Genomic DNA, 114732 nt, shown 5'->3' on the forward strand with positions numbered 1-114732 from the left:
TCACAGCAAGATCCTTTTTGATCCACCTCCTAGAGAAATGGAATTAAAAACAAAAATAAACAAATGGGACCTAATGAAACTTAAAAGCTTTTGCACAGTAAACGAAACCATAAACAAGACGAAAAGACAGCCCTCAGAATGGGAGAAAATATTTGCAAATGAAGCAACTGACAAAGCATTAATCTCCAAAACATACAAGCAACTCATGCAGCTCAATATCAAAAAAATAAACAACCCAATCCAAAAATGGGGAGAAGACCTAAATAAACATTTCTCCGAAGAAGATATACAGAGTGCCAACAAACACATGAAAGAATGCTCAACATCAGTAATCATTAGAGAAATGCAAATCAAAACTACAATGAGATATCATCTCACACCGGTCAGAATGGCCATCATCAAAAAATCTACAAACAATAAATGCTGGAGAGGGTGTGGAGAAAAAGGAACCCTCTTGCCCTGTTGGTGGGAATGTAAATTGATACAGCCACTATGGAGAACAGTACAGAGGTTCCTTAGAAAACTAAAAATAGAACTACCATACCACCCAGCAATCCCACTACTGGGCATATACCCAGAGAAAACCATAATTCGAAAAGAGTCATGTACCAAAATGTGCATTGCAACTCTGTTTACAATAGCCAGGACATGGAAGCAACCTAAGTGTCCATTGACAGATGACTGGATAAAGAAGATGTGGCACGTATATACAATGGAATATTACTCAGCCATAAAAAGAAAAGAAATGGGGTTATTTGTAGTAAGGTGGTTGGACCTAGAGTCTGTCATACAGAGTGAAGTAAGTCAGAAAGAGAAAAACAAATACTGTATGCTAACACATATATATGGAATCTAAAAAAAGAAAAAAATATGATCAGAAGAACCTAGGGGCAAGACAGGAATAAAGACACAGACCTACTAGAGAATGGACTTGAGGATATAGGGAGGGGGAAGGGTGAGATGTGACAGGGTGAGAGAGTGGCATGGACATATATACACTACCAAATGTTAAATAGATAGCTAGTGGGAAGCAGCCACATAGTACAGGGAGATCAGCTCGGTGCTTTGTGACCACCTAGAGGGGTGGGATAGGGAGGGTGGGAGGGAGGGAGATACAAGAGGGAAGAGATATGGGGACATGTATATGTATAACTGATTCACTGTGTTATAAAGCAGAAACTAACACACCATTGTAAAGCAATTTTACTCTAATAAAGATGTTTAAAAAAAAAGATAGCTATGAAGATCATGTAGCAATTTGGACAAATGTTTATGATAAAAGTTAAATAAACAAAGCAGGATGCAAAGTAAAAATAAAAATCAATAGACTGGATATTTTTATTATTATTTTTTAAAATTTATTTTATTGAAGAATAGTTGATTTACAATGTTATGTTAGTTTCTGCTGTACAGCAAAGTGATTCAGTTATACATATATATATATTCTTTTTCATATTCTTTTCCATTATGGTTTATTACAGGATATTGAGTATAGTTCCCTGTACTATACAGTAGGACCTTGTTTTTATCCATTCTATATATAATAGTTTTCATCTGCTAACCCCAAACACCCAATCCACCCTTCCCCGACCCCTCTCCCCTTTGACAACCACAAGTCTGTTCTCTATGTCTGTGAGTCTGCTTGTGTTTCATAGATAAGTTCATTTGTGTCATATTTTAGATTCCACATACACATGATATCATATGATGTTTGTCTTTCTCTGTCTGATTTACTTCACTTAGTGTGATAATCTCTAGGTCCATCCATGTTGCTGCAAATGGCATTATTTCATTCTTTTTTACGGCTGAATAGTATTCCATTGTATATATATCCACCACATCTTCTTTATCCATTCATCTGTCGATGGGCATTTAGGCTGTTTTCATATCTTGGCTACTGTAAATACTGACTATGGATTTTACTAAATCTTTCTTGTTGTTGTTGTTATTGTTATTGCTGTTGTTGGCTGTGCCGCAAGGCTTGCGGGATCTCAGTTTCCTGACCAGGGATTGAACCCGGGCCTCCGCAGTGAAAACCTGGACTCTTAACCACTAGGCCACCAGGGAACTACCCTGACTATGGATTTTAATCATACCTGCAAACTGTCTTCACAGTAGCACCCATATTAGGGTTTGGCTGAGTAACTGGAGACTGTAGCATAGCCAAATTGACGCATAAAACTGATGGTCACAAGTATGATGGTATTATGGGTAGGTACAAAAAAAAAACATCTTTGTTCTTAGAAGATACATGTTGAAATATTTAAGCTGAAGTATCATGATGTCTGCAATTTATGCTCACTTAGTTTACAAAATATACATATGGAGAGAACAAATGGCAAAAGGTTAATACTTGTGCAATGTAGATGGAGGGTATATGAGGGTTCACTGTCTTATTCTTTCAATTTTTCTATTTGCCTGAAAGTTTTCATAGTAAAATTCATGAATTAAAGTGGCCCCGATCTCCTGCCTGGCACAGTGTCTGCTGGCTCATAACATACACTCAGCAAGTGTTGCACGAATTAAATTGGATAAATGGCAGCATTTCACTCACAGCCAAAGTTGTCAGCAAGATAATGTGGCCAGGGTTCTAATAATAAGAATCTTCTCCTCATCTTCCTCTATCCTTGTTCAGACAATTCCACTGATAAATAACCAATAGCTCAGGCATTTCTTGAGGTGAGTGGAGGCTGCGGGATGTAGCAGAGGAAATACTAAGATAGGAGCCAGGAATTCTGTGTTATAACAGCAAGCTGTGTGACTTTGGGCAAATTGCTTACCTATTCTGAACCTAATTCCTCATCTGAAAATGGGGATTATTATTCCTGCTTTTTTCAGGATTGTTCTGAGGAAGAAGTTCAATAACAACTGTGAAAATGCCCTGTAAGCACGAGCGCTGCAGAATGGTCCTCCCACTCACTGTTGCATGCAGGATCTAGACCCATGTCTTATCACATTTAACATCTCTGGCTTGGGAAGAGCCTTACAATGGATGGTGCATCATAGTTTAATTGGCAACATTTTTTTCTTTCTTAATGGTATTTAAAATAATAGTGGCATCTTTTTTTTTAAAATAAATGTGTTTATTTATTTATTTATTTTTGGCTGTGTTGGGTCCTCATTGCTGTGTGCAGGCTTTCTTTTAGTTGTGGTGAGTGGGGCTGCTCTTCATTGTGGTGCGTGGGCTTCTCTTGTTGCGGAGCATGGGCTCTAGGCATGCAGGCTTCAGTAGTTGTGGCTCGCGGGCTCTAGAGCACAGGCTCAGTAGTTGTGGCGCATGGGCTTTGTTGCTCTGCAGCATGTGGGATCTTCTCAGACCAGGACTCGAACCCGTGTCCCCTGCATTGGCAGGGGGATTCTTAACCATTGCACCACCAGGGAAGCCCCAGTGATGGCATCTTAGATTTGATGAAATACTTACCATGGCTGAGTGGTCTTGGGCAATGACTTATACCCTTCAAACCTCATCTTTTTCCTCTTTGCTTTGGGGACTAAAGTACTTTTATGGTTGTTATGAAGATTAAATAAGACTGAGTGCAAAGAACTCAGTAAGTGTTCAGTAAATAGCAGTACAACATAGTATTACACAGATATAAGTTATTATTACTTAGTACAGAACATATGCAGTCTCTAAAGATCCTGCCCGTAGAACCCAACTTGGCCACCCAAGTTTCGAAGAAGAAGAGAAATACAACCATATCAAGTTTTCTTTGGAAAAAATGACCCCAAATGAAATCTAGACGATTGCTTTGAGGGTTAGTTCTAAAGAAGCAGATCTGAAAACAAGGTGTCAGCGTAGCAAACTCTTTTTACTTTCAGTTCCTACTGGCTGGATGCTGGCACTATTTTCACAGCCACACTTCTGGGGACTCCCTTAGACTCTTAGGCTAGGACCTGGGGTAGTGCAATTTCTGTGCGCACAGAAGTTTTTTTTTTGAAGGCCTTCTCTCTTCCAAGATTATAATATAGTCTCCTTTATTTTCTTCCATTTCTGTACACAGAAGTTTTGAGAATGTTGAGATCAGCCCTACCCTGGGCGAGCTGCACTGCAGGCTTCCCTCAATAAAACTCCCAGGGGTTTCTCCCCCCACTGCTGTAGCCATGAGCTGAGGCTTCTGGTGTCCAGCAACCGGGGTTGGCAAACACATTACCTGCAGGAAAGGATTTTATTTTTGTTGACCTGCAGTGTGAGCATTTAATGTGCACGATCCCTCCTGCAGACAGAAGCCTGTGAATCGTGCCAGCTGAGGCAGCCTGTGTTAAGTGCTTCCAACCAAAAGGCACAATCAAATCCCGTGGCAAAGGCTCCAGTCTTACCTTCTCAAACAGTGTCCCTTGCATAGTTTGGCAAGCAACTGGCCATTAGGATTTCAACATATGAATTTGAGGGGGGGACACATTTAGATCATAGCAGTGGGTGTACCTCAATTTATTTAACCAGTTTCCTATTTTTTTTTTAAGTTTTTTTTTTTTTTTGATGTGGACCATTTTTAAAATCTTTATTGAATTTGTTACAGTATTGCTTTTGTTTTATGTTTTGGTTTTTTGGCTGCGCGGCATGTGGGATCTTAGCTCCCCAACCAGGGATCAAACCCACACCCCCTGTATTGGAAGGCGAAGTCTTAACCACTGGACCGCCAGGGAAGTCCCACTAGTTCCCTATTGATGGATGCTACTGTTTGGCAGTTGTTGTTTTTTTTTTTTTAATTTTTCGCGATCGAATACATCCTAAGTGATACACTGGTCAGTAAAGGGCAGAGGGTGAGGGGGAAGCCCTAGGAAACCACCTTAGCGGTAGAATGAATTTCACCAGGCACACACATTGCATAGCTTTGGGTGATCTTGGTTCTAATTGATAGATTTAACTGCAGTGGGCTGGACGTGAGGCGAAGCAAAGTACCGGAAGCATAAAAGGAAACCAGGCCTTATTGTTGATCCTTAGAATCTGATGACAAGGAATGAGTTAACATGATGCCCTGTTAACAGGCATTTTAATTCTTTCTCATAACGAAGAGTCCTGAATTCCTGAAAAGGGCACCAGATACAGAGTGAGGGGATTGGGATCTAACCCTGCAGAGCATCAGATTCCTCGGAGAAAAGTGCTGTGGTCTCTACTGCTTCAGGACCAGACCCCCAAGGGAACAAGATACTGAGTGGGACTTTTCCTTGGCCTGGGAATTGATGGCCAGAGCCAAAGCTGAAAACAGAGGATTCTACAGAGAAAGGTATCAAGGAGCCTCTAAAAATTGGGGCCAATCACCGGCCCACCTCAGCCATCGCCCCTGTGCTGCTCCCTATCTATAAGCCAAAGACAGCTTGCAGGGGGTAGGAGTGAGGGTGAGAGGTGGGGAGCCAGAGGAGAAAGTGAAGTGTTGGAGTTGTGAGCCATCAATTTATGGGGGTGGGAGGGTGTTGTGGTTATTTCTATGCAATTTTTATTTATTTTATTTATTTATGTATTTATTTTTGGCTGTGTTGGGTCTTCGTTTCTGTGCGAGGGCTTTCTCTAGTTGCGGCGAGCGGGGGTCACCCTTCATCGCGGTGCGCGGGCCTCTCACTATCGCGGCCTCTCTTGTTGTGGAGCACAGGCTCCAGACGTGCAGGCTCAGTAGTTGTGGCTCACGGGCCTAGTTGCTCCGCGGCATGTGGGATCTTCCCAGACCAGGGCTCAAACCCGTGTCCCCTGCATTGGCAGGCAGATTCTCAACCACTGCACCACCAGGGAAGCCCTGCATGGGCTTTTTAATAACTTTTGATAACCAGAAAGCTAGATCTGCCCAAGATGTCATGCTAGCCAGTAGGGAAAGAAGAGTCAACATTTGACAGTTGGGGTTCAGTGAAGAAAAAAGAAAAACAACAGTTATTTCATGTTTGTGTTACTAGCAAGGGCAGGCTCTTCAATAAACCAGTTATATTTCTTCATACAAGGGCTGGGACTCCAAGGAGAGAAGGAAGAATCTTAAAAAGACTAAGTCACAGCAGCTATCTTTGCTTAAGTGCCACTTGCAACACCCCAAGAATGAGCGTTTTCCCTCTAGGGCCACACTTGCCATAGTTATGTGTGGTTATCTGTGTAGTTGAATAGCGTGGAGGTCCACTTCTAGCTGAGTTAGAGGAAAGGATTTTCAATTTAGCAGTCCTCAGGTAAACTTCTTAAACGGTTGTTTTTCTGGAGTGACCCACAACTGAGCCTCAAACTTGCCTGGAAGGAGGCATTTGAAGATTACCTATCACCCACCTGCAATAGCACCCTGACCTCATATTCCATTCCTGCAACCGTTCCATGGGAGGCAGTGGAACAAGGCGGGTAGCAGGGCGGACAATCCCACGTTCTAATCCTAGTTTATCACTTCCAGGTGTGTGACCTTGAGCAGGTTTCTGAACCTTTTAATCCAACATACCTAGTCCAGGTAGGCAAAGCACAACCTTTTCTTGGTGGATTTTGGGCACTCTTCAGTATTTGGGGTGGTGGGGTCACGTTATGTGAACTGCTGCAACCCCACTCTTGAGTTTCAAGGAAAAGAGGTCTCAGGCTGACTTCTGCTACACACAGACATTTACTAGCAAGTAGGTACGAAACATGCATAGTCCCTGTTAGTAAGCTTGATGGAATCCCAGCTATTGATTCCCCATAGTGCTCTTTGCATAAAAGTCACCTCTGAGGCAAATGCAGCCATATATATATATATATATATATATTTTAACATCTTTATTGGAGTGTAATTGCTTTACAATGGTGTGTTAGTTTCTGCTTTATAACAAAGTGAATCAGCTATACATATACATATATCCCCATATCTCCTCCCTCTTGCGTCTCCCTCCCACCCTCCCTATCCCACCCCTCTAGGTGGTCACAAAGCACCGAGCTGATCTCCCCGTGCTATGTGGCTGCTTCCCACTAGCTATCTATTTTACATTTCGTAATGTATATATGTCCATGCCACTCAAACTTCGTCCCAGCTTCCCCTTCCCCTTCCCCGTGTCAAGTCCATTCTCTACCTCTGCATCTTTATTCCTGTCCTGCCCCTGGGTCCTTCAGAACCATCTTTTTCTTTGGATTCCATATATATGTGTTAGCATACCATATTTGTTTTTCTCTTTCTGACTTACTTCACTTTGTATGACAGACTCTAGGTCCATCCACCTCACTACAAATAACTCAATTTCATTTCTTTTTATGGCTGAGGAATATTCCATTGTATATATGTGCCACATCTTCTTTATCCATTCATCTGTCACACCGGTCAGAATGGCCATCATCAAAAAAATCTCCAAACAATAAATGCTGGAGAGGGTGTGGAGAAAAGGGAACCCTCTTGCACTGTTGGTGGGAATGTAAATTGATACAGCCACTATGGAGAACAGTATGGAGGTTCCTTAAAAAACTAAAAATAGAATTACCGTATGACTCAGCAATCCCACTACTGGGCATATACCCTGAGAAAACCATAATGCAGCTATATTTTAGTGGCAGGATTCTGTGGGCTATTTTGTTGGAGTCAACAATCCTCTGGAATCAGCAGGTGCACACCAGACCTTTTACAAGGGTTGATCAGCCTTGGGGGTCATTGATAAGGGTTAAGTTTCTTATGTACCATTGATGCCAGTGGGTTCTTTAAATTATGTTATTCATCCATATATGTTGAACAAGCTGTTAACTTTACCAGTGGAAAGTCATGTTTAATATCCATTAGGCTAATGAAAAAACTTCAAGTGCTGGTGAGAGATAAAAATACCTGAGGAGCTTATAGCAGCTCCCTCTGGAGTGGAGCCTTTTGATTAAATGCCAGCACACCACCCCTGGAGTGTATATTCCTGATTAGGGCATGACTGTCACACGGGTGTAGCCCAAATCAACTAATACATATATTTATAGCACACTGTTTATGTTGAAATATTTTAAAGCAAACTACAGATGACATGAGACCTCTCACACCCTGGCTTCCTCTTCTGCAAAATGAGGGTAATAATACCTACCTCACATGGTTGTCAGCAGACTGTTAAATTATGAGAAAGCTTACTATAGTGCCTGGTAAATAGTAGCGGCTCAGAAAGTGTTAGCTGATACTGTTATTTTTGGCTTAGATACACCCAAGCAAACTTTTTAAAGAAATGATGTACCCATTGAACACTTCGAAGTTGACATCTAAAATTTTTCGTTACAGAGTTTTATAATAGCAAAGGATTTAATTTCTGGCATGTAGTAATTATTAACATTTTAAATTAAAACTGATGTATCAATCCTTTAAATATATCCAACAGAATCTAAATACATCGATTGGGTGCCAGCTATCCCTATTTTAAAAACACATGAACAAGCTTTTCTTTCTTGTAAAAGCTCTGCTGTGATATTTAAAGTAGAACATTTTATTTCTTTACTTTTTCTCCTTGAACTTGCATTTCCATTTCACTTACCCTACAGAATTTTATTCTAACATAATATACTTGTATGCTTGAAAGGCTTTTATTGATCACGCTATTGTATTTTCTGCAACAAATATGTGTATGTTAAAAAAGGTTTGTAATTATTTCCTGTTACCTCAAGGCTCCAAATGTTAAAAACATTTAGCTTGGGTTGTCATTATAGTTATTTTTTTGTGTAGAGTTGATCAGAATAACATAAATGTATGATACATTTTGATAAGCATGTGCCAAAGAAAAAGTAAGCTTGTATTAGAAATAAACTTAATAAAATGATTTTTTCAACTAATTCATGTATCTGGATGAATACTGTTTATTGCTAGAATGAGACAAGAGTGGGGGAGAGCAAGAACAAGCTGGAACCCACAAAGGCAGGCTGAAACCTTTCCCATTTTCCCAAATACTTTCCCACTTTTATTTTTATTGATATGAGAAATGAGGACATTTATTCATGTATATAGGAAGTTGGGCATGGAAGGACTCTTGCTCCAGCAATGACATTTAATTCTTTGAACTCTGTATATTTTAAGGGATATTATAACAACCCCTGAGAATTTACTTGTAAAGTAGATTATGAAAGCAGTGACGTTGTTGTTTAGATCACGTGGACCTGGGAGAACTGATTTATCCATCCCACCTGGGCAAGGAACCACAATTAGCCGAGGTGTTTGCTGAGGGCAACAGTAAAGGTCAGAACTAAAAACTCATGCTCAGTTGAAAGAATCTAACAGGGTATTTCTTTCTTATTTTGATATATATCAACCAAATAGTTTTGGTTTTCTTCCCTTATTATCCTTTTATCACATTTTAAAATGTGTCAATAGTATTTAACTTTATCTCTCAGTAGGTAAGTTACAGGATAGCAAAAGGGGCGTATGAGTCAGCTAGAAGAATGAATAGCACCCAAGAACAAAAAAAAGGGACTTGGCGTCTCCTCTTGGGGAAAGGATTAGTGGGATTTTGATTGAGCTGTGCTTCAGCTCATTGGCAAGAGGCGGCAGCTGGGTCTACTTTAGCTTTTCTGACTCCTGGGTGGGGATGTGTGTTCAGCTACGTGAAGAAAGGCCCTGGCTTCTGCAGGACGCCATTAAGGTCAGAGGCAACAAGAGCTGACAGAGGTTTTGGTCTGCCTTTGTGGGTTCCAGCTTTTTCTTGCTCTCCCCGACTCTACATCCATCTTCTCTTCTTGATTGCCTGTCGATCATCAGTCAGGAAGACAAACCCTTACTGTGATAGTTAATTTTATGTGTCCATTTAGCTCAGCTAAGGGATGCCCAGATAGCTGGGAAAATATTATTTCCCCGGGGGTGGGGAGTGGGAAGTCTGTGGCTTCTGGAAGAGACCAGCATTCGAACGGGTGAACTGAGTAAAGCAGCCCGCCCTCCTCTGTGCGCGTGGGCACCGTCCAATCCACTGAGGGCCTGAATAAAACACAAAGGTGGCAGAAGGGCGAATTCACTCTCTCTTTGCCTGAGCTGAGACATTCATGTTCTCCTGCCCTGGTAATTTGGTACTCCTGGTTCTCAGGTTTTTGGACTTAGATTAGGATTTACACCATTAGCCCTTGATTCTCAGGCCTTTGGACTCAGGCTAGATTATACCACCGGATTTCCTGGTTCTCCAGTTTGCTGACGGCAGTTGTGGGACTGATTTCTCAGCCTCCATAACTGCATGAGAAATTCCTATAATAAATCTCCTTTTATCTATATGTAGAGCTGTCTATATATCTATATCTACATCTATCCTATTGGTTCTGTTTCTCTGGAGAATCCTAATACATTTACAGAGACTACTTACCCAGTTCCCCAAATTGCATGGGGTCTAGTTCCTGTAACAAACCCCATATTAGTGGTTCTGTTTCTTTGATAGAACCCTGACTGATATAGTAAGTTATAAAAATACATTGAAATCAATATGCCATTTAAAAAAATTTACAGTAATGCAATGCAATTTGTGGCTCACATTGTAAGTTATTTTGTTGTTGAAGCCAGTATGTAGTTTGATAAAGACAGGGTATTTCTCCTGTAATTAAGTGTGGGAGCACATAGGAACCATGGTGTTCTGTCTTAGAGAATAATTATAGTGGAATTTAGCATAATAATCTGAAATAACTTTGATAATTTTTTTGGACACTATAAGCAAACTTTTCTGACTTATTTTATGAAAGAGAGAGGTAAATAACACTAAAAACTAATTGGTCCAACAGCCAGCATATATTTTTTTTTATTAATAAGAGATTTAAAATATTGAACATTTTATGAAAAATAAATTAGATTTTACTCTAATTAAAATAAATGTTTCATGATATATAATAAAATATACTTTAAGTAGACTGTTAACAATATACACTGAATCTGAGAAAATGTTACCCATAAATTAATTCCAATGTGTCCTGAAAAACTGACAAATCTAGAAAATATGCTTGTTATATTTAAAAGAATCAGCGTCACTAATCACTACTGTTTTGGCTGCTCAAAGTTGCTTTTCTTTCCAGCTAATGGCAAATTCTAGGCATGAGTATTGAGAAAAGCAGAAAATATTTGCTTGTGTTTAAATACATGAAAGAAAGTTATTTTTAGCATTCAGGATTTCTAATCGATGCTCTCTTTGCTTTGCTGTCATGAAATTCTCCCTTGGATGATTCATCCTCTGAAAGTATGCTGAAAAAAAGTGGACAAAAAATATGAACAAAGAGTCCACAGAAAAAGAGCTGCAAATTGCTTCTAGTCATCAGGGAGAATGTTTAGTTTTATCCCAAATAAGAGAAATGCAAGGTAAAATTGCACCAAGAGAAACAGCTCATGGAGAAGTGAGGAGGACAGACCTGGGGTGTGCGTTGGGTTAGTAGGTGATAGAGATTAATATATGCAATTCAGAGCTGGGGATTCAGGGAAGAGGGAGGAACACTGGCCTCAAAGTGGCAGCAATGTGTAAAGAGGACCCCTCCCTCCTCCGAGTGTTAGTGATGCGGGGGAGAAAGCAGCCAACTCTTAAGATGGCTAAAGACAAAACTAAAGACAAGAAAAAACGAAAAATAAAAACCAATCTGCCAAGATGTAAAATTGACAAAAAATTTTAAAGTTTGACAATTCTGTTGACAAAACTGTGGGAACAGAAACTTTTTTAAATTTTTTACATCTTTATTGGAGTATAATTGTTTTACAATGTTATGTTAGTTTCTGCTTTATAACAAAATGAATCAGTATATGCATACATATATCCTCATATCCCCTCCCTCTTTTTTTTTTTTTAGTTCTCTCCACATGGTGGAATTTAAGGTGACTTTTAAGTCTCTATTTGTTTTTTGTTGTTATTGTTGTTTTTAATTTTTGAATTTCATTTTATTTATTTTTTTATACAGCAGGTTCTTATTAGTCATCAATTTTATACACATCAGTGTATACATGTCAGTCCCAATCGCCCAATTCAGCACACCACCATCCCCAACCCCCGCGGTTTTCCCCCCTTGGTGTCCATACGTTTGTTCTCTACATCTGTGTCTCAACTTCTGCCCTGCAAACTGGTTCATCTGTACCATTTTTCTAGGTTCCACATACATGTGTTAATATACGATATTTGTTTTTCTCTTTCTGACTTACTTCACTCTGTATGACAGTCTCTAGATCCATCCACGTCTCTACAAATGACCCAATTTCGTTCCTTTTTATGGCTGAGTAATATTCCATTGTATATATGGACCACATCTTCTTTATCCATTCATCTGTTGATGGGCATTTATGTTGCTTCCATGACTTGGCTATTGTAAATAGTGCAGCAATGAACATTGGGGTGCATGTGTCTTTTTGTTTTGTTTTTTTTTTTGTTTTGTTTTCCACACACACACACTGTATTTTATTTTTACAAGAGATAAATAGACTGACACCAAGCATTGTACATGGATGACCACAACAAAAGCAACAATGATTGCAATTACCAAACATGAAACATACTCATACTATGTCATAATATTGACATTCAGTCCAGTAATCCTCCACTGTAACAGCTCCTTTACTTTGCAGTGAAAATTGATTTGTATATTCTTTGCCTCTGAGTCCTTGTGGGATTTTTTTTTTTTTTAATTCAGACAGAAAGTCACAAAAATTATACTCATCCTCATCAGTTCACTCAGTCCCATGTAATTAATTTTTTTTCATCTTGATCTTTTGTTAGCACTTTTATGAGTTCATCAGTTTTTCATTAGAGTTCTGAAAATGCTTATTCATTCAGTTCAGCAGTACAGTCAGTTACCAGAAACCTGTACTTGTCAGAGTCTTTTCCATGAATTTCTTGAAGATGAAACCCTTTTATAGGAACATATTTGCAAAATCATCAGAGTACACCCAGAACTGTCTGTAAATGACCAAAGACTTAAAAATGACCATGGTTAAAGATTTGATGAAAGTTCATAATAATGCAGTTGACAAGAAAATTAGTTATTTCTGAGATATACATTTTAAAGTAATAACTAGGATTATTACTTATAACATTATACCAGAACATATAAGATTTTTAGAAGTTTCCTGTAATGTCTGAAACATTTATATTAACATATTTCCATACATATTTCCATACAAATACAAGATTTTTAGAAATTTCATGTAATGTCTGAAACATTTATATTAACATATTTCCATACATATTTCCATACAAATACAAATATAAGATTTTTAGAAATTTCATGTAATGTCTGAAACATTTATATTAACATATTTCCATACAAATAACCCAATGAAAATTTAGTATTAGTTGTTTTGTTTGTTTTTTTATACTGCAGGTTCTTATTAGGCATCAGTTTTATACACATCAGTGTATACATGTCAATCCCAATCGCCCAATTCAGCACACCACCATCCCCACCTCACCGCAGTTTTCCCCCCTTGGTGTCCATATGTCCATTCTCTACATCTGTGTCTCAACTTCTGCCCTGCAAACTGGCTCATCTGTACCATTTTTCTAGGTTCCACATACATGCATTAATATACGATATTTGTTTTTCTCTTTCTGACTTACTTCACTCTGTATGACAGTCTCTAGATCTATCCACGTCTCAACAAATGACTCAATTTCATTCCTTTTTATGGCTGAGTAATATTCCATTGTATATATGTACCACAACTTCTTTATCCATTCGTCTGTTGATGGGCATTTAGGTTGCTTCCATGACCTGGCTATTGTAAATAGTGCTGCAATGAACATTCGGGTGCATGTGTCTTTTTGAATTACGGTTTTCTCTGGGTATATGCCCAGTAGTGGGATTGCTGGGTCATATGGTAATTCTATTTTTAGTTTTTTAAGGAACCTCCATATTGTTCTCCATAGTGGCTGTATCAATTTACATTCCCACCAACAGTGCAAGAGGGTTCCCTTTTCTCCACACCCTCTCCAGCATTTGTTGTTTGTAGATTTTCTGATGATGCCCATTCTAACAGGAGTGAGGTGATACCTCATTGTAGTTTTGATTTGCATTTCTCTAATAATTAGTGATGTTGAGCATCTTTTCATGTGCTTTGTGGCCGTCTGTATGTCTTCTTTGGAGAAATGTCTATTTAGGTCTTCTGCCCATTTTTGGATTGGGGTGTTTGTTTCTTTGATATTGAGCTGAATGAGCTGTTTATATATTTTGGAGATTAATCCTTTGTCCGTTGATTCATTTGCAAATATTTTCTCCCATTCTGAGGGTTGTCTTTTTGTCTTGTTTATGGTTTCCTTTGCTGTGCAAAAGCTTTGAAGTTTCATTAGGTCCCACTTGTTTATGTTTGTTTTTATTTCCATTACTCTAGGAGGTGGATCAAAAAAGATCTTGCTGTGATTTATGTCAAAGAGTGTTCTTCCTATGTTTTCCTCTAAGAGTTTTATAGTGTCCAGTCTTATATTTAGGTCTCTAATCCATTTTGAGTTTATTTTTGTGTATGGTGTTAGGGAGTATTCTAATTTCATTCTTTTACATGTAGCTGTCCAGTTTTCCCAGCACCACTTATTGAAGAGACTGTCTTTTCTCCATTGTAGATCCTTGATTCCTTTGTCATAGATTAGTTGACCATAGGTGCATGGGTTTATCTCTGGGCTTTCTATCCTGTTCCATTGATCTATGTTTCTGTTTTTGTGCCAGTACCATACTGTCTTGATTACTGTAGCCTTATAGTATAGTCTGAAGTCAGGGAGTCTGATTCCTCCAGCTCCGTTTTTTTCCCTCAAGACTGCTTTGGCTATTCGGGGTCTTTTGTGTCTCCATACAAATTTTAAGATATTTTGTTCTAGTTCTGTAAAAAATGCCATTGGTAATTTGATAGGGATTGCATTGAATCTGTAGATTGCTTTGGGTAGTATAGTCATTTTCACAATGTTGATTCTTCCAATCCAAGAACATGGTATATCCCTCCATCTGTCGATATCATCCTTAATTTCTTTCAGTGGTGTCTTATAGTTTTCTGCATACAGGTCTTTTGTCTCCCTAGATAGGCTTATTCCTAGGTATTTTATTTTTTCTGTTGCAGTGGTAAATGGGAGTTTTTCCTTAATTTCTCTTTCAGATTTTTCATCATTAGTGTATAAGAATGGAAGAGATTTCTGTGCATTAATTTTGTATCCTGCAACTTTACCAAATTCATTGATTAGCTCTAGTAGTTTTCTGGTGGCATCTTTAGGATTCTCTGTATATAGTATATGTCATCTGTAAACAGTGACAGTTTTACTTCTTCTTTTCCAATTTGTATTACTTTCATTTCTTTTTCTTCTCTGATTGCTGTGGCTAGGACTTCCAGAACTATGTTGAATAATAGTGGTGAGAGTGGACATCCTTGTCTTGTTCCTGATCTTAGAGGAAATGCTTTCAGTTTTTCACCCTTGAGAATGACGTTTGCTGTGGGTTTGTCGTATATGGTCTTTATTATGTTGAGGTAGGTTCCCTCTATGCCCACTTTCTGGAGAGTTTTTATCATAAATGGGTGTTGAATTTTGTCAAAAGCTTTTTCTGCATCTATTGAGATGATCATATGGTTTTTATTCTTCAATTTGTTAATATGGTGTATCACATTGATTGATTTGCATATATTGAAGAATCCTTGCATCCCTGGGATAAATCCCATTTGATCATAGTGTATGATCCTTTTAATGTGCTGTTGGATTCTGTTTGCTAGTATTTTGTTGAGGATTTTTGCATCTATATTCATCAGTGATATTGGTCTGTAATTTTCTTTTTTTGTAGTATCTTTGTCTGGTTTTGGTATCAGGGTGATGGTGGCCTCATAGAATGAGTGTGGGAGTGTTCCTTCCTCTGCAATTTTTTGGAAGAGTTTGAGAAGGATGGGTGTTAACTTTTCTCTAAATGTTTGTTAGAATTCACCTGTGAAGCCATCTGGTCCTGGACTTTTGTTTGTTGGAAGATTTTAAATCACATTTTCAATTTCATTACTTGTGATTGGTCTGTTCATATTTTCTATTTCTTCCTGGTTCAGTCTTGGAAGGTTATACCTTTCTAAGAATTTGTCCATTTCTTCCTGTTTCTTCATTTTATTGCATAAAGTTGCTTGTAGTAGTCTCTTAGGATGCTTTGTATTTCTGCGGTGTCTGTTGTAACATCTCCCTTTTCATTTCTAATTTTATTGATTTGAGTCCTCTCCCTCTTTTTCTTGATGAGTCTGGCTAATGGTTTATCAATTTTGTTTATCTTCTCAAAGAACCAGCTTTTAGTTTTATTGATCTTTGCTACTGTTTTCTTTGTTTCTATTTCATTTATTTCTGCTCTGATCTTTATGATTTCTTTCCTTCTGCGAACTTTGAGTTTTGTTTATTCTCCTTTCTCTAGTTCCTTTAGGTGTAAGGTTATATTGTTTATTTGAGATGTTTCTTGTTTCTTGAGGTAGGCTTGTATAGCTATAAATTTCCCTCTTAGAACTGCTTTTGCTGCATTCCTTAGGTTTTGGATCATCGTGTTTTCATTGTCATTTGTCTCTAGGTATTTTTTGATTTCCTCTTTGATGTCTTCAGTGATCTCTTGGTTATTTAGTAAAGTATTGTTTAGCCTCCATGTGTTTGTGTTTTTTACGTTTTTTTCCCTGTAATTCATTTCTTTTTTTTTTTTAATTTTATTTATTTATTTATTTATTTATTTTTGGCTGTGTTGGGTCTTCGTTTCTGTGCGTGGGCTTTCTCTAGTTGTGGCAAGCGGGGGCCACTCTTCATTGCGGTGTGCGGGCCTCTCACTGTCACGGCCTCTCTTGTTTCAGAGCACAAGCTGCAGACGTGCAGGCTCAGTAGTTGTGGCTCATGGGCCTAGTTGCTCCGCGGCTTGTGGGATCTTCCCAGACCAGGGCTCGAACCCATGTCCCCTGCATTGGCAGGCAGATTCTCAACCACTGCGCCACCAGGGAAGCCCCTTGTAATTAATTTCTAATCTCATAGCGTTGTGGTCAGAAAAGATGCTTAATGTGATTTCAATTTTCTTAAATTTACTGAGGCTTGATTTGTGACCCAGGATGTGATCTATCCTGGAGAATGTTCCGCACGCACTTGAGAAGAAAGTGTAATCTGCTTTTTTTGGATGGAATGTCCTATAAATATCAATTAAATCTATCTGGTCTATTGTGTCATTTAAAGCTTCTGTTTCCTTATTTATTTTCATTTTGGATGATCTGTCCATTGGTGTAAGTGAGGTGTTAAAGTCCCTCACTATTATTGTGTTCCTGTCGATTTGTTCTTTTATAGGTGTTAGCAGTTGCCTTATGTACTGAGGTGCTCCTATGTTGGGTGCATATATATTTATAATTGTTATATCTTCTTCTTGGATTGATCCCTTGATCATTATGTAGTGTCCTTCCTCGTCTCTTGTAACATTCTTTATTTTAAAGTCTATTTTATCTGATATGAGTATAGCTACTCCAGCTTTCTTTTGATTTCCATTTGCATGGAATATCTTTTTCCATCCACTCACTTTCAGTCTGTATGTGTCCCTAGGTCTGAAGTGGGTCTCTTGTAGACAGCATATATATGGGTCTTGTTTTTGTATCCATTCAGCGAGCCTGTGTCTTTTGCTTGGAGCATTTAATGCATTCACGTTTAAGGTAATTATCGATATGTATGTTCCTATGACCACTTTCTTAATTGTTTTGGGTTTGTTTTTTAGGTCCATTTCTTCTCTTGTGTTTCCCAGTTAGAGAAGTTCCTTTAGCATTTGTTGTAGAGCTGGTTTGGTGGTACTGATTTCTCTTAGCCTTTGCTTGTCTGTAAAGCTTTTGAATTCTCCATCGAATCTGAATGAGATCCTTGCCGGGTAGAGTAATCTTGGTTGTAGGTTCTTCCCTTTCATCACTTTAAGTATATCATGCCACTCCCTTCTGGCTTGAAGAGTTTCTGCTGAGAAATCAGCTGTTAACCTTATGGGAGTTCCCTTGTATGTTATTTGTCGTTTTTCCCTTGCTGCTTTCAATAATTTTTCTTTGTCTTTAATTTTTGCCAATTTGATTACTATGTGTCTCGGTGTGTTTCTCCTTGGGTTTATCCTGTAAGGGACTCGCTGCGCTTCCTGGAGTTGGGTGGCTATTTCGTTTCCCATGTTAGGGAAGTTTTTGACTATAATTTCTTCAGATATTTTCTCTGGTACTTTCTATCTATCTCTCTTCTCCTTCTGGGACCCCTATAATGCGAATGTTGTTGCATTTAATATTGTCCCAGAGGTCTCTTAGGCTGTCTTCATTTGTTTTCATTCTTTTTTCTTTGTTCTTTTCCGCAGCAGTGAATTCCACCATTCTGTCTTCCAGGTCACTTATCCGTTCTTCTGCCTCAGTTATTCTGCTATTGATTCCTTCTAGTGTAGTTTTCATTTCATTTATGGTATTGTTCATCTCTGTTTGTTTATTCTTTAATTCTTCTAGGTCTTTGTTAAACATTTCTTGCATATTCTCAATCTTTGCCTCCATTCTTTTTCCGAGGTCCTGGATCATCTTCACTATCATTATTCTGAATTCTTTTTCTGGAAGGTTGCCTATCTCCACTTCATTTAGTTGTTTTTCTGGGGTTTTATCTTGTTCCTTCATCTGTACATAGCCCTCTTCCTTTTCATCTTGTCTATCTTTCTGTGAATGTGGTTTTTGTTCCACAGGCTGCAGGATTGTAGTTCTTGCTTCTGCTGTCTGCCCTCTGGTGGATGAGGCTATCTAAGAGGCTTGTGTAAGTTTCCTGATGGGAGGGACTGGTGGTGGGTAGAGCTGACTGTTGCTCTGGTAGGCAGAGTTCAGTAAAACTTTAATCTGCTTGACTGTTGATGGGTGGGGCTGGGTTCCCTCCCTTTTGGTTGTTTGGCCTGAGGCAACCCACACTGGAGCCTACCTGGGCTCTTTTGTGGGGCTAATGGCAGACTCTGGGAGGACTCACGCCAAGGAGTACTTCCCTGAACTTCTGCTGCCAGTGTCCTTGTCCCCACGGTGAGCCACAGCCACCCCCACCTCTGCCAGAGACCCTCCAGTCTCCGCTGGGGTCACTTCTCCTTCTCCTGGGTCCCGATGCGCACACTACTTTGTGTGTGCCCTCCAAGAGTGGAGTCTCTGTTTACCCCAGTCCTGTCGAAGTCCTGCAATCAATTCCCACTAGGCTTCAAAGTCTCTTTCTCTAGGAATTCCTCCTCCCTTTGCTGGAACCCCAGGTTGGGAAGCCTAATGTGGGGCTCAGAAATTTCACTCCAGTGGGTGGACTTCTGTGGTCTAAGTGTTCTCCAGTCTGTGAGTCACCCACCCAGCAGATATGGGATTTGATTTTACTGTGATTGTTCCCCTCCTACCATCCCACTGTGGCTTCTCCTTTGTCTTTGGATGTGGCGTATCTTTTTTGGTGAGTTCCAGTGTCTTCCTATGGATGATTGTCCAGCAGCTAGTTGTGATTCTGGTGTTCTCACAAGAGGGAGTGAGAGCACATCCTTCTACTCTGCCATCTTGGTTCCTCTCCCTCCCATCCCTCTTGAACCTCCCTCCCACCCTCCCTATCCCACCCCTCTAGGTCATCGCAAAGCACCAAGCTGATCTCCCTGTGATATGCAGCAGCTTCCCACTAGCTATCTATTTTACATTTGGTAGTATATATATGTCAATGCTACTCTCTCACTTTGTACCACCTTCCCCCTACCACCCTGTGTCCTCAAGTCCATTCTCTACGTCTGTGTCTTTATTCCTGTCCTGCCACTAGGTTCAACATTACCATTTTTTTTTTAGATTCCATATATATGTGTTAGCATACGGTATTTGTTTTTCTCTTTCTGACTTACTTCACTTTGTATGACAGACTCTAGGTCCATCTGCCTCACTACAAATAACTCCGTTTCATTCCTTTTTATGGCTGAGTAATATTCCATTATATATATGTGCCACATCTTCTTTATCCATTCATCTGTCAGTGGACATTTAGGTTGTTTTCATGTCCTGGCTGTTGTAAACAGTGCTGCCTTGAACACTGTGGTACATGTCTCTTTTTGAATTATGGTTTTCTCAGGGTATATGCCCAGTAGTGGGATTGCTGGGTCATATGGTAGTTCCAATTTTAGTTTTTTAAGGAACCTCCATATTGTTCTCCATAGTGGCTGTATCAATTTACATTCCCACCAACAGTGTGAGAGGGTTCCCTTTTCTCCACACCCTCTCCAGCATTTATTGTTTGTAGATTTTTTGATGATGGCCATTCTGACCAGTGTGAGGTGATACCTCATTGTAGTTTTGATTTGCAATTCTCTAATGGTTAGTGATTTTGAGCATCTTTTCATGTGTTTGTTGGCAATCTGTATGTCTTCTTTGGAGAAATGTCTGTTTAGGTCTTCCACCCATTTTTGGATTGGGTTGTTTGTTTTTTTAATTTTGAGCTGCATGAGCTGTTTACATATTTTGGAGATTAATCCTTTGTCTGTTGATTCGTTTGCAAATATTTTCTCCCATTCTGAGGGTTGTCTTTTCGTCTTGTTTATGGTGTACTTTGCTGTGCAAAAGCTTTTAAGTTTCATTAGGTCCCATTTGTTTATTTTTATTTCCATTACTCTAGGAGGTGGGTCATAAAGGATCTTGCTGTGATTTATGTCGTAGAGTGTTCTGCCTATGTTTTCCTCTAAGAGCTTTATAGTGTCTGGCCTTACATTTAAGTCTTTAATACGTTATGAGTTTATTTTTGCGTATGGTGTTAGGAAATGTTCTAATTTCATTCTTTTACATGTAGCTGTCCATTTTCCCCAGCATCACTTATTGAAGAGGCTGTGTTTTCTCCCTTGTATATTCTTGCCTCCTTTGTCAAAGATAAGGTGACCATATGTGTGTGGGTTTATCTCTGGGCTTTCTATCCTGTTCCATTTAATCTATATTTCTGTTTTTGTGCCAGTACCATACTGTCTTGATTACTGTAGCTTTGTAGTGTAGTCTGAAGTCAGCGAGCCTGATTCCTCCAGCTCCGTTTATCTGTCTCAATATTGCTTTGGCTATTCGGGGTCTTTTGTGTTTCCATACAAATTGTGAAATTTTTTGTTCTAGTTCTGTGAAAAATGCCATTCGTAATTCCTAAAGATGCCTCCAGAAAACTACTAGAGCTAATCAAAGAATTTGGTAAAGTAGTAGGGTACAAAATTAATGCACAGAAATCTCCTGCATTCCTATACACTAACAATGAAAAATCAGAAAGAGAAATTAAGGAAACACTCCCATTTACCACTGCAACAAAAAGAATAAAATACCTAGGAATAAACCTACCTAAGGAGGCAAAAGACCTCTATGCAGAAAACTATAAGGCACTGATGAAATAAATCAAAGATGATACAAACTGATGGAGAGATATACCATGTTCTGGGATTGGAAGAATCAACATTGTGAAAATGACTATACTACCCAAAGCAGAAACTGTTTTGTATTGCTGGGAGGAGTGTAAAACTGTATAACCCCTATGGAGGGGATTTGATGAAAGCTAGCAGTATTACATATGCATTTACCTAATATCCCAGAAATTCATTTTAAAGATTCACTGGCAAAAATATACGAAGACTCTTCTCATCGTAGCACCAAACTCAAAATGCAAATGGAAAGAATTCAAAAGTCAACAAATAAAGGACTAATTGACTAACTATGGTACTCACCCAGTGGAATACTAGATAGCTATAAAAAGAAGGGACTTCTATAGGACAAACAGTCCATTTCTTTCAATAAGGGTCAGGAATAAAAAAAAAGATAATTGGAAACTGTTTTAGGTTAAAATAGATTGAATGAAGTCAAAGGCAAAGTACGAATTTTGTTTGGATCCTAATTCCAACTAATCAACTGGAAAAAAGACATTTTTGAGATAATTAGGAAAATTTAAATATGGCATAGGTAGTAAATGATATTAAGGGGTCATTATTTTTGTTAGGTGTGATAATGACATTGTGGTTATATTTAGAGAGAGGTATAGAAAGATGTATCTGCTGAGATATGTACAGAAATAGCTATGGATAATATGATTTATAAGGTATAGTGTTTGCTTTAAAATATCCCTTCCCCACTACTAATAAAGTGTGTGTGTTTGTGTGTATGTCTGTGTATGTGTGTGTAGGGAAAGAAATGAAACAAGGGTGGAAAGATGCCTATTTTCGTTGAGGTTGGGTGATGGGTACTTGGTTTATCACACTATTCTCTATTTTTGTATATGTTTGAAAATTTCCATAATAAAAAGTTAAATATTTTCAAATTCAAAGAAAAGGGATAGAGCCTTTTTAAATAAAAATGATTTTTCCCACCCTCTACTTGACTATGTATTTTAATTCACAACATCCCAACACAAGCCAAACTACTCAGTTGCATTTCACAATTATAGTTCTATTTGACAGAATCCCTAATCCATTGGCTTTCACTGTTCTGCATTTCGTGCACCCCAACAGCAGCTGGCCCGCTTAAAGGTTGAGCTCCGCCTTTAACCTTAGAGGTGTATAAGACAGAGAAAGGCAGGATGAGTTATGGGTTCCTGATTGATTAATTAACAAAGAGAGAGGTCTTTATACCCTGGGGCAATGCAACCCTAAGATTCGGAATAGGTGAGGGTTAGTGTGGGAGGGGATTATTGTGATGCAGCCCCCTCTCCTAGGTGGATCGGTTTTAGCAGAGTACCTAAGGAAGCATAGGGTCTAGAAATCCGGTACCTTAAAATAATCCCTGCTCTAGTTTCTCTGGGAAGGTCTTTGTTTATCTGCAGAGGTGCAGGCTCTCGTGTGAACACTGCTCATCTACAGCTTGGCGTGGGTCCTCAGCATCCCCTGATGTCCTGTTCTCTGGCCAGGTCTCAGTGCAGGGTGGCAGTTCGTGCCCTGTACAAAGGAGCCAGAGTGCAAGAGTAGGGAGGAAGTCCAGCCCCAGGCTCGCCAAGCTTGCAGCCTGGCAAGGAAGGGCCTTCAGATACCTCATCTTCTGGGGAGTTTTCTGTAACTTGTGCAGAGGTGGCATCTGTGCTAGTGGAGACCCAGGCGCTGGGTGCCCATCCTTAACATTCTCCTGGTTCCATCGTCTTCCCAGTATCAGGGCTTTAGGCCTCAATGGTAGGAACCCCGTATCATCTGCATTTTGGGGTTTCAGTGGCTTTGTGTTGATTGTAGAAGTGGGGGGGTCTTTCTTATATCATCTATTCAGTCATGTTCAGAGGGCAGCAGATCTTGGAGTCTCAGGGAAACGCAGACTGTAAAGTAATCTTCATCGTATCCTCCCTTTTCTCCTTTAAACTCTTAACTCCCTCACTGCAAAATCAGATGCTTTCAGCCTCTTGAAAATTGTACACGGATCCTTTTAACAATTTAGATATACAATGCTTGCTACAGAAATATTTTTAGAATAGCATTTGCCTGATTATAAAAATTATACGTGTTCATCATAAAAAAAAACTTGGAAATTTTTTGAATGAAGACAAAAAATTCTACCGTTCGGAATAAGTATTAACGTTTTCTAATTATCTACTTTTCATACGTAGATGTCTATGTAGCTCTACTTGACAATACTAGGAATGACCTGTATTAGCAGTTTTACATCTTGCTTTTGTCATTAAGTCTTTAAACAATTTGTTAAAAAATAATTAAAGAGTGTACTAGGAAAGGCACTGTGCTGGGCTGTAGGGTATACAATGTGTGTGTGTGTGTGTGTGTGTGTGTGTGTGTGTGTGTGTGTGTGTGGACTCATATATGCATGATTATATTTTCCAGCTTGTTCCCCAAAGTAAAGAGGCAATAGATGTTATCTCTGCCCTCCCAGACTTTCCAATCTAGTAGAAGAAATAATACATGTACATAATTAACTTCAATACAGTGGCAGCATATAATAAATCATGAATTCCTCAGAGATAACTTGGAGATGGGATGAATCTACACATGCGTATTCGGGGCATTTTCCTGTTCTAGTAGCTGACATTGAAGAACTATAACAATAGTCTTGGAGCTTCCCCCCCCCCCCCCCCCCCCCGCCCCCATCTGTGAATGAACAATTTCTGCTTTTCAAATGTAGAAATCATTGAAACGTTTGGTATGCTCATGACAAAGGGTTGTTGGGATCAATGGAATTTGTCTCATATTCATTGTTCCCCGCCTCTGAAAGGTCATTCTACCAACACTCTGTTTTGTCAGAGGCAGCTAGAGTCCTGGGGAGCTCTGCCACCTGTCTCTGGAATGTTTTGAAGGTGAGGAATAGATGAGACATTCAAAGAATGAGAAGAGGTTTTGCTCCTCCCTCCTTGGTGTGCTATGGGAAAACACTAATTTGGAGTAATTAGAGCTAAGTAATGGAGAAGGCATAATGGGACATTAGCCATGCATATGACACAACAGGAGATTGCCCCTGCTAATGAGGAGAGAAGACCCAGTCTCCAGTAATTCAGAGACTGCACAGTGAAGTCCCATCTGAAAAGTGAGACTTCCAGGTAGGAGGGGACTGAGAGATCAGAAGTGAGCCTATGATGGGTGAATGTACCCTTTACAGAGGCAGAGAATTCCCAGTGTGTCTCCAGGTGTGTTTCATGTAATTTTCTCTTGCTTCAATGTCTGATCACCATTACTTATAAAAGGGATAATCCAAAGACCAAGGGGTCATCTATGCCTTTGTAGCTGAGGCTCTGCAGACTTAACTGGTTACCCTTCCAGAAAATGGAGGTGGTATTTCTAGTGCTTTTTATTGTCTTTCCTGGGAAGCTCTCAGGATTTTGGTGAATTTGCTTACACTCATACTCATGGAAAAATCCCATTAAATCTTGCTTCAGGGTGATTTGATTTTATTTGGGAAAGAAAGCTCTCCCCTCACCTTCCAGCAAGGATTTGCATATGTTATTTATTCCCCCTTTGTGCAGATATGCAGATATTTTATAGGAAACTGTGCAGACCTTATTTGGCATTCTTTATTTAAGGAAAAGAATCACTGTTTGCTGGCACTCACCATTCCTGCAGGGAGGAAAGTCATTACATGACAGGAGCTGGGCCATCCAATACCAGGTGGAGAAATTTCAGAGAAAGCCGCCACCGGAGTGCACTGCTCCCAGGGCGCTGTTCAGAGCGCGAATACGCTTGGGTCGTCTGAGGGATGTAAACAGCCGGGCCAGCTTCGGAGTATTTTTTGGATATGCTTGCATGGAAAAATCAGACTAAGAAAGTAAGTCAGGTTCCACCTTGAGAAACGCTTCAGTGAATTTATCCCTGACTGCAAGGGAGCCCCCTGTAATGACTTAACCCCATTCAGGTGGAAAATGATATTCTTGGTCATCTGACCATGGAAATTTTTCTTAGCAAGACAGGAAGTGGAAATTTAGTTTGTTATCGAATAATAGTGGCAAAAGCAATAAAAGTCTTCCTCTGAGACAGGGACAAGGCAGTGAGGCTCTGCCAGAAGGCATGCTGAATTGTCATTACCAGGGTGGTCATCTGTATTTGGTCCACCCATTTTCTCAGTCTACAGTTCACAAAAAATATTTGCCTAGGGGGTGCGATGTGTGGAGTAAATGCTTTTCTTTGTGCAGAGCCAAGGTTCATTTAGAAAGGAGGACTGACCCCTGGTGACCTCTGTGTCCCTCTGCCGTCAAACTGAGCTCTTGGGAGGCAGAAATCTTCCTGACCGAGTGAACTTCCTGCTTAAAATCCCTTAGGCTTCCGGATGATACCCACACTCTTTGATGATCTGGTCACGGGCTATCCCTTTAGCCTCTTCTCTGATAAGTCTTCACTCTGCTCTCTGGGTGCCAGTCATACCTACTTCTTTCTTTTTTTAAATCTAATATTTACAGAGCCTGTTCTGTACTACAAGTCGAACACAGTGCTAAGGATTTTTACATGGGTTAGCTCATGCAGTCCTGATGGCAACTCTACGAGGTCGGCACACAGAGGTTAAGTGACTCACCTAAGGTCCAGCAGTTAATAAGTGCTAAAGCAGGATTTGAATCTGAGCAGTTTGACCACCGAGCCCATTCCCGTCACTGCTGGGCTCCACCGCCTTCTCCCCTGAAGGCACCACGCTCTCTCGCCTCACTGTCTTTGTTTATGCTGTTCTTTTTGTTCTTCTTCCTCATGGATTCCTTTCCTTGTTTAGAAATCATATGGACGTCACCTCCTTCAGGAAGCCCTCTCACACGCACTCTCCCAGCACCTGTACTTAATTGTCATAGCCCTTGTCACACTTGTGTGTGTGTGTGTGTGTGTGATATTTTTTATAGTCTCCCTTGTCACTAGGCCAACAGCTTCTTTTAGGTAAGAATGACATCTTTGATCTCCACAGTCCTACTCTGAGTTCCCAGAACTTAGGAAGTCCTAAGTATATAGTAAGACAGTCAATACAGTTTTTTTTCTTTTAGGCAATGAATGCGTGATGTGTACCTTTTTCTCACCAAACAGTCTGGATATAAGGGTCCAGGGCGGGGGTAGCAGCACTAGGGTGAAGGGTCCCAGTGTCCTATCTTTTTGATTCACTGTCCTGAAGGTGCTGCTTTCGTCCATGTGGGCCTAGATGGACCATCTCCACAGTGTCCACCCACATTCAAACCAGTGGGAAGGGTGAAGGGAATGACGGCGCCCTCACTCTTTCCCTTTAAGGACCCAACTTGGTATTTGCACTCCTGGCTTCTGCTCACATACCATTGGCTGGAACTGAGTTACCTGGCTGCATCTCGCTGCAAGGGGGCCTGGGAAATGTATTCTGGGAGGCCATCTGCCCAGATAAAAACTATTAGTATAACTGTATTACTGTAGAAGGAGGGAAATGAAGATTTGGGGATAACTATCAATTTCTGCCACAGTGAACAAGAATTTAAAAACCACCGGAGAGTCTATCTTGGGCATGTTAAGTTAAAACAGCAGGTGGAGTGTTGAATTTTTAGTTTACTAAATAGTAATTTATTTTATAGAGTCTAAAGCCTTTAATAATTTTCTGGCTGGAATCATTTGTCAGTGAACATAGTATTAATGAATCAATTTAGTGGAACCATGGAGGAGTGGCCTATCGGGGAAGGTTTCCTGGTGGAGGAGCATCCGATCTGATATTTGAGGCATGTGTAGGAGTTAAGCCAGCTGATGACCAACCCACGTCTCCAGGTCCAGAGGCTGCAGTGGTGACCAGCTATGCCTGGGCCACCCCCAGCTTCACGCTTGCCCCTCAGACTTCTTGCCTTCTGTTCTGGGCCCTCCCTGTTGACACCGATGCATGGGAAGTTGTAAAACCTCCACACATACACAACCGGAAATGCAGGGCAGAAAACACCCCCTGGAATAAACCTTCAACCTGAGAGGAGGGCTGCTAGATACATTTTTTTCCCCTTTCTCACCCAGCTGAACAGTCCTGAGGCACATTTTAAATGGCTTCTCAGGATTTCCCCGGCGGTCCAGTGATTAAGACTCTGTGCTTCCAATGCAGGGGGCACCGGTTCGATACCTGGTCGGGGAACTAAGATCCCACATGCTACATGGCGTGGCAAAAAAAAAAAAAAAAAAAAACGCTTCTCAGAGGAGTGGCAGGAGGTCAAGCTTCTAGTGCCTTCCATGCATCTCACCCTCGCGTGGCACTCCTCCTTCCCTGCCTCCCTCCCCGTGTCCCTCGCTCCTGCTCCGTGGAGTTTCCACCCCTAAATAAAGGAGAAGCATGGAAGCCTTCACCTCTCAGGCTCTGCTTGCTGGAGAACGCCTTGTTTCCTCAAATCGCATTTCCCATTCCGTCAGCAGCATAAATCCATTCTCCTCTGTGCTATCTCTGTGAAAGGGGTTAGCTGCACAATAACCATCCACATGAGTACCCACCCCAACTTGCCCTGAAGGAGAGTGTAACTTCTGCAAAGACTCAGAGGCACAGGACATTTTCAGAAAGCCATTCAACCACACATTTCAATTTAGATCTCATTGATCCCATGTTAGCATGGAGAGAGAGAGTTATTAAAGACTGCGGTTGAGTGGTTCCTGCCCTGACCTCTGTCTCTCACAGAAGAGCTGTCATTGGCATGGGGTCGGGGTGGGGGGGGAAGGCAGGGGGCGTGCAGCTGCCGGCATCAGCGTCCCTCACAGCTTTCAGGAGTGGAGACAGATTTCTCTAGAGTCAAACTAATGTTAGGATGGAAGTCCCTCTCCCCTACCCCATACCCACAAAAAAATCTCCCACAGAGACTCAGCAAGGCACAAGAGTCTCACCTCGACTGTGGAGTCCCTACTTTTTAAAAAAGTCGCTTTAATTTTTATTTTTTATTGAAGTATTGTTGATTTACAATGCTGTGTTAGTTTCAGGTGTACAGCAAAGTGATTCAGTCATATGTATATATATATATGTATATATACACACACATACACAAACATACAGTAGGTCCTTAGAGTTCCTACTTTACATAAAACCCAGAGGAAATCTTATAAAGTTTCACCCGTTGACCAATCTTGTTTTTGCCTTTTATTTGTTTAATTGTGAGAATATGATGTTAAAGAAATTGAAGAAAAAAGATCAAAGATCAGCCACAGTCCCTCTCACTGAAAACAGTGGCAGGGAGCAGCTGGGGTAGGAGGTCTTCATGGGGTCGTCTGCATCCAGGGGCCTGCGGATCTTGATTGTGATTGTGCTTCTCTTCCATGTCCTGGTGAGGCTGGTGACAGCCCATCACCTTCGCGAGCCCCCCAGTCGGCCCCAGCAGGGCCCCCGCGCTGCCATTCTCCCCTGTGCCTGGAGTGGAGCGGATCCTGGCAAGGTCTGAACTGGAGGGTACAATCCAGGTGGTTCCCTTATTAGCCCTACAGGGGCAAGCCTCTGGGTGTGGAGGCATCTTCCTGCCCCTGGGAAGAACTTGAATGTTTTTGATACAACAGCAAAACCCATGGGCTTGCGATTTACTTTTCTTATAGAATCGTAAAAAATAAAGTGTAAAGAGAATCATCCGCAATTCCCTCATCTCCTGATAATCATTCTTACTATCTGAATATATTTTCTCGTATATGTACATTTAAAATGTTCTCTGCTTATCAGGTGATTGCTTGAGCATCCATGCTACCTTGTTAACAAGAAGCCCAGAATCTCCCCCTGGAATTCTGTTCTATAGGATGCCCCACTCCCCATGCTTATTTGTTGAAAAACTCCAGGACGTTACTTGGGATAGAGCAGCTTAGTCCTGTTTCCAGATGCCAGGTGTGAGTACCCCCAGAAAATGTGATCATTCCTCTCCCACTCATTGCATCATAGAATTGCTCTTGAAGACCGATTCTGTGCTATTGGACAGATGACCTTGGTACTCTCTGAAGCATTACAGAGGTGCTTCACATGTTAGCTTCAAGGTCAGAGTCATGGAGTTCCAAATCATGAAACAGCTGAGGAATGGCACAGCTGGGAAGCAGCCCATCCCAAGGCCTTTGTGTTGAGTCTGGACCAACTCTAAAGTCCCCCCAGTATTCATAGCAGCACTATTTACAATAGCCAAGACATGGAAGCACCCTAAGTGTCCATCGACAGAGGAATGGATGAAGAAGTTATGGTATATATACACAATGGAATACTCAGCCATAAAAAAGAATGAAATAATGCCATTTGTAGCAACACGAATGAACCTAGAGATTATCATACTAAGTGAAGTAAGTCAGACAAAGACAAGTATCATATGATATTGCTTATATTTGGGATCTAAAAAAATGATACAAATGAGCTTATTTACAAAACAGAAACAGACCCACAGACATAGAAAGCAAACATGGCTACCAAAGGGGAAAGGTAGGGGGGAGGGATAAATTAGGAGTTTGGGATTAAAATATATACACTACTATATGTAAAATAGATAAATATCAAGGACCTACTGTGTAGCACAGGGAATTTTACTCGATATCTTGTAATTTATAATAGAAAAGAATCTAAAAAAGTATATATATTGATATATGTATATATATATATATATGACTGAATCACTTTGCCGTATACCTGAAATGAATACAACATTGTAAATCAACTATATTTCAATAAAAATTAAAAAAAAATAAACTACCCCCTTTTCCTAAGGATAATTTTGTATCATGGCGTCATTGCCCTTTGCTGATAGTACTGGATCTTGCTTAGGATCACACCATGATTCTCCTAACAAGTTTCCCTAACTTGAATTTCAGTAAACAGGGGTGGGGCATTACAGTACCTTCTTTTTTTTTTTTTTTTTTTAATTATTTTATTTTAATTTATTTTTGGCTGTGTTGGGTCTTCGTTGCTGTGCGCGGGCTTTCTCTAGTTGTGGCCAGCGGGGGCCACTCTTCGTTGCGGTGCCCAGGCTTCACTGCGGTGGCTTCCCTTGTTGTGGAGCACGGGCTCCAGGCATGCAGGCTTCAGGAACTGTGGCCCGCAGGCTCCAGAGCGCAAGTTCAACAGTTGTGGCGCACGGGCCCAGTTGCTCCGCGGCATGTGGGATCCTCCTGGACCAGGGCTCGAACCCGCGTCCCATGCATTGGCAGGCAGACTCCTAACCGCTGCACCACCAGGGAAGCCCTACAGTACCTTCTTATCCAGAAGGAGCCTGGGCACTTGATGCTCATGGATCTACCCATCCACACAATTCTCCAGTCCTCCCTACTAGGGGGAGGGGAGCTTTTGCTAAGCTCCATGAAAGGTAGAGACCAATCACATCCTTCTCTCCAGGGTCATGGCTGGCCACCACCTACACTTCTATAATTAACAGGACTCCTCAAGCAGTGGTATATTGGTCAGTGTTTAACCGGCAGATCTCTGAAAAGATAAAAAGCCCTGAGTTTTCGTTTGCCAATTTTTGTGACGGAAATACTCGTACCAATTTCAACCTATCCAGGTGATGCCACAGGACTTGGAGTTGGGTGTTGATGCACACACTTGGCACTCTCTGCCCTGGGAGTCCAGCTGCAGGACACCACTGCCTCACGTGACTGGGCAGGACAGAGATCTGCTCTGAGTGCATCTTTCGTCTTTGCCTACGGAGAACTGCTAGAAGCATTTTCTAAGTAAGTGCATAAGTAACTAAAGTACACCACATTCTATACTTAAAAACTGAGATCATACCAAACAGTATATTCTTTTAACATTGAAATAAGGCTTCTGGTATCTAGTTGTTTTTTGTACTTATCAAATATCTTAGAGGAGGTTGATTATTTTGTTTAATTATCAGGTTTAAAAAACTGTGCCCATCACTCGAAGCACCTCCTTCCTCCCTCCCACTGCCCGTAACTTAGTAGGGCCCCTAGTGCAGAGAACACCCCCTTCTGGGGCAGCTCCCTCCACCACGTTTCCCTTGTTTTCTGGGGATTTTGCCCATGGCCTTAAACATACATTGTGGTAAGATGTGATTTAGTTAAAATAGGAAAACCTTATAGGATCTGTGTATTGATTCAACATATTTTTATTCAGAACTGATGGGTTGCCAGGCACTGTTTTTAAGTGCTGAGATTTATCAGTGGACAAAACAGACAAAATTCCTGTCCTCATGGAGCTAACATCCTAGCGAGGAGAGGCAGACAATGAATGAATGAATGAATGAATGAATCAGTGCAGGCAACAAGGACCAATGGCTTGCTGGGGCAGAATTCACTTTTTGCTGGAGGAAACAGGAGTCCTGGCACCTTTCAGAAAGATTCCAAAAGTTGGTTAACCTGCTGTGGACTCTTGAAGGGCACTGTTTGAGGTCAGGGAGATGGTAGAACAGCATTCGGCTTTGAAGTCTCCCTTTCTATCAACCCTCAAGACTCAGACTCAATGATTTGAGAGCAGTACCAGGGACCCTGGTCTAAGGGCCCTGGGAAAAGATGGGCTGGCCCCCCTCCCCTGTGCCCCCCTCCCTCTTACCCAGTGAGCCTTGAACTAATTAGCGAGCAGAGGGAGGGGTGGGGGAAGGAGTCCTGGAGGAAACCAGAAGCTCCCAGTCCTGGCCTTGGAGGTCACTAGATATAACACGTTGGGCAGCTTGCTTACCTTCTCTGAATCCACTTCCTCACCTGGAAAACAGGTTACTAAGTCCAACTTCAAGATCGTTGTGAAGCTTACAATAGCAGCTGATACATGGGAAAGCATATTGCAAACCTAATGCAATTTAAATGCCATCTATTTCATATCCTTTTGATTATGAGCTAAAAATATAGTGACAGAGGTGAGTTAGGCTGGAAATTGGTCATGTGCTTTCTTTGTGATTCTCTCTCTTGCTATGTAAACAGCATTTCCAATACAATACTAGATTGTGAAGCTATTTTCAAGTAGGGATTTAAAGCAGAGATTGAAGAAGCATGGATGGTACCCAGTGGGAGTGTGAGACTTCTGACTAAGTGTGGACCTCCTCTGTTGTAGCAGAGGGCTCTTGGGATTTGACCTAATTGGAAGGTTGCAGCGGGTGCTTCCTTGTTCCTGGATGCTGGAAGGGAGGGATGAGAGGTTCCCATGGTGTGGGACTCGGGTGGAGGTGAGATGTGTGGGCTGACAGAATGTTCAGGTGCAGGAGTGTTGGGGGAAAGACCCAGTCAATGTGGACAGTGGCTGTTTCACACATCTCAACCTTCCTGCCGTCTTGCATTAAATTCCATTCTGTGGAGTTTAAGGGAAAGCCATTTCCTGCAGTTGTAAGTTGCACATACAAGGTGACCCTTGTTGTAACTTAATAACAAACTTAATTTGGGGTCATTATTTGCCTGATACCACAATGCTACTATCATTTCATAGGCAGCTCGGCATGCTCTAAAAACATCAAATTTATGTCAAGGCATTTGCATGAATGAAACGGTCACTTTTAAAATTTGGTAATAGCAATTGTCAGAATGTGGACCTAAGTCAGTGTTAGGAAATATTATCTATAGTCTTCAATACCATGTCTTTAAAGTACATGGACACATTGTGTTTAAAAATGTACGCGAAGTTCTTAACTATTAAACTTCCACTAAAGCGTGAAGCATTTTTTTTCTTTCCTTGATTGTTTCACTATTGTCTGAAGGAGCCTAAAGTAGTTAATGTAACTGCTGTCATCCTAATAATTTTGGAAACAGATTGTGGGTTGTAGTTATTTAAAAATGAGAAAATTGGAGCTCAAGAAGGGAATGCTATTTTCTTCTGGTGCAAAATATCAAGGCAGACTAATTATAAGAAATCAGCTTTTCTGACTAAACAGGTATCTGTTATGTCTTTTCCATAAAACATGTGCACAATTACTGGGCTGTACTGTTCTTTTTCTTCTCAGTTTAGCTCTCTGGGCAGCTTGTCCCTTACCAGTCTGTCTTGAGACCTCTGGAGGTTCTTCCTCTCTCCCTCCCTCCTTCTCACCCTCCCTTCCTCCCTTCCTCCCTTCCTTCCTTCCTCCCTTCCTCCCTTCCTCCCTCCCTTCCTCCCTTCCTCCCTCCCTTCCTTCCTCCCTTCCTTCCTTCCTTCCTCCCTTCCTCCTTCCCTCCCTTCCTTCCTTCCTCCCTCCCTCCCTTCCTTCCTTCCTCCCTCCCTCCCTTCCTTCCTCCCTCCCTCCCTCCCTTCCTCCCTCCCTTCCTTCCTCTCTTCCTTCCTTCCTCCCTCCCTTCCTCCCTTCCTTCCTTCCTCCCTTCCTCCCTTCCTCCCTCCCTTCCTTCCTTCCTCCCTCCCTTCCTCCGTTCCTTCCTCCCTCCCTTCCTTCCTTCCTCCCTCCCTCCTTCCCTCTCTTCCTTCCTCCCTCCCTCCCTCCCTTCCTTCCTTCCTTCCTCCCTCCCTCCCTTCCTCCCTCCCTCCCTCCCTTCCTCCCTTCCTTCCTTCCTCTCTTCCTTCCTTCCTCCCTTCCTTCCTCCCTCCCTCCCTTCCTTCCTCCCTCCCTCCCTCCCTTCCTTCCTTCCTTCCTCCCTCCCTCCCTCCCTCCCTTTCTTCCTCCCTCCCTCCCTCCCTCCCTTCCTTCCTCCCTCCCTCCCTCCCTCCCTTCCTTCCTCCCTCCCTCCCTCCCTCCCTTTCTTCCTCCCTCCCTCCCTCCCTCCCTCCCTTCCTCCCTTCCTTCCTTCCTCTCTTCCTTCCTTCCTCCCTTCCTTCCTCCCTCCCTCCCTTCCTTCCTTCCTCCCTCCCTCCCTCCCTTCCTTCCCTCTCTTCCTCCCTCCCTCCCTCCCTCCCTTTCTTCCTCCCTCCCTCCCTCCCTCCCTTCCTTCCTCCCTCCCTCCCTCCCTTCCTCCCTCCCTCCCTTCCTTCCTTCCTTCCTCCCTCCCTCCCTTCCTCCCTTCCTCCCTCCCTTCCTCCCTCCCTTTCTTCCTCCCTCCCTCCCTTCCTCCCTTCCTCCCTCCCTTCCTCCCTCCCTTTCTTCCTTCCTCCCTCCCTCCCTCCCTCCCTCCCTCCCTTCCTTCCTCCCTCCCTCCCTCCCTTCCTCCCTCCCTTCCTTCCTTCCTCCCTCCCTTCCTTCCTCCCTCCCTCCCTTCCTTCCCTCCTTCCTCTCTCCCTCCCTTCCTTCCTTCCTCCCTCCCTCCCTCCCTCCCTCCCTTCCTCCCTTCCTCCCTCCCTCCCTCCCTCCCTTCCTTCCTTCTTCCCTCCCTCCCTCTCACACTCATCAGCATCAGCCCTGCTTCACTCCCTATTCTTTTCATCAGTAAAGGGAACTTGATTGATCTTGATTAGATCACCAAAAGATACCTTTTTATCAACATCAAATGACTGATTAAATGTATCTCTCAGACCAATAAATCACTTATAAGGCAGTGTGTGAGAAGGAGGTACTGAGAAGAATAGAAGGGACTGATGGCTTTAAGAGTTATTGACTCACAGACATGGAAAACAAATTTATGGTTACCAGAGCGTTAGCAGGGGGTGAGAGAGGTAAATTAGGAGCTGGGGATGAACATATACACACTACTATGTATAAAATAGATAAATGACAAGGACCTACGGTATAGCACAGGGAACTATATTCAGTGTCTTATAATAACCTATAATGGAAAAGAATCTGAAAAAGTGTGTGTGTATATATGTATATGGGAAGAAAGTAGAAAAAAACCCAGCCTGGGTATGGCCTGTACATTGGAATGGCAGTTGTTCACACAAATTTCTTCGGTTGTTCCCGGGAAGGGGTAGCACTTTGAGGGGCAGAGCAAGGAGATCCGTCACACCTTACATAGTTGGATCTCTTAAATTCTTGGACAATGATTTCATCCTTTCCATTATGCTAGCAGCTGCAACCTGAGTATGCAGGGCAACGTGACCTAGATCATTCCAAGGAGCAAAGTATTTTCTATGGTGTACTGTTCCTTTTTTGAAATGGGAAATCTCATTCTATGGAAAAGACTCCAAATTGGTTTTTCATTTTACACGCTAATAGCCGGGGCAGCTACAAACGGCTTTAAGCAGTGATTACAGCTCTGTGCGTGCAGCAACTTTCTGCCTTTTGATTACCCTGGAAATTCAGGCTCTGGAGTATATCTGATGTTACTCTGAGCTGGACTCACCATTCGGAAAGGGCTCATAGGGTGCATGCTTGCCCTCACCTCACCCGTGACCTGGTACTGATAGCGCTCTGAGACTGTCCTGTGAACTGCCCACCAGCCAGGGGCTATTTTACTTTCTATGGTGACAGTTGAGTTCACTTAGCCAGCTCATTTGCACAGCTCTTTCCTCCCCGATGGCTTTAAATTGCTCAGTTAGTGAATCTGTCTTACTTTTAAGCAGCAATCAAGCGGGTTGCTCACCTTCTACTTTCATTTTGCCCGTCAGGGCTGCTCTGTCTTTCTGCCTGGTCAAGTCTGATTAGTTCTTGCACATTGTGGCTTCTTGGGCTGCTGCCGAGGGGTCACCTGTGTGTTCCCTGCAGCACATCTCTCGTGGATGGTGGTCAGCCATTCAGAAACCCAGGGGAGAAAGAGGAAGAGAGCAGTGAAGCTGGGGTCCTCTGGGAGAGAAAAGGGCCATTTGCATTGCTGCTCCCCTCCTCGTGGGGCTATAATCTCATGCAAAACAAAAGGTAATTAGAGGTGAAGGGGCTTAATCAAGTAGGGGAGGGTCTGATTGCAGCGTGTGAAATAGGCCAAAGTACCAGTTTCTTTTTAGGGAACAGTGTTGGTTATGTTAGGGAGCAGGGGATGGTGATGAAATTTTCACCCTCTCCCTCCACCGTAAACAGTCATGCCTCTCAAAACACGTTGGTCAGAGGCAAAGACTTTTTGTCTTTGCAAATCTATCAGATCCTTATTATTTTACTATGGCTCCTTTCAGACAAATGGTGTTAGTATCCCTTATAAATAGCGATTTTTTTACAAACAGCTTTATTGAGATATAATTTACATTCCATAAAGTTTATCTGTTTACATGTTCTTTAGTGTATGTACAGAGTGTGTATTCAACGCTATGATCTAATTTTAGAACATTTTCATCATCCAGAAAAGAAACCTTGTACCCTTTAGCAGTCACTCTCTACCCATCCTCCCTGCCTACCCTCTCCTCCCAGCCCTAGGCAACCACTACTCTACTTTCTGCCTCTATGGATTTGTCTTTTCTGGTCATTTTATATAAATGGAATCATATAGTATGTGGTCTTTTGTGACTAACTTCTTTCACTTTGCATAATTTTTTGAAGTTCATCTATGTTATAGTCAACTGTGACGTGGTCATCTATGTAGGCCATTCCTTTTTATGGCTGAATAATATTCCATGGTATGGATATACAATATGTTGTTTATTTATCAGTTGATGGACCTTTGGGTTGTTTCTACTTTTTGACTATTATAAATAGTCATTTATAATATAATGCTGATATAAACATTGGCATGAAAGTTTTTGTGTGGACATAGGCTTTTGTTTTTCTGGGGTACATATCTAGGAGTGAATTGCCGGCTAATGTGGTAACTTCATGCTTAACATTTTGAGGAACTACCAAACTGGTTTCCAAAGTGGCTGTACCATTTTACCTTTCCACCAGCAATGAAGCAATCAGCATCCTTACCAACACTTGTCTTTTTGATTACAGCCATCCTAGTGGGTGTGAAGTAATATTTCTTAGGGTGTTAATTTGCATGTCCCTAATGGATAATGATGTTGAAGATCTTTTTGTGTGCTTATTTAGCCATTTGTAGATCTTCTTTGGAGAAATCTCTATTCAAATCACTTGCACATTTCAAACTGAATTATTATTGAGTTATACAAGTTCTTTACATATTCTGGGTACAAGTTTCTTATCAGATGCATGATTCTCAAATATTTTCTCCCAGTCTGTGGTGGTCTCTTCTTGACGGTGTTCTTTGAAGAACAAATGTCTTTAATTTTGAGAGGTTCAGCTTATCAATCTTTTCTTTTACTGCTCGTGCTTTTGGTATTGTATTTAAAATACCATGGCCTAATACAAAATCTCAGATTTATTCCTATGTTTTCTTCTAAGAGTCCTGTAGTTTCAACTTTTACATTTAAATCTATGACGCACTTTGAGTTAAATTTTGTGTATTGTGTGAGATAAGGGTCCAACTTCATCTGTTGCATGTGAATATCTAGTTATCCCACCACCATTATTGAAAAGACTGTTCTTTCTCCCATTTAATTGTTTTGTCCTCTTTGTCAAAAATCAATTGACCATGAAGTTTAGGGTTTATTTCTGGACTCATAATTCCCTTCCATTGATCTATATGTCTATCCTCAAACGTCCTAGTTCAGAAAAATCTTTTTATTAATTATAATATGCATATAGAAAAGAGCATACATTTAAATGTATAATTCTGATTAATTTTTGCAAGTGAACACAGCTGTGTCGCCAGTACTCAGACTTTGAAATATAATATTACTAGCACCCCACAACCCTCTTGTATGCCTTCTATTCACTAGTCCCACAGGTTACCACTCTCCTGACCTTATCACCGCAGATTAGTTCTGTCTATTTTTGAACTATATATAAATGGAACTGTGTAGCGCATAGTATTTCCTGTCTGGCTTCTTTCCTTCAACATTATGTTTATGAGCTCCATCCATGTTGTTTCATGTAGCAATAGTTCATTAGTAACTAATATGCGTTTTTGATATGGCATTATAAAATACGACCACATTTAATGATCTACATAATTCAACAAAGCAATATTTTCCAAATGACTGGTGCATGGGAAAGATGCGTTGAAAGTGCAAGATACACCAATGAATTTTAATATAACAGAGTTTGAAAAGCTCGTTGATATGGTTTCACTTTCTGCATTGCAACTAACCGTTCAGAAATACTATTTGTAGAGTTCTGGTGTAGTATCAAAGAAGAAGAGCCACAGAGCTATTACATTTCTCCTTTGTTTTCCAGCTAAATATCTATGTGAGGCTAGATTTTCTTCATGTATTTCAGCCTAAAAGTGTATCACAACAGATTGAAATAAGAGGCAGATATGAGAATATATAGCCATCTCATGTTAAGCTGGCCATGAAAGAGATTTACAGAAATGTAATAAAGTAATGCCACTGCTTCCTTTGGAAAATATAGTTGTCTTTCATAAGATAGGTTAACATGTAATAGGTTTATTATTGTTATTTTAAATGAATGAATAGATAAATATTTAAACAGATTTTCAGCTTTAATTTCTAACAGGATAAATATTAACAGAATAACCCTGATAAACAAAAGGTTTTTGGGGTCATTGATCATTTTCAGAGGATAAAGGGGTCCTGAGACCAAAAAGTTTGAGAACCACTGGGCTAGTGGGTAGTTAGGCATTCAACGCGTAAGCATACAAATAAGTATGTAATTATTAACCACCACAGTGAGTGTATAAGGGAGAACAAGGTGCTAAGAGAGACAAACCAGGGAGAGCTATTAGATGGGGGGTAGTGTCAGAGAAGGCCCATCTGAGGAAGTGGTTTTTAAGCAGAGATCTGAAGAGTGAGATAGGGGTGAACATCGTTGTTGGCAGAGGGAGCAGGATGGGCAAAGGTCCTCAGGTGGGGGTGAGTTTGGCTTGGCTGGAGCGTGGTGATGAGGGGGGCATGAGATGAATCAGAAGTTAAATCCCACAGGCTCTTGGAGATCATGTTAAGATTTTGGCATTTTGTCCAAAGTCCATAAACATGACTCTACTGTATAATATGATCAGATTCAAAGTTTTAAAAGATAACTGTTGTGTTGAAAACGGTTAGAAGTGGACAAGAGAGAAGGGGAGCGGAGCATCTGGGCAGCTCTTTTCATAGTCCAGTGGTGTCTGCGCCAGGAAGGCGGCAATGCAAATGGAAGTAGTTGAGAGCTAACATTTATACTCCTTGCTGCACCTCCTCCGCACCCCTCCCCCCTCCCCGCCATTGGAGCTGAAGACAGAGGGAGACTCCAAGGAGGGCAGTACTACCCGCCGTGCTTGGTGACACCAGTTCTAAGTATCACAGAAGTTAAATATCCGTCGCATCAATTTTATAATTATTTGCTAAGTTTTGTGTGTGTGATTGAATTGACCACATTTACTTAATTATTTTTGATGAGATTGAAAAAGTCACTCTCATAGCACCACCTTGTGGACAGTAGTGAGAAGTTTTAAAAATTGGGTTTAATAACTGGAGGAAAAAAAAAAAAAAAAAAAGACACACCAAGTTCTCCAGAAAGTTTACCAATTATCAGCCACCCCAAGTCCTTCTTGGAAAGAGAGGGGATATGAACACATTCAGCAGAATTAATTTCCGGCTCTCCTGAAACTGACTGGCTGCATTTATTCGAAGTCCATTCTCTCTGGTTGAGTTTTGACATAAAAGAGTCACTGACTGAAAATACCTTTTATTTAGATGTCATTTGAAGGCCACCTCCTATATCTCTGGCTGCTCCTTCTCTGTCTCTTTTCCAGGCTCATCAGAACTTGCCTGAACACTAACAGTGGAACTCCTCGGGGCTCAGATTCAGGCCCAGTTCTCTTCTTACGTCATACTCTCCTCAGGCAAATTTATTCCCGACCATCATGTTTCTCGCCACTGGTACCTCCCAGATGTACTTGTGTGGTGCAAACCTCTCCTCTGAGGTCCAGATCTTTATTTCTAACCCACTGTTCTGCCTCTGCATGTGAAGGCTTCACATCCAAGACTGAACTTGGGATTTCCTCCCCTCCAAAACTGCTGTTCTTTTAGTGTTTTTATTTTTTTTTTTTATTTTTATTTTTTTTAAATTTATTTATTTAATTAATTTATTTATTTATTTTTGGCTGTGCTGGGTCTTCGGTTCGTGCTAGGGCTTTCTCTAGTTGCGGCAAGTGGGGGCCACTCTTCATCGCGGTGCGGGTACCGCTCTTCATCGCAGTGCGCGGGCCTTTCACTATCGCGGCCCCTCCCGTTGCGGGGCACAGGCTCCAGACGCGCAGGCTCAGCAGCTGTGGCTCACGGGCCCAGCCGCTCCGTGGCATGTGGGATCTTCCCAGACCAGGGCTCGAACCCGTGTCTCCTGCATTAGCAGGCAGATTCTCAACCACTGCGCCACCAGGGAAGCCCCTTTTAGTGTTTTTAAATTCAGTGAAGACACAAACTTCCAACCAACTTTCAAACCAGAAACTTAGAAGCTATTCCTGATGCCTCCTTCTCCGTCATCTCCCCTCCGCCTCAGCAATCAATCTCTTGGCCTTGTCTGCTTTACCCACCACGTAGTTTCTCCTGAGCGGCCCACTTTGGTCTACCTTTATTGCCACCACTCTGCTCTGGTCATTTCTTGTCTAGACCCCTGCTGTAGCCTTCTAACTAGTCTCCGTGTCCACTGTGGGCTCTCTAATCCATTCTCCACACTGAGGCATTTTCTCAAAATGCACATCTTCTCAGGCCACTGCAAACCTTCCAAGGCTGCCCACGCCTCCTAGTCTACAGTGCCCTGTGGTGGGTCCTCCCCTGCCCCTCCAGCTGCTTCTCAGTCACGCTCCACCCCGCGCTCTGCACGGCAGACCCACTGCCTCTCTGTTCCTCAAGCGTGTCCACTGCAGGAACTGGCACCTGCTCTCCCCTCTGCCCCTCCCCTGCTTATCTCCACTCAGCCTTCCTACCTCAGCTTAGCCGTCTGTTCCTCGGAGATGCCTTTTCCTGAACTTCCAGCCTTTATTATAAGCTATTACACGTCAGAAATACCTTCCCTCTGAACACTTATCTCAGTTTCCAAGTTTATACTCACTAAAGTGGTTTCTTGATGAATGTCTTTGCTTCAAAAGAGCTCCAGAGAGAAGAGGGCCCATGGCTCATTTTGCTCACTCTGTCTCTCCAGCACCCAGCCAAGTGTCTGGCACATAGGTGATGTTTAAAAAGCTCCCTGAGTGAATGAGTGAACTGTTGTGTCTCTGAGGCCCTGACGAGGCAATTACAACAGCCCACAGTGAATATCCATAGTTTGTGTTACCTACTTATAAATAAAATCAGGTCCAGGTGTGATGGAAGGTTGAACATAACCTGCAGATGCCAAACCTGGCCAGGGAAACTCAGGCCCGCCTGCCCCCCGGCCTGGTCCCGCCTGGTCTTGTGACATTGGTGAGTGTACCCTTGACAAAAATGATACATGCATCTTCGCTAAGAACAAACAGTGATTTTTTTTTTTAATGGAAATGCTTATTTCACCTTGAGGATTATGTGTGGATCTTTTTTTTTTTTTTAAGTATTTGTTTTTATTTATTTATTTATGGCTGTGTTGGGTCTTTGTTTCTGTGCGAGGGCTTTCTCTAGTTGCGGCAAGCGGGGGCCACTCTTCATCACGGTGCACGGGCCTCTCACTATCGCGGCCTCTCTCATTGCGGAGCACAGGCTCCAGACACGCAGGCTCAGTAGTTGTGGCTCACGAGCCTAGTTGCTCCGCGGCATGTGGGATCCTCCCAGACCAGGGCTCGAACCCGTGTCCCCTGCATTGGCAGACAGATTCTCAACCGCTGCGCCACCAGGGAAGCCCACAAACAATGATTTTGAGGGACATACCAAAAGTATTTGCCGTCTCCTCAGGGGCATGGTCTCACTAAAAACACATTCAGTTTAGGTAACTGTTCAGAAAAATTATTATCTCTATCTGCATGCAAATAGCTTTCTCCTGCTTTATGTTTTAGAAGCTGACAGGACAATTAAAGTCATTTATCTCAAAACACAGAAAGTTCAAAGGTGAACTGCCAGTCCTAGGAAATTTCTAGCTACTTTTTTTTTCTTTTCTAGCTACTTTTAAATAACATGTTTCCACGTTACAAAAAAAATCAAACATTATTGGGTGCCGTGTTCATAAATTGAAATAAACACTCATTTTCACTGGATATTGACATACAAAGTGATGAATGCCTTTCTATGTCAAAATTATTATACAACTATATATAAAACATGTTCTTAATCTTTCCTCTATTATTTTACTTATTAATACATTTGTTCCAGGAATAATTTAAGACATTATAACAGCACACAAAATACAGCAAAATAACATAAATTATAAATCAATTAAGAATTCAAAAGAAAAATAGGGTAGGATAGAAAATAGATTCAGAAATGAGGCCAATTAAAAAATGCGTTTTGAAAGGACTAATATACTGCCAGGCAGCACTGCTGGTTGTCTACACAACAGTCATCCTGCCCTTCTTCCTTCTACAGAGCCCTGATTATGTTCTGATATCGAGTATCCTGTGCTCAGTCCCGGAGGATGAACCATGGTTGATCTAAGAGAGTCATGGGCCCCTATCTGGACCATTCCTGTTAGAAAGGAATGTCCTTACTGTGTGAGACTCTTTTAGTGAGATCTCTTACTTGTGGCTGGGAGGTTTCTGACCGATGCACTTGCTATGGTTCTCATTAGGCTCTAAGCTTTCCAGCAGTCCACACCAAAAGGGAGATTTAGTTAGAAATAAGTCAGTGTCTGTAAAACAAAAACAGGTTTGCACCTCAGGAAAAGCACAATATTGCTAAGACTAAGAAATATGCTGAGGGTCTGTAGGGATCCACTCACTTGTCCAATGTATTTAAAATCCCGAATGAAAGCATCAATGGTAAGGATACTGTAATCAGCAATCCAAGCCATATTGCCTTTTTCTTTTGACATAATTTATTATTCACCTTGAAGTTTCATTTACTATATGCTTCTCAAGTTGAAACATTATTCTCTGAGCCAAAAGAAAATGCATTTAACAAATTAATTTGGACAACGGGTGCAGACAAGTTGTTCTTTGCAAATGAACCTTTGGCTTATGAATACAAAGCCCTAATTCTATGAGTCAGTAGACCAGTGGGGTGGGTAGGAAAAAGGTCTAGATGGTCCCCATGTGCTTCTTTTAGAAAGAATATGTGTCTTGCTCTGTGTATTTCTACAGGAAAAGTGTAAGCATTCAGCAGGACAGGGAAAGATCATATTCTAAAAAGAATTGTTTTCCCCCTTGAACAATGACATAAGAAGACTTGTTTTTTGTATATAATTTTATTTTGTCTAGGAATCAGACTTCTTTCTCAGTTTATCTGTTTGTCCGTCTATGTATTTATATCCAGCTTATAGGGAAACGAAGCAAACATAGCACTGATAGAAAGAATCTCTCCTTCTGTGTGCTCTCCTTGATGGCTTGAACTCCCAGCCAGCTGCAATAGCCAGCCTACCAGGAATAGACCCCACTTCAAGCCCATTTACTATTTTAATGACAAGAACTTGCTAATGTGGGCACTCAAAATGTAACCTTGGAAGGGAATGCTCTTCATACCAGGAAATCTTTGAGAAGGCTTGAGTTCTTGCCATAACTAAAAATCTGATGATGTATTACTGATGACTTCATCCCCAAATGAAAGCTAGCTCCCTGCTTCCATAATCCCCGGGGAGAATCACCCCGAGAAGAGAGGAATTTGGAGAGGACGAGAAGGAAAGAGACTTCAGTTTCTCTTTTGAATAAAAATGAAGGCACCGGTCTAGGTGAGTATAGAGGACACACGTTCCAGGTGCTGCAATAAGTGGCCTGTATGTCTCCTACAGCACTGATGTAGCAACTGCAGAGAGTTCACAGAGGACCAAAGAAAGAACAGACCGCTCACGGGGGGCGGGGTTTGGTGGGGCTTCGGCATGAGGAATGTAGATGTGAAATGGTCTCTCCCCCAGTTAGGCTTTGTATCCCAGCGGTGCTGACACTTCAGACGTCATTGCACATCCTGGCTTTCTCTTTAGAAAAGGGGAACAGTTCCATTCCAGTTGATGGTGGCCTCTCTCCACTTGCTTCTGATTGCCATCTCCACTGGAGAAAACCGTCTTCCTGGCCTGTGTTCATCTTCATGTCGGACTCTTTCCCAGTGATGGGAGTGAGTATCTATCGGGGGGAACAGCCAGCATTTAGACCCCAGCCTATGTATACCATTTTGGAGGAAGCCAGGAAGGAAGGAATGTAGGATGGGTGGGCAGGAGTTGGGCTCAGCAAGCTGTGTTCCTAGAACTGGGTAAGCAGAGGGGGATTCTAGTAGATGATGGTATTCAGACTCGCCCCATACAAAACACGACCATCATAACCTGGGTTGTTGTAGAGTTTGGAAACGGAATATTGATGACATGTAATGGCATGGTCCAGCACCAGATGGGACACGTAGAGCCGGGTGTAGGTCACCGGATGTTGTCAGGAAAAACAAGAAAAGAGAGAGCTTACCACTTCTCAATGCTTCTAAGAGTACCTTTGCATTTTGGGGTGAAGGGCAAAGTATTCTCATGAGGTAGTCAAGAACTGAGTTCCAGGCCCAGGTTGGTCTCAAATGACATTGAGACCAACTTGAGAGGGTACTTAAGGGTACTTAATATCTCTCAGCCTCATTTACTCAATTAGGAATCATTTTTTGGCCACTTCAGTTTCCTCTACGTAAAATAAATATCATAGTATCTACCTCAGCTGACTGTTGGGAGAATTTAATGGGATAATGTACGTAAAGTTTTCAACACAGTGCCCGGAACAGAATGCTTGCCATGCATGTGAGCTAATAAAAACAAAAAACGATGCTTTCCTCGAAGAAGAGAGTAAAGTAGAAACGATAATATATTTTAAGGAATGTATTGTCAGTGTCCCACTAAATGAAATGGGCTCATGTATATCTCTATATCTACATAGATATTTCTCATAATTAAAGAAAAAGAATTAGGAGTTACACAGATAAAGCAGTCACTAAGATACTTCTCCAAATTTAGTCATAATGATGAAAAGTTGCTTAACACCAGACCTGTGATACTAAATGCAAAGAGTCAGACATCAAATCAACAAGGCTCCATCTATGGTGCCGAGGTACCAGATACAGCCTCCCAGTCTCACCATGGTTTTTCCCTTGTCCAAAAGGCTAATGTTTGAAGACATCTTAAGATTGGTCTTTTTTCCTCATGTGTTTAAAAAAATATGGTGGGAATTGAAATGGATTGTGTGGTCGCCCTTGGACCAGAACCTCTAAGGTTTGCTGGGACTGTGCCTTCGTTATCGTTGCTTTCCTAGTGGCTGGCACGGTGGTTGCGTCTTAGTAGACCTCAAAAATGCTTTTTGAACTAATCTGAACACAAATGCCCTCTCAGTTTTGTTACTATGTCCCGGGATGATTGATCATCTGATGTTTGTTCTTGGGATAGAATAGACCAATTGGAACCCCCCCGCCCCTATCCCTTTGTTTTTCTAGTTCTTTCCTTGGGCATTACATGCCTTGTGCTCACAGATAGAAGACCCCAGGGAAGACTTTTTTGGAAATCTGACTCTCAACCTTTTGTTTTTTCTCTTACCTACAAGTTGTTGGTTCCTCTGTGCTACTTCTAGACCCCCTACCCTTATTTAAAGCAGGTTTAGAATTCCCACGTTACAATGCTTAGGTTAGGCCCGTGGAATCGATGCCTAGGTTTCATTTCAGAGATCACACTTCTACACCTTCCTGCAGAGCTAGCATGAGCTGTGAACCGGCGGTAGCTGCATCTCTCTGAGCACATTAAAGCTCAGGGCACTTGGGATCTGGAATGCTCACCTACGGTAAGGTGCGCAGGCTTGTTCTGTGCGGGCTGGCCACTGTAGAAGTACAGATCAAAGAGGCGCTCCACTTTCCAGTCTGATAACAGCTGCCTGTTTGTGCTAAAAAGGACGCTGTAATTTCCGTTGATGTTGCACAGCCAAATAGGTAACTTAGGAGTCTTCAGCATGCTGCCCACCTGCAAGGGGAGAGGGGGATGCAGATGCACATAGAGATCTGGCCACACTGTGAAAGATGCTGATATGGCATCAGGATCAAAAAGCAGCTTGGAGGCTTGGCGTTGTCGGGGAGCTGTGCAGGGCGCAGTGTGTGAAGGAAGATTTCAAATGAAAGCTTCATCATGAATGAATTTACATTTATGAATGGCGTGGTGGTGATGCTGCAGTTTTTCTCTGCATGGATTGTATTTTATAACATTTTGGGGATGGGCTCACGGAGGAGGTGGGACCACCTCAGTTCAGTTTGGAAAGGAGGTGGAGAATAAATAGATAAACTGAAATAGAAATGTAGGGGTGGAACAGGAGAACGTCAAGTGGTCTTTGTTGTTGACTAGTGTATTTACCCCCGTTCCCAAGGTAGGACAGTATTTCATTCAGCAGGTGGTCATTCTGGCAGCACTAACCATTTAGAATATAGGAAAAAGAGACTATTTAGAATATGGAAACAGTGAATATTTTGAATACAGAAAAAAGCTTCTGGGAAATAAGGGGGACGCACACACCCTCACACTCACACAGATATACATATATCTGCGTGTTAACGTGTAGATCAATTGTGAAGAGGTACTTAGAGCTGAGTGTACTAGTTTAATATTACCTATAATGTGAAGTTCACTGTTTTAAGCAGCTTGTTATCTGGTTTTTCCAGGCAACTGTCACTTCAGCCTTGAATTTTCAAGGTAGTGCATTAGATTCACAAAAACACCACTCTGGGAGGTGCCGTAATAAAGGGTCCTACACACTGCAGTAGCCCCTGAGGGTATCTCGATATTACAGTGTATTTTTCTCAATGATGTCTCCCATTTTGTTTGAAGAGGCAGGGAAGCACATTTTTTTAAAATGCCATTGAAACTCTTAATGTTAAAAAAAAATTCTTTTTTTCTACTTAAAGAGACAAACATGAGCTACATGGAAACCCCCATCATTTTCACACGATGCCAGGGAGAGCTCTGGACCCTCAGCCCTGGCACGTCTTCCCATAACAAAAGGATTCAGTTCTGTTTCTTTTCTTCTCAGTCCTTCAAGTTGTCCTGTGTGCTCAGGAGCAAATTCTTTTGTGTGGAAAATCCATCTTTGAGAAAATGATCATGTGTTTTGTAAACCCAAGTACTAAAGGCTAATAACTTGACATTTTGATTTCTCAATAGTTCTATTCAAATCTCTTCCTTTTTCTAGAGTTTAAATTCTTCAGTTGTGGGTGAGTGGGTGAATCAGAGGTGCTTTTGTCTTTAAGCTTTTCTCTTCAGCTACTGGAGAAAAATTATATTACTGTGTTTAAAAGAAATGACCTCAGTTTTAGTTGACAGTTGGAAAAAGGGGTGCAAGCCCAGCACCCCAGTCTGGATATGCTCATAGTGGGTGCAGGAGTTGCTCGTCTGCCACACCAGCACTGGCCCCTCTGGGCTGAGTATAACATGAACCTCTCACACAACAAACGTGGGGCAAGTCGCCCACTGGCTACGTCGGAAATAAAACACAGAGAATGTGCCACTGAAGCAGCGCCATGTGTTTACGTTCCAGGAGCCACCCCCAAGTTCCAAAGAACACTGTCACCATTCATTAGTTACAAAATAAGCTCTTTCTTTCTCAGGCCTTCTTGCGATGGTACCTCCTGTACTAAGGTTATGTGTAATCAAAATATGATCCACGTGACTTGGGATTGTTAAGGTTGGAACACATGGATAAACCAATTAGGAAACTGAGGGCTGTTTGTAATAAAAAGCCACTCCATTTGAACTTCAGGTCGATGTTCTGGCTGATTTTAAACCAAAGAAATTTCCTGTAAATTATGTGTGGGTGGATGTAATAGACTGTATGATATTGTTTCATGGAATCTTTGTAACGTAGGCAAAATTCAACAGGCGCTCAGATTCATACTCCGCAAAGGGCTGACACCACACTGTTGTGATTTTATGCAACAATGCAATGGGTTTCTTTCCTGAACTCAAAGCTACTCAAGATTTTATTAAAGTAGGAGGAAAATGAAGTGGTCATAAATATAACAATCTCCAGCACCCAAAGTGACCAGCCACAGACCCCACACTAAGCAGGCAAAGTCCCGCTTGTCTTGAGAGACTCTGGTCAAGAGGAAAATGTCTGTCACAGCACTTTGGGTTTTAACTCCAAGGGGTGAGCCTTCGGATTACAGCTGAGAACATACCTGGTTTAAAGGGAGTCCCACAAAACCAAAACTGAGCACCTCCCAATGGAACCCAGCCAAATATCATGCCCCTTTCATTCCTCTGAGCACCATGTAATCTGTTTGACTGGAATCTTCTGTTAAGAATTTGTATTGTGGGTTCAAGATGGTGGAGTAGAGGGATGTGCGTTTACTCCTCTTGCAAGAGCATGGGAATCACAACTAAATGCTGAAAAGTCATCAACAGGAAGACACTGGAACGCACCAAAAAAGATACCCCACATCCAAAGACAAAGGAGAAGCCACAATGAGATGGTAGGAGGGGCACAATCACAATAAAAACAAATCCCATAACTGCTGGGTGGGTGACTCACAAACTGGAGAACACTTACACCACAGAAGTCCACCCACTGGAGGGAAGGTTCTGAGCCCCACGTCAGGCTTCCCAACCTGGGGGTCCGGTAACAGGAGGAGGAATTCCTAGAGAATCAAACTTTGAAGGCTAGTGGGATTTGATTGCAGGCCTTCGACAGGACTGGGGGGAAACAGAGACTCCACTCTTGGAGGGCACACACAAAGTCGTGTGTGCATCGGGACTCAGCGGAAGGACCAGTGACCCCCATAGGAGACTGAACCAGACCTACCTGCTAGTGTTGGAGGGTCGCCTGCAGAGGTGGGGGGGGGTGGCTGTGGCTCACCGAGGGGACAAGGACACTGACAGCAGAAGTTCTGGGAAGTACTCCTTGGCGTGAGCCCTCCCACAGTCTGCCATTAGCCCCACCAAAGAGCCAGGTAGGCTCCAGAATTGGGTCGCCTCAGACCAAAAAACCAACAGGGAGGGAACTCAGCCCCACACATCAGAAAGCTTGCACAAGCCTCTTAGATAACCTCATCACCAAAGGGCAGACAGCAGAAGAAAGAAGAACTACAATCCTGCAGCCTGTGGAACAAAAACCACATTCACAGAAGGATAGACAAGATGAAAAGGCGGAGGGCTATGTACCAGATGAAGGAACAAGATAAAACCCCAGAAAAACAACTGAATGAAGTGGAGATAGGCAACCTTCCAGAAAAAGAATTCAGAATAATGATAGTGAAGATGATCCAGGACCTCGGAAAAAGAATGGAGGCAAAGATCGAGAAGATGCAAGAAATGTTTAACAGAGACCTAGAAGAATTAAAGAACAAACACCTAGAAGAATTAAAGAACAAATGAACAGAGATGAACAATACAATAACTGAAATTAAAAATACGCTAGAAAGAATCAATAGCAGAATAACTGAGGCAAAAGAATGGAAAAGTGACCTGGAAGACAGAATGGTGGAATCCACTGCTGCAGAACAGAATAAAGAAAAGAGAATGAAAAGAAATGAAGACAGCCTAAGAGACCTCTGGGACAACATTAAACACAACAACATTTGCATTATAGGGGTCCCAGAAGGAGAAGAGAGAGAGAAAGGACCCCAGAAAATATTTGAAGAGATTATAGTTGAAAACTTCCCTAACATGGGAAAAGAAATAGCCACTCTAGTCCAGGAAGCGCAGACAGTCCCAGGCAGGATAAACCCAAGGAGAAACACGCCGAGACACAGAGTAATCAAATTGACAAAAATTAAAGACAAAGAAAAATTATTGAAGGCAGCAAGGGAAAAATGACAAATAACATACAAGGGAACTCCCATAAGGTTAACAGCTGATTTCTAGGCAGAAACTCTACAAGCCAGAAGCGAGTGGCATGATATATTTAAAGTGATGAAAGGGAAGAACCTACAACCAAGATTACTCTACCTGGCAAGGATCTCATTCAGATTCGACGGAGAAGTCAAAAGCTTTACAGACAAGCAAAAGCTAAGAGAATTCAGCACCACCAAAAAAGCTCTACAACAAATGCTAAAGGAACTTCTCTAAGTGGGAAATGCAAGAGAAGAAAAGGACCTACAAAAACAAACCCATAACAATTAAGAAAACAGCAATAGGAACATACATATAGATAATTACCTTGAATGTGAATGGAATAAATGCTCCAGTCAAAAGACACAGGCTGGCTGAATGGATACAAAAACAAGACCCATATATATGCTGTCTACAAGAGACCCACTTCAGACCTAGGGACACATACAGACTGAAAGTGAGGGGATGGAAAAAGATATTCCATGCAAATGGAAATCAAAAGAAAGTTGGAGTAGCAATACTCATATCAGATAAAATAGACTTTAAAATAAAGAATGTTACAAGAGACAAGGAAGGACACTTCATAATGATCAAGGGATCAATCCAAGAAAAAGATATAACAATTATAAATATATATGCACCCAACACAGGAGTGCCTCAATACATAAGGCAACTGCTAACAGCTATAAAAGAGGAAATCGACAGTAACACAATAATAGTGGGGGACTTTAACACCTCATTTACACCAATGGAAAGATCATCCAAGCAGAAAATTAATAAGGAAACACAAGTTTTAAATGACACAATAGACCAGATAGATTTAATTGATATTTATAGGACATTCCATCCAAAAACAGCAGATTACACTTTCTTCTCAAGTGTACATGGAACATTCTCCAGGATAGATCACATCTTGGGTCACAAATCAAGCCTCAGTAAATTTAAGAAAATTGAAATCATATCAAGCATCCTTTCTGACCAAAACACTATGAGATTAGAAATCAATTACGGGGGAAAAAAAAAAACCCGTAAAATCCACAAACACATGGAGGCTAAATAATACGTTACTAAATAACCAAGAGATCACTGAAGAAAGCAAAGAGGAAATCAAAAAATACCTAGAGACAAATGACAATGAAAACACGATGATCCAAAACCTATGGGATGCAGCAAAAGCAGTTCTAAGAGGGAAGTTTACAGCAATACAAACCTACCTCAAGAAACAAGAAAAATCTCGAATAAACTATCTAACCTTACATCTAAAGGAACTACAGAAAGAAGAACAAACAAAACCCAAAGTTAGCAGAAGGAAAGAAATCATAAAGATCAGAACAGAAATAAATGAAATAGAAACAAAGAAAACAATAGCAAAGATCAATAAAACTAAAAGCTAGTTCTTTGAGAAGATAAACAAAATTGATAAACCATTAGCCAGACTCATCAAGAAAAGGAGGGGGAGGACTCAAATCAATAAAATTAGAAATGAAAAAGGAGAAGTTACAACAGACACCGCAGAAATACAAAGCATCCTAAGAGACTACTACAAGCAACTCTATGCCAATAAAATGGACAACCTGGAAGAAATGGACAAATTCTTAGAAAGGTATAACCTTCCAAGACTGAACCAGGAAGAAATAGAAAATATGAACAGACCAATCACAAACACTGAAATAGAAACTGTGATTAAAAATCTTCCAACAGGGCTTCCCTGGTGGCGCAGTGGTTGAAAGTCTGCCTGCCAATGCAGGGGACACGGGTTCGGGCCCTGGTCTGGGAGGATCCCACATGCCGCGGAGCGACTAGGCCCGTGAGCCACAATTACTGAGCCTGCGCGTCTGGAGCCTGTGCTCTGCAACAAGAGAGGCTGCGATAATGAGAGGCCCGCGCACTGCAATGAAGAGTGGCCCCCACTTGCCGCAACGAGAGAAAGCCCTCGCACAGAAACGAAGACCCAACACAGCCATAAATAAATAAATAAAAATTTAAAAAAAAAATCTTCCAACAAACAAAAGTCCAGGACCAGATGGCTTCACAGGTGAATTCTATCAAACATTTAGAGAAGAGCTAACACCCATCCTTCTCAAACTCTTCCAAAAAATTGCAGAGGAAGGAACACTCCCAAACTCATTCTATGAGGCCACCATCACCCTGATACCAAAACCAGACACAGGTAGTACAAAAAAAGAAAATTACAGACCAATATCACTGATGAATATAGATGCAAAAATCCTCAACAAAACACTAGCAAACAGAATCCAGCAACACATTAAAAGGATCATACACCATGATCAAGTGGGATTTATCCAAGGATGCAAGGATTCTTCAATATACGCAAATCAATCAATGTGATACACCATATTAACAAACTGAAGAATAAAAACCATACAATCATCTCAATAGATGCAGAAAAAGCTTTTGACAAAATTCAACACCCATTTATGATAAAAACTCTCCAGAAAGTGGGCATAGAGGGAAACTACCTCAACATAATAAAGGCCATATATGACAAACCCACAGCAAATATCATTCTCAATGGTGAAAAAGTGAAAGCATTTCCTCTAAGATTAGGAACAAGACAAGGATGTCCACTCTCACCACTATTATTCAGCATAGTTATGGAAGTCCTAGCCATGGCAATCAGAGAAGAAAAAGAAATAAAAGTAATACAAATTGGAAAAGAAGAAGTAAAACTGTCACTGTTTGCAGATGACATGATACTATACATAGAGAATCATAAAGATGCCACCAGAAAACTACTAGAGCTAATCAATGAATTTGGCAAAGTTGCAGGATACAAAATTAATGCACAGAAATCTCTTGCATTCCTATACACTAATGATGAAAAATCTGAAAGAGAAATTAAGGAAACACTCCCATTTACCATTGCAATAAAAGGAATAAAATACCTAGGCATAAACCTACCTAGGGAGACAAAAGACCTGTATGCAGAAAACTATAAGACACTGATGAAAGAAATTAAAGATGATACAAACAGATGGAGAGATATACCATGTTCTTGGATTAGAAGAATAAATATTGTGAAAGTGACTATACTACCCAAAGCAATCTACAGATTCAGTGCAATCCCTGTCAAATTACCAATGGCGTTTTTTATAGAAGTAGAACAAAAAATCTTAAAATTTGTATGGAGACACCAAAGACCCCGAATAGCCAAAGCAGTCTTGAGGGAAAAAAACGGAGCTGGAGGAATCAGACTCCCTGACTTCAGAGTATACTACAAGGCTGCAGTAATCAAGACAGTATGGTACTGGCACAAAAACAGAAACATAGATTAATGGAACAGGATAGAAAGCCCAGAGATAAACCCACGCACCTATAGTCAACTAATCTATGACAAAGGAGGCAAGGATATACAGTGGAGAAAAGACAGTCTGTTCAGTAAGTGGTGCTGGGAAAGCTGGACAGCTACATGTAAAAGAATGAAATTAGAACACTCCCTAACACCATACACAAAAATAAACTCAAAATGGATTAGAGACCTAAATATAAGACCGGACACTATAAAACTCTTAGAGGAAAACATAGGAAGAACACTCTTTGACATAAATCACAGCCAGATCTTTTTTGATCCACCTCCTAGAGTAATGGAAATAAAAACAAAAATAAACAAATGGGACCTAATGAAACTTAAAAGCTTTTGCAAAGCAAAGGAAACTACAAACAAGATGAAAAGACAACCCTCAGAATGGGAGAAAATATTTGCAAACGAATCAACGGACAAAGGATTAATCTCCAAAATTTATAAGCAGCTCATGCAGCTCAATATTAAAAAAATGAACAACCCGATCAAAAAATTGGCAGAAGACATAAATAGACATTTCTCCAATGAAGACATACAGATGGGCAAGAAACACATGAAAAGCTGCTCAACATCACTAATTATTAGAGAAATACACATCAAAACTACTACGCGGTATCACCTCACACCAGTAAGAATGGGCTTCATCAGAAAATCTACAAACAACAAATGCTGGAGAGGGTGTGGAGAAAAGGGAACCCTCTTGCACTGTTGGTGGGAATGTAAATGGATACAGCCACTATGGAGAACAGTATGGAGGTTCCTTAAAAAACTAAAAATAGAATTACGATATGACCCAACAATCCCACTACTGGCCATATACCCAGAGACAACCATAATTCAAAAAGACACATACACCCCAATGTTCATTGCAGCACTATTTACAATAGCCATTCATGGAAGCAACCTAAATGCCCATCTACAGACGAATGGATAAAGAAGATGTGGTCCATATATACAATGGAATATTACTCAGCCATAAAAAGGAACAAAATTGGGTCATTTGTAGAGACGTGGATGGATCTAGAGACTGTCATACAGAGTGAAGTAAGTGAGAAAGAGAAAAACAAATATCGTATATTAACGCATTTATGTGGAACCTAGAAAAATGGTACAGATGAACCAGTTTGCAGGGCAGAAGTTGAGACACAGATGTAGAGAACAGACGTATGGACACCAAGGGGGGAAAGTGGCAGGGGGTGGTGGTGGTGGTGTGATGAATTGGGCGATTGGGATTGACATGTATACACTGATGTGTATAAAATGGATAACTAATAAGAACCTGATGTATTAAAAAATAAAATAAAATTCAAAAAAAAAAAGAATTTGTATTGCTTTGGGTTAGACACAATTTATCAGCTAAGCTCCCCCAAAGGAGGATTCTAAATATGTTTTATCGGTGAGATTCCACCAATGCAGAATTTGTGCGTGTTGCCTCATGTTGCCATGGTAAGAAGGAAATTAAATTGTGATACAGTGGTGCTATAAATAAAATACCTTTCTCCTTAAATTCACTCATAGTGTAATAAGCCCAGTGTGTTCAGCCTTACATGCAGCAATCAAGCCTTCCATAACATGTATCATTTAATGTAAAGTTATGAAGATAGGAAGAAGGATGGGACAATTCTAAGCACCAGAGGATGAGGATGGAGTCCACGTAATTCTTTCCTATGCCGCTGTCTAGAACAATGGCTCTTACAGTATGCCTTTCACAGCGAGCGTGATGTTAAAGTCCCAAGGCCCCCAGCCGGTGATCTGAACCGGAGAAAGGTGTTGGAAATGTTGTGTTTTCTTTGCTGATTCCTGGTGACAATTTGTGTGCATGACTGTTTGGGGTCTGGCTCTCATCTCTGCCACCTGGAACTTGAGTTGATGTAACTTCTCTCAGTGAGTTTGCAGGGATGTTGTCATGTTTGCAGGGCACTACCTCAGTGACTCAGTGGTAGAGAACAGTGGGTGGAGCTTCATCTGGTACTTTTAGGCTTGGATATCTTCCTTTCAGTCTCTTTAAAGGGAAAATGTAAAGAGGGAAGAGGGTAGGACTCGGATAGTGATGTGCTCTGCCAGGGCTGCCGGGGGAATAAATCCAGCAAGACCTAAATGGCTTCAGTCCCTTCTAAAAACCAGAGTTGATTTTTCTTCTCTGTGGCAGGTGCGAAGGTAATGTGAACCTCCTAAGGCTTTCCAGATGGTGTTAGACTCCAACTGCTTTATGTTCTCACTTAGGTATTGGAACCTCACACTCAAACCTGTACCTTCAAATAGAAAAGTGACGGGAGGCTTCAAAATAGTGCCTCATCCTGAGGGGAGATGGCTGTGTGCTGCAGGAGCCATCCGTCTGCTGGGCTCTGGGGGCCCTGCCATGTCATCTAATGAGAGCTCCTTTTTTATTTTTTAATCTCACCTACTGGGCTGTGACATTGGGACTGAAAGACGTGTGTTTTTGCAATCTCTGCAATTTTGTCACCGAGTAAGAAGAGATTCACTTCGGGAAGACAGATGCAGTGGTACAGGAGGGGTTTCACCTCGACAGCAGAATCTGTCAGGCAGCACGTTGGTTTTCTTTTGAACTCAGAAACCTTCTTATATTTGGTTTCTATTACCAGTGCCTACATAGAATCTTCTGATTTAGAGCACCCACCCTAGGCGGGAGTCCCTAAATGCCCATAAAATGCTTAAACCTATATGCTTTTGGCATATTCATGTGTCCTGTGCAGAGTCACCATGCCTCAGAGCAGAAAGAGAGGGGAGCAACTGTGAGAGCCTCAATCCAGTGATGCTTAAAGCATTGTCCTAGAACCACATCTGGTTCTTTTCTGAGCAAATTGCTGTTCTGCAAGAAGCTCTATGATAAAACGTTATGAAATACTAGACATCTGTACGCACTGCAGTCAGATGGGGCTTCTGGTTAGCACATCTCTGAGTGCCACTGAGCTTGTCCTTCTAGCACGTAAGTGAGAGATGTGGTCTGACAAACCACAGGTGAAGGGTGACGGATACTTGAAAGGGTATGTGCTACCAGTACCTGCAGTTCATGATCAACTCAAACTCACCACTGCTTTAACCTAGAAGTCAATGGATAAAGTTCTAGATGTTGAGCACAGCCGTCATGCATTCTAAAACTGAGCCATGATTTGGCTACCATCTAACTGTTGTGGTTCAGCAGCAGTGTACCTGTGACTGATCTTACAGACTATGTAGTACAGATCTACATCTTTATGCCAATACATTGATGCGACCGATTACGAAAGTACTTCTGATGATATAACGCCAAGAACTGGCATTTTGTATTTACCACTTTATCAGAAAACAAGCCAAGATGATCATGACAGGCAACGTGGCACGGTGGGCTGAAGGGGCCTTTGAATGTAGCTGGGTCTGGGGTCAGAACCCTGGCTCTGACACTTCCCTAGCTGGTAGCCTAGGGCAACTTCTTATACTTTTCTCAGTCTGGATTTTCTCATCTCTAAAATGAATGACCAAACAACAGCCAGTGCACTTGAACTAACACTGATTATAACTTTGAGTGGAAGTGAGGATTAAATGAAAGAAGATATCGTTACCAGTGGCTTAGAGAGAGCCTGGCACACAGTATGTGCTCTACACAAGTGGCTGTTGGCAATATAATGACTAAATGAGCTTTAAAAAATACCATCTTCGAGGATGATGAGAAAATATAAAATTCTTATATACATAAAGTCATTCTATGTAAAAGTTATTTTAGTAATAATAGATGGGTTGTGGATTGCTTTGATCCTGGAATATAATGAGCTGCTATAGAAAGTAAAAAAGCACCTTCAGATTAAATAAACTTTATGTGTACACATGTGGATGCCTAATAGTCATGTATCTCAGCAGTTCAAGTAAGAATACCACCTACCAGCCTATATTTGCTCTTTAATACATTTGTTCTGAAACCAAGCTTCAAGTGCACGTTAGAGACAACATAATAAACATCCTCCGGGTTTCAAGCCATTAGTGTACAATTTCAGGCAATTTTTACCGCGGGCAGGATTCATAGGCATCTCCCTGGGGAGAGAACACTGACACTAAGAAGAAAGGATGAAAAGCCACATTAGTCACTTTTCGAAAAGATGGGAGCTTTGTAGATGTGATTTCTATGTAGATTTAAAAGCTAACCTGGCCTGTCGCCATCCTTTGCCCTACTTCCAATTTGTGAGCAGGCCTTTGGACGGTGGTCCTGAGGTCGGGTACATTTTGCCCTCTTCCCGGCAGGAAAGCTCTTATTTATTTATTTATTTATTATTTTTTTTAACCTTAGGCCTCGGCCTCTTGATTGACTTTAAGGTCCCAACAAACACCCACTTTATTATTGGAGGATATTTTAGGCTCTGCAGGTATTTTTCTTTAGAGCATGATTTAGTAGCACTATTGGTCAGAGCTGACTTGTATCAAAAGAAATGCGATCCAGGGAAAATGGTAGCACTGGATTGCTGTGAATTCTTGACTCTCTGAGGCTCGCTCTCTCTCTCTCTCTCTCTCTCTCTCTCTCTCTCACTCTCTTTCTTGGAGCAGGGGCGGGGGTGGTGGTGGTGGGGCGCGTAGCCTTTGATATAGTTTCTTTTGTTGGAGCAGCTTAGTAGCTATTTAGCAAACACCTGTTTAATTTTAATTTAAGATAAGGTTTGAAACTTGCCCTGAAAGCCTTGCAAACGGTAAAAAGGAATAGAAAGCTGTCAACCTTTCTGATACTCATTGAAAGGAGATACTCTTTCTTGTAATTTCAGTTGAAATAGCTAGTTTTCCAGTTCTGCACACCATGGATTTAATCAGCTAAGCCAAACGAGTTTTTTTTGTGTTGTTTTTGTTTTTTCCGTTTTTTAGAGCAGTGATTCAGTCAGGGCAATTTTGTCCCCCAGGGGACATTTGGCAATGTCTGAAGACATTTTTGGTTGTCACGCTGGGCGGGGGGCATAGTGGGTAAAAGCCAGGATGCTGCTAAACATCCCATAATGCACAGGACAGCCCCCATCACAAAGAATTATCCAGTCCAAAATATCAGTAGTGCTGAGGTTAAGCAGCCCTGTTCCAGAACAGAGGTTTCTAGCCTTGGATGCACATTAGAATCACCTGAGGACTTAAAAAAAATTCAATGCCCAGGTGCTCTCCAGGCCAGATAAACAGAGTCATTGGACAGGACAAGGCTGTACAATTTGTCGGGTCCAGTACAAAATGAAAAAGTGGGGGCCTTTGTTGAAAAAGTGTTAAGAATTTTAAGGCAGTGACAACAGAGCATCAAACCAAGTGCAGCACCTTGTAAGTGTGGGGCTGGGTGTGAGCACACAGGTCCTACACACGTGTAGTTGATACTGTTCTGGAGGGTGACCTGGGCATTGATAGTTTTAAAAGCTCTACAAGTGGACCAAAGACTAACAGACACCTCACCAAAGAAGACAGACAGATGGCAAATAAGTATATGCAAAGATGTTCCACATCATATACTATAATATTATCAGGGCAATGCAAAAAAAAAAACAATAATTGAGATACCACTACACACCTATTAGAATGGCCGAAATCCAGAACACTGACAATACCAAATGCTGGCAAGGATGTAGGGCCACAGGACGTCTCATCCATTGCTGGTAGGAATGTAAAACGGCACAGCCAGTTTGGAAGGCACTTTGGTAGTTTCTTACAAAACTAAACATACCATATGATCTAGCATTTGCCCTCCTTGGTATTTACCCAAAGGAGTTGAAAACTTACATCCACACAAAAAACCTGCACACGGATGTTTATAGCAGCTTTATTCATAATTACCAAAACTTGGAAGCAGCCAAGATATCTTTTGTAAGTGAATGGATAAATAAACCATGGTTTATCAGTAGAATAATATTTGTTCAATGAAATGTTACTCACAATATTCCAATGGAATATTATTCAGTGCTATAAAGAAATGAGATATCAAACTGTGAAAATACATGGAGGAAATTTAAATGCATAGTATTAAGTGAAAGAAGCCAATCTGAAAAGGTTACATACTCTATGATTCCAACTAGGTAACCTTCTGGAAAAGGCAAAACTATGGAGACAGTAAAAAGATCATTGGTGGCTGGGGTTGGGGGGGACGGAGGGTTGCACAGCAGGGCACAGAGGAATTTTAAGGCAGTGAAACTACTCTGTATGATGCTATAATGGTGGATACATGTCATTGTACCTTTGTCCAAACCCATAGAATGTAAACACCAAGAGTGAACCCTAATGTAAACTATGGACTTTGGATGATAGCGATATGTCAGTGTAGCTTCATCAGTTGTAACAAATGTACCACTCTGGTGATGGATACTGATAATGTGGAGGCCATGTATGTGTAGGGACAGGGGATACATGGAAATCTTTGTAAACACTTTCCACTCAGTTTTGCTGAGAGCCTAAAGCTGCTCTAAAAAAGTAAAGTCGCTTGAAAAAACAAAACCCTCCAGGTGATTTCAATGTGCAGCCAGTGTCAAGATCGCTGTTATTTAGCTTTTATTGCCTATCCTTCCTATAGCACTCAGTTTATGTATGTGGTATTGGCCCATGTATAACTCCTCTTTGTATTGGACACAGAATCTCACAATCAATAGATGCTGAATGAACATGGCTGAATAAAACACTCTGCTGTTATTCCTTATCATCTATTATAAAGCCTTATGTGTGGAGAGGTCATTCGGGCTTTCCAAACAGGCTTCAGCATTCATGATTTTGTTTGCTGTTCGCATCAGTCATGTGGTTGCAGGGCAAGTGTTAGGACATTAGTCTGTGGATGAGGAAGCAGGCTCAGAGCAGGTAAGGGACTGGCCCAAGTCACACTCCTGTGAGTGGCAGGGCAAGGCCTCCAGCCAAGTCTCCTGGTTCCCAGGACAGGGCTGTTTTCCACGTGTTAGGGGAACCTCCCCACTTTTACACCAGGTTTCTAAAGTATGGTGCACGTGCCCCTTGGTGGCATGTGGCATGGAAGTCAGGGCACAAGGGGTGAACTTTAAAACAAAACATGTTTACTTATTTATTTAATATGTATTAGAAAAAAATAGCATATCAAGTCCATAGTTTGTATTACTGCTGCAGAAAATGTTAGATTCAAATTGTAAAAATGAGTTGATTTAAAGGAAAATATTAAGCAAATAACAGCAGAGGTGGTGCGAAGATATGACAAAGCTTTTGAATTACCTACTTAAATGACAGAACTATGAGAAACACTTCTAAATCTTTGTAGTTTAAAATGAGGATACAGTGAAATAATATTGTGAAAGAGCTTTGTAATAGTAGACAAAGCACTAAAATTGTTGTGGTTTTTGCACCCTCACTCCTTGAAACTTGCCCCCAGTGTATCCTACCAGACTGAGTCTTGGCCTGTTATTGGGCTCTGATCGGTACAGAGTGCTTTACCATGGACCTCAAGTGACCATGCATGGGTGAAATAAAAGAAAAATATGTAAAATGAAACCTGTAAGTCCCCTATTTCTGGCTTAGTTGTCCTTGTCATTATATATATATATCAAATTCTAACATGAATTCCCAAATTGTCTGGAACAAATGATTAGGAACTTTATAATAATAACAAATCCATTCTCTGTCTAGGGCATATTCAAAGTACAGTCTTCGCATTCATACAGTGCAAATCTTTGCATCCATTAAATGTGGTGAAGGATATATATTCATTGGCATATAAGGACGTTAGTGTTAAATGAGAAAGGCAGGGTTCAGAGGAGTAGAATAGAACATATTTATATGAGAAAGAGAAGGAAGCATTTCTGAGAGGATTGACCCTGGGTGATGGGATTGGGTTCATTTCTTTTGCTTTTAGCTTATCTGTCACTTCTCATTTTTTCTTTTTCTTTTTTTAAATTGAAGTATAGTTGATTTACAATGTTATGTTAGTTTCTGGTGTCATTTTTCTATGATGGACTAGATTCCAAACTCAAGGAATACTAGGTAAACTTTTAAGACATGCTTATACACAAAATATACTAATTCTGCGAAAGTCAGACACTACGTTCCCAATGCTATCAGACGTGATTTGTATGTGTTGTGAGATGCTGATTTCATGATTAACACATTGTAGCTGGAGCCAACAGTAGGAGGAAAGACAGATGAAGCTATGGATATAAAAGGACATGATAAAGTGTAAAGCCCTGTACGTTGAAAGGGATTTTGAGCTGGAACCAGGAGAGTGAAGGACAGGCTCTGAGCAATGGGGCCTCATTTGGTGCTGGTGGATGGTGAGCCTGGGCGGGGTTTGTCACCATCACATTGAATTCCATCCCAGCTAGTGTTAGGGCCGCTCCAAAGAAGTGTTGCTTTTCATAGAATCTGCCTTGCCTTCTCTGGGTTTTATAATGAAATTTTTGTGAAAATATCACAGAAACATCTTTGATTTGTGGTTTGGGTGGGTACACTTGCTTCCTCACTCTCTCTCCTGGTTGTTTTTACAGAACCACATCTTACTTAATTCTCTGGCTGTGCTTTTCAACAGCACAGTCTACTTTCTGGTTGTCAGAGGTTGTACATCCCCTGAGCTAGAAAGCTTTTTGAGAGGTGTTTCGTAAGTGGGATTCCCTTTTCTTTTCAGTTATTTTTTTTTTAAAGCTTTGAGCAATAGACAGAATATATGCATTCACGTTTGCATAATAAACAGTTGGGCAGGTAACCATTCTCTGCTGGCAGTATTGATTTCTGATGAGTGGGGATGCCGGGAGACTTTATTTGTATATTTCAAGTATTGTTTAAAAATTATTTGCATATTACTGTACTACCTATACTCTGTATACATAAAAATATATACAGTAAAATATGAAGCAAGTAAACTTGGATATTTCCATTTAGACGCTGAAAAATCTCCATGTGTGTCTATATGTGCAAGTGGAAGGCAGGCAGGAAAGTAGTAAAGGAAAAAGGAAGCTCCGATTTGAATTGCCTTGTCCAAACAGTGACACTCTGGTGGTGTGGTTGAGAATTGGGACACACTCACCTGTGAAAGCCTATCATCCTCTGAAGTGTCCTTACGCCACTGCAAATAGCCGATGTCACTGCGGGTCAGGACCCCACATAACATTTCCTGAGACTTTCCTTCCTGATAGCCGTTAAAGACGTGTGGACTTGCTCTTCCAGTTAAAATCATGTTCAAAACTGCCTAGATGACACATTTTACAAATATTTACATTTCAGGTAGCGTTGACACAAGGACTTAATTTCTTTTTTCTTTTAACAATCATAAAATGTATCATTTTTAGTGAAAAGAATGAAATCCCACAATATATAATTCTGGGAAGACGTATGTCATGAATGTTTGGTAGTGTTAAAACAGGAGTTTATTGATCTTTTTTCCTTGAGCCATGCCCCATAACTCCCCATGGGCCCTTCCTCCCTTCATATTTTTTTTAAACTTTGGTTTCCATAGTTGTGATTTAAGCTGCAAGAAGCTAAGAAGTTTTTATAGTGCTTTTCTTTCAGTTATTAGGGACTCCTGGGGGGTCTTGTCAAGATATTTTCTAATGTTTCTAGAATCTCAGGGATGGCAGGCTCTCAGAGGTAAACTAGAAAGGACTGTAATGGAAAGTGGAAAGACAGAATCTGATAACAAACTCAGGGGAGCATCTTAGTTTTTCAAAGATAATTTGATCACTCTTCAGTTAAGGAGAGAATATACTTAGTTGAAAGGAAAAAAAAAAAGCCTAATTGAGATGCTACAATAAAAAGGCAAAGTCGGGGCTCCCCTGGTGGCGCAGTGGTTGAGAATCTGCCTGCCAATGCAGGGGACACGGGTTCGAGCCCTGGTCTGGGAAGATCCCACATGCCGCGGAGCAACTAAGCCCGTGAGCCACAACTACTGAGCTTGCGCGTCTGGAGCCTGTGCTCCGCAATAAGAGAGGACGCGATAGTGAGAGGCCCGCGCACCGCGATGAAGAGTGGCCCCCGCTTGCCACAACTAGAGAAAGCCCTCGCACAGAAACGAAGACCCAACACAGCCAAAAATAAATAAATAAATAAATAAAAATTAAAAAAAAAAAAGGCAAAGTCTTCCAACCCACCTGGCTGCACAGGAAACCTCCAGCATTTGGTCGTAGCAGAGGAGCGGTGGAGACGTCCAGGTCCTTCTGAAGCCTGCAGAGCGGGAGGAGCCATCAGCACTCACAGACGACGACGCTCCAGGGACATGCAGCCTCTCCTCCCTCCACCCCCCAACGCACAGCAGCAGTAACTTGGGCTTTTGCCTGGCCACTGTCCTTCCCATGTGCCTGGCGTGTTTCCATCTGTCGCTGGGAAAGCTTCTAGGACTGGGGCTGCAGAGGTGATTGGGCAAGCTCTGGATGCCGTTGGGGGAAGCCAGCGATACGTGGTCAGGGAGGAGGACGAAGCGACAGACCTCACACGTTAGAATCCCCGGGTGTGGGCTCCGTGTGGGTGCTGGGCTCTGTAGCAAAACTGTTTGCGCTGAGGGCCGAGGGACGCTTGGCTTAGGGTGGTGACACGTGACCCCTCCAGAGAGTGCTGGCCCAAGGCAGAGTTGACCAGACTGTTCAAGTGGAAGCCACCAGCTGGGGACTTAAGCCCATGTCTTGGCCGCAGCCTCTACTGTTTCACCAGGGCCAAGGGGTCAGGGTTCCGTCCAGGACAGTATAATATCGCGGTGGAAAGCGCTCGTGTTGTCACCCAGAGGGAGATGCTGAGTTATGTGGGCTGTATGTGTTCTTGAACGAACCTGTTCACAGGCCTGGAAGGTCAAGCACTTCCGTGAATAAGACCTAAAGACGTGGGTCAAGCGTCAGGTATAATTCAGGGCAGCGTTTGCTAAATTATGGCATGATGTTAGGTGGTATAGATAGGAGCATTTAAAAAATTTTACAGTGATGTGTTTCATACATTTTTTTTCTTTAGCACAGCAAATACATGATTTAGAGGATATTAATGTTTAAGAAGAGGATGATATTTAAATGTCTGTTGATTTTGAATTCTTTTTCTTTTATTTATTTTTTGGCCGTGCCACACAGCATGCGGGGTCTTAGTTCCCAATTGAAACCGTGCCTTCCCTGCAGTGGAAGCACAGAGTCTTAACCACTGGACCACCAGGGAAGTCCCAAGTGTGTGTTGATTTAAGGACATTGTTAAGCAAATAATAATATAGGTCATAAAAGTATGATATGCAAAAGACAAGTTTTCAGGAACACTGCTTCAAGGCTTGAAATTCTTCCTTTCTGGGGGCCCTCTGTTTCTCTCTGACTCTCAAAAGCTTACCCTTTTCTCAGGGTCCAGAAGAAAGTCTGTTTCTTCCCAGAAGCCTTCCTTGGCCACCTTATCTGTTGGGGCCCCTCCCTCCTCTGGAATCCGTTAAGATTCATTGTCTCTGTACTTCATTTGGCACGTCAAGTACCACCTGGGACTTGCTCAGTCTCTCTGTGTACCCCTGGTTTTTCCCAAACTGGAACCTGCAAGGAGGTCAGGGCCATATCCTCTTTTATTTGTATTTCGCACAGTGCCAAGAACAGGGCTTTGCATTTCATAGGGACAAAATAAATATTTGTGGGTATATCTTTTCTCGTACATAGAAATCATTAAAATATTTTCATTTATGAAAACTGTACAAATAAGCCTGAGTGGTATCTGCCAATATTTATAACCACAAGAAAAAGGAACCTACTACTGTGCTAGAAAAGTAGATTCAAACTTTTCTGATGACATCCACTCTCCCATGAATATGGCCAAACTGAACTACAGAAAAGGATGCATCAACGGAAGAGTGTCCACTAGAAAAAAATTACACTCATGTTTCCAATAAGGCATGAAAATATTTTCCAACACAAGAGAGCATTGTTTATGTGACCCCGGAGCTATAGGAAATACCTGTGCAAATATTTGTAGAATTTACCTTTCAAATGTTCTGGAGAAGATCAGGCTGTAAAGAAACAAGATGACACCATGGCTTCCTTCTCCTTTGAACTATTTGAAAAACAAAGGAAAAACACGTTTGCATAAACGTGATGCATCTCTGTGTATCTGTGGGCATGAATTCAAGGATTTACACCTGAGAGATTTTTTTCTCGCTGCCGAAAGGACGGTGGGAGCTCTCTCTGCTTCCCTAGGTCACGTCCACCCTCAGATGCATCCTCTTTCCTTGCTTCAGGCGTGCCAATGACACCATCATTCTCTTGGTTTTCAACCTCTCTTTCCTCCACTTCTATCATGTGATTCTCTTCGAATCACGGCTGAGACATAGTGTATGCTTCCTCTCCATTTTCCAGCGTCTATCCTAGCTCAGTCCCTCAGAGCTACTCAGGCTGGCCCTTATCCAGCCTCCCTCAGTCAGTGCACCCTTCCTCATCACCTTGTTAAACTCAGGGAGAGCAGAGGAGCTTTCTAGAAATAGCTTTGGAGTTATACAAACCTGAGTTCAAAACCAGTTCTACTATACTGACTCCAGCTTCTTTAAGTCTCAATCTCATCTGCAAATGTAGATAAAAATACCCTTTTCCTAGGATTGTTGCAAAAGTTAAATGAAATAATGCACAGGACCTACCTTAGCTCTTAGAACATGCTAGAACCACAGCAAAATTACTGTCTGTCCCTCTCTAAGGCACTTCTCCCTGTCTCTTTTCTTGGCCAGGTTACTTTTCTGCTCCGAACTTTCCAAAGGTGCCCTGTGATCTCCAGGATAAAATCCATCCTCATTCAGGGCCTCTCACTGGTTGGCCTTATCTTAGCTTTGTGTCAATACTCTACCTGCAGAAAAGAAGCTCCTTGGCTGGCTTTCAAGGTGCCCAGGCTTAAAGCCTCTTCTTTAAAGGCATTATATCAGGAAGCCTTCTGCTAAAATGCATGCACTTTTCCTCTTGTGGATTAATTTGTCCCCTTCACTATCTGTGCCCTTGCAGGGGCTGGATCTTCAGGCAGGAGAAGAAATTTCAGTGCCCACAGAAGCCAGATGGGAACCCAAATGGGTGTACGGCAGGGCATGAAGGAAATGGGGAGAGGTGGGGCCCGAGGCACGGGAGAGCACTTGTGTGTCAGTTTCCTGTTGCTGCCTTAACAGACGACCACAGACGTGTTGGCTTAAAACCACAGGAATCACTACCAAACGTAAAATAGATAACTAGTGGGAAGCAACCACATAGCACAGGGAGATCAGCTCTGTGCTTTGTGACCACCTAGAGGGGTGGGATAGGGAGGGTGGGAGGGAGGGAGACGCAAGAGGGAGGGGATATGGGGATATATGTATATGTATAACTGATTCACTTTGTTATAAAGCAGAAACTAACACACCATTGTAAAGCAATTACACTCCAATAAAGATGTTAAAAAAAAAAAAAACGAAAACAAAAAACCACAGGAATCCATCATCTCACAGTTCTGGAGGTTAGACGTCCAGCCCTGGTGTCACTGGACTCCATTCAAACTGCTGGTTGGCCTGTGTTCCTTCTGGAGGCTATGATGTCTCCTAGCCTTTTCCAGCTTCTACAAGCTGTCCTTATTCCTTGGTTCATGACTCCACATCACATAGCCTCTTCTCCTCTGCTTCCCTCATCACACCCCTTTTTCTGAATCTCCTGCCGTCCTCTTTCTCTTATAAAACCCTTATGATTCATTGGGCCCACCAGAAAAATTCAGAATAATCTCCCCATCTGAGATCTTGAACTTAATCACATCTGCAGAGTCCTCTTTACCAGTTAGGTAACATCATTCAGTCTATCACAACTTGTCTAATGGGAGTCACTGCTCCCTTTATCAGCTGATTGAAGACATGCTAGAATACAGGCCTAGTGCTGTCAGATTTTCTGATTTTGGGTGGGAGTTGGGGGGACCTAAACATTTAGTTTTTGTGTGTGGTTTTTTTTGTTGTTGGTTTGTTTTGGTTTTTTTTTGCTGCTCTGTGCAGATTGAGGGGTGGCTTAACCTTAGTTCCCCGACTGGGGATTGAACCTGTGCCCTCAGCAGCGAAAGCGAGGAGTCCTAACCACTGGACCACCAGGGAACGCCCAAACATTTAGGTTTTTACGTGGAATTTTCTGATTATTTTTGAAGTTCACCAACTCAAGTTTTTAAAAATACAACACCATATGAGCTAATGCTGCAGATTCTATGTGATAGATGTATTAGTTTCCTAGACCTACCCTACAAACGGCCAGAAATTTGAATGGCTTGAAACAGTAGGAATTTATTCTTTCACAGTTCTGGAAGCTAGAAGTCTGAAATCAAGGTGTCAGAGGCGGGCCATGCTCTCTCTGAAGGCCTTAGGGGAGGATCTTTCCTTGTATCTTCCTAGCTTCTGGTGGCTGCTGGAAGTCCTTGGTGTCCTTGGTTTGGGAGGTGCGTCACTCCAGTCTCTGCCTTCATTGTCACATGGTGTTCTCCCTGCATGTGTCAGTGTCTATGACCAAATTTGTCTCTCCTTATAAAGATACCAGTCATTGGATGAAGGCCCACCCTAATCCAGCATGACCTGATCTTAACATGATTACATCTGCAAAGAAACTCTTTCCAAATAAGAACACATTCACAGGTACTGGGGGTTAGGACTTAAACATATCTCTTTTTTGGGGAGAGGGGAGATGCAATTCAACCCATAATAACAACAGGCCTACTGCCCACATGTAACCCTCAGACCTCTAGCTTGTGATCTCTGCCTGAAGACAGGGCACAGAACTGCTTCATTTTGATAGTGAATGGTGTTTGGTAAAGGTCTGGATGGGGGCTGATCACACATGCAGCCCCGGTTAGGGAGTGCCCTTCAGAGGAATATCTATGCATCAAGATGCCCCCTCACTCAGGAAATGGTGCCAACCCTTTCCCCGCGTGGCTGTGGTAATGGTCAGCTTGGGTCCGCTTGACACGACTCTTGTGCAAAGCTCATCTGCATCATGCAGTCTGATTCTGCTTCCTTTCATTACTTATTCCAGCTCAACTCTTAGTCTTTTTTTAATTTTATTTTTTAAATTAATTTTTATTAATTAAAAATTAGTTTAAAAATTCAGTATAGTTGATTTACAATGTTGTGTTAGTTTCTGCATTACAGCAAAGTGAATCAGTTATACATATACATATATCCCCTCTTTTTAAGATTCTTTTCCCATATAGGTCATTACAGAGTATTGAGTTCCCTGTGCTGTACAGTAGGTCCCCATTATCAACTCTCAGTCCTTGAGGGGGAAAACCTATGTATAGCTCTAGCTCTAATCATCTTATTCTCAACTCTGGCTACACTTAAGAAGCCCTTGCAGATGTGAAAGACTTTCTTATTGAATCAGACTCTCCCAGGTCTGAGTTGAAGAGATGGAAGACAGAGGCAAGGGTTTGCCTCTGTTTGCTGGCAGAGTCATTTCTTACATGGTTCCTCTCCATGTAGCCCCATTAAACATCTCCCTCTACCACAAAGAGTCCCTAAGCAGGCTTCTAGCTTAACATTTCATGTCAGGTATTTAAAATCTATCATATAGCTTTCATTAGTTTCCTATTGCTGCTGTAACAAATTACCATACATTTAGTAGCTTAAATAATACAGATTTATTATCTTACAGTTCTAGAGGTTAGAAGATTGAAATGGGTCTTACTGGCCTAAAATCAAGATGTTAGCAGCCCTGCGTTCTTTCTGGAGGCTCTAGGGGAGAATCTGTTTCCTTGCCCTTTCCAGCTTCTAAGCAGCCCTGCCCGCGTTCCTTGGTTCATGGCCCCCACCTTCGACCTTCGATGCCAGCAACAGTGGGTGGTACTCTTTTCACATCACATCAGTCTTCCCCTCTCTTATGCCTTCCTCATCCACATTTAAAGTCCCTTGAGATTACACTGGGCCCACCCGGATAATCCAGGATAATGTCCCTATTTTAGAGTCATCCGATTAACAAGCTTAATTCCTCTTTACCATGTAATGAAACATTCACGGGTTCTAGGGGGTAGGGTATGGACATCTTTCAGGGGACCATTCTTCTGCCTACCACATAGACCCAAGAGAGGGTGGGGGAGGAAGGTCTGGGGTAACTAGTTTAAGCAAGATCATACGGCTAGTGTATGGCTGGGAACTCAGGCCCAAGTTTTCTGTCCCTATGAGCTTTGAAAGGAATGGGGTTGTGAGTTTCATGAATCAAATTTTCCCTTTCCATACAAGCCACCTTTCTATGGCTTCATGGTTACTCTGCAAATTGTCCTCTGCTACATTGTAAGGTTCTGATTCTTTAGAAAATCAACTTACATTTCTTTATCCACAGAGGAAACTTAAAAAAGCACCTTCCGTTTTCCACCATCCCTATCCCCTACTTTGTGTCCTTCCCACACAGGAGGTGGGGAAGATTCATTGCAGGGGAGGGCATGGTGTGGAAGGTGCTGATAGAAGACGTGAAAGGGACCCGCCTTTTTCAGACTGGCAGTCATTTTTTTGAGCCAGTGTGAATGGCCATTTTGGCAATTTAGACTACCATTTTTGTGTTTTATCCCTTAGATGAGGCAAGACTGCTCTAACATTTTCTCTTCCCATAAAAGCAATCTTATTGTATATGCGCTCTATAGTATTATTCTCTGGGTTTGATTAGCCAAGGAGAAAGAGGCATTTGTGAGCGGGCCTGTGTGTGATCTGGCCTCTTTCTAGATTGTGGGGAGGGAGAGACGGGTTTCTCTTTCCCTCATTCTGCCCTCTCTTAGTCCTCAGAATGACCTGCTTTTCTTAACAAGCATCATTAGAAATACACTTTATAAAAGGAAGAAGATTCCTGTAAGATCAATTCAACATAAAGGAATTATCTCAACACTTAAACACTTACACACTGTAAATGATCATAGATGAATTTCTCAGTGGCTTCTTTCTCTAAAAGTTCAAACAGCTGGAGCTATAAATCAGAAATAGAAGATAAAAATGAAACGGAGGATGAAAGTTATATCTAGAAGATGTCAACTCACTGTTAGTACCTCAAGGGAGTTCTTTGTTTCCTTGCAAAATCACATTGCTAGAAACTGACATGTTATCTTACACAAGGCCATGTAAAACATACATGGTAGGATTGGGTGGCCACTGGCCTCACTTTTACATTCCTCAGTTTTAAACCAATATGGTATCTTGAGCAGGAAAACTGTAAACAGATTTTTTTCCCTAATGGGTAGAATTTAGCCAAGTTTAAAAGAGTGGCTATGGAAATGGAGTTTATGATAATTTCAGGCATGGGATATTCTTTAAAAAATTTTTTTTTGTTGAAGTATAGTTGATATACAATATTATATAAGTTACAGGTGTACAATATAGTGATTCACAATTTTTAAAGGTAATACTTCATTTATAGTTATTACAAAATATTGGCTATATTCCCTGTGTTGTACAATATACCTTGTAGCTTACTTTATATATAATAGTGTGCACCTCTTAATCCCCTACCCTTATGTTGCCCCTCCCCTTTCCCTCTCCCCACTGATAACTACTACTTTGTTCTCTATGTCTGTGAATCTGCTTCTTTTCTGCTGGGTACGGAATATTCTTGATCATGGTGAATTCTGGAAGGAGAAATTCACAGCAGGCACCTCTATTTTGGCTGCTTGGATTACGTACGCCCTTGACCCTTGCCCCTTTGGCAGGTACCTTTGGCCACATCAGACGCTTACATCTTGGAGGTCCACCCAGGGGCATCAGTTCCACCTCCATTTCCATGGTGAGTCTAATACTCACCCAGGCTTCCTCATCCTCTATCTGGCAGGACGGGCAGGAGTGCACTCACCCGTTCAGTGACACCGTCCCCAGAGTAGTCAGGAGTCGGGGCGATGTAAGCGTCCTCAGTGACAAGGCAGATGGTGGCTTTCCGAGCTGCTCCTGCGGCCCACAGGGCGCCCGCGAGCGCCGCAGCCAGCGCGTGGTCCTGCTCTCGCTTGCTTGTCGCGCGCAGACTTCAGCACAGGAGGAGGGTAGGGACACATTGCAACGAATGCCACCTAGCTGAGGGCCTGGGCCTCCACTTTCATGAACCCTTCTGAGTACAGGATGGGTCAGTTTGGTTCCTTCGTCAACCTACACCATGGGAACATTGTGGAGGGCCTCATCTTCTCTGCCCGCCCCAAACGGGCATCCTCACCCCAGAGCATTAATCCTTGGGGTTCTCCACTGATCCCACCCGGTGCATTACTGCCCCTGCTGAATCCCAACACTGTCTTCTCTCCTGAGCTCCAGCCGGGCTCCACCCAAACTCTCTAGCCCGATAACACAGGCCCTTCCCAAGTGCAACCCCAAACAATCCTTCCAGTTTTATCTCCCAGGTTTCCATTTTGCAAACCCTCTGCCCCAGATGGACTAGCTCCCTGGACATATTTTCTGCATTCTGCCTCCATGCTTTTTCTCATGTACTTGTCTGCCTTTAATATGCAGGTTCTGTCTGTTCTTCCTGCCTGATCACACCCTATGAATCATTTGAGGCTGACTTCCCCCTTACTAACTTGTAGTTTACAGTCATCTGGCCCTCACTGGGCCCAGAATTGTTCTAAGCACCTAACACATATTACCTCATTTAATCCTTATGACAACCTGTGAGGTGGATGCTATCAATATTATTATCCCATTTTAGAGATGAGGAAAGTAAGACAGGGAGGTTGAGTACTCTGCCCCTGGTCATTCACCTTTAAAGCAGTAGAGCAGTGATTTGAATGCAGGCAGTGTGCCTCCTGACTTAACCATTAGATTGTTCTTAACCATTAGATTCCATCAAATAATCCCAGTGGGTGAGACTTCCCCGGAAATGGGAGCCAATCTTTACATCACAGACCTTTCCTATGCTCATTTTCTAAATGTTTAACATTGACAACTGTCGTCCTGATGAAGAAACACATGATAGAGGTAAATGAATGAACTCAGCCATGATTTATAGCAGCGGTCCCCAACCTTTTTGGCACCAGGGACCGGTTTCATGGAAGACAATTTTTCCACAAATGGGTGGGGGGGTGGTTTTGAGATGATTCAAGCACGTTACATTCATTGTGCACTTTATTTCTATTATTATTACATTGTAATATATAATGAAGTAATTGTACAGCTCAGCGTAATGCTGACGGGAGGTGGAGCTCAGGCAGTAATGCCAGCGATGGGGAGTGGCTGTAAATAGAGATGAAGCTTCCCTTGCTTGCCCGCCACTCGCCTCCTGCTGTGCGACCTGGTTCCTAACAGGCCATGGACCGCCGCTACCAGTCTGTGGCCTGGTGGTTGGGGACTCCAGATTTATAGAATCCATCTAGCTCTATGGTGATACCGAAATGAGTAGCAGAAGCCTCACACTCCAAAACCCTTGTCCAAGGTAGAATGAGAGTAAAACAAAGTGCTGTGAGACTACGGAGGAAGGAGGGAGAACTTGTGATCGGGAAGGTTCAGGAAGGCTTCACGGAGCAGGTCGATAATAGCAATTACGCATTGCCATTTATGTAATACCTGCCACATGCCAGGTACTGTGCTAAATGCTTTCTATTCACGTAGCAAATGTTGTATGTGTTCCATCTAGATTCCTTGGGATCCCTTTTACTCAGTTGGTGGACATGTCCCCCCCCTTGCTTTGGGTACTGCTGCTAGTGGCTCCTACTTTTCAACTTTCTCTGAAGAATTGGAGCCACCTTCCCTGGAAGTGACTGGGACTTGTGCCACCTTCCCATAGGAGGGTCCATAGCGGATGCCTGATGAGGGTGGGAGGTGAAAAGGCCCCGCCCCCTTATCTGAAGATGGAGCAGTTGTCCCCCAGAGCTCCCATGGATCGGGCAGAGGCTAGACATCCCCGGAAGCCACATGCCTCCCCTGCTTCTCCTCCTTCCCTAGCCTGCTACCCTGCTCTCTTAGGGGTTTCTCCTGAGGGCATTCATTCCCTTAATAAATCACCTGCATGAAGAATTCCCATCTCTGGCTCTGCTTCTAAGGAAGCTGGCAATTCACGTTCTTAGAATAGATTAGACATTCAGTTCCTGTTTTGGGTGATAAGTTACCCTGCCTGAGGGAAGGTAGATGCCTTTTAATTATTTCTGTTTCCTCTAATATCAGCCATAGAGTCTTACACATGATAGGGGTTTATTAGCATCTAAGAACAAAATAATTTGAACTGATTTTTTAAATAGGCAACTACCAAACACTGTACTTTGTCAGCGTGATTAAATAGGAGGATGAATCCTTCATTTATTAGGTTTGTCATCACCCCTTTTGTTCTCTCTCTGGAACTGTTAGGTTGGGACTTCCTATCAAATGTTGTCAAGTAAGCCTATCTGGAGACCTGGTGCTTCATTTTCTCTGTCAGGGTGCTCTGCAGTGGAGCATAAAAGCTGTCAGTGTTACCCCTGCAACTGAACATTGAAAGGGACTCTGGAAGAGCTCTGCCTAGTCATGAAATTCAGTCTCTCTGGGAGAGCCAGAGCCATTTCTGTCTTACGAGGCAAGTCCTCTTATGAGGCAAGTCCCCTTCCTGAGGCAACCTGGGGGATTTTCCCTGGTGGTTATTTAACCTATAAAGGTTCTCGGGAAATGGGTAATTCTTTTCAAATACTTCTCATAGGCCTCTTACCTGAGAAAGTTACAGTCTTTTCCCTTCCTTGTAAACAACAAATATTTAATGATGGATCCTTGTACAGCCATCTGAATGCTTCGGGCACCTCCCTGAGAAGCGGAGGGTGAATAGTGAGGAGCAGGGCTTTACAATGGTGGTGGAAGTGCCACGGCTGGGCTAGAATCTGCGATGACTAGCTTCTCTGTGGAGCTCCATAGACTGGCACCCTGGGATGCCTGGCCCCTCCGCCCCACCTTCACTGGGCTCGTGCCTCATGTCCAACTGTTAGATCTGCAGGAGGTGAGGAACTAGTCGGCTAGCTCTTGAAATTCTGCCTGGCTAGGGATCCATGATTTGATTATTGAGGTTTTAAACAAGCCAGAAAGAAACTCCTAGATCTCTTCCTGCCTCTAAATTCTTAGGAATGCTTAGGACCTGGAGAAAAGAGTCAGGAAAATGAAAATTTGGAAGAGGGTGGGGAGGAGTTTGAGACTTTGTGACATCCTAGATAGCGTGTCATAATTTTCAATAGCCTGTTATCATTTAAGGTTAAATTTTAAATTGTCGATACGTTTCTACAATATGATGATAATGAAAACACGCCTCGTATGGAGGAGGATGGAAGGAAACACAGACAGGGAGCATGGGATTAGGACTTTAAAAAATTATCATCTGCTATTACCTTTCCCATTTCCAAAGCGAAAGCCAGGTCAGAAAAAGGATCATGAAACCGGAAGTAAGCCTTTGTCCAGTCAGAGCTGAAGACCTGGACTGTATTTCCAAAGAGGCTCTGGCGCAGTTTCTGAAAAGAGGGGAAATAAATGGTTCCAACAAAGAGAATTCTTCCTAGACACAAGCCCTCAGCAAACAGACTTAAGCAAGGTGGTGAAATCGTGGAGGAGGGCCGGTCCCCTTCCTAGAGTCAGGTTCACACATTACTCTATTCCCTGATTGTAATTGTGCAGCTCTGTGCAAAAGGTTTGCATAGGGTTCACTTAGGACATTTTATCCTGAAGGCTGAGAGTGTCAACTCCGCACCTTGTTTTCCCCATCCGAGTTCTGTCCCTGTGTCTGTCTCACCTTCCATTGCCAGCCATCTTCCCTGTACCCCCTTAAGATCCGTGACGGGCGACTGCTCTCTCCTTATGCCTCTCATTCCTCTAACCATGACTCTGTAACTCCTATCTCTCCCACGTTTGGGTCTTTCTCTCTTGCTCCAGAAAAAAGGAATAGGCAGGACTCTGATTCCAGTCTGAGTTCAATAGTGGTGTAAATTGGTATTAAACAAGCAGCCTCTGTCTTTTGGCCCTAGAATCTTTAAGTTTTTTTCTGGATACTCTGCAGCATGTTAAGGTTAGAGAGGGTCTTTTAGAAAATCCCAGAAAATTGGGTACAAGCCTTTGTAAACCAAACCCATGACAAAAAGGGAATCCCTTTATAATCAGAGGCATATTAATCATTCGGCTTGTGCTAGGTCCTGTGTGGGGTATGGATAGGGAGAGAGAACTTCCGACTGAAGTACTCAGGAAGGCTTCGTGGAAGAGGTGGCATTTAAACTAGGCTGGCAGATGGCATCTAGCATTTATTGAGTATTTTCTACACACCAGGCACTGGGCTAAGTGCTTTGCATTCATTATGTTAATTTAATTCCTTGAGAAAGGTACTGTTATCATCTTCCTTTTACAGGAAAGTATTTGCCTAAGGTCACCCAGCAAGTCAGGCAGAGCTGGTATTCGTACCCATTCTAACACCACAGATCTTCCTCCCCAACTTTAATCCTGCATGTGCCATCCTTATAACTGCTGTCATTTTTGTATGCCAGTGATTATTGAATTAATATTTCTCATTAGCTTGGGCCATTCTTTTATAACTTAGAAAACATTTATTTAAAGCATTTCTTTCTTTCTTTCTTTCTTTCTTTCTTTCTTTCTTTCTTTCTTTCTTTCCTTCCTTCCTTCCTTCCTTCCTCCCTTCCTTCCTTCCTTCCTTCTTTCTTCCTTCCTTCCTTCCTTCCTTCCTTTCTTTCTTTCTTTTTTTCTTTCTTTCTTTCTTTCTTTCTTTCTTTCTTTCTTTCTTTCTTTGTAGGGGGGTTGGCAGTTTCTCTTTTATTTCAAATCAGTTCACCGTCATTAAGAGCTTACAAAGGGTCAGATATATGCATTATCTCATTTAATCCCCATTTCACAAGGAAACATTTATTTAAATAAATAAAGTGTTTATTTAAAAGGACACTTTATACCACATCCTTAAATGAGAATCAAAATCACTTGCCATAATAAAAAAAAATAGAAATAAAACGATGTTATTGGATTATGCTAGAAACCGTTGCCTGTGAAAGCTCTGACTGAGCCCTGCACTCTTTGTAATTAAAAAGGGAGATAAGAGGCGTTAAAGAGGTGAGAATGTGTGCTGCCCTTTACCCGGTCTTCTCCCTGGCCTGCCAGAGTGGAGAAGGGGCTGACTTTCCCACGAGGTAACTCAGTGCTATTCAGTGTCACTAACTGCCATATCCCCAAAGCACCCCATGCTCCAGCACAGGCACATGTCCCACACGCTGTAACAGACCACACAGTGGTCTGTCACCTGTAAAGGCGGGGAGGCTGAGTAGAGAGAGAGATCTGCAAATGCACACGCATGGTACCAGGGTATCCAGCAACAGTGAGTAGTTCACTGGGTCTAGAACACTGTGTGTTCTGGGGCCACAGGGCAGGAAGTCAGTGGAAGCTCAGAATGGAAAGTGCCTTGGGTCTGACCCTGGAGGGCTTTGAATATCACACTCAGGCATTTGGAGCCAGTTGAAGAGACTGGACAAAAGGAACATGAAGCCCAACTGGTCCAGAGCCAGGGTACCTCTTCCCAGCTGTGCATAGCACGGGCTCTAATGGTTTCCAAGAAGGACAGATGGAGGAGAAGCATGCATCTGGAACAGTCTTCCCCATCTCAACCCAGGGTCTGGTTCTGTGGCTGGAGTTTATTTCCTGGCCACCTCTGCACCCACCCTCAAAAGGAAAGATTGCCTCTACAGAGAAATAGAGACAGGTGCATTTCAGAATAAGCAAGAGCCTAGAATTGCACCTGAAGGAAAATTATCTGTCCGGTGTCCATCAAGGAGAGGGGGCAGAAAGCACAAAGGCTGCTCTTGGGAGACGCAGACTCGGTGTGCACCTTAACCAAAGAGGGCCACCACCCCAGGACATCCCCAGCAGAGCACTGAATATGGACAGAAAGTGTCTCCCTGACATCAAGACTGCACAGAAGAAAACGGCTCACTCCTGGCTCCAGGGTTGAGAAGCCCCAGCTCTGCTCCTCGCTGACCACATGAACGGGCACAGATTGTCAAACCTCTCTAAGACTTTCTTTGCTTATCCTGAAATGGGGATAAGCCCTGCTCTGTCCCCATCACTGAAGTTGAAAGCTATCCCTGCAAGAGGAGAAGTATGGAAAGGACTGTGGGAACCGTAAGTGCTGTTATTACCTTTGTGAAAACACAGCCTGTCTACACTGGAACGTCTTATGCTGCATGGAAGAAAGTCCCAGAACCAGATGGAAAAAGACCAGAGACTGGCAGGAATAAGGGAGGAGAAGCCATGGATAATGTGACAGACTAAGACAATTGTGGCTAAGAAAGCTTAGAATTCAAATTCAATTAAAAAAATTCAGTAAGCCAAATCAAACTCCCGTTTCTGTTGCCAGCTGCCCCCTCCAACGTAGGGAGTGCCCTTGTCCAGATTCACCTCGGGAAGGCCTAGAACAGGGGGGCTGCAGGCTTCTCAGGGAGCCCCCAGTGTCCAGGGTGGCGACAAAGATGACTCACCTTACTTATGTAACACTGACTTTCTTTTTTTTCTTTTCTTTTTTTTAAAATTTTTATTGGAGTATAGTTGATTTAGAATGTTGTGTTAGTTTCTGCTGTACAGCAAAAGTGAATCCGTTATACATATACATATACCCACTCTTTTTAAGATTCTTTTCCAATATAAGTCATTACAGAGTACTGAGTAGAGTTCCCTGCGCTGTTCAGTAGGTCCTTATTAGTTATCTATTTTATATATAGTAGTGTGTATATGTCAATCCCAATCTCCCAATTTATCCCTCCTCCCAACACTGACTTTCATATCGATATAATTTATAACAAGATTAACCTGACACATAGTCAGTGATACATGTATGTTGTTGTGCTGCCTGGTAACTAGACACAGATGGTAAATGGTCCTAATAAATGACTCTAATGATTGTTATTATTTAACACAATCAAGCACGGTTTTTCTCTATTCACTTTGTTAGTTTTCCAGGAATACCTCTCTTCCCTGATTGCTGTGATGACGATAATGATGGTGATCATTCTCTCTCTGTCTCTCTCTGTCACACACACACACACACACACACACACACACACACACACACACACACACAGGTCCTGGATCATTCTTCCCAACAGATTTCATTTCCTTACCCTGACTGCCTGGTCCACTGTCCCTGGTCTTAGAGGGACCTCTTGTGACCACCTGTGCCCATCCAGACCTCTCCCACATGCTCCCTGCCCACAACTTGAAGCAGAATAATTCTCTTTGAAGCTCCTTCCCTCAATCTTTTCCTGCTTTAGAAATTACTGGATCATCATGGAATCAGAGAGTTTAGAATTATTGTGTCCTAAGAAGACATTTCCAAACTAGCCCATCAAATAGAGTGGTAGTCTCTTGACCTGGCTGGGTTCACCATCAATTTCTCAGCATCTGGTGCAGTACCTGGTACAGAGTAGGCTCGCAAGAAGTAGTTGTTGAATTTTTAAAAATCTGATTCGGCTCTCTTGTTTTACAGTTAAAGGACTTGGGGCCCAGAGCAGTGAAGTGGTATGCCCAAGGTCACATGTATAGTAAATGCTAGTGCCAGGAATCAAATGCAAGCCTTTCAACTGGTACCAGTCAGGGTTCCAGCAGGAAACAGATGAAACTCAAGTCAGGATAATTAACTTGAGGAAACTTTAATTCAGGGACCATTTACAAAGATGTGGGCTGCATGTGGGGCAACAACAGTGGCTAATTCAGGGTCCCAGGGTTAGCAAGAGTGAGAAGTTTTTACGTCCCCGACACCTGGAGGGGTGGAAGGGAGAAGAGAGTCCTGGGAGAGGACTGCCTTCTGAGGAGAGGGATTCAGCCAGCTTTGCACACCTGACTTCATTCCCTTCCATCCCTCCAGGCTCCCTCCAGGGCTCTCATTGGTCAAACTCAACAGGAAGTCAGAGGAGGGAGCCCTACTGATGGAGTGAGTACAGCTCAGTCTCCAGCGCAGAAAGCAGGGCGGACAGGGGTAGAGTATGCTTCTGAAGGGGCACACAAGTGACACCCACTGCCCTGTACAGAGATGCCTCTCTTGGGGATCTCCCAGAGGCAATGAATGAATGAATGAATGAATGAAACATTTACTGAGGACCATCTATCAGCCAGTCCTATGTTGGGGTTACCAGGCTGTGCTTCCTGCTCCCCTAAAGCCAGCCCATTGCCTGTTACCCTCGATTAGAGCTTCATTCTTCTGGTTCTCCCCCAGAATATTTCGATCTCCCAGTATTACAGTTTTAATATGATCCTGCTGGGTGATATTGCAAATACACTAGGGGTTTGTTTATTGGCTGCTGATAAAAGAGGCTATAGGAATGTGTTCCAGGCTAGGTCCTGCAGAAGGGCCTGACTGTGGAGGAGGATGAGAAACTCCTGCTGGTGGGAAGCACAGGGGGGGGAGAGGGGTGTTGCTGTGGAAGAGCCCAGAGGAGGACCCTCACCTTCTCCGATGATCCCACCTGGGCCAGCAGCCTTGCCCGCCATTCATGACACCACACACACTATAAGACGTGAGGCTGGGGGAAGGAAGAACCCTGTGGTATTGGAAATAGGGCAACAAAAGGCGAGAAACAGGAGAGCTGGGGAAAGCAAAGGGGCATTGGCTGCTTTGCCCACTCCCTACTTTCTCAGCAGATTCCCAGCAAAAAGTGTGTGACAATGTCATGAAATGCTATGAATCGCAATTCCAAATGGAGGGGGGAAATGAGAACAGCAGAATGACAACGAAAAGCACTCTCATGTGAGTGCTAGGATCCAATCGCTCTAATAATTTGCCAGGCGGCTGCACGGCCAAAATGTCAATTAGAATTGGTCAAGCTTCCAAACTGCCTCCCTGGACACGAGTATTCAGAATCCCAAGGCTCATCATCTTGAAATCCCAGGGTGTGTTTAATTAATGCTACTGTTATTTAAAGGACACATTATCATCTGGTCCTCATAATGGGAATATGTCCAAATTTGTTTTTTTTTTTTTTTTGAAGAAAAATCAATTCTCTTTGCTTCTGGGACTTCCTGAACACTCCATCAGGTCTGATTCTTTCGTCTCCCAGCCTTTTCCAAAGGGAGAGAATTACCTTGGAAAAGCCACTGAGGAGGTCTCCAATTGCATCACGTCTGTGTTTGCAGACAAGTGGGAGAATTCAGACCCAGACTCTCCTGCCTCCACAATATAGAGAGGAACTAGAAGACTTTGGAAACACCTGTGAATGCCTTTTTTTCCTGTTTTTAAAATGCATGACGGTGTTTTTAGAAATAGATTGTCCATTCACATGGTTCAAAATCCGGAGGGTACAAAAAGCTATGCTGAGAAGACCCCCCCGACCCAGGGCTCTTGCGCCTCTCCCTCCCCCTACTGTTACATCTTAGGGAGTCTTCTGGAATTTCTGTGCGCATATACAGGCAAATACGGTATCAGTGTAGAATCACAGTTTTCTCTATTTTCCATACAAAAGGTAGCCTATTTCCTGATATGTGTAGATTTTAAAATGACATTCTCCATAGAAACTCATTAGTAGCCAATAATACTTTTTTATTCAAGTGTTCATTAAAAACCTTTTACAGTAAAATATGGATACACTCGGCCCTCTGTATCTGCAGATATGGGGGGGGTGTTGCCGATGGTATTAGGCCATTTTATATAAGGGACTTGAGCATCGGAGGATTTTGGTTTCCTCTGGGGGCTCCTGAAACCAATCTCCCGAGGATATTGAGGGGCGCTGTAGTTGCTCTAACTACTGTTTCTACAGCACACCTACAGTGTAGGCGGAATAACCACTGAGGCTGGAGATGCTAATAGGATTACACATTACCTGTCTTCATTACTCAAAAGGAGAGTGATGAAGACACAAGTTAAGGCACCGTCCAGGGACTTTGGGGCCAGTGAGCAAAGTGCAGCATCTCAAGAGAGCCCTGCCGGCCTGTCTTCCTGTGACATCCGGCATTGGAGCACAAGAGGGAAGGTGGCTTGAGGCAGAAAGATCTGTGAAGATAAGAAAGAGCACGTGGGCCTCCCTGCACGTTTGTGCCGCAGCTACGGCAGTGGAGAGGGTTGCTCTGTGAAGCCTGTAAGGATGTGCATGATGAAAAAGAACACGGGGGCTGGAGTCCTTGTGTATGATGTTCCGTCTGGGGAGCCTCAGGAACAGCTACACGGAGGGTTGGAAATATGCAGTCAGAGCCAGCCTGGCCTCTGGGCTCGAAAAGCAGGTGGAGACCGTGAGGTTTCCCCAGAGGGGGTCTGGTCCCCACTCCTGCCTCTCATCAGGGACCCTGCCTGCAGGGCACAGACTACAGAGCTTTATGTCCATGGCAGGTCTGAACGTAGGGCCTTGTTGGTCTTTGCCCAGATGACCAGGCTGGTCCCGGGTGGGTTCTGCAAGCATGCCCAGGTGCAGGGCAGCGTGTCCTCAGGCAGGAAGTGCTTCTTCCGACTTTTGTCCTTAGGGCCCCAAGGAGAGGTCTCTGCCTAAGTATCTAGAATGTGGTCTGGAGGTTGAGGAAATGGGGTGAATGTGGGAAAACTGTCCCTAGAAGCCCTGATTTTCACTATGATTGAAAGGGCCATATTACAGGACAATCCTATTGGAGGGATCTCTCACCCTCGCTGGTGCTTTTTCCTTGCCTCGACCCCTGGCTTCACTTCCCCAGTTCCCGATCATGCCTCTTTGACCATGACAGCTGGTCCTTTGGCCATTCGCCAAGGCATTGCCCCCAGCCCATGCAATGAGGTGCATCTGGGTCTCTGCCTCAGCCCCTCTCCCCAACACTGGTCAAGTTTTGAATGGAACAAATAGTCCCTGGGAACAGTAGCTTCCAGGTCATCGGGTTCTTTTCAAATCTGCTTATTAGTTGGCAGCCCCAGGGAACGTTTCTTTCTTGAGGTCATCTCTTTGCCCCAGGACTGGGCCTGGAAACGTGCCCCCATCTCTCTCCCTCCTGCCCACACAGGACAGGGGTCCTGTCTCCCACATCTACCTCGTCTTCCACCTTTGCAGTCCTCCCCATCTGCCCTGTCCTACCTTATATGGTAAATTATTTGAATTTAACTCCCTCATGGCTTCACACTTGACTGTCACACTGAGGGAGTAAATAAAGAGAGGCTGAAAGTTTGGGAGGAAAAGCCTGTAACATCACCGGTGTCCTTGAAAAATACCATAAATAAGTCATTTTAATTATATTCGCCTTTTACCAGTAACCACCGTCTGTAGTCTTATCTTCCATAATACTCTCACATGACAGCAGATAAGATTCCCCAGCCTTGTTGTTTGGGGAAGATTACGTTTCATTTCATGTTTAATTGACAAGCTATACTTACCGTGGCCACTGCTAGGGAGATAGGAAAGCCACCCGATTTTGAAGAGATGGTAGAGGGTTTGGGAATAGAACAAAGGCTACTTGATGGCCACTGTCCATGTCCTTTTGGCTGAGGTATTCCCGTTCCATCTTCAGTTTCACCGGCAGATATATGGTTGCCTTCGCAATTCTGTGTAAAATGCCACCACCAAAAAACAAAGCAAACAGAGCTGGTGATGACCTTTTTTCCTCTCTTTTCTCTCTTTCTCTCTGAAATATCAGTGTTCAGAAAATGTTGTCTCCCTTTTAAAGATGTCTGAAAATTTTCATAAATAGCAATAAAAGAGGCAGAAAAATCCCAGTGTCTGTGTCAAAAGGGTTTCTCCTAAGTTTTATGTGACTCGGAGAGGTTAAGTGTAACTATGGAAACATAATTAACGCTATCAAGACCTTGATTTGAAATTATGTTTATAGAAGAATGTAAATGTCACTGTCTCTTGTTTTGAGAAGGCAACATTTTATAAACAATGAGTGAATCTTCCAGTCTATATGAAGTATTTGTCATTATGTTGTTAACTGACCAATAAACAAAGTCAGGTTACCTCCTTTTAATTCTCTCAGATTCCTGTTGCTTAGCAAGTGAATATAATAATTTTCTTCCTTAAAAAAATCCACCCCCTACCTTTAAGAAAAAAATCTATTTTTACTTTTCTTAACTGATTCTTACGGCATTTAAATATAAGTTAGCATTGATTCTTCTTCCAATTTACTTCTATCCTAATTTCATGAAACAAATTTGCCTAGTTGGTAGCTGAAACATGAAGGAAACTGCCTTCCTAGTTTTTCTGGATTCCTAGAGGCGAAGATGCTTTCTTATCTCAGAAACACAGCATTCAAGTCACAGACTACTGGTGGGATAAGATGCATTTCGTAAATCACATGGAAAATCTTTACATTTTTGGCAGGGGGTTTCCCCCACCTCGTGTAAAGCATAACTTGACATTTATTTTTTTTTTTCCTTGCAAAGATTGTTTTATCTTTTGACTATTCTATTCCCCCAAATGATAGCTAGCTCCATTTAATACTTTCAGGACTAAAATAGAAGTATTATCTCCCCAATTCTAATAGACTGGGTAAGAGAGTTTCAGCACAAATAACAAGGCTTTTGATCACAGGTTACTTGGAGCAAGGTGCTTTAGTGTTAATAGTTAAAATATTAATAATTCAGTTGTTTGATTGTATCATATATTAGTGCCAAGAAAATCACCTTAATATTTTATGCTGTGTTTGTTCAGTGATTGAATTAATAACTGAAACACAAAGTCCATTACCTTCTAACCTTTTCAGGTGACGTGAGAGAAAAACATCTTTCATCTTATACTGTATAACAGATTTTAAAATACATTTTAACACCTGAATTCAGTCATCTTTTCCTTATTTGAAGATGGTAAGGAAAACAATTTTTCAGAAGCTGAATCAAGACAGTAACTATTTTCAGAACGACTTTTCTTCAGGATCACTGAAGCACTTGGGTGTCAGAATCTAGTGTTATTTCACAAGTGTAGGAACTCTAGATTCTCATATATTTTTTTCTAAAATAATAACCACATGTGCTTCTAATGATGAAGAGGAGCTCAGGTGGGTGCTCTGTGGTGACCTAGATGGGTGGGATGGGGTGGAGGGCGGGAGGGAGGTCCAAGAGGGAGGGGACATATGTATACATATAGCTGATTCACTTCATTGTACAGCAGAAACTAACACAACATTGTAAAGCAACTATACCCCAATTAAAAAGAAAAAGTAGGAAGAGATTTTTATGAAAAAAGAAAGCGCAAGAAAAGATCTTCAACGAGGTTTCTAGTTTTGTGTTTTCACACATTAAATGCTGGGTGCCTGAGTGACATTATGCGCACAGAATAAATGCAGATTATGCTGTTAATGTGATTGTTTTGAAGAAGCAGCTAGAGGAAAACACACTAGCTTTGAGGAAAATAATTACCTGAGAAGTTGTATTATTGGTTCCCAACCTATAAATGAAAGAGAGAAAACATCAAGAAAATTACTCACTATGTTCAACCCTTATACCCTCAAACCTCTTCAACTTCAACCTTGCTAGGGATGGCTCTTTCTGCAAACAGTTATACCTGAAGCATTTAAAATGTAAATCTGTAATGGACACTTCTCACGTGGCAAGCGTAAAAGCTGATTACTTAAACACCTAAAATCCCTCTGGTTCTAGAGAAGTGAGAAAATGAGAACATCTTACCGGTGATAACTAAAGATTTCCCTCCACTTGTCCAGAAATGAAATCTTCCTAGTTATCTCCTCTAAATCCAGCTCTTGGGAGCTCTGTTCCCGGTCCGAGGACTCCATAGCTGTTTAGATAATGTAAGGAATTAGAAGAAGGATGTTGTTCAGGTGGGAGAGAGAGGGCTGGCAGTGAAGTGAGATGGCTGGCATAGATACCCAGGTGAAGTGTGTGCAACCCCTACTTTTTGACCAGCAAGGAGATCACGCCACCCAGTTGCAGCTTTGGGCGTTTTGTAAGCCCCTGCTATCAGATCATGATTAAATTTTCATTAGAGGTAGAATACTTTTGTGTTTTTCTTCACTGTATGGGCGCCATGAATGTTTAATCCAAGACACAGATTTATAAACAAAGGGACTGCAATTACTTACCTGTATCAAAGCAACTGGGATAATTTAATCGATGAGAGATACCGTGCTGGGGGAATGTGATAGCACCGTATTCTGTGGTGCCTCCTTGGAAATACGTAGTCAAAGAGGATAAAAGCCATCATGCTGATACTGAAAAATGATAGCAACTACTATTGGGTAATACGTAGGCTGAGGAAGAATCTGGCCAAAGGATATTTGATATAGATTTTAGTCCACAGAAATATTACACAATTTGAAGAGGGACTGGTTTGATTTGTTTTGGGGAGAAATTTAAAGGTATGTCTCTTCCTATTGGTTGAATGAATTGTAGCTGTAATAACTGGTATAAAAAAGAATATTGATGGTTGTGTTGGTTAATTTTATGGGTCAACTTGCTAGGCTATGGTACCGAGTTTTTGGTCAAATACCAGTCCAGATGTTGCTGTAAAGATATTTTTTAGATATGATTAACATTTAAATGGTAGAATTATGATTTCTCTGGGTGTATGCCCAGTAGTGGGATTGCTGGGTCATATGGTAGTTCTATTTTTAGTTTTTTAAGGACCCTCCATACTGTTCTCTATAGTGGCTGTATCAATTTACATTCCCACCAGCAGTGCAAGAGGGTTCCCTTTTCTCCACACTCTCTCCAGCATTTATTGTTTGTAGATTTTTTTTTTCTCTAAACATCTTTATTGAAGTATAATTGCCTTACAATAGTGTGTCAGCTTCTGCCCCATAACAAAGTGAATCAGTTATACATATACAATATGTTCCCATTTCTCTTCCCTCTTGCATCTCCCTCCCCCCCACCCTCCCCATCCCACCCCTCTAGGTGGTCACAAAGCACCGAGCTGATCTCCCTGTGCTGTGCGGCTGCTTCCCACTAGTTATCTATTTCACATTTGGTAGTGTATATATGTCCATGACACTCTCTTACCCTGTCACATCTCACCCCACCCCCTCCCCATATCCTCAAGTCCATTCTCTAGTAGGTCTGTGTCTTTATTCCCGTCTTGCCACTAGGTTCTTCATGGCCTTTTTTTTTTTTTTTCCCTTAGATTCCGTATATATGTGTTAGCATACTGTATTTGTTTTTCTCTTTCTGACTTACTTCACTCTGTATGACAGACTCTAACTCCATCCACCTCATTACAAATACCTCCATTTCATTTCTTTTTATGGCTGAGTAATATTCCATTGTATATATGTGCCACATCTTCTTCATCCATTCATCTGTCGATGGACATTTAGGTTGCTTCCATGTCCTGGCTATTGTAAATAGAGCTGCAATGAACATTTTGGTACATGACTCTTTTTGACCTATGGTTTTCTCAGGGTATATGCCCAGTAGTGGGATTGCTGGGTCATATGGTAGTTCTATTTGTAGTTTTTTAAGGAACCTCCATACTGTTATCCATAGTGGCTGTATCAATTTACATTCCCACCAACAGTGCAAGAGTGTTCCCTTTCCTCCACACCCTCTCCAGCATTTATTGTTTCTAGATTTTTTGATGATGGCCATTCTGACCGGTGTGACAGATGAATGGATAAAGAATATACAATGCAATATTACTCAGCCATTAAAAAGAATGAAATTGGGTCATTTGTAGAGATGTGGATGGATCTAGAGACTGTCTTACAGAGTGAAGTAAGTCAGAAAGAGAAAAACAAATATCGTATATTAACGCATAAATGTGGAACCTAGAAAAATGGTACAGATGAACCAGTTTGCAGGGCAGAAATAGAGACACAGATGTAGAGAACAATGTATGGACACCAAGGAGAGAAAGTGGGGGTGGGAGATGGTGGTTGTGGTGGGATGAATTGGGAGATTGGGATTGACATGTATACACTAATATGTATAAAATGGATAACTAACAAGAATCTGCTGTATAAAAAATAAATTAAATAAAATTCAAAAATTCAAAAAAAAATGTAAATTGGTGATTTTGAGTAAAGCAGATTATCCTTTGTAATGTGGGTGAGTCTTATCCAATCAGTTAAAGGCCTTAAGAGAAAAGACCAAGGTCCACAGAGGAAGAAGGAATTTGGCCTCTAAACAGCCTTTAGACCTGAGCCTGCAACATCAACTCTTCCCTGGGCCCCCAGCCTGCCAGCCTGCCGTGCATATTTCAGACTTGCCAGTCCCCACAATCATGTGGCCAATTAGTTTAAGGATATATATATATATATATATATATATATAGAGAGAGAGAGAGAGAGAGAGAGAGACCCACATGTCCTATTGGTTCTGTTTCTCTGGAGAACCCTGAGAAATACAATAGTTTTATCAAAACAAATAATAATGGTTACCAGAAAAGGGTTCCTGTCTTTTCTGACCTAAATTGGACCTCTTCAGCAGGAGGTCACTTTCTCTATGACATATCTGATCATGAGTTTTGTGAAATTCTGGGAATACTAAGAGGTCAAAGCAAAGAGGCTATGTGGATTTATGATGACTAGAGTAGTCAGGGCTGAGGGGACTGGTTATATATTGAAACACAGCAAGTCACCACATCAACCAGAGGCAGATTTAAATGTCCACAGTTTTGCTTGGGAATGCTCTACTCCAGTTTCTTAAACTAACTTTTAGTGATTGCTTAACCATTTCATATTCACAGGTCTCATAAACTTCCACCAGGTTCAGTATTTTTATTGTAAACATAAGAGGCATAAAGAAATCCTTCCTTATTTCCCTCCTCTAACCATACATCCTCCTTTAAAAAAAGCTTTACTCTTCTTTCCTCTTTATAATTTTATAGTTTTAATGGTGGCATCAGTATTTAATATTTATTGGGCACCCCCTAACCCCTGCTGTAGAAAAACAATGAAAATACTTGATCCTTGCTCTCAAATAATATAAAGGTGAGAAATGTCTTGGAATTTCCAATTTAGAAAGTCATATTAAAAAATTAATTCTGGATCTACCATTTAAATAATTTAACAACCCTAAACCAAGAAAGAAGAGTAGCTGAGAAAACTATTTTTCTTAAGAATCATTATTAAGTCTGTATATTTGGAACTATGTCTGTGTCCTGGTTTACAGAGAATTCTATAAAGGTAGAAGCATAAGCCCCATTGACTAGACAACTTACTAATGCACCATTCTGTTGGGTTCAATAAAATATTCTGAGTACTTCCTGTGTGCCAGGCATTCGGAGATGCCAAGGTAAGATGTGGTTCTTGCTCTTTCTAGCAGAGGAAACAGGCACACAGGGAGGGGAAAATGCTGTGAGAACAGTGGCTTGGGGCTGTGGGAGCACAGGGGGCAGGTAGGAGAGCAGAGTGGTAAAGGGCATGGCCTCTGGGCCCCAGCTGCTTAGTTTTGAACCATGGTTTCACCACTTGCTAGCTGTGTGGCCTTGGGCAAGTTATTTAACCTCTCTGTGCCCAGTTTATTCATCTGTGAAATGGGGATAGTTCCATATCTTTACCATGTTGGGACTTCTAATCGATGAAAATGGTATATCACTCTACTTATGTAGATCTTATTTATCTTTCCATTGTTTAATCCTTAAAAGTAGAGTGCCTGAACCAGATGATATGGTTATTTTAAAGAGTTTTGCTACTGCCAAATTTTGTTATTGTTTGTGAGCATTCCTTGCCCAGACCCTTTTGATCCTTTTATTTCTAAGGTGGAATTCATGGTCCCATTCTTTTCAATCAAGAAAGTGCTGTCTTTACTACCCTTCCTTTCTTTTTCTTTTCAGTTAGATGTTGATAAGAGTTCTATAAATGGAAAGGGCTGGCCTCTGGAGTACACCAGGAGTTAAGAATGTGACTCAGCTACATCCAGAGGAAGCCACCGCTCTCTTGGGCATTTTGTCAAAAGACTTAGAGTAGGAGCTGGGTGTAAGACATAGGGTGGAAAGAAAGGATGGGATTGGGGGATCTCGGGCCAGATCTGGAGAGATAGGGCAGGAAAGGTGTAAACAAATATGTAGAACTTGGGGTTATCCCCCTCACTTTTTTTTTTTTTTTTTTTTATAGCTACTTTATTTATTTCTTTCTTTATTTTTGGCTGTGTTGGGTCTTCAGTTCTTGCGAGGGCTTTCTCTAGTTACGGCAAGTGGGGGCCACTCTTCATCGCGGTGCAGGGACCGCTCTTCATCGCGGTGCGTGGGCCTCTCACTATCGCGGCCCCTCCCGTTGCGGGGCACAGGCTCCAGACGCGCAGGCTCAGTAGTTGTGGCTCACGGGCCCAGCTGCTCCGTGGCATGTGGGATCTTCCCAGACCAGGGCTCGAACCCGTGTCCCCTGCATTAGCAGGCAGATTCTCAACCACTGCGCCACCAGGGAAGCCCCCCCTCACTTTTTAATACCTTTGCCCCCACCCCATGGCACATGAAGTCACCTAAATCTCCTGTCCCAAGATTGCCCATGATGCATCAAAGGATTGGGGCTGAATACAGGGTCTCATGCAGCAATGGATCTGCACAGCAAAAGGAAAGAATACAAAGCAGGGGCCATGGGGGAGGAGGGAAGTTTTGCAGCCCTGCAGTGGGGCAGGGGGATGGTGCAGGGTCTGAAATCCTTCACCTGTAAAGGAAATACACTATGTAAGTGCAGAAACCTGTGCCTGAATCCATTTGCTTTCTTTCTTGATAATTTTGAAAAATAATACCAATGATTTCGTGAGAAAAGCTAGTTTTTATTTCAAACTTGGCAATTAACATGTAAACATTTAATGTTATTAACATTTGCTATAGGTTCCCAGAAAACTATGACTGATCTTTACAGTATTTACTCAGTTCATCCTTATGGTCAAATTTGAAGACCTTGGGCTTGCAAGCATTTTGAGCGGCTTGAAAAATTATCCCCAACCTTTCTTCTTGCTGTTTCTACATGAGACTTCATAAACAGAAATCTGGAAGCAGAATTTTAGAGCCTTTCGATTTTTTTTCTTAAATAAAATCTTGTTAGTGTTTAATTAACCTTACTCCTGGAAAGCTCTTCCTTAGGATTAAGTTAAATCCTTTATGGTTTAATTATCATTCATTTTCTTTAGTTCTTCTTTCTGTGGAGATGGAAATTTCCTGATTATAGTCCTTCCTTAAAGAATTCTGCCAATCCACTGGAAACTAGAAGATTGTTGATATAGTCCCCCTTTGTTCTTTGGTGGTGTGGTAAGGAAGAGAAAGAGGGTGTCAGGCCCAAGGTCAAATCCCAGGGCCTCTCCCATGACCGTAACCTTGGAGAAGTTATTTAGTTTCTCTGAGCTTCACTTTCCGTATCTGCTTTGACTTACCTCACAGAATCATAATGAATATGACCTATGTGAAAACTCCTAACCTTTAGCCAATGTTTTCTTGCCTCTTATATATTAAAAATTCTCCTTTAAAAGTTTTACTTTTCCTTCCTTTACGCATTCTAGGGGTGATAGCACAGTCTCAGGATAGAGCTAGAAGTCAAAAAGTCCTAAAGTATGAAGACTGGGGCATTTGTCCCTCAGTCAGTGGCCATGAGGTCATTGGTTGGTCACTTAGTCACTGGTATGGGCCACATTCCTCCTCCAAAAGGTCTTAAAGACCAATGTGGTATAATGGGATATACATATTTGGTCTTTGTCCCCAGTTCCTGTCAAACCTTTGGAATTTCAATTGTAGAACACCTAGGTGGTGTTGGAGAAATGGCGAATTAGTTGGTTTGGGGGAAAAAAAAAATCTCTCATCTGGTGTCAGAAAGAATCTGAGAACCAGCATTTAAAGCACATTACCTGGAGAAAGATTGGGTGGGAATCTTTGCTCCTCTGCTATATTAGTTATCTATTGCTGCACAAGAAATTACCACAAACTTAGCAGCTTAAAACAATACCTATTTACTATGTCACAGTTTCCCCCGCTCAGGAGTCCAGACATGGTTTAGAATCCTCTGCTCAAGGTCTCACAAGGCTGCAATTAAGGTGTTCGCCAGGCCTTGAGTTCTCATCTAGACTCAGAGTCCTCTTCTAAGCTCACATAGTTGTTGGCAGAACTCATTTCCTTGTGACTATAGAACTTATTTCTTCAAGACCAGCAGGAAAAAGGGAGGCTCTGCTGCTTCAAGTCTTTGATCTTGGGAAAAGCCTAAGCTCTCTTATAAAAGACTCACTTGATTAGGCCAGGTCCACCCAGAAATATCTCCCTTTTGAATAATTGGAAGTCAAACTGATTAGGGACCTTAATTTCATCTGCAAAATTCCTTCGCCTTTACCATATGAGGTAACATAATCATGGGAGTGATAGCCCACCACCTTTGCCATAGTCTGTTGGCTTTTTCAGATGGTCTCTTTCTTGTGTGAGTTGTGTCTTTCAAGGAATTGGTCAATTTTATTTAAGTTATCAAATTTGTGAGCATAGAGTTGTTTATAGTATTCCTTTATTATCCTTTTAATGTCCATGAGATCTGTAGTGATGTCCCCTCTTTAAATTCTTTTTTTTTTAAATTTTGATTTATGTTAATTATTATATATGGCTTATATCATCATACGTAAAAAGTAACCAAGCAGAATTTTAAAAGCCCTTAGCTATTATACATTATCTACTCACTTCTTTTTTTTTATTTAACATCTTTATTGGAGTATAATTGCTTTACAATGGTGCGTTAGTTTCTGCTTTGTAACAAAGTGAATCAGCTATACATATACATATATCCCCATATTTCCTCCCTCTTGCTTCTCCCTCACACCCTGTCTATCCCACCCCTCTAGGTGGTCACAAAGCACCAAGCTGATCTCCCTGTTCTATGCAGCTGCTTCCCACTAGCTATCTACTTCACATTTCATAGTGTATATATATCCATGCCACTCTATCACTTCGTCCCAGCTTACCCTTCCCCCTCCTCATGTCCTCGAGTCCATTCTCTACGTCTGCATCTTTATTCCTGTCCTGCCCCTAGGTTCTTCAGAACCTATTTATTTATTTATTTATTTTTTAGATTCCATATATATGTGTTAGCATACGGTATTTGTTTTTCTCTTTCTGACTTACTTCACTCTGTATGACAGACTCTAGATCCAACCATCTGACTACAAATAACTCAATTTCTTTTCTTTTTATGGCTGAGTAATATTCTATTGTATATATGTGCCACATCTTCTTTATCCATTCATCTGTCGATGGACACTTAGGTTGCTTCCATGTCCTGGCTATTGTGAATAGAACTGCAATGAACATTGTGGTAGATGACTGTTTTTGAATTATGGTTTTCTCAGGGTATATGCCCAGTAGTGGGATTGCTTGGTCATATGGTAGTTCTATTTTTAATTTTTTAAGGAACCTCCATACTGTTCTCCATAGTAGCTGTATCAATTTACATTCCCACCAACAGTGCAAGAGGGTTCCCTTTTCTCCACACCCTCTCCAGCATTTATTATTTGTAGATTTTTTGATGATGGCCATTCTGACTGGTGTGAGGTGATACCTCATTGTAGTTTTGATTTGCATTTCTCTAATGATTAGCGATGTGGAGCATCTTTTCATGTGTTTGTTGGCAATCTGTATATTTTCTTTGGAGAAATGTCTGTTTAGGTCTTCTGCCCATTTTTGGATTGGGTTGTTTGTTTTTTTGATATTGAGCTGCATGAGTTGCTTGTATGTTTTGGAGATTAATCCTTTGTCAGTTGCTTCATTTGCAAATATTTTCTCCCATTCTGAGGGTTGTCTTTTCATCTTGTTTATGGTTTCCTTTGCTGTGCAAAAGCTTTTAAGTTTTATTAGGTCCCATTAGTTTATTTTTGTTTTTATTTCCATTTCTCTAGGAGGTGAGTCAAAAAGGATCTTGCTGTGATTTATGTCATAGAGTGTTCTGCCTATGTTTTTCTCTAAGTGTTTTCTAGTGTCTGGCCTTACTTTGAGGTCTTTAATCCATTTTGAGTTTATTTTTGTGTATGGTGTTAGGGAGTGTTCTAATTTCATTCTTTTACATATAGCTGTTCAGTTTTCCCAGCACCACTTATTGAAGAGGCTGTCTTTTCTCCATCATATATTCTTGCCTCCTTTATCAAAAATAAGGTGACCATATGTGCGTGGGTTTATCTCTGGGCTTTCTACCCGTTCCATTCATCTATATTTGTTTTTGTGCCAGTACCATATTGTCTTGATTACTATACTACAGACTATAGCTTTGTAGTATAGTCTGAGGTCTGGGAGCCTGATTCTTCCAGTTCCATTTTTCTTTCTCAAGATTGCTTTGGCTATTCAGGGTCTTTTGTGTTTCCATACAAATTGTGAAATTTTTTGTTCTAGCTCTGTGAAAAATGCCTTTGATGGTTTGATAGGGATTGCACTGAATCTGTAGATTGCTTTGGGTACTATAGTCATTTTCACAATGTTGATTCTTCTTATCCAAGAACATGGTATATCTCTCCATCTGTTTAAATCATCTTTAATTTCTTTCATCAGTGTCCTATAGTTTTCTGCATACAGGTGTTTTGTCTCCTTAGGTAGGTTTATTCCTAGGTATTTTATTCTTTTTGTTGCAATGGTAAATGGTATTCTTTCCTTAATTTCACTTTCAGATTTTTCATCATTAGTGTATAGGAATGCAAGAGATTTCTGTGCATTAATTTTGTATCCTGCTACTTTACCAAATTCATTGATTAGCTCTAGTAGTTTTCTGGTGGCATCTTTAGGATTCTCTATGTATAGTATCATGTCATCTGCAAACAGTGACAGCTTTACTTCTCCTTTTCCGATTTGGATTCCTTTTATTCCTTTTATTTCTTTTTCTTCTCTGATTGCTCTGATTGCTGTGGCTAAAACTTCCAAAACTATGTTGAATAATAGTGGAGAAAGTGGACAACATTGTCTTGTTCCTGCTCTTAGAGGAAATGGTTTCAGTTTTTCACCATTGAGAACGATGTTGGCTCTGGGTTTGTCATATATGGCCTTTATTATGTTGAAGTAAGTCCCTCTATGCCTACTTTCTGGAGGGTTTTTATCATAAATGGGTGTTGAATTTTGTCAAAAGATTTTTCTGCATCTATTGAGACGATCATATGGTTTTTCCTCCTTCAATTTGTTAATATGGTGTATCACATTGATTGATTTGCGTATATTGAAGAATCCTTGCATTCCTGGGATAAACCCCACTTGATCGTGGTGTATGATTCTTTTAATGTGCTGTTGGATTCTGTTTGCTAGTATTTTGTTGAGGATTTTTGCATCTATGTTCATCAGTGATATTGGCCTGTAGTTTTCTTTCTTTGTGACATCTTTGTCTGGTTTTGATATCAGGGTGATGGTGGCCTCATAGAATGAGTTTGGGAGTGTTCCGCCCTCTGCTATATTTTGGAAGAGTTTGAGAAGGATAGGTGTTAGCTCTTCTCTAAATGTTTGATAGAATTCGCCTGTGAAGCCATCCGGTCCTGGGCTTTTGTTTGTTGGAAGATTTTTAATCACAGTCTCAATTTCAGTGCTTGTGAATGGTCTGTTCATATTTTATTTCTTCCTGGTTCAGTCTTGGAAAGTTGTGCTTTTCTAAAAATTTGTCCATTTCTTCCATATTGTCCATTTTATTAGCATATACTTGCTTGTAGTAATCTCTCATGATCCTTTGTATTTCTGCAGTGTCAGTTGTTACTTCTCCTTTTTAATTTCTAATTCTATTGATTTGAGTCTTCTCCCTTTGTTTCTTGATGTGTCTGGCTAATGATTTTCAATTTTGTTTATCTTCTGAAAGAACGAGCTTTTAGTTTTATTGAGCTTTGCTATTGTTTCCTTCATTTCTTTTTCATTTATTTCTGATCTGATCTTTATCATTTCTTTCCTCCTGCTAACTTTGGGGTTGTTTTGTTTTTCTTTCTTTAATTGTTTTAGGTGTAAGGTTAGTTGTTTATTTGAGATGTTTCTTGTTTCCTGAGGTAGGATTGTATTATTATAAACTTCCCTCTTAGAACTGCTTTTGCTGCATCCCATAACTTTTTTGTCATCGTGTTTTCATTGTCATTCGTTTCTATGTATATGTTGATTTCCTCTTTGATTTCTTCAGTGATCTCTTGGTTATTTAGTAGTGTATTCTTTCGCCTCCATGTGTTTGTATTTCTTACAGATTTTTTCCTGTAATTGATATCTAGTCTCATAGCATTGTGGTCAGAAAAGATACTTGATATGATTTCAATTTTCTTAAATTTACCAAGGCTTGATTTGTGACCCAAGATATGATCTATCCTGGAGAAAGTTCCATGAGCACTTGAGAAGAAAGTGTATTCTGTTGTTTTGGGATGGAATGTCCTGTATATATCAGTTAAGTGCATCTTGTTTAATGTATCATTTAAAGCTGTGTTTCCTTATTTATTTTCATTTTGGTTGATCTGTCCATTGGTGAAAGTGGGGTGTTAAAGTCCCCTACTGTTATTGTGTTACTGTCTATTTCCCCTTTTATGGCTGTTAGCATTTGCCTTATGTATTGAGGTGTTCCTATGTTGGGTGCATAAATATTTATAATTGTTATATCTTCTTCTTGGATTGATCCCTTGATCATTATGTAGTGTCCTTCTTTGTCTCTTGTAATAGTCTTTATTTTAAAGTCTATTTTGTCTGATATGAGAATTGCTACTCCAGCTTTCTTTTGATTTCCATTTGTATGAAATATCTTTTTCCATCCCCTCACTTTCAGTCTGTATGGGTGCTTAGGTCTGAAGTGGGTCTCTTGTAGACAGCATATATATGGGTCTTGTTTTTGTATCCATTCAGCCAGTCTATGTCTTTTGGTTGGAGCATTTAATCCATTTACATTTAAGGTAATTTTCAATACGTATGTTCCTATTACCATTTTCTCAATTGTTTTGGGTTTGTTATTGTAGGTCTTTTCCTTCTCTTGTGTTTCCTGCCTAGAGAAGTTCCTTTAGCATTTGTTGTAAAGCTGGTTTGGCGGTGCTGAATTCTCTTAGCTTTTGCTTGTCTGTAAAGTTTTTACTTTCTCCATCGAATCTGAATGAGATCCTTGCTGGGTAGAGTAATCTTGGTTGTAGGTTTTTCCTTTTCATCACTTTAAATATGTCCTGCCACTCCCTTCTGACTTGCAGAGTTTCTGCTGAAAGATCAGCTCTTAACCTTATGGGGATTCCCTTGTATTTTATTTGTTGCTTTTCCCTTGCTGCTTTTAATATTTTTTCTTTGTATTTAATTTTTGATAGTTTGATTAATATGTCTCTTGGCATGTTTCTCCTTGGATTTATCCTGTATGGGAGTCTCTCTGCTTCCTGGACTTGACTGACTATTTCCTTTCCCATATTAGGGAAGTTTTCAACTATAATCTCTTCAAATATTTTCTCAGTCCCTTTATTTTTCTCTTCTTCTTTTGGACCCCTATAATTCGAATGTTGGTGTGTTTAATGTTGTCCCAGAAGTCTCTGAGACTGTCCTCAATTCTTTTCATTCTTTTTTCTTTATTCTGCTCTGTGGTAGTTATTTCCACGATTTTATCTTCCAGGTCACTTATCCGTTCTTCTGCCTCAGTTATTTTGCTATTGATTTCTTCTAGAGAATTTTTAATTTCATTTATTGTGTTGTTCATCTCTGTTTGTTTGCTCTTTAGGTCTTCTAGGTTCTTGTTAAACGTTTCTTGTATTTTCTCCATTCTATTTCCAAGATTTTGGATCATCTTTACTATTATTACTCTGAATTCTTTTCCAGGTAGACTGCCTATTTCCTCTTCATTTTTTTGGTCTGGTGAGTTTTTACCTTGCTTCCTCACCTGCTGTGTGTTTCTCTGTCTTCTCATTTTGCTTAACTTACTGTGTTTGGGGTCTCCTTTTCGCAGGCTGCAGGTTCGTAGTTCCCGTTGTTTTTGGTGTCTGTCCCCAGTGGCTAAGGTTGGTTCATTGGGTTGTGTAGGCTTCCTGGTGGAGGGGACTGGTTCCTGTGTTCTGGTGGATGAAGCTGGATATTTTCTTTCTGGTGGGCAGTACCGCATCCGGTGGTATGTTCTGGGGAGTCTGTGACCTTATTATTATATTTGGCAGGCTCTCTACTAATGGGTGGGGTTGTGTTCCTGTCTTGCTGGTTGTTTGGCATAGGGTATCCATCACTGTAGCTTTCTGGTCGTTGAGTGGAGCTGGGTATTAGCGTTGAGATGGAGATCTCTGGGAGAGCTTTTGCCTTTTGATATTATGTGGAAGCTGGGAGGTCTCTGGTGGTCCAATGTCCTGATCTCAGCTCTCCCAACTCAGAGGCACAGGCCTGACACCCGGCCAGAGCACCAAGACCCTGTCAGCCACATGACTCAGAAGAAAAGGAAGAAAAAGAGAAGAAAGAAAGAAAATAAATAAATAAATAAAATAAAATAAAGTTGTTTAAAAAATATTAAAAATTAAAAAAAATTAAAAAGTAATAAAAAAAGAAAGAAGGAAAGAAAGAAGAGAGTAACCAAGCCAAAAAACAAATCCACCAATGGTAACAAGCACTAAAATCTATACAAAAACAAAACAAAACAAAACAAAACAAAAACCATGAAAAAAAACGGACAGACAGAACCCTAGGACAAATGTTAAAAGCAAAGCTAAACAGACAAAATCACACAAAGAAGCATACACATACATACTCACAACAAGAGAAAAAGTAAGAAAATATATATATCGTTGCTCCCAAAGTCCACCACCTCAGTTTTGGGATGATTTGTTGTCTATTCAGGTATTCCACAGATGCAGGTACATCAAGTTGATTGTGGAGATTTAATGCGCTGCTCCTGAGGCTGCTGGGAGAGGTTTCCCTTTCTCTTCTTTGTTTGCACAGCTCCTGTGGTTCACCTTTGGATTTGGCCCCACCTCTGCATGTAGGTCGCCTGAGGACATCTGTTCCCCGCCCAGACAGGAAGGGGTTAAAGGAGCAGCTGATTCAGGGGCTCTGGCTCACTCAGGCCCTGGGAGGGAGGGGTATGGAATGCGGGGCAAGCCTGTTGTGGCAGAGGCTGGCGTGACATTGCACCAGCCTGAGGCACGCCATGTGTTCTCCTGGGGAAGTTCTCCCTGGATCACAGGACCCTGGCAGTGGCGGGCTACACAGGCTCCCGGGAGGGGAGTTATGGATAGTGACCTGTGCTTGCACACAGGCTTCTTGGTGGCTGCAGCAGCAGCCTTAGCATCTCATGCCCGTCTCTGGGGTCCGCGCTGATAGCCGCGGCTTGTGCCCATCTCTGGAGCTCATTTAGGTGGTGCTCTGAATCCCCTCTCCTTGTGCACCCCGAAACAATGGTCTCTTGCCTCTTAGGCAGTTCCAGACTTTTTCTCGGACTCCCTCCCACTTAGCTGTGGCGCACTAGCCCCCTTCAGGCTGTGTTCACGCAGCCAACCCCAGTCCTCTCCCTGGGATCTGCACTCCGAAGCCCAAGCCTCAGCTCTCAGCCCCCGCCCGCCCTGGCAGGTGCGCAGACAAGCCTCTTGGGCTGGTGAGTGCTGCTCGGCACCGATCCTCTGTGCAGGAATCTCTCCATTTTGCCCTCTGCATCCCTGTGGCTGTGCTCTCCTCTGTGGCTTCAAAACTCCCCCCACCCCCGTCACCCCCCTGTCTCCCCCTGGCTTCCTAGTGTGTGGAAACTTTTCCTCCTTCACAGCTCCCTCCCAGAGGTGCAGGTCCCATCCCTGTTTTTTGTCTCTGTTTTTTCTTTTTTCTTTTGCCCTACCCAGGTACGTGGGGAGTTTCTTGCCTTTTGGGAAGTCTGAGGTCTTCTGCCAGCGTTCAGTAGGTGTTCTGTAGGAGCTGTTCCATATGTAGATGTATTTTTGATGTATTTGTGGGGAGGAAGGTGATCTCCACGTCTTACTCGTCTGCCATCTTGAAGGTCTCTCCCCCTCTTTAATTTCTGATATTAGTCATGCTCTCTCTTTTTTTCTTAGCCTGGCTAGAGCTATATTGATTTTATTGATCTTTTCAAAGAACCAGCTTTTGGTTTCATAGATTTTCTCTATTGATTTCCTGTTCTTAATTTTATTGATATCTGCTCTAATTTTTATTATTTATTTTCTTTGCCTTACTTTGGATTGAATTTACTCTTCTTTTTCTAGTTTCCTAAGGTGGAAATTTAGATGATTGATTTTAGATCTTCTTTACTAATATATGCATTCAATGCTATAAATTTCCCTCTAAAAACTGCTTTTGCTGCATTCCACAAATTTTGATAAGTTGTGATTTATTTTCTTTTAGTTTAAAATATTTTAACTTTTATCTTGAGATTTCTCCTTTGACCCATGTGCTATTTAGAAGTGTGTTGTTTAATCTCCACATATTTGGGGATTTCCCCTTTATCTTTCTATTATTGATTCCTAGTTTAATTCCATTGTAGTCTAAGAATAGACATTGCATAATTTCTATTCTTTTAAATTTGTTAGGTTTTGTAACAACTCTAAGAGTTCAACTAGTGAACCGGGTAGATGTGTTTCATGGCCCAGGATGTGGGCACCAACCTAACATCTTATAGTATGTTAGGTGTGTTTTATGGCCCAGAATGTGGTCTATCTTGGTGAATGTTCCGTGTGAGCTTGAGAAGAATATATATTATGCTACTAGTGGGATGAAATATTCTATATGTCAATTATATCCAGTTGATTGATGGCACTGTTGAATTGAACTATGTCCTTACTGATTTTTCCACCTGCTGGATCTGCCCATTTCTGGGAGAGGGTGTTGAAGTCTCTCACTATGATAGTGGATTCATCTATTTTCTCCTTGCAGTTCTATCAGTTTTTGCCTCATGAAGTTTGATGCTCTGTTGGTAGGCACATACATTTTAAGAATTACTATGTGTTCTTGGAGAATTGACCCCTTTATCATTGTGTAATATCCTTCTTTATCCCAGATTCTGTTGATAAGAAGCAAGTCACAAGTCCTGCCAACACTCAAGGGGAGGTTATGACACAGAACAATGACTAGTTGGGGGGTCAACCTAGGGTGTGTCCCCCATATCTAGATACTGGCAGTGATCTTGGACCAATCATTTCACTTTTCTGCGCTTTAGTTTCTACCCTTGAAAAATGGGGATAATAATTTTAACCACATCATTGGATCACTATGAGGATTTATTAATTAATACCTAAGAAGCATTCAGAACAGTGGAACATAGCAGGTGTTTATGACTTTTAGCAGTTTCTCTTCAAAATAGGGACATTTCCTGCACTGTCAACCTCTTAGAGTTGTTACAAAACAACTCAGGGGGTTGCAAGGTCTCTGTTAACTAAAAAGCACCACACAAATGGGGATGGGTTATTGTTTTAGGGTTTGTCTTCCTTACTCTTTTAACAAATGTTGCTTTTTGACTACTTTCCTATATTGTGTAATGACACATAATTGTCTCTTTACATTTGTGCATGGAAGGAAGTGAAGGCTCTGCATCTATTCATCATGTTGGCGCTTCACATCTGCCTGCTTTGAGATATTTTCTGCCTTGTTTTAGCAGCTGCTCAGGCAACAGAAAGGTCACAGGGCAGCAAGTAAAGAGATATGAATGCACTTAAGCTGCTGTGTGATCTTATGAAAGTCACTCACCCTCTCTGAGCCTGTAGAAGTAAAATAAGGGGTTGGACAACACTAGCTAATCTCCAGATAACCCCTTCAGTGCATACCTTCTCTGATTTTGGCTTAATTTGTCAATTCTACCCAACTCCACCTGGAATCTCTTGACTCAGGCCCATGAACTCTTTTCTTTTTATACACTGTTCATGGTTTTTAATGCTTTGGGCTCTCTCCCTGGACTTCAGATCATCTAATTTTCAATGGAACCAAGAAAGCCCCTTCAGAGACAGCAGAATTCATTCTCAGGAATGAATAATAATTCTAGGAGCCAGAAGCAAAGTTATGCTAACAAAGTCAAAAGGCAGACAAAATTAACAGATGCTCCCAATAATGAACAAGGTGCAGAGAGGTTTTTCATAATGACTGCTTCCGTAGAGCATAAATAGGAATGCATCCCTTTCCTCCCGTCTCCCCTCACACCATCTGTTATTTGTGTCAGGCAGTCAGTAATTGCTATATGTGACCCTTGTTGTTGGTAACAGGGACAACACTGTACATTGCAGCTTTCTTTGCTTTCTCCCATCTCCTGGCAGCTGTGGCTATAAGGTTTGTGTCTATCCTAAGATGGTAGATCAGGATTTCCCTGGCTCTTGTAACTAAATATAAACCAATCACTCACCCTCCCAATTGGGAAATAAGTTATAAATAACAAGAGGGAACAATCTTTCATCAGAGAGACTGTGGTTACTAGGAAACGGGCACTGCAGTCAAGCTGTCTATTGTCATTATGTATCCATATGGCATTGAATATAAGCTCTGGTTCTCTGTCTTTGGCCTTTCAAATGGTTCCTGAGTACACTGTTCTTGCACATTAGAGTATTCTACTCTTTGGTACATTTGGGGTTCTAATTGGCCTCTGTCATCGACTTGCTGTGTGACTTTGGGTGAATTAATTCACCTCTCTGGTCCTCAGTTTAATTCTCAGTAAAAGAGATGAGAAGGTTCGGCTACATCAGGGCTTAACAAATGACAGCCCACAGACCAACAAGTCTAGTCTGCCATCTGTTTATGTGCAGCCAGCAAGCTAAGAAAGGTTTTTACATTTTTAAATGGTTAAAAACAAAAGAATACTATTTCATGACATAAAATATTTTACTATTTCATAGTATAATTTAACAATACATAATTATAATTTGTAATAATGTATATTATAATATTTATGAAAATTATATGAAATCCTGGTTTGTGTCCATAAATAAAGTTTTATTGGAACACAGCCACACTCACGTGTTTACATGCTGTGTATGGCTGCTTTCAGACTCAACAGCAGAGTTGAGTAGTTGCAACAGAGATCGTATGGCCTGCCAAGCCTAAAATAATTACTATTTGGCCCTTTATGGAAAAAGTTCACTGACCCCTGACCTAGGTGGTCTCTTAGTCAATTTACAAACTAACCAATTCTCAGTATAGCGCCTTCTCAACGTGGGAAAGAAATTCAGACTTTACGTGAAACAGACCTGGGCTGCTTCTGGAGAAAATCTGGTGCTTCCAACAAGTCCTGATTATTGCCCTGGCTGATGGGTGGCCTGATAAGGACTAGAAATATCTCAGCCCAAGACAGGACTGGGTGCTGGATTCTGGCCCTGCCCTTGTCTGGGTCTGTCCAGGCCTGGGGACCAGGGTAGTGAGCCATGTGCCTGCCCTGAGGACCGGAGCCTGCAGTGGTTCTAGGCCGAGGCCCCTGCAGGTCTAGTGGAGAGATGGGGTGTTAGGATGTCCCTGTCGTGACAGAGAGACTCCAAGTGACAGTGGCTTAAACAAGCCAGAAGATCGTTGGTCTTTTCCATAAAAGTCCAAGTAACCTATACACTAACAGAGACGTATCAACTGATCGCAATGTATGGAATTTATTTGGATCCTGCAAAAAAGTTTATGAGATAATTGGGGAAATTAAACACTGTATGTTTAATGATAATAACAAAGAATGGTATGATGATCACGTTTTTAAAAAAGACTCCTTATCCTGAGATATATGCTAAAATATTTATGGATGAAATGATGTGATGTCTGTGCTTTGCCTCAAAATAATCCACTTGGGGAGGATTGGAAGTGGATGAGGCCATACAGATGAAACAAAATTGGTCAGGAGTTAGTAGCTGAAGATGTGTAATATGTATACAAGGGTTCATTGTATTACTTTCTCTAATCATGTATATATTTGAAATTTTCCATAGTAAAACGTTTAAAATATTTAATGTTCATAACCAGTGATTTAAAATTTGTATTTTAAAGGAATTTAGTCTATGAAAAATCTCACACAAGAGCCAAAAGTATATAATTACCATCATTGTGTTTTTGATAGAAATTTCTGGTAAAAAGTTTCCCTATGAGAAAAAAAAATTCCTTGAAGAGGAATAATTGTATTAAAAGTTGTAAGCATTCAAAAAATTTCAATTGATGGAATATAGTTTATTAATAATTTCACTATTGATATATAATCTTTTTAAATCTTAAAGTAGATAAAGAAGACATAGAACTTACCGCTAATTCCCTAGCCAAATACACCAACTTTTTTTTAGCCTGCATATCAATCATGTAAATATTTAGCATTTACCAGTGCCTACTATAATACTGCATGATGCATGGCATTATATTATTTCTTCAATGTAACCATAATAAAATTATTTCTTGGAATTGAAAATAATTCTGGGTTGGCAGTGATTAGTATGGTGGCTTAATCATCAGGAACCCAGGCTTTATCCATTGTGTGTCTCTGCCATCCTCATACTTGGCTTGTACCTCATGGTCCAATATGGCTGCTTTAGCTCCTGCTATTAACTCTGTATTCCAGAGTGTAGAAAGGAGGAAGAGGTAAAAGACATGCCCTTTAAGAGCATGACAAGGAATCTGTACATGTCACTTTTGCTCACACCCCAAAAGCCAGAACCATGTGGCCACTACTTGGAAGGGAGATTGGAAATGTAACCCTTAGCTGGGAAGACATTCATTCTACTAAGAATGTTTTTACTATATTGTAAGCGAAGACTAGCCATTGGGGGGGGGGCAATGAATAGCCTCTGCCATTGATACATTATAGATATGTTTTATGTGCGGATTCCAGAAGTCTTCCTCTTGATCTGAGTCTATTTCTTGCTTTACTCTTTCCTCCACCTGTATTCTGGTCCCTCCTCCCCTTTTTCTTGCCCCCTTGTAAATAGCTTAGTTTCAGAGTGCAAGTGACCACATTCTTTCAGTTCTGGTTGTTCTGATCCAGACACCCCCTTACCTATTATTCATGCATTTCTACCCAGGTAGTCATTTGTGTCTCCCACACCCACACTCACATACTTGGTTTTGCAGCACAGGAGACATAGGTTTAAGTCCTGCCTCCTCTACTTAGTCTATCTGTGACCTTGGGTAAGTCCACTAAGCTTTGTAAGCCTCATCTTCCTCACCTGAAAGATGGCATCATTGCATCTGAAAGAGTCCCTGCTTAGCCTACATATGTGATAATTGTGAGGATGAGAATAGTCGTGGGGAAGTGCTTGGGCTTTATAAAGGGTGAAGAGCCACATGGCTGGGAAGTAATGTATGGAGGGAGCTCAGGTACACCGCACCTTTCCCGAATCTGATCACACTGCCCTTCTCACAGAGGGACCCCCCAGGAGCCCTGCGTCTGCACATGACCCCATCCCAGTTGCAGCTGGTTGATTCAGGCATAGACTCTTGTCCCAAACAGGCTTGATTTTTTATTTGGGGAATATGCATTTGGACTGGAGGGACAGATGATGGTGAGACAATCCTACTAGTGGTTGAGGTCTGTAGGGGCCAATCACAAACCCTGGGATCCTGGAGTCTTTCCAGGGTCCTAGAGGTCAGCAAGTCTTTGTATTCTGTGAGATGCCTTATTCCTTCAATAAATTCCATTTCTTTGCTTCAGTTTATTAGGGTAGTTTCTTTTCCGTACAAGAACCTCAGCTAAACTCTATTATTGGCAAACTTGGCAGTGTTTAACATTTGGTGCCCTCATCTTATAAATCTGTGCCCTTTCACCCTCTCAAAGTGAAAGGTAAATTGTGGTTTCTTCGGTTTCCATGTTCTTTCCCAATCAAAACTGGCCATTAGAAAAGGATCCAACAACAATTATTGACACTGTAAAAAATGTGAATTTGTAGATATATACCTCTCCCAGGCTGATCAAATCAGCCTTAATTCTAATTACATAATAAAACATATTTTTTTCTAATAAAAGAATTTTATGTGTCAGAACAGAACTGAGAAGGTGGCCTTTCTGGGAAAAGGGAAGAGCTTTCGACCCTCTCCACCCCCATTCAACACTGTACTGCACAGGTGGCTGCCTAGTTTGCTTGTGTGTGTGCCCACATGTGTACGTTTCCACATTTGTGTGCATCCACACCACACTCTGTGCAATCACAAGCAAGCTTAGCTGTACTGGATTTGAAGGCAGAAGACCTGGCTTCTCCTATGTTTATCTGGCTATTTCTTCTGGCCCCCAAGACACCTCCCAAGCATTTAGCTCTCCTGCATGGAGAGTCCTCTGACTGCCCTCACTGAACTGTGGGCCCGACCTCTGAGGCTCTAGTCCTACATTCTGTCTTCTCACTCCTCACCCACTTCATATTTGGGTAGTTTGTCTTTGGTTTAACAGCAAAAATGTTCACCGGACACTTATTAAAAATGGCAAGTGAGATTTTATTCAAGCTACTGCAGTAGGGGAGAGAGATTTTGGTATAGAACTGAACTCACTTCTACTCCTCCCATTTGGTCAATCATCAGACCCTGACGATTTAGCCTCATAAACATTTCTGCATCCCTTTACTGCCTGAGTCAGACTCTCATCATCTCCTGGGTGAGTTTCTATAAAATGTCCTTGTTGGTTGACCAGTGTCTGCTCCTACCCCTCCTCAACAGGCCCCAGCATGTCCTTCTATAACGTAAATCCAACTATGCCATTTCCTTTCGATAATTTGCTGTGAAACGACTGCACACGAGGACCCCTCCCCAGGATGGGTTCTTGCTTCCTCCGTGCCGCCTCCACAGATATGGCCTCTCCAGGGCCCTAAGCATCTCTCCACGGCCAGCCTGTAGACCTAAATCAACACTGCATTACTCTTGCTCTGGCTCTGTGACCTTGCTGAGCCAACATAGTCCTCTACCTTTAATGGGGGCCAGGCTGATACCTCAGCTGAAGGCATGGATTACTTTGACTTGGAATCTGAGGGATTTGTAACTCAAAAGGTGCTGAAGATATAGCTTTGAACTTTCTGAGCAGGGAGCAGATTTAGAAAGCTCCCAAGCTGCCCTACACAGAAGCTTCCAATTTCCAAAGTGAGCCATTTAAAAAATATGATATAAACCTTTCACTGCTTAAAGAAAAATGGGAAGTAGTACTAATATAACTGAGGAAGAAAGAAAAGGAGGAAGAGGCCTTAAAATTAGATGAATAAGGAATACTGAGGGCTTAAAATACGTACTGTCCACCTTCTCTCTTGGCTCTTTGGTCTGCATGGCAGGACCCTGTGCAGAACAGACTGGCAAATGCCTCTGATGTGGGGCTGCCAGGTTAGGGCAGGTCCTGGTACCACCTCCTCACCCCTGCACAGTCAAAGTCAGTGCTCCCAGTGACGTGCTGCCCTGCCTGGCCCTGCTGTGCCCTCCAGGAAGTGCTGGATTCCTTCAAATCATTAGTTGCTTTAGTCGAGAGGGACTGTAGAGGTTTTTTGAGTGGGTCGTCTTTCACGTATAATGCAGCTTTGGATCCAACCCTGACTCTACAGATCGTAGGCTACGGTCCTTTCTGGATGCATTTATAAGACATCGACAAGAGCTGATAAGCATGACCTGTTGGGTCAGAGAAGGAAATTTTGTAGCTGGGTGCCTGGAGAGGAGAGAAGAGGGACTTGTGACAGGAGAGAATGCCATCCCATGTGTGGCATTTGGGTTGTGCTCAGCCTACAGGTCTGGTTTTGGGCTTTCCTGAAAGATCTGTGACATCCCAGGCACAAACAAGGCTAGTGGGGGGTACAGATGACAGAGTGCGCTCTTCTCCACCCATGCCCTCGCTCTATCACAGACTCCATGAGTTCTAGAACCCTAGGGTTACAGAGTGTCCCTGGGGAACAATTCCTTTGCCTTGGGAAAACAGTCTTGTCATAGAACCCTCAGAGGCAGGTAGGCTGTGAGCTGTCTTGGTGTGGGAGCTGGGATAGCAGAGGAAACAGGAGGACTTAGAAACTTCCAGAATGAAGTAGGAGGGACTTGGGTGAGAGGGCAGGGTGGGAAGCAATGCCTTGGTTCTCTTTTTGGCAGGGGGCTGACTATTAAGAGCCATCGAAATTTGGAAATTAAATCTAGTATGATTGTTATTTATGTTCATCTACTGGGGAAGTCTAGGGATATTTATATTGGTTTCAGATGGGTCAACAAAGGTCAGGAAAAGTTAGGTGATGCCCCAACATTACAGAACTGGTGAGAGCAAGAGTTTGGGCTTAAACCAAGTCTCGTTCCTGCTTCAACAAGCTGGTTCAATTTGTATTTACTTACTGAGAAAATAGTCTGTATTTTAGTGGCAGCGTAGTTTCAGTGATTTTAGGAAACTGATTTAAGTTCTAAGAGCAGGGGCCAGTGCCTTGTACGTCTTTCCTGTAGGGCATGTGGTTGAAGCTTAACCAATATCTTGCGAGTCATTTGATTCATTCACTAGAACCAGCATCGGCAGCTTCTCTTGAGTGTTGTAGGCAGTTACTGGCAAAAGATTGGGAAGATGTGGCAGTACAATAGACCTTATATCTCAACATCACCACCCCCTCCAAAATGAAGGAGTGAAAGCCCTGGTAGATTTATGGTTAGACAGAAACCAAGGGGAAGGGTACATGCAAGATGGTAGGGAGGGGACTGAGTTTAGGGACTTCAGTAAAGATTAGAAGCAGTCAGGTCTCTGGGACAGAAAGAAGGGTTGAAAATTGGCCATCAACATTTAACAAAAATGTATTGAGTGCTTAGCACACATCAGGCATTGTTCTAGGGATTCAGCAGTGGATGAAACAGAACTGATTTATGGTGAAAGCATTTTGAGGATTGGGTTATATTTTATTTACATCTTTCCTTAAGCCCTTGTAGTCCTAGGATGATGGAAAGACTTGGATTTGTAAAATTTATATCCCAGCTTGTTCAAAAAAACTTACAGCAACTCCTAAAGTAGTATACAATTCATGAAGATATCATAAAATAGAAGTAGAAGTAATAGGTAAATACCTTTCAAAAAATGTAAAAATCATTGGAACCCGAATCCAGCCAGGAATAAGGCTAGTGACTAGGACATAACGTGTATCTTTGAAATCCTAGATGCCACAAGTGAGCCACAGATGCGGCTTTAGGCTTTTCGGTGACTGAACAACTTGGGGGTTTGGGGGGGTGGTGATACCACCATTGAAACAACCAACCAACCATGGTTCTTTGGAAGAACAACAAATCCTAATACCAAGACGTGAAGGAAATGCCTTTAAGAATCCTCCAAAAAACAGGACGCTCTGTGGTTGTGCTATGGGACTATATCACAAGCCAAAGGCCACTCAGGTGAGGCTGGGAGAGCTCTCACCTTGAACCCAATGGCCGGGGCTTTGCGGGTTCACATGGCATCTCTTGCAACAAGGGGGGGCAAGCGTGCCCATAGTGAGTCAGGTCCTGCCGCTTTCTTCAGCAGACATTAAACACACGGGAAAGCATGGCTATTGATCCTGCATGTGTTTCATGAGATAAAGAACTTTAATGTGACTCACAGAATAGCCAGAAGCAAGGCAGGAGGAAGATAAGAAGGCTTGAAGTGAGCTTCTTGCAGAGAAATGTGGGTTTGTAAACATGATGAGAACAATCTCCGCTCAGGCCCTTTTGCTCACCGAGCTCATTACGTACGTGTGGGTTTGGCCATAGGTGTGCTATGGAGTGGGTGAAGAAGGCCAGAGAAAGGATGGGAAAAGGCTGTCACGTTAGAATAGAATGAATACATCTAGAAACGAAACTGCTTTGCCTTTTCCGTAGAAATCATCTAGAGAGCCCCTCCCCCTTCCCCCTCTTAAGGAAGTACTTATTGTTCGGTCAGCTGGGATATCTGTGAATGCGATACACAGAGAAAAACTGAAGCTGTATCTCCACGTCTTTCTCTCAATGTATCTCCATGTCTTTCTCTCTCTGATTTTAGAAAACAATAAAATGGGTAAGAAATTGTGAAGGAAGTTTGATCAGTCATTACAAGGCAAGAAATGACACTAAAAGATAACAAGGAATAAAGATTAATGTATGGGATGCAGAATCACATAAGCAACCATGATGGGTAGTTTTGGGGTACCTGCCAAACTCATATCCTCTTCTAGGAGACCTCCCCTCACACACACACACACACACACACACACACACTCACTCACTCATCCTCTGGGCCCAGCCCCTCCCTGCAGCTGTGACTCATCTCTCTCTTCAGTTGTGTGGAGTAAGGATGGGCACGTGACCAAGGGCATCTGATGCAGAGGCTGGGCTGTATCATTCTGATGTTCATTCTCTCTCTCTCTCTCTCTCTCTCTCTCTCTCCCCCCCTCCTTCCCTCCCTCCCCCATTCCCTCTCACTCATTGGTTCTGGATCTTGGGGATAATGTAGATCCTGCAGATAATATAGAGCTGGACTTTTCCCCCTCATGTTTTGAAAAAGCAAAGAAAGCTGGTATGCAGAGAGAGAGAGGAAAGTGAATTAGAGGTACAGGGAGAAACAGGGGCCAGAGGCATGTGGCCTTAGACACACACACACACACACACACACACACACACACACATACACACAGAGGAGGGTGTAGGAGAGAAGAGAAGGGAGGGGAAGGGCAACCTTGGTCCTACTGGCTTTCTCCCTGGGGCCTGAGTGCATAAACCGTCCTCATGTACCAGTGTGATGGAGATGCCTTGTGTCTTTCAGATGGATTTCTCTCCCATGCATTCTTGCTCTCACTCTTTCCTTCCTTGGTTAAGATGTTTTAAGTGGGGTTTTTTTTCTATATTAAATATTCACTGACCAAGATATTAAGTAAACTAGGAAGTTTTCTTTCTTTTGAGGTAAAGAATAGAGGATTAATTGATATGGCATAAATACACTTTATGTTTTTATATATTTATGAATTTTAAAAAGGAAATAGCAATATTTGTGCAGGTGGGAGGGCAGTTGTGAAGTTTGCTTGAAAGTGAAGAAAAAAAAAAAAACCGTGAATAAAAGAGCTCCCAGTTCGTTTTTTTTTAATTGAAGTATACTTGATTTACAATGTCATGTTAGTTTCAAGTGTACAGCACAGTGATGCAGTTATATATATATATGTATTCTTTTTAAGATTCTTTTCCCTTATGGGTTATTACAAAATATTGAGTATAGTTTCCAGTGCTATACAGTAGGTCCTTGTTGCCAGTTTCATGTTAATGTGTGTGTGTTGGGTGGAGGGTGCAATATTTCACTGGTTCTGTTTGCTTTTCTGCTCTCCTGTGTCAGTTTCACTTCTTCACCTGTATTCCAGATACCTGTGGCCAGTCCAGGTAGCTACACATAAGCTTTGGGGAGAAGGGGGTGACGATGGTGGACTTAAAAAGTGATGTTAAGGGGCTTCCCTGGTGGCACAGTGGTTGAGAATCTGCCTGCCAATGCAGGGGACAAGGGTTCGAGCCCTGGTCTGGGAAGATCCCACGTGCCGCGGAGCAACTGGGCCCGTGAGCCACAACTACTGAGCCTGCGTGTCTGGAGCCTGTGCTCCGCAACAAGAGAGGCCGTGACAGTGAGAGGCCCGCGCACCGCGATGAAGAGCGGCCCCCGCTCGCCGCAACTAGAGAAAGCTCTTGCACAGAAACGAAGACCCAACACAGCCAAAAATAAATTTAAAAAAAAAAAAAAAGTGATGTTAAGTTCAGTAGTCACTAATTTAGGTGTGAAACAGAGTCAGATACATTCTTGAAGAAAAAGTTTGCTTTTGTCTCCAAACTAGCTGGAAAATTCCTAGGGCTGGGGATGGGCAGGAGGGGGAGAGGTACACCTAGATTAAACCTAGAATCTCTGCTGGACTGAGTACCATCTTTTTCCAGCACCAGAGAATATTGGGGAAATGAAGGCAGTGCCTGGGTGTCACCCTCATTGCCGTCCAGGTGAAGCCTCAGCTGACAGCAGGGAGAGGGCTTCCCATCAGTGTCCTTGCAGGAAGGACTCTGGTCAGGGCCCCGAGGCTTCACTCAGGACTCGTCTGACCCAGAACTGTGGAAAAAATCCCTCCTCCAAATGCCCTGACCGCTCAGGAGGGGGAAGTAAGGGCAAGTGGTACTGTGGAAGGGAAAACGGCTGCCTGCCTAGGCACGACCCAGGTGACACCCCAAACCTGGGCAGTGATGGAAGCCTCCCCCCCTCCCTCCTGGCTCTTTCAGATACATTAAAAAGTCTTCCTCGGCATTATTTAATTAATTTCACAGTTCTTACAACATTTTGTGAAAAATGAAACTCTAGGATAATTGTTGATTTGGGAGGGGATTTATGTACCTAAGGAATCGCATCTGATTAGTTGGAGTTTTTACTGCACAAATTTTAAAGCTCTGTCTCTAATAATAAATTGAAGCTTTAAAAAGAAAATAAGGATATCGACAGATATTCTTCTCTGCTCTCAACCACAGATCAAGGAAGAATGTTTTTCTGACTCTACATTTCCTCCCCCCATCTTCAATGCCTTACACGCAGCTAGATCCACTGTAGATGCAAGATAAAACCTTTCTGAATGAATGAAAAGGGGTTTATTAATCGTCCTTTGGAAAGAATCCTGAAGGATACCAGCAAAAGCAAAAGCATTTATTTACTCTTTAGATATTTATGCAGAAAATTCACTCTCTGGTCTTCATTTCGGGGGTGGGGGGTGATGAGTAATGTGGCCAGAGGGCCGTGGCTCTGAGGAGGACGACGGCATAGGGATCCACTCGGTGGTGGTGGTGGTAGAGGGTGTACCTGGCCTCAGGCTGCATCTCAAGGGACTCAGAGAGTGTCTCACTGTCACAAAGCAGAACTTTCCTGGAGAGCTGGGCTTTGTTGGCGAGGCTAAGTAGTAACAAATAACCACCCAAACTCAGCGGCTCTACAGAAAGTTTATTTACCACTCTTGTCCAGGGCAGGTCACGAAGACTGCCTCTGGTTTGTAGCCCCGCCACTTGGATCCCATGACTTCCAAGGCTGCAGTGCCAGGGGAAGGCAGAGCTGGGGCATCGCACGGGAGGGTCTTCAGGACCAGGCCCGAAAATGGCCTGGGTCACTTAAGCCTGTATCCCATCAATCCAGACTCACTCCCATGGCCCCAGCTGCAAAGGAGCTGGGAAACGTGCCTTAGCTGTGTTCCTAAGAGGAGCGGGGTGGGGAGTGCATAGCAGTGTCTGCCACAGAGGGCCAGTGGGGAGAGGGTGACAGCCAAAGATCAGGGCGAAGGGAGCACCTATGTGGGAGCAGATGGGTGTCTACACCAGCTTCTCCTGGGCTGTCTGGCAGGAATGTGCATCAAACATGGTCCTTCCCCACGTGAAGGCATACTCTTCATTTTCCTTGGCTAAATGAAAGGATGGCAATTTAAGTGCAGTTAGTGAGCTGGGGCATCTTAGAATGCATACCTGTGAATCAGATGTGACACCCTTTTTTGCACTAGGTAAAGTCCATGACAAACTGGAACCTGAGGAGGCTGCAACGACAGGGCGAGCGGCTGGTGTGCCCTGAGACTGTGTGTCCCTGGTGGGGCACGGGCTTGAATTGCTTGAGGGCTCAGACACCTTCTCTGTGCTCCCCCTTACAAACCAGACTGGAGGAGAGAGGGAACAGAGGCTACCAGGAGCCCCTGAGACCCTCCCTCTCCTCCAGAACTGGATTGCTGGCCCACAGGGAGAAGAGAACTTGTGCCGAGTGAGGGACACACCCAGCTTGCCACTCATCCTGTTCTTTCCGAGTGAGTCGAAGTCCCTCCAACCAAGATTCTAGTAAAGAGATATTACCCTTTAAGACATGTGCCTTTTAAAAAATTACTGAAGTATAGTTGATTTACAATATTGTGTGCCTTTTAATTGTTGGGTGGCTTTCAGAGCACCATAGCTATTCCCCAGGGTCTCTACCGCCACTGTGTGATACTGTCCTGTAGGACCCGCAGGGGACACTTTCTGGAGGTTTCTGACAGGGTCATCCAGTTGGCCTTGGGCTCATTCGGACTTTCCAAACAGGCCAGTGAGCCCCAGCTCTGGGCATGACACGGCAGGTGTGTCTGGTTATCTAAGGGGGTACGGGGGGAATCGCAAAGTCTGTAAATCAAAGTGTAAGTCTATTGAGTTTGCATTAGCATTTTTATCAGCAAGAGGGTGTTTTCCTGAGTGGGAATTTTATCCTGGAAGCCGGGGCCCCAGGCCTGCCGAGTCCTTCTCTCTGTCCTTTAGCTTCAAGGAGCAGGTACCTCTTCTCTAAACTGACCAGCATTGCTCTGTCCCTTGTCACTTGGAGGAGGGGGCTTATCTGCTGAAGCAGTCATCTGCCCTGAGCCATGAACGACTGCCATGAGCCATGATGAAGGGGGTTGAGAATGGGCGGACCACCAGATCACACCCCGATCACCCAAACAGCACAGGCTCCTAACATCTAAATAGAAGGGGTCAGGGGCAGCAAGGCAGTTCGAAAAACAAGGCTGATGGCTTGGGACTGGTCTTGAAGCAGCATTTCTCTAAACAATCACCCTTTTTACCTCTACTGGGTCATGTTGGAAGGGGAGAGGTTGAGGAAAACTGAGAGAGGCTAAGCTCTCTTCTCCCCAGCCTCTCCCTGGCCAGTTGTTCAGGTTTCCATAGGTAAATGGTTGGGACAACATCCACTGTAATGGCAGGCTAGTGTATCCCTCCCAGCTGGGGCACCCTGAAGCTGCTGCCAGCGTGGACCCCTCCTCCCTCCACCAGAGCTGAGACGGGTGGACCTCCCCATCTCACCTCTCTCCCTGCAAACGGGCCTCCAGAGGGGAGAGGAATTGCCCCAGGGCTGTGTGATGTGTGCGTCACCAGCCAGAGTGATCAACCTTGAATGCTTGTAAAGTGACGTGAGGGCAGCGGCTCTGAAGGAGTAGATGGGACCTCCAGAGCGAAAGACTTGTAAACTGTAAAGTGAGCGCAGAGGGAAGGCACCCTCCCCCCCCCGCCCCCCCCCCCCCCGCCCGTCTGTGCCGCGTTCGGTTCTGAAGCCTCCGCCTGCTCCGCGGCCACGGCTAGCTCTGCCCCCAAAGGACCCAGCTTCACAGCTTCTTGCCGTTCTTACCCACAGCGTAATAAGCACGGATGCTCTGGGGGCTGAGGGTGTGTGCGGACGCCGGCAAAGGAGCCCCCAGCCGCGGTGTTGCGTTTGCCGCCCTGCAGCCAGCAGGCGGCCCCGAGTCCCAGCGAGAGTGTGAGACAGTGGCTGCCACCTGGGGCGGGAGGTCGGACACAGTGCGATGACTGTCACCCCGGGGGCTCTGATCCCCGCAGAGGGCGCCACAGGGAACGCCCTGGCCTTATCCCTCTTGGAAGGCTTACCCTCAGGCCATGGGTCCCAAACGTTTCATCCGAGAGAAGAGAAGGGGACAGCTTACGTGCTGTCCTCTGAGGGCCCAGGTTGCGTCTTCTTGTATTTGTGTGTTGCACCCAGTTTGCAGGGATCGGCAGTCCTCCTCTCCTTCCCAGCAGGAAGATCGTTAGTTTGCCTATTGGGCTGTCACTGAAGGTTCAGCGGCTGCTCTGAGTTTTCTCTGTTTACAGAACAGAGAACTACCAGGGAGGTGTTTTCTAAAGAAGAAAGCTTCGTGTTGGAAGTCTTTCAAAACTCTGAGAAGAGAGAGAGGGATGCAATGGGACTCTGGGGACTTCCAGGATCTCAGGCCAGTTACCCTTGGCGGTGAAACTCCTTGTGCTTTCCTGCCCACTCCTAGAGGGACAGACGGGACCCCGAGATGCTCCTGTGTTTAACTGTTTCATGAAGGCCTCCAGAACCAGGCTCCACTAGCCCGTTACTGAAATAAGCATCCTCTTCATCACTAGACTGCCTTGTAGCCTTCTAGAAATTCTCCAGATATATTTCCTGCATGAAGGTAGAGAGACTAACATCTGGAAACAAAAGGAGTGTTCTGATGTCAGCCTGTGGGCTGCAGGTCACCATCAGAGCAAGTTATTTCTCAGGTATACAGACAGTTGTTCTTTTCTGGTAAATTGTTCCAAAAGAGAAAAAAGTACTTTTTAAAACAAGCACTTTCAAAACCTCTTGTATGGCGGCTGGGTACCGAGCAGCTGTGGTGAGGGGCCTGGCGGTGTGTTCTCTGTCATTCGCTGCCTCTTCCTGAGCGCTTTCTTGAGGGCGGCAGGTGGACGATAGAGGAACGGTCAGTTCCAGGCTCACTTGTGGCCTTTGGTCAGTGGCAGATCAATTTCATGGGTAATTCAGGAAAAAAAATTGACTTGAGTCATGCTTTTGTGAC

General features: G+C 42.2%; 1 protein-coding gene across 1 annotated transcript; it reads right to left on the reverse strand.

Moving 5' to 3' along the window:
- Window positions 1-43850: 43850 nt before the first annotated feature.
- On the reverse strand, window positions 43851-84485 carry MINDY4B (MINDY family member 4B). The gene is made up of 12 exons (XM_028167982.2): window positions 84379-84485; window positions 84112-84139; window positions 82135-82302; window positions 74168-74287; window positions 73504-73595; window positions 70702-70867; window positions 69760-69825; window positions 64884-64954; window positions 63049-63121; window positions 61989-62150; window positions 45663-45843; window positions 43851-43993 (listed from the first exon to the last, which is right to left on the reverse strand). Exons 1-12 carry the CDS (start codon window positions 84483-84485, stop codon window positions 43851-43853), a joined length of 1377 nt encoding a protein of 458 aa, XP_028023783.2.
- Between the last annotated feature and the right edge of the window lie 30247 nt (window positions 84486-114732).

Source organism: Balaenoptera acutorostrata, chromosome 4, assembly GCF_949987535.1.
Source record: "Balaenoptera acutorostrata chromosome 4, mBalAcu1.1, whole genome shotgun sequence".
Classification (NCBI taxonomy): Eukaryota; Metazoa; Chordata; class Mammalia; order Artiodactyla; family Balaenopteridae; genus Balaenoptera; species Balaenoptera acutorostrata.

What these genes read in the sequence shown, in the direction of transcription:
- MINDY4B (XM_028167982.2), bottom strand. Translation starts at nt 84,485, where the DNA reads ATGGAGTCCTCGGACCGGGAACAGAGCTCCCAAGAGCTGGATTTAGAG. An exon ending in TCGCTTTGGAAATGGGAAAG is followed by an intron (nt 73,596 to 74,167) that starts GTAATAGCAGAT and finishes TCCGCTTCTCAG; the next exon opens with GGAGGTGCCCGAAGCATTCA. An exon ending in GGGACGGTGTCACTGAACGG is followed by an intron (nt 69,826 to 70,701) that starts GTGAGTGCACTC and finishes TCTGATTTATAG; the next exon opens with CTCCAGCTGTTTGAACTTTT.